General features: G+C 45.7%; 1 protein-coding gene across 1 annotated transcript; it reads left to right on the plus strand.

The window, feature by feature from the left end:
- The first annotated feature begins 302 nt into the window (after window positions 1-302).
- Window positions 303-44,033, plus strand: EFNB2 (ephrin B2). The gene is made up of 5 exons (XM_026493581.4): window positions 303-782; window positions 22,445-22,728; window positions 38,002-38,094; window positions 38,827-38,940; window positions 40,349-44,033. Exons 1-5 carry the CDS (start codon window positions 661-663, stop codon window positions 40,735-40,737), a joined length of 1,002 nt encoding a protein of 333 aa, XP_026349366.1. The 5' UTR covers window positions 303-660; the 3' UTR covers window positions 40,738-44,033.
- Window positions 44,034-144,179: the final 100,146 nt, after the last annotated feature.

Consider the following 144,179-nt stretch of genomic DNA (forward strand, 5'->3'; position numbering starts at 1 on the left):
CTCTCCTCGGCGGGGACGGCGGCGCCGGCCGGATCTAGGAGCTGCGCGCAGAGAGGGTCCCGGCGCCCTCCCCGCACACAAAGGCCCGTGCGCGTCCAGCGCCCGCGGCGGGGACCGAGCCCCTCCTGCCTGCTCCGCGGGCCGGGAGCCCCGAAGATTGAGGAGGCTCCCGCGCGCCTGGAGGCGCCCCTCGCCGCTCCGCGCTCCGCGCCCCGGGACATGGAACCGCGCCGACGCGGCGCCCGAGCGCTCGGGCCGCTGCCCGCCCCCCTGGATTTATAGTGCGAGGCGGTCCGCTCGGAGCGCAGCGTCCGCCGTCCGCGCGAGTCGTCTCTCCGCCTTTGTGTCCCGGCCACACGCCCTCCCTGCAGCCCGCGCCCGGCACCCTGGAGCCGCACGGGAGCCTGCCGTCAGAGCTGCGTCCGGCGCGGCGCCCCGGAGCCCCGAGCCCGCCGCGCCGCCGCGCCCCGCGCTTGCGCTCCCGCCCCGCGCCCTGAGGGCCCCGAGTGGAGCGCCCCCGACCTCGGCGACGGCTGGAGCTGCTCGGCGCGCCCCGGTGCTGCCTGCGCTCTCCCCCTTGTCTGCCCGGAGAATTGGGGCTCCGGCCCGCGCCCAGTTCCTCCGTCGTCCGGAGAGTGCGGAGCTGGGAGCGGCTTGGCCATGGCCGCGAGGAGGGACTCCGTGTGGAAGTACTGCTGGGGAGTTTTGATGGTTTTATGCAGAACTGCGATTTCCAGGTCGATAGTTTTAGAGCCCATCTATTGGAATTCCTCGAACTCCAAGTAAGTGGCGTCCGCGATCCCCCTCGGTCCCCGCCTAGGGTCCGCCGCGTCGCGCCGTCCGGGCGGGAGGAAGGGCTGAGCCGGGCCGCGGAGCCTCGGAGTCTGTTCCTGGAACCCCGGTTCCCCCCACCTCAAGTTCCCTGTCCCCCACCCTCGCCACATTTTATTTGATGGAACTCTTCGGTCGGCTTTCCAGCCCTTTCTAAGGGGCGCCCTCCCCGCCTTCCTTTCCCCATGAGCTCCCGGCCGCTAAAAAACCCCTGGTGGTTCGGGTGTCATGTTCGGGAAAGTGTCCGATGGCGATACCTGACCCTCACTTCTTTTCGAGGACAGAGAACATGGCCACAAACAGGGCTGGCCGGCGCGCAGGCGCTGGCGGGCTGCGGAGAGAGGCGGCGATGCTGCGCTCTCAAGGAGCGCCGGAGCGCGGTCCGATCCCCGCAGGCGGGCGGGGGCTATGAGCCCGGGGCAGAGGAGCGCACCCCGGAGAAGGGAGCCTGCAGTGCCCGGCCGCCCGCAGCGCCCCGGAGCCCGCGCGCCTCGGCGCCGCGCCGCCTGCCCGAGTGTGCGCGGGGAGCTCGCCAGCTCCGCCGGAGAACTCGGGCGGGGAACCCTCTCCTCCCAGCCGGGAAGACGGGCCTTAGGTTTCTCCCAGAGAGCCCTTGCACGTCGGCTTCTCCCTTCGTTTCTGAACCAGTGGCCCCGAACTCTGTGCGGTCCAGATAGTTGACTTGATTTTAAGGACGCTTTCTGTAAAAGCTTACGGCCCTGCCCAGTCGATTCAGCTCCCGAAGCCTTGGCGCTTGGGGAGCTTGGGCAGGAATGGAATCCTTGGATCTGACTTGCTTTTACCAAACAATGTAGCCAGGAGAAAGCCAGGCCTGGTGGAGATTAACTTTCAGTGTGAGCTACGAGGATTTAGAAAAGGCAATTCGTCCCTAAGCATTTACGGCCGTGACCCCTCATTAGTTACCTGTGCATTCAGTTTTGCATCTTAGTTCCTTTCTTGGAATACATTTCTAGTCAGATCCAAAAATATTTTACAGAATCATGAAATTGTAGCCTCGGGAAACTTGGAAAAAGTGTGGAGACATTGGCTGGGTTCTGGAGTAAGCGTTTGAGATCAGAAGGAAAATCAGTGGCCTAACTGAAGACCAGCAAGTTGGCCATGGATTTAGGAGTAAAGAGATGGGGACTTGGTTTACAAATCACATTTTAATTAAAGAATTAAATCCATTCTTTTAAAAGGGGTAAATTTCAAATTGACCAACATGTTTTACCAAGAATTCCCCATGATAAGGGCAAGAAACGTCACAGCTGTAAATCGGATTAAACACATTCTTGCGTGATGCCGGGTGGCACTTTCCAACAGGGACCCTATTGAGAACTTAGTGCTGTCTCCGTCCACCCAGCCCGGTCTTGTATGGACCACTCTCTTTCCTTGATGTAAGATTTGTATTTGCCAAGGAAGTAGTTGCTGTGACATCTTTACGCCGGTCCGGAATTGTGAGGCACCAGGTGGTGCGGGAAAGCGCCGGGCTCGGAGTCCGGGCTAGGCGGGCCAGGAGCCCGGGCTGGGCGGGCGGGGAAGAGGCCAGCCAGTGTTCGCTCTGCGCCTACAGAGGTCACTCTTCCACGCGCAATGCTCGCGGCGCCCGCCCTCACCTCTTCCCACAAGCTGTCTGCTCCACTCCACTTTACACTTTCGCTGACGGATTGTTTGGGGAGGCTGATCCCCCCCCTCCACCCCCCACCCAAAATTTAGTATTTACGCTTAAATCTTGTTTGAAGACGTTAGCATTAACCTGTTCATTGCTCAACTCAGTATATGTGTCTCCGTGTTAACTACTAACTACTTGGTGTGTGATCAGGAGGAAGATTAGAAATGTCTACTTGGAAGAAAAGGTAGAGCAGTAGCTGTTCCCACCACGGACATTAATATCTCCTTTTCCTAATGTATTTGGGGGGGGGGGATAGTGACTGCTATTTGATTCACCGTCCTGATGAACAGGATTCCTGTATTTCTGGCTGCGGCCACAGACTTGGAGACCTGCTGGAGGCCTGCATTTTGGAGAAGCCTGCCTCCCCACACTGATGAGGTTTCTATGGCCATGATTGCTCCCATCCTCAAGAGTAGAATTTCTTTTAAAATTCTCATGATAATGGCTTGGCTGGATGACTGGATAATTTGTCCCTGGAAAAGGTCTACTTAAGAAAGTATGCAGCTGAATGCTAGCTTGAGAGATCAGAAAGATTTCTTCCTGGAGGAGTGATATGAAAGAGCCTTTTCTAAGTTGGAGAATGAATAAAAACCCCTAGTGCCAAGGGGTTGCTTTATTTGGGGAAGTGGCATATTTATTCCCAGGGAAAAGTTTCAGTCCGTGAATGTGATGTGGCAGGAAGGTGATCAGATGCAATTGAGGTTTCAGATCAGTTCCTACGAACTGTGGAACAATTCATTTGTAATGAAGCCGCCATCAGTAATTAGATTTGTTTCATTCGGAGGTCAGCTTTTTTAGCAGGTGGTCGACGTAGGGAGCAGGAGCAGCTGTTTGGATGCAGGGTCCAGAAAATCCTTTGTAAATTCACCGTCTCCATAACTACTTTAATCACACTGTCTGCTGCTCCCATCCCTGAGAGTTTATGCAGCAATCAAAAGAAGTTCTGTGTGCTGAAACATTAGCAACTGCCCTGCGAGGTGGATTACTCACATCGCATCCACAGGCATCGGTAGTGTTGCCTCAGTTGTGGTCCGTTAGGTTGTTGAAGCCTTTTTTTTGTCCCCCTTTCAACTCAGCAGAAAATAGCAAAGCCTGGCTTTCATTTCCAATTAACTCATGTAGAACAATTTTTCTGAGCATGATGAATAGTTGCCTCTTCTAAAAAATACCCACTTTCAAGTGAGCAAAGCTATATTGGTGTGGCGCTGTGTAATGAATTACAGTGACTTTGTTGGAAATTTCAGTCGAGCAGTAATTTCTTCTAAGGGTACTGCTCCCTGTGCACCATATACTAGTTAGTTAACAAAGCATTTTGCTTCCCCCATGTCATTTTTCCCCTGCATAATACTGAATTCCTGATATTGATTGACTTGATACAAAAGAATGGCTGGGTAATATCCAGATAACCTGTAATGTGTGGGCCCCAGCACAGTCAGGCTCTGAATAAATACGGACCTGTCAGAGATTGATAAAATAAACTGCAATGGATAGTGCTGTTTGAACAGTCCATTGAATACCAAATATAAGCCAGCCTGCCCTCCATTGTGTCTGAAATTCGTATTTTTGTAGGTGAACAAATGCACATTCAACGCTGATTGAATAGCCCCTTGAACTGTGCTCCACAGTTTGCGTTTGGGTTAATCTTGTCGGTTTTAATATAGAGAGAAAAAAAGCACAAAGCACCAGGGGTGGAATTGTTAGTCCTTTCCCATCCACATTCCTCACATTTTGTCAGGATGATAAACTAGAGGTAATGGACTGTCGTTCCACAGGACAACCGAGCCAGGGAGAACACAAAGACAGAGCTCAAGTGATAGCTCACAACATGCTTGGTCGCCTTCTTTTCAGGCAAGAAGAGAATTTATTTGGGAATCGTGTGTCTAGGGACTGCACTTTTTAACCTCGGCAATTACAGCTTCAAGCCTCAGAAACTGGGAGCTGGAGGTTAAGATGATTTGTTAAGCGCTCGGTTCTAAATCTTTCACAAAGCGTAGTTGTTGACACTTGTCCTACCGATGTAAAGAAATGCAAATGAGTGCCAATTCCCTGAACGTTTCTGACTTGTAGGCAAAAGTAGGAGGACAGGTGAATTCAGCCATCCTCCCCAGACCAGCTAAAAACTAGAGACTGGAAGGGTCTCTCCGATGGAGTTCGCTGAAGAGTAATCAGTATGTTTGGATTACTTATTGTAAAACCTCTTGTCTGTAAATTTACTGAGAGAAATCCTTTGGTTGGTGGATCAGTGCATTAACTATCCTCAGAGGGACATTGCAGTTGGAGCGATGATGCTACCTTGCCTTCCACGGACATGCTTTGGGTAGCTCCCAGGAGGTTGAGTGTGACATCGACCTTAGTGTGATGTTTCCCAGAGTGTTTGCCTAATGGGAGACGGTCTGAGATCCCAGCATGACTGCAGTGATGCGTCATAGGAATGGGAGTGGCAGGGAAAGGAAATACGGACTGTAGACCCTCAGCAAAAAGGACATTTTTTTTCTTTAGAAAGGTGATTTCTTTAACATTTTATGAAAACTTTATTCTCAAACTGTTCCCTTACAAAGTAGACGAAAAGCAGGGTTCTTGCAAGAAAAATAATGATGAAAATGGTACTCCTGTCTGCCTAATCGCTGCTTTCCCTAGCTGCTGACATAAAGAGCCTGTTTTTCAGGTCACTTATCATTCATCTACATAGATTTGCTTATGAGCTCAGCCTTTGTGTAGCGGAGTAGAGCCTTAAATAGGAGTGTTCAACTGTTTAAAATATTTTGATTAAAATATGCAGAACCCATAGAACTATAAGCTTCTAGTCAGGAATTAGCTCTTTCAGGGAAGAGCTCCCCCCACTTTTTTTTTTTTTTTTTTTTTAGGGGTGGGATTAGAATGGGGCTGGGAGCAGGATATAAGAAAAGCAAAGAAGGAAGGATGGCAAATGGGACAGTGTTAGAACAGCTTGGAAAAACTCCTGTGGCTTCATTGTCTCTGTAAAGCCAAAGAATACAAAGACATAAGCAACTCAGCCCTTCTCCCATGATGGAAAATGTAAACCGTTGACATGGCCCCCTGTTTAACTTGTTTAATTCTTGTTTTAAATTCAGTGCTACGCTAGCCGTGTGAACTCTGAAGATTTCTTTAGTAATCCATTTTGTAGTTCCGAATCAAAAACAAAGTGAAAGGGTCTGACACAATTTGCTTTTATTTTTAGGCAAATCAACCCTGGTCATAGTTAATAAGGGGATTACAACCCAGACTAGGTCTTTACAGATGTAATGTAAATCAAGGGCAGAGTATAAAGAAACTGATCCCTTTTGATTGAAGTACGGTAAAAAGGCATAGAGAAACTAGCAGCAGTAATCTGATTGTATGGCAATAAAACCACCATTTTCTGTCTTTCAGATAAAAATAATGTGGTAAATCCATGCAGTTCATAAGATGGAAAGGCAGATAAAGGGGGAAGCCATGGCAACATATAGATTAGCTTGATGTTGGAAATGACACGTCTCTGAAAAGGGTGTAGAAGCGAAGGCCCTTGCTCCGGGCTGTTGGCTATTATGTGAGAACCACACAGACTTGGAAACTCGGATTAGAAAGTATGAAAGCCCTACTTGTGGCCCGGGATGGTGAAAGCAGGAAAGAAAAGCTGCTCAGTTCTTGCTCATTGGTGGCGGATAATATGGCGAAGGTAGATTTCATTGGCTGCCTTTTTGAGAGGTTGAGATACGGGGCTGATTAAAACTTCAGATCACTGCAGTTGTTAAGGCTGCAAGCTTTTCCTTTTTAACTCCTGGCCTGACCGCAGCAGCCATTCTCTAGGATTAGCTGCAGTTGGCGGTCCTCGCCTTCATCTCTTCGGGCTTCAGGCAGGGCCATGCTGGGCAGGAACAGAGACCAGAGGGGAAGGTAGGGCTGGAGCAGCACGCAAAGAAAGAGAGACCTTTGGACTGTGGCCATGCTTCAGACCCAGGGCCATCTCACACCGCGTGGGAGAAGCGAAGGTAAACAGGACCATTGTCCCTCTCCCTCTGCCAGAGAGCCCTTCTCCGAGTTTTGTCCTTCCCGCCTGGAAAAGAATATATAATAAAATAAATAAGAAGGGGGCTTTTGTTTTCATTCAAACCAGCGGTACTCCAATGTGACCATACCAATGAGCCCTATCTAGATGATATTTTGCTCATAACTGTGAGTCTTCACCGTGGAGTTGAAGGAGATGGGCGCCCTCCGGGTAAAGACGGGATTAGAAAATGTGAGCACCGCTCGGCTTTCAAGTAGTAAACAAAAAAAAAGAATCGTCATGCCATGGAATCTTACTGCCTTCTGTCTTGAACGACCTTGTGGATCAACTGGAGTTGTGTTTTTGCCTTCTACACTCTCCATTTCAGTCAGGACACAAAACGAGCCATTGAAGCCATGATTGGGTTACACGCGGAGTGACATCCGCAATCGGGTCAAGCCAGAAAGGAAATACTTGCTTTATCGCCTCCTATTTGGCGTTATAGAAACGTCTCAGCATTTCTTAAGGAGAGTCTGAAAACTCTTAAGACGTGGCCAATACCGAAAGCTACAAACAGCCCCGGTGCCTTTCTTGATGGAGTGGATCAAGGGAGTTCCCCATGCTGTTCTCTGAACAGCAACGTGGGGCCTTTCTAAACTAACTCGTTCTGTGTCTGAGACCTTCATCAAATCCTCAGTATTCTCTTTCAGACCCATTGCGTTGATTTGGTTCCTAATACTCTGTTTGGGGCAAGGACTTACGGCCTTTGTTGCCTGCTTTTCTGGTCGTTACTATGTAGATTTCATAGATCCAAAACATTTAGAAATGATTGACCATACCCTTGCCATCCCCAGCGGCTGCGAATTCACCGTCCTTTCTAGTCTAATTCAGTAATCTATAGTAAAAGATCCATTGCACTTGTCTGGATTCAGCAAAGAGAAGGGACACCCCCTAATTTATAAGCTGGTCACATCCAAGCACCTTGCATTCTGCTTTTGACAATGATTGCTAATGGCCCATTCAGCTAAAGTATTTGCTTGTTAACAGGGAACAGAGCATGATAAATGTCCAGCAAGCTTGCGGCCTCCTTCAGCTTTTCAAATGCAGACTGGTGCATATTTATGGCAGGCAAATGACAAAGGAAGAAGCTGAATTGCCCTGGCCTCCAGCTTTCTACTAGGAACAGGGTTAAAGTGATTAGGGATAGAAGCAGGGGAGCCCTGCCTCCACTTTACTGACCGCCCGGCAGCATTCAGCTTCCCGTTCTACCTGCGGAAATGGACCGCAGAAAGTGCTGGAGATAAGGATGGTTGGATTGGGTACACCAGGGGAAAAAGTGGGTGGTCAGTGATGAAGGGTTTTCCCTGCACACGGGATGCCAGGTGAACCTATTTCTCGTGCTCCCGCAGAGAATCAGAAGTGGTTCTTCATGTTCCCTTTTCCTGTATAAATTCAAACATGTAATTCTAGTTGAAAGCGTTTTTGACTGGTGAGTGCATACTTGCTGATTTAAAAAAAAAAGACGAAAACAAAGCATAGTAGGAGAACTTTCCATTAAAGAAAAACAAGTTGTTTCTGCCTTTGGTAATTCTCTACACAGAATATGAAGGAAAAAAGGATTGTAGTGAAGTATTAATAGTTTGCTGTTTTGTTTCTCTAAAAGCATGCATAGGTGAAGGTTCTGCCAGCTCAGGGGTGGGTGGACATTCAGGGTGCCCGGAATGAATCACTGGTGATCGGCTTTGCTTTGAAAAAGTTTGTTTTCTTCAGGACTATAGATTCTTCATGTTTCCTATCTAAAACGATTAAACAATCCAGTATATTTTCACAGTTTTTCAGCTGCATCCTTCAATTACAGTCCTTGTATATAGGTCTCCCAGTACTTGCTGGGCAAGTACCTCTTGCCCCCAAGGCTTTCCCCTGCCCTTTGCAAGTACTGTTTCCCCTCATATCACCCCAGAATGATTATGAGTGCTACTCTCCACTTTGAAACCAGTAGAGTCAACATGTTTTTATTGGAGGAACGGGATTATGGATGGTCCTAATGCTTTGGCTTGTTTGGTAGTTTGGGGGGGGGGGGTGCAGCACCCACAGTCTGTCCACTGGTGCTCCGCAACCACACTCCCTGCAGGGTCCCTAACCTGTGGCATAGCAGAGTGTCTCAAGTGTGCCTTTCCCTTTGCAGCATCCCCTCAGCCTCCCGGAATCTTGGTCCTTTCTCTTTCCTCCAGTTGAGCTGGCTGACTGTGGCCTGGAAACCTTTGCCCTGACCTAGAACTGTCGTGTGAGTGGGGCCGGGCCGGTCGTCTTCAGGGCCAGGCTTAGAATGGGCCAGCTAAAGAAGTTAGAAGATGCCGGTTTTCACGTAACTACCAGAACTGAATTTGGGGTACATTTTAGATGCAAATAAGCTCTTGTAAGCCCTGAGTTCCCCATGGTCTGTGGAAAAATGGATCTTCATTACCATGGACTGTCTAATAAAGCTTACAAATTCCCCTAGATGAGTGCCCTTTTTATGACATAGATCAGACACAATTTCTTTAAATCTTTTCTCTGTAATCCCACAGCACTTTAGTTAAATACCTAGGGCATACAAAGAACATTATACACTGCACTGTCATGATTCATCTGCAAACCTTAATCCCCATCATTGCCCTCCCTGTCCCTAAGAAAGAGGCAGGGACAAGAGCTGTTGAATCTTGGCGGCCTCTACCGACTAGCTGCTGGTGACATCCAGTAAGAATCAGTCTGATGCAGAGTCACAATCTAGATGTATGTTTATGGCTGCCTATGGTGTGGTAACATGTCACCTGTTACAAGACACCCCCGCCCCCTGCCAGAGCAGTGGCTCTAGAACTTTAGGGCACAGAATCACCCGGAGGGCTTGTAGAAACAGGGTTTTGCTGGGCCCCCACCCCCGAGTTCCGGATTCCTGAGGTCTGGGTGGGACTTGAAATTGATATTTCTAACAAGCTCTCAGCTGATGCTACTACCGCTCAGGGACCACACCTTGAGAACCATTGCTCTAAATTAACTTTTTTTTTTCCTTGGAAACAGCTCAACATTAGCTCATCACCCTCTAAGGCTGTTTTGGAATCTCTGAAGAAATCTGTGGTCCTTGCCTTGCTGCTTTCTGCCACATTCCTGCCTTGTTGGAGGCCATAAGGGATCATCTAGGTCACTGAGGGGGTAAAGCACTGATTTATTCAACAAGCACTTGTTAAGTGTGAGGCCCTTTACTAGGCTCTGATGATAGAAAGAAAAACAGTCTCTACCCTCAAAGACTTAAGTCCTAGTGTGGGGACAGGGAAGGCCTGGTGGAAGTGTGGTCACAGTAGGTTCCTGAAATACACAGTAATAAGCAAGTCAAAGTAATAACATTTCGGCTATGAGCAGTATGTGTGTATCCAGTGTACGTCTGTAAGCATCCACGTTATTTCATACATCTGAGCATAGCTCAGAGATCCCACAAATGAAGCAAATAGACCCTGTGGCATAGCTAACCCAGGGATCTCAGCTACCTTTCTGAATATGAGAGTTAGCAGTACCGATGGGTTTTTAAGATGCATGTGATGATAATGGAAAGGTCAGGCAATTCGATTTAACAAAAACGACCAAGCAAGTGCTATTTTAGTTGAGCAAAGGGCACCTGCTTTGGAATCTGGCTCTTTGAGCCCAATCCCAGCATAGCTGGTTTTTTTCACTGTATAACTAGGGGCAGTACCCTCTGTGTCTCAGTTATCCCGTCTCTAAAATGGAGGCAGTAGTCTAATAGCGCTGAAGAAGAGAGTAATAAAATTGTGGTCAGGATTAAAAGAGCTTAGCTCTGTGCTTGGCACAATGAAGCAATAAATGTCAGCTATTGTTAATAAAATTAATTGAATATCTGTGTGCCTGGCTACGGTTCATTTTGCCTACCATATACAAAGGCAGAATAAATAAAAAGGAAATGTTAATAAAGATTATAACATGGCATGTTCACCTTTTAAAGTTTGTTGTGTTGTATTTTGTTCACCTGCCACACCTGTACTCCTTCTTTAAGACTTCTCTGCTGTGTGAAGCACTTTATTTTCCCCTTTACTGCAAAGTCCACGCTCTCGCCTCTGCTCCCTACCCCTGATGCTTCATTGCAACTTTTATAACATTGGCTAAATCAGTTTCTCCACCATGGACTGAGGAGAGCCTGGGCTGAATCCACTTCGTGTGTTCTAGTACTGGATACGGAAAGAGACGGTGTTGTTGAGCAGGGGATGGGCATAGTAACACTCTTTGCGTTGATGTTACATGTTATTTCTTATTTAGAAACCGGCTCACCTGGTGGACAGTTTACTTAACAACAGTCATAGAGCACTTTGTGTCAGGTGCTGCTCTAACCGTTCAACACATACTGACTCGTTCAGTCTTCACAGTAACATCTGAGGGAGCTACTTTTATGACTCCTGTAATATCAGTGGGGAAACCAAGGCACATTAATTAACTTGCCCGAAGTCCTGTAGTTAATAAGTGGTACGGTCTGCGTTTGAACCTGATTACCCTGGTTCCGGAATCCATCCTCTCAATTCTCTGCCTCTCTCTCTTACGCTATTGCATGGAGTAATTAGAAATCGAATAACTAAGTTAAGCATATATACTACGTTCACTGAAAACCGTGCATACAAAGTGGGTTAAAAAAAAAAAAAGTTTGAGGTGTAATTCTTCCCTTGTCAGTCGTTATTTATAACTTTTTCTATGATGGGTATGCAATTCTCAATGGATCCTTTGAATCTTTGATAACAAGGTTCTGCCCAATGGACACTCGACAGTTATGAAAAGTATATAATGAATATTAATGCATTTATTGAGGATTATTCCTTTAACTATTAACATGATGGCTTCTTTGGGAGAAAAAGAGGTCAGATTTTCGAGGAGAGTTGCATTCGGTTAGGTGCTGAGCATGTGTCAAGCTAAGGAGATAGTATGACATCTTTTTTAGAGTCTAGTCACAATTAAATGCCATTTTATTTTGGATTTTGGGATCTGTGCCAGCTTCTAGCTTGTCAGAGCTGAGAAGACTCAAATCAAGTCCAGGCCTATTTCTACAGCAAACTGGGATTCTGGCTTCTTGCCTGTGGATTCATTCAGTATATCCCATCTGGCTTTTGATGTTCTGCAAGTTTGGAGCAGTTTGTTTCAGGAAGCCAGGCAGCCTGGGGTTCTCTTGCCTCCAGAATGAGCCTCTCCGCTTGCATTTTCCCCGGGACTTAGTGTCCATTTACCTGTTGACCAGGCAGCCAGCTGGAGGTCTCAACCAGGTCTTCCTCCCTTTCAGAGCCCAGGACCCACGGCGTCCCTCCTGGTTTCTCCATGTCCTGTGCCCTTCAATTTAATTCAGTAGCAGCCTGTTTGAATAACTTAAGAATATTTCATTTCTGTGCATGTTTGCGTTTTGATGAGTCTCTATCCAGGCTGCTGGCGGTGACCGAGCAGGAACTATACTGTCCTATTATGGTGGTGCCCATGCACATTTTTGTAAGACAGTTTGGGGGTGATCTGTGTGGAGGTTGACTGGTCAGGGTTGACTTTTGTGATGTCAGCAGGGCAGACCTGGTAGCCTGCTTTATTTCTTCCCTCTCCTCTTTCCAACTCTCTGGGCTGTCCCAAAGCCATGAGAGGTGCAGGAAAATGTCTCCAGTCCTAGGGCCACAGCAGACTCGTCCCTGACCCTGCTCCCGAGCCTGGGAAGAAGGAAGTGTGCAAGAAGCAGGCGTTTAGGTGGTTGGTTGTAAAATGCACACAGCCTTGTAAATTATGTTGGCAGGCTTATGCTCAACTGGCACGGAGAATCTGTTCTTATATGTGTTCTTATAACAAGAGAGAACTAAGTTTTGTGTCTTCTTCAGTCTTATCAAAGTGTTCATTCTGTAATCACACTGACACCCACGGAGCACCCATTCTCTGCAAGGCACTGGGTGGACGGCTTGGAGTCCAGCAGGAGACACAACAGCTCCGTCCCGGGTCCCACTCCAGCTTGAGGAGCAGGAACTGGACCCCCCCCTTAGTGTGCCTCTTTCTCTCAGTGCTGTTTTCCCCACCAAAGGGGAGAGGCTTCATTGTTTTTCTAAATAGGCAAGATTCCCTGGAATTTAAAAAAAGGATGATGATAGGAACAAAAGGCTAAAAAAGAGACGCCCAAACTAGATTGTGAGGTTGTTGTGCAGGGAGATCTCGACCGCGTTCCTTCCAGCCAGCCCGCTCCCTTGGTGAGTTACATGTTCCTTTCAGCCCTGTGATGTTCCCACTCAGGCAGATGAGCAAATGGATCTGCACACTTCTACCTGAAACAACGTGGTGAGAGCCAGCTGGAAGTGCCCCTTGAATTTCTTTCTATATGAAAGCCACTTTTCTCTCGGGTGCCTCACCTATAAATAACAAGAGTTCCACCTTCCTTTATAGACTCTTGCTAAAAGCATGGTTTGGAACAAGACCGTACAGGTGCAAACAAATCACAGTTGGGAAAGAAGCTCGCCGCGTCTCTTGCCTCCGCGGGTTATGAAATCCCCGTTTCGATAATGGGGCCGGCATGGATGAGCCGCGACGACACAGTTGGCTGGAGTGACTCACTTCCCTCTTGCTTTCCCACTGCGCCTCCTGGCACCCCAGCCTGACTCTTCCAGCTCCCCAATTTGGCCTTATCTGGCTACGGTCTTCACTTTTTTGGAAAGTTTTGAGGGGGAGAGGGAGTACTTAGAACAGTTCCATAAATAAAAACCTCTGTATTTTATTTTGAGGTGCGTGGCTGCTTTTTGTTTCTAATTCCACAGTCAAGATCAACTCGGCTCTTTGAACCTGCACAAAGACAATGGTGCTGTGCCCCACGCACGGGACGTCTGACTTCGCTGCAGATCTCTTCTTAATTTACCATTAAGTTTTCTATTTTAATTCCAGTATAGTTAACTTGGTGTCGTTACTAGTTTCAGGTGTACAGTATAGCGATCCAGCAGTTCTGTACAGGACTGGGTGCTCATCACGGCCGGTGTGTGAAGACAGCTGAGTTTCAGCCTCAGCGGGCTCGAGACTGTCTTGTGACTTGGGAGTTTTTATTACAGCGGAACAGATAAAACTTAAATAACTTGCGTCATTTTCCTCAACGAAAATTTAAACTATGGGAATATTATCTTTGAGCATTTTAAAATAAAACTCACTTTAGCCACCGCTGTTTGCGCATTATGTCACAAAATAAAAAAACAAGATTAACATCAAAAGGAGTCCGTTTTCATTCAGTTGTGCAGCATTGTAGGCTGTGAAACTTAATATTATTTTGACTCCTACAGTGATTGTAGAATGACAGGGAAATGGATTACGTTTAAATACAATTGTGCATAGCGGCTACACCCAGACCGTCAAATGCAAGGCGAGGTCATTGGCCAGAGGAAGGCCCCTGGCTCTGCAGATGAGGATTTTATAAATAAAACTCTCCTTTAGACTGTGGTTTCCTACTTCTCTCAAGTGTGTGGATAGACGGAGAGGCACGAATACTGTCGCGCCTCACCTTGGAAAGTTGCTCGACTGGTTCGCACACCCATCAGCTCACAGTGCATTTCGAATTTCTGTGCTTCTCATCTTTCTTTTTCTGGAAAAGATTTTGCTTGTCATTGGCATGAAGCTTGAAACACACTCCCCCCCCCCCCATACACCCCCTAGCTCTCGGATTTATAACACTTTAATGGTCCCAGATTGTATAGCCGGCTTTTATGCCCCTTTTCTTTTCCTTGAATACATCAGGTTCATGTTGCAGGTGATATTTGTTTGAGAAAAGTGTGAAAGAAGGGGCACCTGTGAAAACCAGCCATTGTTCCAGCACCCATACACTTTCGAATTAAAGCAGAAAATGTCAATTAAAGCCTCCAATTACTACCTTATTTCTTGGAGGTTTAAAGCCACTGAGAAGATAGTGGTGCACTGCCTTCAAGTTTTAAGGTAATTACTTGCTACTCCAAGCAGTGGTATCTGGTGGCCTAATTCTGTATAAAGCTGACAGGCTGGAGCTACACCCCACTCTCTGGTTTCAGAGAAAGTTTGTGCAGAATCTTGTTCTGATGGGAAAGTGCAAAAGGGGGCAGTAAAGTGCTATCCACAAAAAGGAAACTTTTCCCAAGTATTTCTCAGGGTCAATATTGCCTATGTCTGTTGTGGGCCCTGCTTTTATTTATTCCCTTTGTAACAAACTCTTCTGTTTGGGGCACTTAGAGACGATCTCATTAAGCTGCCGCAGGACTATAGCATTCAGCGGAAGTAATACAAGAGGAATATCCCACGTGGTTATGAAATTCACATACGAATTTAAGTCCTGCTTCTGCAGTATTTCTATTCCCCAGTGCACAGGGTGTTTCTGAGAGGAAACTTGGGCTTCTGTGTTAATGCTCTTCGACCCCGTAGAAAGGTGAAAGGCCCCCAGTGCATGATGAGATTCTGGGTCATGGGCCTGGGCTTATCCAGAGCCACCTGCATCTTTTGTTGGGAGGTGACCAGAAAGCCCAGCCAGCTGCAGTGTGCTCCTCCTTCAGAATCTTGGACTGATTAATTTACAACTGGACTGACTGCTCCTCTTCCCTGCAGCCTTAGAGTTTTAATTAAAATAAAATGGAAGCATTTTATGGGAAAAGTGCATGTTTTCCAAAATATAGTAAGTAAACTCAAAGTATACTTAATATAGAACTCTGGCTTGCAAATAAACCTGTTCTGTGATAGGACATGGTTTTTGGTACCATCTGCTAGGGTGAACGTCCTCTTAAAGCTGGGATTCAGATCCCCTGGAATGTTAGCCAACTTCCAGATTGTTCCAGTGCAATGATGAAGCCTAAACTGTATCCATCCCGTATTTTTCATGTATTTGAGTCAACTAGTTGTACATTAATTACTAGGGTTTTGTGGACTGAAGGACTGATTTGTTACGTAGGCCACAGACCCAGCCATAATAACTTCAGTTACTTTCTAAGGAAATGCATCAAAAAAGTTGAAACATCTACAGGTTTTCAATATTTTAAATGCTGATTTTTTAAAACCAGCATTATGAAAGATGGCTCAGGAACATGATATCATTTGTTCTTTGAAACTGTACGCTGAAAATAATGTTCCATCTGATCACAAAAGCATTTTATGCTTATCGTAGAAAATTCCAGAAAACACAGAAAGCTAAAAATCACCCTGGGTCCACCATCCAGTGTCTCAAAGCAGGCTCAGGTGACAGCCCCGAGTTTGATCACCTGTGTATGCTTTCTGTGTTGTCAGCAAAATAAGCAGAATTGCATACAAAGAGTATGCACATTGTGTCTTTGTGTATGTTTTCAATTGAAATTAGCCACGTACGTACAACAATCATATACTCTGATGTAACTTGGAAAAGAAAAATAAAAACAATCCTCCGTGAAAAAGTAGCTCCTATGCACTTTCGAATCGTACTTTGCTCAGGCAGCGTGCTCCAGAGGTAGACTACCGTGTGTGGGTCCCCTGTCCCCCGAGTTTACATAGTGGCCGGATTTGCACTGTCCTGTTAATGAGCACCAGGGTCCTGTTCTCAGGGGGATGACACGTGCCTTCAGTATGCAGAAATTCTAGATAGTTAAATAGATTTTTATAGACCCAGTGGTGAATGGAAATGGCTCTGGATCTGAGCTGACACTTCAACTTAGTAGCGCTGTCATCGTGTCTGGCTAAGGGGGGTTTGCCTGACCCTATCGTTTGTTTGGACACAGGCATCGGTCATTCCTGTCTGTGTCTTCTTCTCTTGGTCTCTTTTCCTCGCTGTCAGCTTGCTATTTTGCATTCAGGCCCCACTTACTGCGTTACTCTTGTGTGTATGGTGGTCTGGCGTATCCTTCATGTACTCCATATATTCCTTCCCTCAGGAGAACCAGGCCCCCTGTTTTTCGTGTATATTTTCACAGACTCTGTCAGCATCAAGGAGGCCCCTCAGCGATTTGGCCTTTCTTCTAGGTTAATTTTGGACAACTTTGAAGAAAAGCATGAAAAGTCATTGAATGCTTGTCCTGAAGTGCAGGTGTCCCAATCAGGGACAAACGCAGGAGCGGGCGGGGGAGAAAATGGGGCATTTGTGGTGGGGTTGGGGGTGCAGCTGTGGGTTCCCCCACACAGTGCTCCCTAAGCATCTCAGCTACTGGCTTCCCGTGGACCCTCCCCCTCCATCTGGTCAGGGTGAGAAGTTGATGGGGCACCCATTGCCCCCATCTGATTTCTCGGCCACTCCCCAAGACCTGGTAAGGCCATGCTAGTCAACAGAGGAATCCAGACCTGAGGTCACATGTGTGATGTTCTGGTCTGTCAGATGAAATTGCGTGTTGTGATCCCTAAACTCCTAAGTAGTTGGTTTGTGCTTTAAATGCATTGTGCTAGGGGTTTTCTTTTGTTTTTTCTTTTGTTTTTTTTAAAGCATGGATTCCTAGTGTGGATTAAAACATTACAGAATATCCTGTCACATAAGGACTATATTATAAATAGTTTCCACAATAATGAATATGAAGTTGAAATGTCTACTTGAGATTATTAGAGGTCTAATTTAGATGCTAAATATTAATGTCTAATTTAGGTTATTAGATTGATTCAGAGTATTCCCCCTGGGAAGTATTAGAGTCTGGCATGGTGAATAACTTTTTTTAAAAAAACTTGGATTACATTTGATAGGTAATCAGAAGATAAAAACCTTCTGATATGGGATCATTTCATTTCAGGCAGGTTAACTGTTTTATTCCATATTGTCTCTGTATTTGATTCAGAGTCATCACACCTATTGTCTTGCTTGGAAGTGACTCATTGGGGAAAACCATAGGAGTTGCCTGTTTGTGCTCAGAAGGCCCCCCTCTCTTACCATTCTGGGGGGCCCTGCAGTGAGCAGTGCAGACCCAGCCCTGACTTCCAGGATGCAGCCCTGAGCCAAGGTCTCCTGCTGGAGAGGAGGGTATGGCTTCTCTCTCCCAGGACGGCAGCAGGGTCACTGCTCTGCCCTTCGGTAGCCTGGCTCAGGAAGGAAAGTGGCCTCTCTTCTCTGTCCTCTATAGGGCACGAAGCACTGTAGGCCTTCTTTGGTTTTTGTTTTGGATTAGACACCAGCAGACTTTATGAAATGACGCCTGTCACTACTCTTTGTTTGGATAGAGTTTCACAAAAACCACCTCACCTGTGTGCTGTGGGTTGTAACTCTGTACTCCTGGTTAGAACATAAATGTTATTTCATCACACAGAAAGAAATCTGTATTTGACCTCTACTGTGGATAGCCAGGTTAGAAATTTGAAATGAGCCAGTGGTCACCACCATAATTCTCCCTCTGTTTTGGCGTATTTTTTTTTTTTTAATACTTCCTAAGTCAAAACAGGATTAAGTGAATTACTAAATATTACAAAATATTCAGGGCATAGTCATTACTGTGTAGTCTGACTTATTAAGGTCTCTCGGTAATCTTGAGGTAATAAAATCCCAATATAAAAGACCGAGCTTCAAAAACAGGGTTTTGCCTATGTTTTAAGTCTGTGGTTACTGACTTGCTTTTAACATATGGGACGCATTGTTTTCCACTCGAAAGTGGTGTTAAGAAATTTACCCCATTTTATTTTCATTTACAGTTTGAATTCTCATAAATTGTCAGGAGACCATCCATAGCACTATAATTAAAACACAGATTTTATATAGTTGGCCAGTTTCTGCCTCACCTACTGGTTCTCAGCCACCTGGGGCGAGGTAGGGTTTCCAGATGGCTGCCTTTGTGAGCCGTGGTCTCAGGTGGACTACCTCTAGAGCAGCCTTTGCTGGAGGCACATGCTTTCCATGGAGTTAGACTCCACGGGACGCTTGCAAGCCTGCATGGCCATTCACTTTCTCTTCGTTCTCCTTAACTTAATGGCTTATCTATGCAAAGCTCAATTTAGAAAAAAAATGCATTTCACAAAACCAGATTTATGCTCTAATGTGATGCAGTGAGAACTGAAAAGTGTGCAAAGAAAGGGGGCTTTTCCTGTCGTGTCTCCTGTTTGGCACAGCAGGGCTTCATCTGTTTTGCATGTTATGTACGTGTGCAGTGATTAAATCAAGATAATGTGGTGGAAGGGGCTTCGATCAGTGCTTAGCTGAGAATAAGTTCTCAGTAGCAGCCGTGTGTTTGCTATTAGTGGTTCTGGAGGGGCTAACTGCCTTGCATTTCAGATAGGAAGGGATTGTAGAAGGCTGCCATACTCCCAGATCCTTCCAAAGAGAATGGGTCAAAAGCTCTGTCTGCACTGCTCCTTGTTCTCCAGAAACACCCATCGTGCCAGGAATGATGTCTTAGAAATCCCATCTCTGCCCTCAGCACACCCCTGTCCTCCCAGCACTAGGTGGTCCTGTCTACAGAATTCGTCCATGCATATAATCTGCAAGTGGCCTATGGCACATAATTTGACTTCAATTTATTTGTGCGTATCTTCGCTTCCATTTGTTCTTTCGTGTTTTTTCAATGAATACACTATTTATTGAGCATTTACCATATGTCAGCCCTTGGGCATTCCGCATTGAACCAGACACGTGAGACCTGCCTGTCCTCAGGGAGCTAGACTCTACACTCCTGACCACGAGCACCTTACACTTTGGTCGCTCAGAGCATCTGCCACAACATAGGTTGCTTTAGTTGTTACACTTGCTTGACTCTCTTTCTGCTCTCATGTTGCCTTAGAAACAGGGTTCCTGGGAAGCAAAGGGGTTTGGGGGGCTTGACTGTGCACAGTGGTAATGTAGGCAAGAAATTCATGGTTCAGGCCCTCAGCTCAGCCCCACTCTTTATCTGTTGAGAAACTTTCATCTCCTCCTTTGAATGACTGGTGTGCTAACCGGTTTATATATGTGTGTTTGTTTATATATATATTACATATTTTATATAGATTGTATTATGTGTAAATCATATATGTAAACCAGGTTATGTGTAAATATATATATATATATATATATATATATATATATATATATTGTGTGTGTGTGTGTGTATATATACATATATGTATATATGCTTAAGTAAACTTTTAAAGCACTCAAGTCCTGGGTCTTTTTTTAAGGAATTCTTGAAACAATTACTTTTTCAGGGAAAAGGATCAAATCCTCGCCTTACTCTTTGCCAAAATGTATTCTGAAAAGTAAACAGACACTTCTTGAAGCGTTTGGAATAGTGGGTTTCATTGGGATTTACTTTTTATGAGCATATCAAACATGCTTATTGAAATTCGAGACTTCTCCTCTTCCTTTCATTTGGCTAAGCCATCCCGTGGCTTACCCTCCCCATCCATCACCCCCCCCATCACTGACACTTACCACTTTTTACGTGATTTGTGCCTTCTGAAATTATAGTCTAAAGCACGGTGGTCCTCCTAGCCAGACTGGCCCCCGTGTCGGAGGTTCCTGACCTCAGCCCCGTCAGCAGCCGCAGACGCTGTAACTCAGATTTGGTGAGTGGAGAGACAATCAGAAGCAGTTACTTACATGGCGGGGTGGAAATCTCCCGTGATCCTTTGGTTATGCAGAGAAAAAAAAAAAAAGAAAAAAACCCTCTCATGAGCGAAACAGGATCTAGGGAGCATTTTGAACGAAGGAAGAGCTTAGTGAGCCAGACGTTAGGCACGCGGGGTGTGATGTGGGAGCGTGCTGAGATATGCAGACATCTTAGGCGGCTGGGAGGGAGTGGGGCAGGTCCCATGCATGTCCTTAAGGAAATGGGCTGGATGCACAAGAACGTGGGTCCATCTGGCTGCTAAGGATCCTGATGTCTAAAGCCTGGACAAGCCCCTGGAGAAATGGCCCCAGGTAAAAGTTGATGGGTGGGAAGACCAGAGCTTTGAGAGGAGACAGACACAGGCGAGCAGGCCGCAGACCTCAGCTGTGGCTTAGGGACGCTTCTAGCACAGCTGATGCGTGTGCCTGCTCGGTGCCAGCTCCCAGACAGCAGATTTAGGATTGAAAATGCGTGGCGTGGGGTGGGCACCCTCGGGCAGGAATTGGCCTCTGGTTCTTGGATGCAGTGAAGATTTCCTGAGAAGGTCAAGGAATAAAACACGAGGAAAAGGATGTGTTAGGAAGGTGACCAGTGTAATGGACACGTTTCCTTCATACCGACCGCCAGGCATCCTGGCCTCACTTCTTTCTTAACCCAAAGGACACATAGAATCACTGTGAGGGGCAGGACAGAGCTTTATCCACAAGCATTCAGTCCATCCTCCAGAACCCAGAGCTGTGTTTCACCTGCAGGAAAGACAGAAGTGCCCTCAGCGACCACACTGGCACCCAGGAGGGGGAGGCTGGGAGTTGAATTTTCAGTGCTTCTCCCTGGAAAACTGTATAAATGGCCAAGAAAGTCACAGAGAGGCTCTCATCAGTGGTGGTCCTCATTTGTCAAAAGTTTAAGAAAAGACTTCAAGGGTGCACACTTGGTTGTTTGAAATTTGTCATTGTTATAAAAAATATTCATTTTGAAAAGCTTTTGTTAAATGATTCTTGTTCACTTTTCTTTCCTTCCCTTCTTTCTTTCTGTCAATGAAATGTCTTATGTCCTTGCTAAAGGAGCTCAGGGGGGAAGAGTGGGGGGGGGGACCACACTGTCTTTGGGATTATAAATGACACATTCCCAAAGAAGATGACAGACCACTGTGCAGCATGCATTTTTCCTGCCATAAAGAGTATTGGTTTTTAATATAAATCTATACTATAATTTGTTATGTTCTGTGATGGTTCATAACAACCTCCTGCACTTTTCAGAAAATTAATATCGTTCATTAGCATAAATCATAACCCGTTTCCTCAGTCTGTGCTTGAAATTGGGGGTGCCCCGCCATCCAGGAGCTCGCTTGCTCTCTCTCTCAGTGAATTATGACCCATTAATTGTCATGGCTGGTGGGCTTCCCTGGTTAAATAAAGGATTGGATTGGAAGGACTCAGATGTGATGCTTTGTTCTTGGGCTTTAATATTTTAATGAGCCTGCAGGCTTGGCTGCGTACGAGGGAGGAAGAAGATGGGGTTTCTGAGTGTGTTGTTAGTGTTAGCACTTGTAGACGGATGTTCATTAGAAAGCTCTTGTTTCAGTTTCTCAGAGAGACTCCCCATTAAGAAAGATCTTTCAGCAGCATGGCAAGCAAGAAGAAGAAAAGAGAGGAGGGAAGCTGTTAGCTGTAAGCATTAAGGGGATATTGTATCAGTCGTCTTAGTTCTAAAGATTTGCTTCTAAGAATTAATTGGAGAAAATTCATCTCAAGGCAGAAAAAAAGGTTTGTGGAGCAGGGACAGTAGTTGCTGTCCTTGTACTATGGGGACTCTGCTTCTTGCAGCTGAATCAATACGACAGGGAATTATTTCTGGTTATCTTTTATGGGTTTGTAAGACATTTCTTTTGTTCGGTGTAATAAAAAACCCATTGTCTGATCAGTGACTGACTAATTATGATAAGTAATTTGAAACATTCTTGATGAAACTTGTCTGTTAATTAACATCAACAGCAAATGGAAACTAACAGGACAACAAAGGATTAGCACACCCACTCTTCTCTGGAATTGACGCCATCTTTCTATGGCATGCCCAATAAATCCAAGCTGCCGATGGTTAAAAAAAAATAACAAACAGGTGTGAAGATCTGACTCACCACCTAGGAAAAGTTACTGTGAAGTTATACAAAGGGGTACTGAAATATTACAAGCGAGGGGGTGGTAGAAAGGGGTGTCAGGAGGTTGACTGATCCTGCTGCATAGAGTAAGGAGAGTGGTTTCTTTCTTTTTTCTTTAAAGCTTAATTCCTAAATTCATCCCATGCTGAGCTGAACCAAGATACTTTTGGCAAATACAAATGTGGATTTACAAAATTGTACTTTGGAATTATTGATATTGTCTGGCTATGTTGATTATCGTTGTTAATTTTTATGAACTCAATGGCTTTTTTTTTTTTTTATTTTATGCTTTTTAGATTTCTACCTGGACAAGGACTGGTACTATATCCACAGATAGGAGACAAATTGGATATTATTTGCCCCAAAGTGGACTCTAAAACTGTTGGCCAGTATGAATATTATAAAGTTTATATGGTTGATAAAGACCAAGCAGACCGATGCACTATTAAGAAGGAAAATACCCCTCTTCTCAACTGTGCCAGACCAGACCAAGATGTAAAATTCACTATCAAGTTTCAAGAGTTCAGCCCTAACCTCTGGGGTCTAGAATTTCAGAAGAACAGAGATTATTACATTATATGTAAGTATAATTTTATTCATTTATCTTATATAAATTAGAATAAGCTAAATAGGTTTGTATCAATTTTTTAAATTATTATTACTGTGGCAAATAATTTGGTGAGAATCTTTGCTGAAAATTGTCTATTTTTTTTTTTTAAGAAACCTAATTGAATGAGGGACCCTGTAGCAATAGTACTTGATAATATAAATACCAAAGAGGAAAAAACCTCCTAGAGTTTTTATAGTATTGCAATAAATGGATATATATGAATATACTCAGCATCTCTACTGACAAAAATATTTTTAAGGACCATTGGTGAGATCTCATAGGTATCTCTTGTGCGATGAACTTTCTCTTCATCCATCCATCCATCTATCCATCCATCCATCCATCCGCTCACTCATGCATTTAGTAACTTAGTATTTACCCTATGCCAGAAACTGTAAGTGCTAGGCATTCAACAGTGAACCAGGTGGTGTAATGGTGCCCGTTCCTTGTGGAGTTCATGGATTCAGAAGATGGGGGGATTACAGGCAAACCAGAATTACACATGGACGTGTTAAAACCAGATTTAGAAGAATAAGACAAAAAACTTGAGTTTGTTCAGTGAAGTACCTTTTTCTTCCATCTACATAATAATATGACACACTGTTGCAGGACACAGGTACTAGGTATCCTTCGGGTCATATCTGAGCTACCACTCACTTCACAAGTCTATGAAGGCAAAGGTGCGCGGATCCAATCACATGCCTACTAGGAGCAGACAGCATGTGGGCACAAAGGTAGGATTGTTCCAGGCCCAGAGTTTTGTCAGAGTGCAGTCTGGGTGATGACATCACTCAAGCAATGGAATATTTTTTCTTTTGCTTTGGTGTAAAACTATGCCCATAACTGGGCTGGAGTGTGCACGGGTTGTTACCACGGGCTTCGGTTCATCACCACGGGCTTCGGTTCGTCAGGGAATGCAGATCCACTCTCTCCTGGGCGCACTGTCCCATCTCTTGGTGATCCGGTGGAAACGGCTTTCTCAGCCTTCTGGCTGCTCTTGAGAGTGCAAAGTCAGGAATTCACTGAATACTTATTTAGTACTCAGTAATACACTGTTTTTTACTATGTTAGTTATTAAAACAAAGGTGGTCATAACTATCTAATTATCTCCGTCCTTGCTGCAAACCTGAAACACCAGGGACTGAAAACTTGTTTTGAAGCCAACTTGACACAGAGAAAGTGGCTTAGCAAGAGTTAGTACCACAGAGAAAGGGAAAGTGGTAAATTATAGATTTAAAGGAATAATTATCATAAAATGAAAATAAAAGCATTCTGAGGGATGAAACAAGGAGGCGGGGTGGTAAAGTGTACAAAATAACAGAGAAATCTTTGAAAATAGAAAATAGTTATTAGGTGAAATCAATGGAGCTATCGGAAGCCTAGTGGTTTGCTTATTTATTTATTTTAAAGACCTTTTAAGCAAGACTGTTTACCAAGGACACTAATGTGTAGTGCAGGGAACTGATGAATTCCTGGGGAAGGCTGTGCCCGGCTGGGTGGGTGGCAGAGAGCACGCACAGTGCCTGAGGGGGGCGCTCTCGAGCACCCAGTGCTCCTGCAGTGTTCAGCGTCTATCCCTGGAACTGGGCGTGCCGCCCAGGTGCACCAGCCGGCTCTTCCCTGGAGATGAGCCAATAGACCCAGATTCCGTCCTCTTATTTTCATGTACGACTTCACGAAGATGGCTTTGTACAATCTGCGCCCCCCCCCCCCCGCCCCCGAGTGCCCGCGAGGTTTCAGGAAACGTGGTGGGTTTAGCCCGCAGTCCGAGGTCGGAGCAGGAATGCAAACGCTGCGTGCTTGATGGCGACATCTCTGTGTGCAACAGAGTGAGCATTCAGTAACCACGTGCCATCAGTATGTGGCAGGTGTGTATTTAGAAGCACGATGTAATTTACAGTTCTAATATTAATCTATACAGTAATGGCATGTCCTATTGTTCTTTCTGTAAAAACTCATTATTAGTTTCAGTAGCAGGTAGCCAAGCTCCCTTGGCCTCCAGAACTCGCCTCAGAGTGACGATTTACTGTGTAAAGCCTCGTGGTAGCCTGGGATAAAGGAATCTTTCTTCAAATAGAGCTAAGTGTTTCGAGTGTGAACCAGTGAGGGGCTGTTGGAATGCTGCTGGCTGTGTGAGTGTCCGGGGCGGAGAGTCTGGCCAGGAACCAGGGAGACTCTCACCAGACCCCTGAGCGATCCCGTCGCGTCACAGACATAGGAAGACACTGCAGATACCTGGGAAAAGCCAGAAGCTCACTTCTCACGCCCACCCCCGGCCAGCAGAGCTCATTGATAGATAGACAGCTTTCCCCAGAAAGGAGATGACAGACGAGCAGAACAGATTTTAAAATAGTTTAAAAAGTTAATGCTGACTTTCCATCGCTTCTTCAAGAATTCCAAGATTTTTAAAAGTCACTGATTTCCACATCACACGATCACTCACATACACCCCAGAGTCACACTTGACTTAAAATAGTATTTACTCAGGATGGCATAATGGAGAGTTCTCAGATTCACAAATGTGTTTTGAACACCTCGGGTCCTCAGTTCACTTTGAGACCATTAATAATGTTGGTTTGTTAGACGCGGCAGTTCAGTGTGTATCCAACTCCAAATCTCCGTTGTCTGAGCGCCTTCTGCACTAAGAGTATGGGTATTAACATCATCATCAGTGAGTGCTGGTTCCTTGTCACGGGCAGGAACCAGAAAAGTGATGGTGTGGAGTAGTGCTACCCCCAAGGGGAACAGTCCAGTTTGCCAGTGGATGGCCCAGGTGTTGGGTAATTCCCCAGGTAAACTGATCCCAGGAGTACTGGGCCTGCAGCCCAGAGACCTGAGTCTAGTCCCGTTGCCTGTGCTTAAGAAGAAAGTCACTTTATCTCTTTGGATTTTGATTTCTTTTCTAGAAAGTTCTTTTTATCGTTGTTGTTATGGCCAGTGATGAAGGTCTGCAGTTCCAAACCATTTTTTGGTTGGATATGTACATCTCATGCAAGATCTCTTGTCAGTGTGTCTCTTCTCCAGTTGAAATGGATGGGATCTGCTATGAATTCTTCAAAGACCTTTAATTTGATTTATAGTGTTACCAGATTTTTAGAATATAGTTTATTGGACTTTGGCATTTTGGATGTAAATATTAATTTTTAATTGCAAGTGTATTTTTAAACCTACCAAGTATCCACTAAATTCCCTTAGGAAATGACATGACAAAATGATACGCTTCCTCATTAGTTCTTCTCATGGATGATTATTTGCTTTGACATGTGGCAAAATGATATACGTGGGTTTTCTTAATGTTTAGAATTGACTTTTTCAAGTGACCTATTTCAGTAATTAGCTTAGGCCTGATTTGCATTATCAAATCTCCTAATCTTAAATGATCCAAAAGTAGGGATGTTAGTGCCATTTGGTCTGAAAAAGCCCCCGTGTTCTTTATGACATTCAGATTCTTAATTGCCTTAAAAGCATAGTCAGCATTTTATATAACCTAGAGTTATTTTTGTCTTTAAAATCTTTTAAAGTTTATGAAATAAGTATCTGTTCTCAAGTGCCCATTTTCAAGGGAAGCTGTATCTCAGTAAACACGCCACTTAATAGGAGGAAAGCATTCCTGTGTTCTCAGCCTTCGTCCACATTTGTGTCAGTGACTTTTCTTGTAGACACTTTCTGTGCATGGTTTACAATTTCTTTTTAGAGATGATAACAAGCGCTAAATGAGTCAGCAGTTTTGGTCTGTCGGCCCTTTGCAACATCAGCCTTATGAAGGTTCTGGAGGTCGTTATCCAACCTCAGCATAGAACCTTGCAAAATACCTACAAAGAAGTTTTCATCACTCTACCAAAATTATGTGAGTCAGAGATGGGTGAAAAATGAGTGTCATTGTGTTGATACTTTTTAAGTGAACAGTGGCCACAGCAGAGCTGTGTGGCAGAGAAGGCCATGGGCACAAAGCCTCTCCCAGTTTAGCTTTATGTAACTTTTATGATATTTTACTTCAAATCCATAGCCGAGACTTGGACTTGGGGAATAGTCTGAAAGTCATGATTTCTAACAATTGTTTGATTAAAGGTTATTCTTTAATGTACACCCTGCTGTATTCACAGTGGGCCTTTCTAAGCTGCCCCTCCCTTTCTTTGCCTTGGGAAAGTCATCTTCGAGGAGCAGTGAACGAGTTTGACTGAGTCGTGATTTCCTAGGCTATTTGTTTAGTTCTCCAAAGCAATTTTTTTAAAAATCAGAGCATATGAAATTGGAAGCCTCCACAGTCAGCTTTGCTGTTTCTTAGGCATAAACGTCACTTCTGAGCAAAATTGCAAAATCAATTAAAATGCTTGCATATAAATATAACAAAACACTATTCTTCCAGAATCAAAACAGAGGAGCAGCAGATTCCATTTCCTGCATTTTTGTTAAATATATATGTATTCTTTTTAAATTTATATTTATTTACTTAGGTTTGTTTTCCTTTTGGGTTTGTTTTCGCTTTGTGTTTTCCAAGTTACTTATTTTGGGGAGTAGGTATGACAACTGGTGTAAAATATACCGGATGTACTGTAACCTTTCCCCACCCAGATAGTTGTGGGAGCTTTTGAATGTCCTTTGACGTGTAGATTTCTTTTCAGATACATAAGAATGTGTGGCCTGTGTAATGATTATGGGTTTTCTGTCATGAATTAATTTATATGGTAAATGTAGCAAAGGCTACATTTCCATTAAGTTTAGTGATAGGACAGTATCAGCCTGTCACTTATGTCCCTGACTATGGGATGAGGATTTATGTTTTAGACCTTGTATAGAATTGCCAAATTCCAGCATTTAAACACATTTTATTTCTAACCTACAACTGTCATCTTCGTAATGGAATGCCCATCAGACTCTTGGGTGTCTGGAGGGTTATCTATACACGCCACTTAGGGCGACAGATCAGCCTGGTAGGTGGGAGTCTGGAGTCAGACAGACCCCGGTTCTTGAGTGCCCTCCAACAAGTAACTTCCCCAGCCTCTGCCTTGAGCTCTTCATCTGTAAACGGGGCATGGTGTCAGTACCTGCCTTTGCAGGTCGATATGAGTTTAAATGGGTGTTAGTGTCGAGTGCTCATTTCCAAGGTTGGCTCCTAATAAGTACAACCAAGGGGTCCCCTTGGAGCAGAGCGTGTGAGGCAGAAGACCAAGGGCAAAGCGATGTCTTCCTACAAGCTAGCGGGCGGGGAAGATGTACTCACAAAGTGTAATTTATTTGCAAACCATCCATAAAATGAAACTCCAGAGAGTTTACAAGTTTCAGTAATGCTGCATAACTTAATTATAAGATCTCCGCTCTTTGTCTTCTTGGAGTGTTATAAAAGTTCTTTTGTCCTTGGGCTTCCTCTACCAAGAAACATGCATTTATATGTATCTTTTTGTTGGTGGAATTGCCCAAGCTTGTTAGCAGATCCTCTGTAAGACCCAAAAGAGACAGACCGGGAGGAGTGTTCTGTACATATAATCATTTCCCCACTTGTCATTTCACCAACCTTGCCAGAGCTTTTTCTCAGTTCCCCAGCACACAAAGGAAACACTGTATTTTTATTGATAATTTCGACAGCATCCTAATGGAGTATAAATATTCTCCTAGAGGAAAAAAAGTGTGTCAGGGTCGCCTTGTCACTGAGACTAGCTAGGAAAGAACGTTTCATTAGTCTGATAATTAGAAGTGTTGTTTCTATTATTTTTCAACATAATGTGAGATCCTCCCCTGAGTGTACTGAAGGCTCTTTCAGAGTGTATCAGTGAGACTCCTGGTTGAATTCCATATGAATAAAGCTTTACATTCTCTACAGTTAAGTTACAAAGTCTCAGCTTCTGCTTAACTGGAGATTATACTGAGAAACTTCTGGCTCCATTTACATCCAGTGGTGTCATCTGGGCGGGAGTGAGAGTCCTGTGAACCCTCTTCCTTATTCCCAAAAGTCACTAAGGAAAGAATAAGATGACTGATTCTTAAAGCGATGGGAAGACGAAGGAGGGAAAGACTAAAAACCCTATGTACAAAATAAGAGCAGAACAAGAGCAGATGAGAAATGAAGATTACTTGGAAAAAAAGGAATTCTTTACAAATCGCCCAGAGTAAGTAAGACTTCCTTTACAGTTTCATAAAATACATGTTAATATCTCTAGTGCATATATTTATAGCTTTTTCAAAGTTCACTTAGCCTTATAAATAATGGAACAATAGTAGAGAATGAGCGAGAGATAGTTTCTTTCTTAATAGCCTTTAAATATTCACCTTGAAGATCAAAACTTAAAGCAAAATAAAGCACTTGAAAAAAATAGCCAAGAGGCATAGACAGACATAAAAAGATCACGTTGAGAAACCTTATTTGTGTAGTTCTTAAGATTCACACATTTGTTCCTAAAATTCTGAGCTCCCAGGCTAGGTGTTTGATCACTTTAAAAAGGAAGTGTTGTGGCCTCACACACTCGGTGTCACTTTGCAGTCTCCAAAACAGGTGGCAGAGAAATTTTTATCACTGTGAGAAAACAAGAACTTAGAAAGTCTGAGTAGTTCCTCAGACAGTAGTTCCAGCAGCCATGAAATGCAAGAGTCAAGGCTCCAGCCAGGGCTCGGGGGCCCTCAGACCAGCATGTTCAGCCCGTGACGGTGCCGCTGGGTGACCGAGCGTACAGATGCATACCTCGTGAGATGAAAGGTCGCATACATACGTGTTCCATCCCATGCATGGTGTAGTAAAGGGCGTGTGCATACGTGTGTGCCTCATACACAGTGACAGTAAAGACTGTTATGTGTATACACAGCACATATGTCGCAGTACAAAGAAGCTCACACGCTTCGGACACCTAATGATCACTGTGCGTGTCCAAACGTGTTGGGCCTGCGCCCTGTTTTATATCGTGTAGCCTAGAACTGACTTCAGTCGTAGGCCCCAGAGCTGAATTCAGAAAATCCTTCAGGAACAGGAGGACGGGAGAAACGATCAACGGGGAAAGGGGATTGTAACAGCAGTGTATCAGATCTTTCACATTTCCTCTTTATTTTTAGATCTTTCCATCGATTCCATGTCTTAATAAGACTATGCTACTGTGTGTTTTTAAAAAGTTAACAAGTCCTTCAAGCCCCTCAATGGAAAGTTGCTAAGTAGTAAAATTATAAAAATTTTAAATTTTTCAAATACAAACTAAGGCAATGAGATTTCAGATTTCCATAATCAAATACAAGTGCTGGGGTTGAGATGGATGGGTGGATGGATGGACGGACGGATGGGTGGGCGGACGGATGGATGGACGGACGGATGGGTGGGCGGACGGATGGATGGACGGACGGATGGGTAGGCGGATGGATGGATGGACGGACGGATGGATGGACAGACGGATGGGTGGGTGGATGGATGGGTGGACGAAGGGATGGGTGGGTGGACGGATGGATGGACGGACGGATGGATGGGTGGATGGGCAGGCAGCACTTTCTGGCATGAGCATAATTGATGACATTACAGGGGGAACCAGGCTGTGTGTTACTAACAGGAGTTCTGCTTTGAAAATGGCTTTTTCATTAGTGAAGTAGCCAGTTTCATTGTACCTGATGTTCCACCAGGAGATGAAGGTATTCTTTTATTGAAGCAAACATGTGGAAAATTGCTCTGGATTCCTAGAGTATAGAACGTGTCCCCTGAATGGAATAAGGTTCATGTGTAGGGCACATTCAGACAGGGCACTTTATTGGGGTTACCACTGGTCTCTGGATGGTCCAAGCAAATAACATCACGTCCATCTAAACTCTTCTGCCATGGAGAATGGCGCATTTTCTCCTCTGCAGTGTTATATGCGAAACTGTCAGCAAACATTAATTCAGTCACTAGTGAAGTCTTACCACCCAGAGATGAACTCTGCCTCAGATGGATATTTTCCACTTCAGTGCTGCAGACGCCCAATTACTGGGCCATTAATATCATTGTATGCGATTAGTGACAGTAGAATGAGCAAAAAGTTGTGGGATGGGCGCCCTCCCCACCATGAACTTTTTACTCTGACCCTTTGCTATCTAGACATTTCCATATCTCTGCACAGATATTTTAATGATCAAGACTGTTAGAAAGCTGGGAGTGGGCAGTGGATGGTGTGCTAGAAATAATTCACTCGAACACATGCTTCTTCAGGTTCAGACTGTTTCCATGAGATATTATCACAGTCTCTTAACTGGGAAGTCTCAGTTTTACAAATCTGAATGCTTACGTAAGGCTAATATAGACAATAGGGAATAACATTTTATCTTTAGAACTCTTACATCATTCTTGCCGTGATTTTTTTTTTTTTTTAACATGAGTTCGGTCATTGTATCGAAGTGGTCATCTGGCCACCTATTTTTAAAACATAATTCCTTTTAGTAGATTTTGGCCCATACTAAGGTTGACTCTCATGCAGAAAGGTAATTGTTCTTTTATTGTTGACTATCGCATGGTCAGGATGTTAATTTTTTTTTTTTTTTAGTTGCTGTGACAATAAGATAAATTCCCTTAAAGCATACTAGATGAAAACTTTTTTTTAAATGAGATCTTATTGATTTTTTTTTTTTTTACCTAATGAAAGATTCACCTGCATAAATCATCCTAACTTTTATCCATAAAATCTTAGAAAGGGATGTTTTCCCTCAACAGAATTCCTTAGAAATCAAGGCACTAAGGCGTTGCAAGCAATATTTTCAGTGGAAATCGAGTAAACCACTCCATAATCAATCTCATGTGGTTAGCGGGCCTCTAGTGAAAGAAAAGAGGGACTGGTCATTTATTACTAGGACTGTTTGATCTTTCTCAGAAAAATGTCACTGCGCTGCTGGAGCCTGGAGGGTAGGTCTTTCGTTGACATATAGCCCGTGTGCGCATGCGCACGCACACGGTCACTGCGTTTCCCCGCCTCCTTTTCAGTCTGGATGTCTGACTCTTCAGGACTGTGTTATCTAAAGGTAGCTATGGCTCTTAGCATCTTTAATGATTGTCACGAACTGGATCTTTGTATACAGTTCTTGATGGTGAAAAGATTTCATGAGTAAGCGGGGATAGGATTTTGTATGCTCTGGATGTGGTGACTATTGTTGCTCTTCTCCCAGGAGGCTGGCCTCCCTCGATATTGGGCCAAGTCTCCTGGGATCTGTGACATAGGAGATACAATGAATACAATGGTAGTTCTACATAGTATCCTGTTGGCTCCCTCTCCTTCCCCCCGAACTACTGTAAGGTGGCAACGTAATAGAAGTCATTAGATCTTTTAGTAAATGCACAGACAGTTGACTGAACTGTTTGAAGGTTGTTACACCTCCTGTTATTTCTGAGCTGTCGATAGATATCCTGTCATTGTTCGTGATGAACCTTTGAAACTGAGGAAATGAAATTACGCTGTTTTATTCAAGAGCACCCGTTTGTATGTGATACCTGGTATCTTTACTCACATTTTAATGCTAGAATGCAACAGGGAAGGCCTAAATTGTGACTCCATTTTTAAATTCTTTTCTCCAAATCGTTCTGTCTAGCAGAGAAACTAATTAATTGTGCTGTGTAGAAGTCACTGGGGCTAAGTTATTAATTCTTAATGCATGATTTACTGCTTTAAAATTTCAAAACACAACCATAGTGATGTGGTTCTAATTCAAGTGATTCTTCTTATCATACTGGGACAGTGTTTCCTTGGGTGAGAAACACACACATCCTACCTCACCAGCCCCCTATACAGTGTTTAGACTGTGACCTATCCCCACACACTAAACTCAGTTTGTCAGATGCCAGCGAGCACTAGCTCGTCAAGTAGAGACTAAAACAAAACAAAACCAAAACCTTTTTGTGGATCTATATTTGCCTTTGAAAATATCTTCCTTTGTATTTTTCCTTTTTCAAATTGAGGCCATTTTAAGAAGCATTTATATGGCAAAGGTAAGGCAAATTTGGTTATTATGGGACAAAATGCCATGTGCTTTGAAATAATGCTGAATTTTTTTTGAACATCCTGCCGAACAAAAATAACGAGGCCCTTGGAAACTCACGATGACACATCCCTCGTCTCTCACACTGTAAATCCACAAAGAAAAACACATAAAAAGAAGTTAGAAGAAGTGAATTTTTCCGCCTTTGGCACATCATACAGCTGTTTCTGTCTCAGAAGTTTTTATTAATTACAGAAAAAGGCGTTTATTTTTGGCATTCTGTGAACGTTATCATCTCCATGTTTGGGATCTTTCTCCTCAGTCAGTATGTGAAAGGATACTCCTGACCCTCGAGGCATTCAACTCTGCACTGAGATCTGGAGATTGAGTCCCTGTTTCCATAGTACACATTGTGAATCTGAATTAATTTCAGGGGGTTAAGTAGATAGATCTTAGTTTCCTGGGTTGTATGTTCACAGTAACTGATTACATTTTCATCAGGCTCCTTGTTTTCCAACTTACCGATCTCATTCCACCTTTTTTTTTTTCCGTTAGACACTCAGAGAGTTGCTTGCCCCGGTGGAAGGCGGTAACCTATTTTGTGTGCCATGTTTATTCGAATCTCACTTTCCATGTGTCTCACTTGATTCTGCTGTTTTTAGTTCCTTGGTTTGTCAGGTGACAGGCTTCTGGTTCTTCTGAGTCTGTGTTGAACTTAAGGAGAGAGACCGATGTGTAGGAAGACTGGCCTGAAGAAATCAAAATTAGGAGGGTCAGCATATCATAACATGGTGGAAGAGAAAAGTACAGGGAAGATGATACTGATAGAGAATTGTCATAAAATGCTATTTGTTTCATAGTCAAGTAAGAGCAAATATGTCTATGTAGCGTTATATAAATTATGGTTTTTATTCTTATCAGACAACTGAACTCTGTGGCTTTACTGACCCTATATGCTTATACCTGTCTCTCTTTGGTCGACTGCTTTAATGAAGTAGATAAAAATATTTGCTTTTGAGTGTCTGTCAATCACCCTTGCCACCTGCCCCCTCTCCCCTGCCTCATCCCAACAAGCTACACTTTAAAACAGTTTGAAATACCCTCCGGAGTAGGAGTGTGTTTTTCATTCTCTCCAGCATAACCAAGAATTTTCCTTCATAGCTTCATAGTGAAGCTATATATTATCCTGGAGAATTTTTTTGTGCTGCTCTCATTCCTGACCTCTTTGTGAATGAGGCCCATATATCCGCACAAACCCAGCAGCGAATTCTCCATCTGATTAGCACAGTGTTCCCAATGTGATAGACTGAAAACAGCCCGCATCCAAAGCTGCTGCATAGCCCCCTGGGGTGCGGGGCAATAGCAATCAGACGAAGCCGTGTGAAAATGCACAATGACTTCCTCTCCGTGGGCACAGTCTAGAAAACACAGTCAGAAAAGATTCTTGCCCTTTTAGTCCATTTTATTCACTGGTTCTCTTTTCCCTACTCCGGTAACCAGCGTAGGACTGCCCGTGAGTCAGAACTGTAGCTAAGTTTAAGTCCGTGTGCAAATTCACGGGAAACCACAGATGTTGGCTGGTGCAATTTTCAGATGTGAAGAACTCTTAGGCAGTGTGAACTCAGGGTACTTTTTTGCTGAGCAATGATCTCCACCCACTGAAAATCAGGCCCCAGGGGAGCAATCTAGTGATTTCAGTATACTTACGACATGCAATTAGATCCCCGAAGCAGAAGCTTTTAAAAGCAGGCCGTAAAATGCCCATGTATCTTTATTAAACCTATTTTCTAACTGGATGGATAAACTTTTCTAGTAATTTTTAATTTTATAAAGTCTGTTTTTTTTCTCTAGGCCAAGGGAAAAAAAATGTCTGGGCACTAAAAGCTTAGGTATAACAGTGTTATTTTTTCTGTCTCTAAATGATTAAATGCAATTTCATCCATTTAGTAATACTATAATTGTGGCGGCATTAGCTAATGCCGGTAGAGAGACACAAAGAAAAACTAAGTATAATGAGGTAACAATTTATTTTTACTCTTTCTCTAAGTTAAAAATTCCTAATACATTCAAATCAACAATAAAAATATTGCAACATTGTCTCCTGAAATGGAAGTCGATTTTTATCCCCAAGCATTAGCAATTTCTTGTTGTTTTTCAAAGTCAGTTGCTAAGCCTGTTTTTAAAGCTTCTTGGTGACTGGGTGTTATGGCAGATATCAGAATATTAATCTTGTGGCTTTATTTCAAAGCTCACTGCCATAAGGAGGTGCAGTCAGGACAGGACACTTGTCAGGGTCCTTGCTCAAGGCAGGGGCAGGGGGACCTCAACAATGAGAGCCACACTCCCTACACTCCCTGATGAGGAGGTATGGTAGGAAGAGTGAGGTTAATTTTCATTATGGCATCAAAAATAAGTTCAAGTCCCTCCGAATTATTTTAGACTTGCTCTGAAGTTTGCTTTCTGAAGTTTCAGTTGGTTGCTGACATCTGAAAACCAGGTTTTCTGTGACCGCTCAAGTCATTTCTAACAGAGGGCAGGCAAAAAATCTTTTCCTGGCCGAACATCTTGCCGTATTATATAGTTTATACCCTTCTTAAACAACCAGGAATTGGGGATGCCATGGTAACATTAGTAATGAATTTTTCAATATCTTCCAGTAACCTTTGCTGCTCCCACGTTGAGTTAAAGGGGAATGAAGCAGAGTCTGGAATGCACATCACAGCATTCTGCCTCCTGGCCCCCCCTCCCCCCACCCCCCTCCCAACCAGCAGCGGCCTCTGGTGTCCAAGATCCCCAAGAACCATGCAAAGGCACAAGCTTCCATTTCCCTCTGTGCAACTCAGGGCCTGAAGGCTCCCGTCCCCCCCCCCCCCAAGGAATGAAAACGTTTCAACTGTTCATTCTCCTGCTGCACAATTTTCCTCCTCCCATCTTAGAGTCTGCGGATGCTAAATTATAGATGGCAATTTAATTTGAATACTTTGAGTTCTTTACATTGGGGGGTTATTTGGACAACATTTGGGGTAAACCAGAAGGAGCTCTGTATGAAAGCATTGATATTCAGAAAGGGCGTTGACCACAAATTAAAATCAAAAGAAAAAAAATCACCCAAATGACACCCATCTCTGTGCTTGCTTCCAAACTGACAAAGCAGCAGCAGTCAGCACTGTTGAATTCTGTTCCCAGGTGAGGCTTCTTTACCTTGTCTTACCCGTTCTGGTACTCACTCCTTTATTTTTTTCCTCTTAGATCTGAGTCTTTGACCTTATTACCTCAAGGTTAAGACAAACAAACCTCTGTACCCTCCCCCTCTTCTGTGCTCGACCCTTCAGATCTTATTTTTAACGTATTTGTTGAGCTGTTAGCCAGAAAAAGTTAGTCATTTAAGTGTGCTTTTGGGTGCACTTTTGCATGTGGGCACATTTCTGTGCATATGACTTAGGAAACATGGAGATTCCATTTGAATTAAGTAAACTTTTGAAGCCAACGGCCAAATGAAGACCTCAGCTTTTTGCGTTTTTCTACATGAGAACATATCCTAATTTTTGAGAAAGATCAACTGAGAAAACTTTAAATAACTAAGTGAAGATTATAGCACTGTTCTGTAATGGCCCCAAAATGGTGCCTTGTTATAGATACCCACGCTGTTTTAGGCCTTTAGGGAGAAAGGACACTTCGAAATTTAGGAACCTGTCTAGAGGAGGGAGAAGGGAAAGCAGATGGAGAAATGGAGAGGAAAAGAAGATATTTTTTATTAGATTCACAAAGGCATACAAAGTTTGTAGGTATTTGTTTTAACTCCTCTGCCAGATATTTTCTCAACAGTCTACAAGAAGATCCTGTCTTACTTTTTACCCCCCAAAATTATCGTGGCAACATTGCCCATTTTCCCAGGAGAAGCTCAGGTCAGCATCAGCGGAGGAGTGGGGTATGGTTGTAAGATTGTAAACTTTAAGGAAACACTCAGATAAGCAAAGAGATATTTATACACACAAGAAGCACCTATTGTTTTTATTGAAGACAGTGAAAGTAAAAGTTGGTAACTCAAGAACACAAAGACAAGTAAGTGCCTTATTTTGCAACTGATATAATTATCTGTAGCGTGCATATTTCTATGCGTGCATGTCTTTGAGTTTATTTTTACCAGAAATACTGTCCCTGTTTCCGTGCCTTGAAAAGTCCAGTGTTAGTAGACAAGCCTTTGATAATCCAAGTCGAGAATGACTTACGGTGCAGAAATGTATATGAAACACTTCTGTTCCTTGCCCCTTGAACTTTGGAGGAATGAAAATGTCTAGCACTCTCCACCTTCCTTTCTCTTCTGGAACTTGACCTGTAACTTAAATCCTCTTCCTCAGCAAAGTACCTGGCAGCCTCTCTTTGCACACCCTTAGTTACAATGCTATTCAGAGGACACACCATCCTAAGGAGACAGAACAGCAGTGTGTTTCGGCAGAGTAGAGCATAGGCTGTTTTTTAAAAAGTACTGAAAATGGTCAAATGCTCCATCATTCCTCCTCTTCCTCCCTCTTAAAGTGGGAAGCGAACCAAGCTGGAGAACAAGAGGCCAGTGGCTGCGGGACGTCCTCCCCACATACCCCAGGGTTGTTGCCACGGGGCCCTGCCAGAGCAGAGGACATGTGTGGGTCCCCTCTGTCGGTCAAGTTGTCCTCTAGCAGGTAGCTTGGTTGAAGGGTCGCCTGAGGTCCATCTTGGTAACACTTGCTATTTCTGGTCCAGTACAAAAAGCTGGAGAGAAACTTCAGAATTTGAAGACCTGAATCTTAGCCGGCTTCTTCATCTCGAATAAGGCTGGGGAAAGAAGGAAAGGGGGTGTGGGAGTCTCCTCTTCTAGTGTTTACTGAACTTGGATGCTTGGCAAACAGGGAGCATCAAGCTAATTGTTCTTGAAGCAGGAAATCTGTGCTCGAGGAAGCAGGTGTTGTGGGATGATTACCACGTTTTAAAGTGACTGTATTAACTCTTGCTCTTTTGACTTTGACCCTGAAATAGTCAGTAAGCTTTTTGGAAGATGCTGTCCCTTTTACGTATGGACTGTTACTAAATTGGTTGGTTCTGAAGGAAGGAGAGAGCACTTAAGTAAACTTGAAACCAGATCGCGCATGTGCACCAGTGTTGACAGTCGCCATTTTTCTTTCTTTTCTTTCTTTTTTTATGTTTGGCTTTCAGCATTCCATACTTTCAGAAAACTTGTGACTAAGAATGAATTCTTATTTTTCAAATTGTTTTCAGACATTTCATGTTCATGTAAACTTGGCTTATTGATTTCCTGATTTTTCTTTATTTTTTTGTTTTGTCCATTTTATTTTTAATCAGCTACATCAAATGGGTCTTTGGAGGGCCTGGATAACCAGGAGGGAGGGGTGTGCCAGACAAGAGCCATGAAGATCCTCATGAAAGTTGGACAAGGTAAAGACCATCTGCTGCTTCACGAAGCCACTGTAATCTGGTCCAGCCCCCAGCGAGTGCAGTGCCAGTGCTGTTAACGCCCGCCTTCACTCCCTCGTAGCTTAGTTTTGAAAGAAACCTTTCTCTGTACCTTGAGCCACTGACAGATTGCCTCAAGTCAATGTGACACACTTCTGTTATTGGAGATTCCTCTAAAAGTTAAGGTCAGCCAGGTCCGATGTCCATTGCCATATAATGTAAATACATATATATATATGCTCTTTTTTCTTAAAAGCGAAACACCTCTTTGATTCAAAAATTAAGATATCCAAAGTGAAAACTAAGTTTCTGCCATTTTGCCCATTTCTGCCTCTTGATTACAGAAGACTTTATTTCACTGAGCCTTTTCACATACAGATAACCTATTGCGCAGAATTATTCTTCTAATTAGACATCGGTATAGTAGTCAATCAACTTGCTCGTTTAAATTGAAATGTCATCTGCAGTGCTCTGCCTGCCAAATGCAAGAATCCCTATAGTTTGCACAGATGGCCTCACAATCTAAACCTCTGAAATAACTAGTATAACCGTTTTGTTTTAAAAGGAAAATGATATTCTTGTATGTCACAGTACTTTGCATAAAGAATCTTACGTTCATTGCTATTTATGCCTCTGAGATATACATCCAGAAGCTCCTAGGGCTAGATCTCAGTAGACGCCTGGGCTGTAAGTAATCTATTCTTTCTCATGTAGATGCAAGTTCCGCTGGGTCAACCAGGCACAATGATCCAACACGACGCCCAGAACTCGAAGCCGGTACAAATGGAAGAAGTTCAACAACAAGTCCCTTTGTCAAACCAAATCCAGGTATAGCAGCATGAGTGTGTGCGGATAGGTCCGTGTGTCCCGGGCGCCTCAGGTCCCAAGAAGTAGAACGGAGTCCCAGCACGTGGATACCAGTGGGGTTAACGTGTAGTTCCCGGAGCCGGTAATCTTTGCTCTCAGTTAGTTGTTATTAATTACTCAATCAGAATGAAATAACTCATTCCCACGGAAGGTTCACATTCAGAAGAGTAGAATTCATCAGATGTAGGTGCCAATTTTGAGCACCACTCATTCAGACCAGAGTTATTTTTATTGGTGACACTTAATCATGCCTGTTGCAACACTAGCTTAGAGCCGATGTTAATGTATATATAATTAATGTTCTAATCCCTCATCTAATTATATCTAATCCACAAAGAGCCCGATTGATCCACTTGAACATTTTAGGTGGCAGCATCTTGAAATATTGCATAATGCCGTTTTTCAGGTGGTTATACCGCTGAAATTCTTTTTTCACATTTTCGGTGTAAAATAAAATACCAAACAGATCCCTGGCCACAGTCTAGAATACCAGAGAAAGTTGGCTGTCATTTAACTTCATTTTCTTAACCGTCCTTGAACAGATAGCTATGTATTTGTTTCCACGCTAATGAAATTTTTATGTGGTGGCTGCTGGGCAGACGTCAGCAGTTTTGTATCCGGGATCCGTGCGCCTGGTTGGTAGTCGTGAATTTAGCATCTGCAGCGATATGCCCCCTCTTTCCAAGCGTCAAGGAGGGAAGTTGTTATTTCTAACTTTCAATGACAAGATGTGTCAAATTCTTGTGACAAACTGATAAATGGATAATATAATGATGCCAGGCAATTTTTTCGTGCTTAACATTTGGGTTGGCAGCCTGTTCAGTGTGAGAGTTTCTGCCGCCTTCCAAATATATTTTAGGTGTAAATCAAATAATACAAATGAGTTACGAGTTGAACGTTTTCCCGGGCCCCAGCAGTCCCTGGGCGTTCTGGGCCGCGGGGCTAGTAGGCAGGGCTCGTCTTCAGAACGCAGGCGGTTTGAGATTCCCATGAAGCCAGCGCCCCCGGAGGAAAGCAGAGGGGCAGGGCGCACGCAGGCAGGAGTCACTGGCCAGGAGAAGGGGCTGCTTCCTGCGTGTGTCCCCGCTGCGGCCGCGGGCCGGTTCCAAGGCGTAGGCAAGCTCCCGGGTGGCCGTCACAGCCCGTCCCCCGCCGTGGATGGACTGTGGCGCGTGTGGCTGGGAGCAGCCGGCAAGGCCGACCCGGGGTCGCCTGCCCTGACGTCCAAGCTTCGGCCACTGGGGCGGGGCTCTGAGGCGAGGGGCGGAGTCTGGCGGCCACCTGTACGTTTGGTGAGGCTTCGCTCCCTGCCAGCCGCGCTCCGGCCCGGCAGTAACCCGTCTGCTCCTTGTCTCTCCCCGCCTGTCAGGTTCTAGCACAGACGGCAGCAGCGCCGGACATTCCGGGAACAATATCCTCGGTTCCGAAGTGGCCTTATTCGCAGGGATTGCTTCAGGATGCATCATCTTCATCGTCATCATCATCACGCTGGTGGTCCTCCTGCTCAAGTACCGGCGGAGGCACAGGAAGCACTCGCCGCAGCACACGGCCACGCTGTCGCTCAGCACGCTGGCCACCCCCAAGCGCGGCGGCAACAACAACGGCTCGGAGCCCAGTGACATTATCATCCCGCTGCGGACTGCGGACAGTGTGTTCTGCCCCCACTACGAGAAGGTCAGCGGGGACTACGGGCACCCGGTGTACATAGTCCAGGAGATGCCTCCCCAGAGCCCGGCGAACATTTACTACAAGGTCTGAGACTCGGCGGTGCCTTGGCTTTCCCGGAGGAAACGTCCTGTCCCGCTGCCGCCCGAGGAGGGTTTGATGAGCCCCTGTGCCTCGACTGGACTGGAGCACAGCGGGGGAGAGGGAACGCCACTTCTCGGAAGAGCCCTGTTGCGTTGGACAGCTTACCTAGTCTGTAGCGCCCCGGCCGCGGTGGAGACAGACGCTCGGCGGCCGCCGGGCGCAGAGGGTGCCGGCTGGGACCGCGGCGCTCGCCTCCCACCCCTCCACCTCGAAGCCATGCGCTGCCGTCACTCAGGCCTGCGGGGAGCCGAGGGAGACGGAGCGCTGGGGGGCCCGGGCGAGCCGTGAGCCTCCCGGGCGGGTGTCCCAGGCCCCTGCGCCGGGAAATGCCGTCCTCTTTGCCTCGGGCGTCCCTCCCGAGGAGCTTCCGGACTTGACACACAGACCTCGGGCTGGGGGAGGCTCGCAGGAGGTCCAGCTTCCAGTCCTCACCGTGGCACCCCCCCTCCCGATCTCCGGGGCTCTGCCGTGCTTCCCCGGAGAGCCCCTCTCCCTCCACACTCTGCATCCCTGCTGGAACGCTCACGTTTGGGGTCTCCTGCTCCACGCACCTGCAATCACAGCTACAGCGGAATGGGTAATTCACTTCTAGAAATTGTGTTTGCTAATAAGGAGCCTTGCAGCCAGACGCCAGGCTGGGCTGTCAGCCGTGGAAGACTAGGAGTTCTGGAAGGGGGCGGGCCAGGGAAAAGGGCTGTCTGCAAATGCAGTTCAACGCCGCTGCCTCCGAAGCGGAGTGGGGTGGGGGAGAACCCACTTAGGTAGCACAGCACTTTGGTTTGGCTGAGATTTTAAGAGGCAAGTAGGAGACACAACCCCACACGCAGTGGAGGAGGGTGCCTTTGAAGGAATCCGCTCTGATCACATGGCAGCGTGCAGGAAAACCAGAGTCCCTCTTTGCGGGGGAGAACAAAGGGGCATTGTTGGGAGAGGAGCAGGCCGGGAGGGAAGGAGCAGTGGGCCGCTGATGACAGATTTGGGCAGGACTGTTGTGGTACTGGCAATAAGATGTACGGCTTCGAAGCTGTAGGAGAGTCGCTCTGCTTTGGATGATGCTTAAAGCAGACTCAGCTGCTATACTGATCACATTTTATTAAACACAGGGAAAGCATTTAGGAGAGTAGCAGAGAGCCAAATCTGACCTAGAAGTTGAAAAGCCAAAGGTCAAACAGGCTGTAATTCCATCATCATTGATGTTATTGAGGAATTCTCTTATATAAAAGGTAGGTCAGATTCCCCGTCATCCCCCCCCCCCCCCAGTCCCTTCCCCTCAGCCCTCCCCCATGGAGCCTCCCGACACTTCGGTTTTTGGTGGTGCTGACCTGTCCGGCTGCGCCTGCCGAGGAGGGGGGAGGTACTGAGCGAGGCCACCTCATGGCTGCTCCGTGTCTAGGTGAAGCACACGGCGAACCTCTTCAAGTCCTTAAGCTGGAAATCAATGATGATGTCGAGGGGGAGAAGGAAGATAGCACGTATTTATAATAGGTCTATAGAACACAAGGGGTAGAAAGTGAAAGATTTTTACTAATATATATTTTAAGATTGCACACAAATCACACCAGAGGATGTGAAATTCACTCGTGGCAATTGCGTGGTCCCAATGCTCAGTGCTTAAAAAAGAAAAATTGGACAGCTACTTCTGGGAAAAACAACATCACTCCCCAAATACCAATAACGAGAGTAAATACAAAAATAACCCAGTCCTCTGAAGGCATCTCACGGAACCTAGACTAGGAAATGCAAGCCCCCAACACCAGGAAATGGACGTGACTGCACCATATATTGAACAGTGGCAAGATGTCCGGGCATTTCTTCTCTGTGTCGTGTTTCCCCTTGCCTTATGGCTCAAGTGTTCGCTGAAACCCACCGGGTCACGTGGAGGGGCTGCGGCATCAAGTTCAGCTCCAGCCCCCTCCGCCCTCCACCCCCCCCCTTCCCGTGCCCTCCCTTCTGGGAAACAAAACGAGTAAACAGGAAACCTACTTTTTATGTGCTATGCAAAATAGACATCTTTAACATAGTCCCGTTACCATGGTAACACTTTGCTTTCTGAATTGGGAGAAAAAAAATGTAGCAACAGCATTTTAAGGTTCTCAAACCTCCAGTGAATACCTGCAAAAATGAGTTGTCACAGAAATTATTCCTTCTCTATTTCCTGAACCTGAAAATGATGTTGGTCCAAAGTGCGTGTGTGTATGTGTGAGTGGGTGAGTGGTATACATGTGTACATATATGTATAATATATATCTACAATATATATTATATATATCTATATCATAGTTCTGTGGAGGGTTGCCATGGCGACCAGCCACAGTACATATGTGATTCTTTCCATCACCCTACTCTCTCCTTTATGTGCATCCATACAAGATTTTCTTGTAAGCCATCAAAAATTAACCTTTAGGATGGGGGAGAGGGGCAAGAAGGGGAAAAATGGGAAATAGTCTGATTTTAATGAAATCAAATGTGTGTCTCATCGGTTGGCTACATTTTGGTTATACGCTAAACTGTGAAATCAGATGAATTGATGAAGAGTTACCTGCAACCAATTGAAAAGTGTTCTGTGCGTCTGTTTTGTGTCTGGTGCAGAAGATGACAATCTACCAACTGTCCCTTTATTTGAAGTTGGTTCAGCTTTGGAAAAGTTACTGTAAATGCCTTGCTTGTATTATCATCCCTAGTCACCTGACTTTGGAATTTGCACCATAATGTTTAAGTGAAGATGCTGTAAATAGGTTCAGATTTTACTGTATATGGATTTGGGGTGTTACAGTAGCCTTATTCACCTTTTTAATAAAAATACACATGAAAACAGGACAGAAATGGCTTTTCTTACCCAGATTGTGTACATAGAGCAATGTTGGTTTTTTATAAAGTCTAAGCAAGATGTTTTGTATAAAATCTGAATTTTGCAATGTATTTAGCTACAGCTTGTTAAACGGCAGTGTCATTCCCCCCTTTGCACTGTAATGAGGAAAAAATGGTATAAAAGGTTGCCAAATTGCTGCATATTTGTGCCGTAATTATGTACCATGGATATTTATTTAAAATTTCGTTGTCCAATTTGTAAGTAACACAGTATTATGCTTGAGTTATAAATATTTTTTTTCTTTCTTCGTTTTAATAGCCTGTCCTAGGTTTTCAGTCTGCTTTACTTCCACATTGCAGTCAGCCCCCAGAAACGAAACCCGTGAGGTCACATTCCACGTCTGTTTCAAACTGAATTTGTTCTTAAAAAAATAAAATATTTTTTTCCTATGGAAAAAGCGCCTTCAAAGTCTTTTCCTTTCCCTCTTTTTTTCTTTTCTTTTTTCTTTCTTTTTCGCTTGTTATTTTAATTTGCTTTTCTACTCCGTTTTCTCTAGAATTGCAGTTATCCAGGGCCTTCTGCCCGTGGGCATTTGCCATTTTTCAAATCAGGACGTGCACGTACTACGATTGTTTATTTCTCAAAGCTCCACGAGCCCATTGGTTTCCCCATAAAACTCGAACTCGCATTTCACAAATAATATTTTATCGTAAGGCTTCAAGTCCTAAGCATCCTGACCAGAAAACGTCTCTGGTTTCACCTGGATTACACCATCTGAGCCGTGACCTCATTCGGTTAAGAGAGGAAAAGGAGGGAGATGGACTTCTGTTATCTCAACACTTAAATCCAGGTTGATCTAGTTTCCATTCAAGCAGAGCAGTTTGCCATAGGCAGCTTCGTTGCTCTTCATGGAATAATCCCAGGAGGAAGGAAAAAAGTCCAATGTTCTCTGTAAAACCTTAACACTGATGAAATCATGTTTTGCAGTAACCAGATCGAAGCAAGCAAGAGGCCAGCGGTGACTTGAACCACATCTTCAATGCTGGTCTTCTGGGGGGATGGTGCCCGGGCGCCCGGAGGGTGGGGAGTGACTTCCCCCTGCCCTTGCTGAGACTGATCAGACTTCCTACCATGGGGGGGAGATCTTCCTCACCTGCAGGTACTGAGAGTAGAGTCGCAGTCGAGACAGAGGCAGAAACAGCTCTTGGTTACTAAAAAATGCTCCCATCTCTGGTTATATTACCTCGGGCTAATCCTTACCTGACTTAGGAGGAGGTACTTAAGGTATGGAGGGGGATGAGAAAGGCCCCCAACCCAGGAGCCAGATACTCCAGGCGAGACTGACACATCCCAGATCACAGCCCCAGCCAAATGAAGAATTGGTAGGTTTCAACCCTCCCCCCACCCCCCGCAGGAGGTTGCCTTGCCCTGATTTTAGAAGCAGGGATCTCTGCAGCATCTTCCTGGTGTACTTGTCCTAAAGAAATGTTTGTGGACTAAATGCTTTCCTTCCAAAAAAAAAAAAAAAAAAAATTCTCTAGGAGCCCACAGTTCCAGGTGGTGCTAGAATGATAGTTCCATTCCTATCCGCCCCATCACTGCAAATCCAAGTTCCAGGGCACAGTTGACAGCCCAGTGACTAAGCGGGATGCCCCACCCTCCATACCAATATCACTAATGAGCAGTCTGGGCTGAAACAAAAGAACAACAGCCAAGTATTGCATTTTCAATGGACAGCGCCGCCTTTATTGCAATTTAAATTACCAAAGACACCGTGTCATTGTTCCCACCTAGTGTTCCAAACGAAGGTCTCCCAACTCAGTAGGCCAAACTCCAGGAAGAAATAAAATGCGCCCAGTTGTTACTCTTTTTAGCTGGCAAGAAGGAAATTCACAGAAATTTCTCGCAGGGAAATTTACAGAAATTTCACTTAGATGTTCTTACTTCTCTGTCTGAAATGTAAGCCCACTCTAATGTTGTCACTTTCCTTGTTGGTAAAACAGTTGCCGGTTCAAACACAGGGAGACAGGTTCCTACTGGAAAGGAGGGGGGGGAAATTATATATAGAGAAAGAGCAGTTCTAGCTAACTGCCATTCACCTTGCTGTCAGTCTCTGGACCCAACCCAGAGAAGGATCAGTCAAAGGCAAAAACAACCCAGAGGAGTAAAAGTCACTTCCCTAATGGGAGTACAAAAGGATGATTACCCTACTCTTGGCATGGGTAGCAAACAGGTCTTCAGGTGGCTCAAAAGGACACATAAATGCTACTATGCGAAGGACACTAGCCTGCCTGTTCTGCTGCTTTTTTGTTTCCAGTTGATTTGGGATGATGTTTGTGGTGTTTACACCATAGATGTCCTTGAAGGCAACTTTTCAGGGTCGTAACGGAAGTCGTACCCATTCTCGGTTTTGTAGGGAGGGAGGCATTTATCTGTGACGGGGGAGAGATTAAAACAATATATTTATTTGCAGTAAAACACTGCACACCAGGTTGATGAATCAATTTTTTAGTGATTAAACTCTGTCCCAGAAGCTAAAGATGCATCCACCTCAAGATTTTTATGCTGTGATACATTGATTAATGAAGTCTCTTCAAGACAGTTCTCCCCATGAAGTTAATTATGTTTTAAAAAACAACCAACCCCCTCATAAAAAAAATGCCTATATACGTAAGGACACAGCACGAGGGAAATCATACCAGCACAGTTCATGACCAATCATAGATGGCCGCTGAGTGTGTTAAATGCAGGAAAGGGGAGACCTCGCTCGCGGCTCTCTTTCTGCTACCGATGGCTCTGTGGTCTTTCCGCACATCCCACCGTGTTCTGTGCCTCGGCGGCCCCACCTGTAAAGGGAGAGGGTGGGACTCCGACACATTGAAGGTCGCTTTTAACTTCAGCAGGATTTGAAGCAAAGCGACCAGCCTTTCAGCTGTACAGAAATGCCTTGATGTAAACTGCTCTTAATCCCGGTTTCCCGGGAAGCGGGGGGGGGGAGCTCTGAAGACCTACGGCAGTTCACAGTCACACCCCACCCCCTTTGGGCTGCACTTGACCATCTCCCCACCGCCTCCAACAAGATCCCCTATGGGGCTCGGGGCTCTGCTGCTCCCCACCCCTTCCTGGCACGGGAAGAAAATTCAAAACGATCCAGTAACTGGCAATGTATACATACTGGTAGAACTGGGAGCCGCGCTCTTGGTGGTTCAACTTTATTCATAATTGTCAAATAGATCTTTTTTCTTCATTTACAGACATTTTCGGGTCACTGCAGGCAGGTCCCCAACTTCTATTTAAATACTTCATAGGACACCACCGTGGGCCAGGCAGTGCGTAAGGTGTCAGTGGTGGTCTCTTCGACCAGCTAAGAGATCCCACCTGAGCTTCATAGATGTGAGTCTATGCTTGCTTAGTATTTGATTCTTTCCATGCTGGTGGACCTGAAACACGTCCTTGTTATGTATACCTCCTTTAGTATTTAGACTTCTGCTTCTGCTGTCTGTGGCAAAGAATTCTATCACTGGAGAAACATCTTTTCGTTGATAATAGAGCTATTATTTCCCAAGTGCCATTCATACTTAATAAAATGACTAGAGGTTTTTGTGTGTGTTTTGTTTTTAAAGCCATGGTGACTCTATCTTAAAAAGTCCAAGAACAGTAGGGGAGATAAAAGTCATCAAAGAAAATTGCTTAAAATCAACTGAAATCTTAAGCAAAACCCAACATTTGTGTTCCGGGGCTTCCTTCATGCAACCTTACAGGAAGACCCAAAGAAGTGAGAGAAAGTAATGTCTAGCTCTGAGATCCAGCAAGTGGGGAAAATTAAAACAAAACAAAAACGAAATGCTCCAGGAGGAGGTCCTGGCTGGCTCCATCTTTCACTGGGGTCCCTAAATATCTGGTCTCTTGGTTCTTTATCATCTGGCTGATCTGCATATTACCCAAGATGCTGAGAACGATGTGAGAGGCTTCAATAAACAAAACTCCCAGTTTCTGTGTTATACATGTGTGATTTAGTGCAGTTCGGATTCCTTTATAACCTTTTGATGAAGGGTTGTTGACTCTGAGAGAAAGCCTACAGCCCGTGCGGAGGGGACACCTCTGTCTGGATCTCCTGGCTCCTTGCAGGTCCCCAGGCTGAACACACCGCTGTCCCTCCCCCGAGACCAACAGTCGGGATATGGGGACTTCGTATGCTTTGACTCAGTTATACATGCCTGGTTCTGAAGGGCAGCTTATAAAACACGACAAGTCAGAAAATAGCATCTCTGCAGCTTTTCAGCAGTGAACGAGCACGGGTTAGGAGAGGGTGATGACGGAGAGGCAGGGAGAGCACGGCGTCCGCGGTCCTCAGTGGCAGACTTTTCATCAGACTGGGCCGAGACACCAACCAGGAGCCCACGCCAGCAGACTCATGCTTATCTGTAAGCCTAGAAGCTTCTGCCCCGTGAACACACACACAATTTGTTCACGTATCCCATGTGCATCTAGTTGGCACTGCACGTATAGCAGGCACTGTGCTAAGCACAGGGCATGGCGACAGGGAAGACAAAAGCCCTCCTAATGGGGAGCTCAGAGTCCGCTCAGCAGCCCTGATCTCTCACGAATAACAATGACACATCTCGCATGTGTGTAGGAAAGGAAGGAATAACGATTCTAACCACTGTATGTTTTTTTTTTAAAGATTTTATTTATCTATTCGACAGAGATAGAGACAGCCAGCGAGAGAGGGAACACAAGCAGGGGGAGTGGGAGAGGAAGAAGCAGGCTCACAACGGAGGAGCCTGATGTGGGGCTCGATCCCATAACGCCAGGATCACGCCCTGAGCCGAAGGCAGACGCTTAACCTACTGCACCACCCAGGCGCCCCTAACCACTGTACGTTTTATTCCGGGAGCATCTTCTTTAAAAAAGTATTAGTCTGTTAGTAGACTTCTTTTCATCCACCTGCCTGTTCTGTTCATGCAGGTTAAATTTCTTTCCTTTTAAATCTTTCATTATATATATGCCAAGTGGCTGGTTAGAACTCTGAATTTAGTATGACTGTTCTTCCAAACTTCTTAGGAGTTTGCCTGAAGTGCCTGCCTCTGGCCTTAAAGGGCAAATCAAAACATTTCCAGTTGGTTTCCAGCCCACATTACAATGTGTATGTGTATTTGAAAGACTGTTTCTTGGCTATAATTGGTAGGTTTCTTGTAGCCAGTTCTCAGGAAAGAATTGCAGAGAGCTTTATGTGTGCTAACAGCAGTTAGCACTGAGCTCAAAAACAGCAGGAAAAAAAAATGAAGTCTGAGCATCTGGGATGGTTGCCAGAGTGACCTACAAGTTCCGTGCAACATAAGCGTTTCAGAGGAGCAGATGCGAGGCTGCTCCTGCAGGAACCCGGGTCTCTGCCTTTCAAGTGTCCTGCTCGTGAAGGGGAGAGGAAAGATAAGAAGCTCCTACCAACTCCCTTAAATATTTTAGATAAAAATAATGACTGTGTTAATCTCACTTTAACGTCACCGAATTTATTCCTCCCATACTGCTGGCCAGGGGTCAAGAAAAGACTAGAACACACCATTTTCCAGGAGCCTGTGTATCAGAGGTTCATACCGTATGCAGCAGTCACATGCGGTCTATTAAAAACATCCCCCAGGCGTGGTCGAGGCACCGTTCTGCGTTTCCAGAGAGGAAGCCGTGAGTCACTGTGTCGGACAACGACAAGCACACCTCGGCGGTTCCTTCTCTCGGGCTCCCTCACCGCACCGCGGGGTCTGGGTCGTGCTGCAGGGAATTCGGAGTGTGGGAAACCGATCAGAGGCTGTGCATAAAGCAGTGAGCAGGACTCATAAACCTGTGTGTGTGGTGACCACTCACCACACAGGGAGAGGCGGCGGCAGCCAGAATGGCAGCATACCTCCCCTCCGGAAGAATGACCTGCAGGGACATACTTTCTCCCTGAGTCACCGCCACCTCAAGGACGCACGAGAGAAGGGATTCGAGTCCGATGGCTTTTCATCCCCCTGTGCACTGTTCTTAAGAGTCTCGCGATGCTGGCTTTAACAACAGGTTTGGGGAAAGTGCTTCAAGTAGGGCAACAGAATTTTTTTAAGCGACATCACCAGCCAAGCAGGTACCGTGATTACGATAGTCATTAAGCAGTTTAAAGAGTCTGGTTCTGCTTAACAAGGTTGCCCAGCTTTTTATGGGCCTGCACAGAAATGCCTTTGGACAACCCGTTCGACGGCAGACGGTTGTCACCACTGTTTTCTGTGATGTGTCTTGATTTCAGATTTTGATGTCTGATTTCTGACATTTTAATACGACTACTTCTGGACTCCATCTACATCAACCCTAAGGTAGAAAGAGGGGAGATCTATGAACCTCTCTGCTCTTAAGTGGTGTGGTTTTTGTCCCTTGTTGCATTTTATTTTCCTTAGCTTCTGACTTGGGAAATTTTCAGATATAGCGCAAGTTGAAAGACCAGAACAACAAACTCGCATCTATCTGCCATGTAAATGCGACAGTTAACCTTTTGCACCCATATGAATGCACATAAAAAAAAAAAAAACCTCTATAGAGATTACACTATACACATTATTCTACATGATGCTTTTTAAATAAATAATGCATCTTGGAGATCTTTCTTCATTGGTACATTCAGATCCCCCCCCCTTTTTTAACAGCCGTATAATACGCCACAGTTCTTTTAAATCATTACCCACTAGCAAAATTTGGTTTTTAAGCTCCTACACACAAGACATCTTGAGGATCTCGTGGTCAGTGGCAGAGACAGCGGAGCTCATCAGATAATTTGCAAACTCTCCTATTTTTCTCAGCCTCGCTTGCATTTAGGTCCCAGAGGGTGCCCCTCAAAGACGGTGGGAGCTCAGCCAGCCTGGGTCCCGAGTGACTGAGTGGAACAGAGCCCCCTGCTGACCTGTGTTACTTTCCATGCTCTTTCCATGAGACTCAAATTGACATGTGAAGACAGAAGATTGGGGGATGGTCTGTTATCATAGCATGTGCCTACCCACCCTGATTTATATGTGCTTAACATCTTACAGTATTTTCCCAAGTGTATCCATAAGCTAAATTCCTAGCAGCGGAGTGACTGTATAAAAGGGAATGCACATCTGGAGTTTTGATAGATACTGCAGGATTATGTTCGATTTTCTCTTTTAAATATATAACTTCTGCTCCACTCCATTGCCTCTTTTCTCCAGTTTGTTTGCATTTTTTACTCTGTAATGTCCTTTAAAACCTACAAGAGGCAAATGGGATGAAGAAGATGGATGCCCACGGGATGTGTATACACATCAATGTTCGTTAGTGTTTTTGCAATTAATACGGGGACCCAGTGTGTGCACGTGCATCCAGACCTGTGGTCTTGAGCTGAGCTCGTGATGCAGACTTGTATTTCGCTTCGGGTAGAGAAAATGCCTCGCTACGCGCTCCTTAATAGCAGTCAGTCACCTTGCTAATGCGAACTGTACTACTATCTAGGACCTAATGTAACTTTCAACTAGTAAGATTGAGGCAGTAATTCCCCTATGAATTACTTTGTTACATCTTTGTTTTTACTGTGTGCACGTGGACTGGGATCCAGAACCAGTCAGAGGTTGTGTTAATGGTTCTATGGAAAAATTGCAACACATGGGCTTTATTTACTGAGCGACTCCCTCCAATGACTCCTCATTTGCCTGAAATGTGCTGGAAGCTTGGAAGGAGAAATGGAAAGCACCAAAGATAAAGCTGCTATTGAACGAGCAATCGCAGCCTGGTCCTTTGATCTTGGTTTTCAAGAGGAACATCTTCTTTTCTGGAAAATGAATTTTGTTTATTAAGGGAAATAAAATTCGGGGAAAATAAGGAATTGTTCTAAGAATTATGACTGTCTACCAAAGCAGTTCCAGAAACATGGATTCTCCATTTTAAAACAGCACTTCCTGTACCCCAGGCCAGAGGTCCAGATTGCACAGGACTACAGAATGAGCCCAAGAATCCTTTTTTCCCAACAAGCGTGCAAGAGTGCTGACGAATACATGACTGATAACAGTGTGATGTTTTCTCTGTCCTGGGCTCAGTGTCTTCAGTGAAAGGGCGTAAACACTCTAACATAATTCCACTTTTTTTTTTTTAAGATGTTATTTATTTATTTGACAGAGAGAGTGAGAGAGAGAGAGCACAAGCAGGGGAAGGGGCAGAGGAAGAAGGAGAAGCAGACTCCCTGAAGAGCAGGGAAACTGACATGGGGCTTGATCCCAGGACCCTGGGATTATGACCTGAGCCGAAGGCAGACACGTAACGACTGAGCCACCCAGGCGCCCCTAACATAATTCCACTTACCAGATAACGAGGAGCAACGGGTATGAGGAGACATGCATGCAGTATATTTTCTTTCTTGGACAATAATTTAAAACTCCTTAGAGCTAGAACTCGAATTCAGAGCTGGAACTCCCTAGATCGGGCTGCGGTGTCCACCTATTCTTGCATGAGGCTCAGAAAGTCTCCGTTTATGGACAGACACCTGCTCTCTCGGCCTCCTCAATGCCCGTCTGGGCCTCACTTGTCTGCACGTACTACAGATGGTTAAGAAAGAGATTCAGCTAACACATCGGGGACTTCATGCAGAGGGGCCAGCAATGGATGAGGCCCTAGGGAAAGGGTTTGGTTGGTTTTGAGTGGATCTCCTGCACCTCAGCTTCGTTCTCCCTCCCCACCATTCAGGCCGCGTGTCCCGGGGCCTCCCCAGCAACTGGGCCGGCATCCTTTCCCCCGGCGCTACGCTGCCGAGTTGGCTTTGGCATGAGCCACACCCACTGGGCTCTACCAGCTTCGTATCTCCGTGTCTCCCCACCAAATTCCAACTCTCGAATCTGATGAATAGATTTTAGAGGTTGGAAGGCTTCGCTCAGGAAACACATGGTTTATTTAACTCCTGCCTTCTGAAGACAGTGCCCATTTTTCCTGTTTTTCCCAATAAAATGTCAGCTGAGAGCAAGTCAATAGAGAACTATTTTTTTGGCAATAAAAGCTTCTCTGTAACATTCAACCTATGCCTGCCCCGTCCAGATGTAGAACTGACTTTGGCTCTGGTTTCCCGGCGCACTGAGCACAAGACAAGCAGGATTTGTTTTTCTTTTCTTCCTTCCTCTGTTTCCCACCATGCACACTTCCATTTTTCTCTCACAGGCATTGAGAAACTGGGCGAGGCTTTTAATTATTTCAGCACACACACTATCAATAGCTTATGGTGATAACCAAGAAGAGAGAAAATGGGGTCCGTTTGTTCTCTCTCAGGCTCGTCTCCTTTCTTTTTTGCCAATTTCCACATGCAGGGAAATAGCTCAGAGGGCTCGTGTTCTGTGGATGTGAGCCACGGGAGGCTCGCTCTGAGCATTATCAAAACACATTAGAAAAAGATCACATGGCAAGGAAGAGCAGGCTTGGCCCAGCCAGGGCAACCCCCCCCTGAGCTGGGACTCCGGTGGAATGCAGCTCCGTGCAATGTTGCTCATCTCATCTTCCCTCCTTCCCGGCAAAACCTGCAAGGGGTGACCCTCCTGTTCAAGCCAAACCACGCAGGGCTTGAAATGCAAAGGGGGTCTTGCAAAAAAGACCCTGCCATCCCATCACGGTGCTCTTGAAAGATAGCTGAACACCGTTATTGAGTTTGCGTTGGCAGGCCGTGGGAATCCGCTGAAGGTTCTTGAGAAAGCTACTTAACCTCTGGATACCTCAGTTTCTTCATCAATGAAAAGAAGTCTATTAACACCCACCTTGAAGAGCTGTTGTGAAGATTAGTAGAAATAGCACACGTAAATAGTCCTGGAAGATAATAGGCACTCAATAATGATCTTTGCACGGTGCTTCTGTATTGTAAATAGCTGATCTGAAGTCTTGGCTTTGTGATAGATATTACTATGACCACACGTGATCTCGTGTTGCTGATATTTTTAAGCCCATACCTCTTAATGGACAGGCAAAGCACCCTACTAACGTTACATTATATACACAGCATCTTTAGATGTCTCTACATGAAGGGGAAAACCATTAGCAAATTTTTTCCAGAATAAGGAAAACACAAACGCTGTTTGCTCCTCACGGTTATGCCTCTATTTTTTAAGCCAACATACACTTTATATTAAAGTGTTACTGATTCAGACCCAATGTAAGACCTTGTCTTCCTTGGTTTATACCTTAAGTCGCAATATAATAATATAAATGTGTACCTCGAATGTATCAGTGCTGACATTCCTGCTCATACGCCAGTATTCCACATTCGGAGCTGCGGCCGGAGAGCAGTACGTTGCCACACACGAGTAAGGGTGAGGGAGGTGTGCACAAACAGCCAGTGAGTTCCAGAATTAGTGGCTTGGTGATAGGTTTGCTTCCGGACACAACCACAGCAGTGGGATTCTCCCGGGTTGGTAGAAGATCTGACCACTTCACAGTATTTTTAGTGAGGGTACAAATTCCCCTCGAACTAAATGCTGAATTATGTCCCCTCCCAAACTCCTATGTTGAGTCCTAACGCCCAGCACCTCCGCGTGTGACCGTACTTGGAGACAGGGTCCTTAACAGAGGCGATCAAAGTAACGGGAAGCCATCTGGGGGGCCTAATTCGATAGGACTGGTCCTCCTAAGAAGAGAAATTTGGGCAGAGACACGCACAGAAGGAAGACAATGTGAAGACACAGGGAGACGACGGCCATCTGCACGTCAGGGACCGAGGCCAGGAACAAACCCTTCCCTCTCAGCGCTCGGAAAGGAACCAACCACGCCAACACCTTGACCTCAGACTGGAGTCTCCGGAACTGTGAGAAAATACGGATCTCTTGTTTACCACCCTGTCTCTGGTATTTCGTTACATCAGCTCCAGCCAGCCAATACACCAAATATCTCCCATAATTAGTTATTGGTCTGAAAGAAATTCCTGGACTCCTTGTCACCTGCTTTCTGTAACGTATGAAGCTGTGAACTTTCGCCAGTATGAGGAAGAAAGATGCTTCAGTAGAAAACCAGACATGATCTCGGGCAGGGGCTGGCACATGTTTTCTGGAAAGGGTCAGGTAGTAAACATGATAGCTTGCTGGCCGCGAGCGCTCTGCTGTGCCACGCAATCCTGCTGTCGTCGTGGGAAGGTGGCTGCTGACCGTGGGTGAACCAAGGGGAGAGGCTGTGTCCCAATAAACTTTCCAGAAGCCGGTGGGAGCCTGCTTGACTCCTGGAGTAGAGCACACCATTCAGCTTATCCCGTTCACGCCTTTCTGTGCCTTTGACTCGTTTCTAACTCTCTAAACTGCAGAAGACGGATAGCTGCAGAGTTGTCTAAAGAGAGGGAAATCAGTTCTACCTGGTAGAGGTAGGAGCTCGATGGACTTTCCTCCTCAGCTGTGGAAGAGGCTGGGTTTGCCTTCATCAGCACATTCATTCATTCATTCATTCATCCATTCATTCAATATTCCTGGTGTGAAATTGTGTCTGTCCTTTGTCTTCTCTTATAAGCAGTTTGTTGCCTCTTACCAGCTTCCTTATTAATAAGCTAAGTGTAATCTTTAATGTGTGCCCATTTTCATATTGGTTTCAGAGTCATGATTCGACCTATTTTTAGAAAATGATGCTTTAACACTGGGTGAAGGGATTATGTCATCCAGGCAGATGAAAACATTAGCTATATTGTCCTACAAAAATGCTGAGAAGCCCAAGTGTATGAGGCAGTGAGTAATAAAGATTTTTTTTCTTTTTTATCTTTGTGTGTGTGTGTGTGTGTGTGTGTGTGTGTTTTAGAGAGAGGGTGAGAGAGGGAGGAAGGACAGGCAGAGGGAGAGGGGGAAAGAGAATCTTAAGCAGGCTCCATGCCCGGCACAGAGCCCGACATGGGGCTGGATCTCAGGACCCTGAGATCATGACCTGAGCCGAAATCAAGAGTCAGACCTTAACTGACTGAGCCACCCAGGTGCCTCAGTAATAAAGTTTTGATGTAGTGGGCTCTTCCTTTGTCCTGGGTTGATGGGTGCCAGTCGGGGATGTGGGCAGTCAAACAGAGTGACAAGAGACTGGAACTCAACAGATCTTGGCCTGCATTAGAGATGAATCCTTCGTCATTGGTGACATTGGGCAGCTCCCACAAGCTCTGCTCTCCTAAGTTTTCTCACCATAAAATGGGCATGATGGTAGTTCCCACCGTGGGAGGTGTTCCAGGAATCAAACAAGTCATGCACATGAAAGATTTGACATCGACGTAGCACCTTCTACGAGCGTGAGAAACCACGTGATGGCTAAGTAAATGCGGGCTGGTGTTATTATAAAGACAAGAATGAAGACACGTAGAGTTTAGGGGATATGCAACAAAGCAAGGATAAGCCTTGCGCTACCCTGAATTTGTCTGGGTGGCAGCATCTCGTTCTTTGGAGAGGACAGTGAGTGGGAAAGGGATGCCCTGTCCAGAAGTCTCACTCTTTCACATTTCCCAACCTGATAAAAGCCGGGAATTTCCTTGCACGTTTTCTGCCAATGATTCACACTTGCAATTTTTATGATAACTTGGAAACAAAAACACACAGTCACAAAGCCATTCCCACCAAGGGTTGGGGATGGGGACGGGCCATGCTTCTGCCGCACCCAGCACGCCAGGAGGAACTGCTGAGTCCAGAAGGACTGTGCAGGTCAGATTGCGACATCGACCTGAAACAATAGGGCTTAGGAGGTCAGAGGTTTTGTCTTCTTTGGGGTTGCTTTGGATTTCTTGGCTCAGATCTCTGCTGATTATGAATGCATTAAGTCTCAAAGCATGCTAGGTAGGGCTTGTGTACTCTGTGTGCATTTCTTTGTAGTAATTATTATTATTATTATTTTAGATTTTATATATTTATTTGACAGAGAGAGAGACATTGAGAGAGGGAACACAAGCAAGGGGAGTGGGAGAGGGAGAAGCAGGCTTCCTACCGAGCAGGGAGCCCGATGCGGGGCTCGATCCCAGGACCCTGGGATCATGACCTGAGCCAAAGGCAGACGCTTAATGGCTGAGTCACCCAGGTGCTCCTCTTTGCAGTAATTATTAACTTTATTTTTTAAATGGTTCTTTTCAAATTCTGTTTCAAAATATCTGCACACACCAAAAGAAAACTCCACAAATGCACAATGATCTGCAGCTCTGTGGGCGTCTGAGCCAGGAGCACGAGGGATACAGGACGACGATGGCTCAACCCATCACCACGAGGACCACACGCCTGTGCAGACCTGCTCAGAAGGAGCCGGCCGAAGGAGAAGGGCAGGAGGAGCCCTGGTGCTGGAGCTGCCTCGCCGTGATCATCAGAAGGGAATCCCACTGCATGCGCGATTCAACTCTCGGGGGCTGTGTTTAACTCATACCATGAAGATAACACACTCCTTGCGCTCTCACCATAAAAGGAGCCGACAGATAGCTGTTATTGTGCTCCAGAGGCAGGGGGATATGGTTACCTTAGCCCAGACCAGGGTCAGGAAGCAGCGGAGCAGTTTCAGGCAGGGTCCAGTTAACTCAGCAAGAGCTCCAGCTCTGGAGACGCTGTTCGTCAAGTTCTTTTGACTGTAACCCAGTTACGCACTACGCACTATGCCGTCCCCTAGCGCGCCTCGCACACCCCGGCAACACCACACAGCTGAAACGAAAGTTTCACGAAACCACAGTTACCATTATCGTATCCTTTAAAGAAAAAATCTAACTCATTACGTGATTTCACAATTTCCTCCAACTTCCTGTGGGTCAAAGCCCACGATTTGAAAATCACTGATAACAGAAGTTGTAGGATTCTCCGAAGGAGTTCCAGGTAATAGGGACATTAAGTTAGGGTCTTGAAGGAGTTAACGAAGTGAGCGATACTCTTGCATCCACATGGCTATCTTTTTTTAAATCTTGCCTCAGGATGAGTATAGATTTCTAACAGTCTATGCCTCGGTTTCCTCATCTGTAAAGCGAGGGAATGAAGAGTGCCAACCTCATAGGGTCATCGTGATGGTTAGAGGGACTAATAAAGCACATAAAACAATACTGTCTATGGTAAGACTGTTAGCTTCTATTGCTGTTGCTGCTGTTTTCTTTATATACAGCAGACGTAGTGACCAGGGAAAGAAACAGTTTCTATTTATTTTTATCAGGATGTAACTGACATGTAACATTATAGTAGTTTCTGCTACATAACGTAATGATTCCATATTTGCATATATGGCAAAACTTACAGTTTTGGAAACAGTTACTTAATTTTTTAAAAACCATAACTGAGAATAAAAGTTTTTGCCTCCTTTGACTTCTCATTTTAGGGAAGCCATGAAAAATTGCAATTATAATGCATAAGAGAAAATGAGCAGCCCGCACGGGGTTTGTCTTAATAATCTTTGCCGAATACTTACCACTGACACCATTTCCAAATAATCTATTATTAGCACAACATGACAAGGGAAAGAATATTGACAAGACTTTCTTTATTTTATAGAAACCACAGTCTCTGTTATGAAGACCTCCCCCAAAGTCTCAGTCAACACTGCTGTCTTGCTTAACTGAACTTCAGGACAGCTAGAGACTCAGCTCCAAGATTGTACTTTGTCACTCTCACGTGGGGTCGGATCTAGTCCGGTGCCTGAACTCCGTCCCAGGTAGGCACACATCCTAGGTGCTTTTTTTTTTTTTTTTTTTTTTAACTGAAGGTCCTTTGCTGGTCTTGCTCCCATGAGTGGCCACAACAGGGGGAAAGGAGAGGGAAACCAGCTGGCGAGAGGAGGGGCCATCTCCACGACAGTCCATTTATACACCGAACTAAACAGACCGGCAGAGAGTCACCGCTGCCATGGGGAGCTGGCAGCATGGGAAGGTAGGGAACCGAAGGGACGGGGGTGCTGGACCGGGGCGCTGGCCTGCCCAACGCTTGTGTCTATGAGGAGCCGAGAAGTTCCATGGGAAAGGATCTCTGGAGAACCAGAAAGAGACTGGGCTCCCCAGTTTGATTCAGGCTATGGGCCACGGTGCCAAGGCGAGGTGTGATTCACATACCGCTCTGCCCCGAGAGCCCCCGCGCCCCGCGCTCCCGTGCTCCCATCAGAGGCCTGCTCAGGGACAGCAATCACAGCAGTGTACAAAATAAAGAACAATTCTACCAAATCTCTGTTACCTGGTGAGAGCACAAGGCCTCACCGTACTTCAGGAAAGATCTACGTGAGCCAGCCACCAGCCAGGTACCATGTCCGGCTCGCCTCCGAAGGCACAGCTCTGGCAATGCCGGGCCGGCCACCTGGCACCAGCAGCAGAGCCTTCCATGCGGGGGGCCGACGGCACCCCGGGGCCCATCTCAGGCAGCAGCCACAGTGGCCCCACTGTGGGCAACACCGTCACAAGGCAGGGACCTCTGTGGACACTGGGTCACTCAGCAACAATGAGAACCTGTTTTACCGTTGGCTGGAGCAGAAGAAGGAAAATGGTGGTCATCTCCTGGTCACCCGGAGGAATTTGTTCAGTGCACATCAGACCCTCCTGCAGAACTCCCACGCTCACTAAGGGGGTTTAAAGAAGCTTGAAAGGGAGGTAGCCTTGCTAGAGAAACAGAGTCGAGAGCATACTCAACAGCCCGTTTACCCTCGATGAGCGATCCCAGAAACACGAGTCCTTTTTCCATCCACAGCTGGAGTTTGATACTCAGGCTGGTTTAACGGATATTATTTGGGGATCTGTGAACTTCAACAGAAAACACAATCAAACAAAAACTATATCTTTATACCATCTAATCTTACATGTGAAATAAAACAAACCCAAAACAAGCTCACAGATACAGAGGATAGATTGGTGGTTGCCAGAGGCCAGGAATGGGGCAGGAGAAGTGGGTAAAGGGGGCCAATTAAAAAAAAAAAAAACAGAAAAAGAAAAGAAGAAACAGTGTTTTCCTCCTATTGGTGAACAGAAGCATTTTCGTCATCAGCTTCTCGTTTCCCTTCCCAGCAGCTCTCTCTGTCACGTTGGGTCGGCTTGGTCAGACAGGTGATTTCGAGCAAAACGGCCTCATCAGGGAGCAGGGAGCGGGAGCTGTGGTGGCCAGGAGTCAGGCCCCAGATGATGAGTCCAAGCAGAGAAGGAAACTCTAGAATAAGAAGTGGGGGTAAGGAGCAGGAAGTCCAACACAGCCTGGGAAACCAGAAGTCAGAATGAGATACGGAGCAGTGCACCAGGAGCCTGGGGTTTGTAAAGGGAGGTGAGCGTCCCTACCTGGTCAGTTCCCACGGCCTTGGGCACAGTGACTCAGCCCAGGCGGGGCCATCCTCCCAGGGGACACCCACCTGATTGCAGACTGCCAGCCCCACCCCTGTGGCCGCAAAGCCAGGCCTCACCTCTGTGGCAGGCACTCGGCTTTGTGAAAGAGAAGTCAGGTGTCTGCTTTCAAGAAGACTGCTTCACAGCCAACGGGCACGAGTTCTATGCCCAGGAGAGACAGGGAAAGAGGGGTTCTTAACCAATTTTTGAGCCAAGGACTCCTTTAGCAATCTGGTGGAAGCCCAAGGGGCCCGACAAGGAACAGTATTTTAAGATCTGTAACACAAAATACAGAGAGCATAAAAATATCAAGTCACTATGATGTACACCTGCAAACAATAGGATACTGTAAAAAGGTATAATAATATCTTACGATTAAAAATAAAATAAAACACATAGGACACCAAAGAAATCAATTGCAGTGAATTGAGTTATCAAAGGAAACCAGATATCCTGAAATACGGTTCTGAAAATATTAGAATAAGTGTGAATTAGTAACAAGAGTGCCTTTTCATCGGCAGCACTTACGCCACGCATTCTTCTGGAGAGAGGATGGGGAGTTTCCCTGCTCCCCGAGAGCAGTGTGATGCTTCCAGAGGAGATTCCACTGACTTGGGAGAGTCAAACATTCCAGAACCCAAATTAAAAAGTTCAAGGAGGAAAGTCACCGTGCGGCAATATTGAAAATGGCTTGAACACATGGTTTGGGTTACGAGGAGGGGCTTTGCAGTCAGACCGGCTGCTGCAATCCTAGCTCGGTCACCCACTCCCTGCGACTGGAGACGTAAGCTCCTCCACTTCCATCGGCCTCAGTTTCTGCTTCTGTCACAAGAGACCCCTTAGAGACTTCCGAGGAGAGCACGAGACCTGCTGCGAGGCACCCGGTACCCAGCAGAGCACCTGCTACGTACCCAATCTGTCTTATCGCTTTATTGTCTATTATTCAGGTAACCAAGCACGCTGGCTCGAAGGAGCAAGACCGTAAGGGAGTTACAATTCGCTTATGAGCTCCTAGGAAATGGACTTAGCCAAACGGTGTTAGAGTATTTACACTGAGGACGTCAGCAAGGGTCAGTGGCCTTTAGGAAGCAGAGGGAGAGAGTTTGAGGAAGGGAACGGGCCCCAAGTGGGGAAGGACCCCCAGTAAATATCACAGCGGTTTGGGGGCCGGTGTGGCCCGGGATCCTGGGAGGGCGCTGAAATATCTGGGGGCAGAGCACAACAGAGCAGGGCAGAGGAGAAACTGCAGGGGTCATTGGCATGACTGGAAATAAGAGAAATTTTATTTTTCAATGAACGTATTTCCTCCGGAGATAGGGAAAAGGATGCCTGTAAAGATAATGCGCTAACCATTTCTTTTTCAATTTATTTTAACATATTCAAAGCAAAAGTGTTTTCATTTGACTTTCCTCAAAACAGTTCATAAAAGTTTTAGAAGTTGGGCACAAAAAAAAAAAAAAAAAAAAAAAAAGAAGTTGGGCACAAACAGCAGGGAATGAAGTGGATAGAGGCTCACTGCCCCGGGGCTTTTGCTTTCTGATATGCATAGGGCTGAGCCATTACAATCACCAACGGCATTGACATCGGGCAGGGTTCTTATAGCTGCTCATTTGACTTTGTACGGAACTAAATAAACCATCGAGTAACTCTGGAGGTTGGGTCTAAAAAGCTCTTCTCAAACCCAAACTTCTACGGAGCAAAGACAATACAGTGGAGAAAAGACCAGCTTTCCACAAAGAGCTGGAACCACGGGACATCCTCATGCAGGAACGTGAAACTAGACACAGGCCTTACGCCTTCTAGAAAATGAACTTGGGTTGGATCAGAGACATAAATGCAAAAGGCAAAAGTATAAACTGCTAGGACGTTTTAGATGCAAAACCAAGGACACGATTCCTAAAAGAAATAACCGACAAGCTGAACATCATTAAAACGAAAGTTCTGCCTGTGAGAGACACTGTCAAGAGCGTGAAAAGCCAAGGCACAGACTGGGAGAAAACATTTGCAAGAGACACATCTCATATGGGTCCATTATCCGCTACACAGGAAATCCCTGCACCTTTCCCTCAAATTTGCTCTGAAACTTAAAAAATAAAGTTTAGGGGTGCCTGGTGGCTCAGTTGGTGAAGTGTCTGCCTTCAGCTCAGGTCATGATCCCAGTGTCCTGGGATCGAGTCCCCATTCGGGCTCCCTGCTCAGCAGGGAGTCTGCTTCTCCCTCTCCTTCTGCCCCTCCCCCCCACTTGTGTTCTTGCTCTGCTCTCTCTCTCAAATAAATAAATAAAATATCTTTAAAAATAAACAAAATTTATATTAAAAAAAAACAAAACAGAACTTATGTTTTGTCCTGCAACATTCTCCTTGAAATTTCCTTATTTCTGCCACTGTATTTAAATTCTTATAATCATCCAGGCTCAAAACTGTAATCAGAAGACAGTACAAGGAAGCGATTACAGATCCACCCTTTAGAGGCAAAGTGATGGGATTTCCACATAACTCAACAGTTTGAGGAAAGCAAGCAAAGAAACAGGGCAGATGCCCCAGACGACACGTGATTTACTAGTCATCGCACCGAATATAACACACTGACCTTGTTTGGACCTTGATTTGAACAACCCAACTGTAAAAGGACATTTTTGAGACAGTTGGCGAAACTTGTTTGTGGACAAGGGGGTTGGTAATGAGGCAAGAGACGTGTCTACCATGGGTGTCGTAACGGCATTGTCGTCCCGTAAAGGCATCAGTGTGCTTGCGGACCCGAAGTGCTGTGATGTGCTCTTCCAGATTTCCTATAAAACTCTTGAGCAGAGTAAAAAAAAGGTACAGATAAGGCAAATAGGACAGAATCTTGATAATTACTACATTTCCGTGATGAGTATGGGGACTCGCTGCACCGTTCTATATTTGAATGTGTATGAAAAGTTATAGAATAAAAATTTTAAAAATTCTTCTTTGATTTTCCCCTTTGTTCAAATATTTCCTATCTCCTATCAAATCTGATGCCCTAAAAACTTGGCCAGTTGTCCTCACCTTTCCGCGTTCAGTTCTGTCTTTCTGACTTGTCTGGACTCTTCCGCCCTGCACCTGTGCCCCTCCTCTGCCTGACCCTCCAGCGAGACCCAGCTACGCTCTGGCCACTTTCCTCTAAAAAGGAATAAAAACAAACGTGAAAGTCAATCAATCAGAGACTTCTTTTCTTCATGTTGAGGGTTTCTGAAAGAAAAAAAGAAGGACGTATTTGTATGTAGAATCTGGAAGGAAAATCTTAAGCCACGTTTATGAAGTGTTCGGTGTAAACTCAAGAAACACCACTAGTCTCGCGTTTTCTGGTTTTTGCCTTTCAAGTTCTTCTGTTCGTTCGCAAAAGGAAGAGCTGAGTACTCCTGCATAAACTTTGATCAGGGCAAGGCCCACCCCCGTCAGTCCCAGCTTCTTCACCCCCATTATGGGTGGAATCCCTCCCCTCTCCCCAGGGCTGCTTGTCTGCAGGGCAGCCGGCAAAAGGTGTCACCCTGAGAGGTAAAGGCTGGGTTTCGAAAGCCCTGGTTGTGCCAAGTCCGAAACATGAGTTTCTCCACATATTATGCTGGGACCGGCTTCCGTACTGTATGGGATCCGTAATTATTATCAAAGGGATCTCTCCTCAATAAAATCCTCTCGTGTTGGGGCTCTGCCCTCACGGTGGCGGGTGCCAGGGGCTGGACTGTTGCCGGCAGGTGGGTTTAAGTGAAGGCTCCGTGCCTTTCATGTGTAGGCTCAGAGAAAGCCCTGTGTCCCGAGTAGGTTTCCAGAAGCACCTGTGAATTCTGCCCACACACCTGCAAGGAAAAGGTGTGTTCTCTATGGCATGAGTGAGGATTACTTGCACCCTCCGTGGTGCGTTGATAAAAAGTGACAAAAGTCCTTCCCGGTTTCCTAAAGAAAGGGGAGCTTTAAGGGCATATTGTCATGTTTCCAAGGCAACGCGGAAAAAGAAAATTGAGGACAATCATGTCAGCAGTTGTTAGGGTAATTATTTTTTAATAAAGCATCAGTGTTTTTTAGTCTAAAATATATTTGGTCTTGGGTCCCAAACTGTCAAGATGGCAACGTGATCTCTTCAGAAACAGACACCCAGGGAAAGTGCAGGGGACCCTATTTAGGATCAGGATCGGGACACAGGATGAGGAGTTTGCAACTCTTCTAGAAAAGTCAGATCTGAACTTCCCTTCTTACGCTCTTGCCACATCCCACCCGTCCCGGAGGCAGGAGGTTTGGGGATGACTGGCCTCGTCAGAGCCCCTCCTCCCCCTGCTTCCCAGTTCCCTGCTCTCACTCATTCACGTTAACTTCTCATATTAACTGCTGTGTCTTTTCACAGATCTGGCTGTGTCGCCCGTTTGAGGCGGCTAACGGGTGGCCTCAGTGCCAACCGACAGACTGGCCAGAGCAGAGAGTTAATTGAAAGCCTCCCGTATCCCCCGGGACTCTGAGTTGCCTCCTCTGGCCGGCTGATACTTCTGAGGATGTTATCAGCCAAGGCTGAGGGCCCAGATCAGAGAATCGGGGCCACGCGAACCCCCATCTTCACGGTGGCGGGCGGGCGGGGGTGGGGGCTGGCATGTGCCTGAGGCCACTGAGAATCAGGCATTTTCTCCTGTGATCCGGTTCTGATAGGTTCCCAGGCGGAGGGAAACGCTTTGATTGTAACCTGTATCTTTCTGCTGAATCATTTGCCGAGGCGTCTGGTTTGCCTACTTGGAGAGTTTAGGGAAAGTGAAAAGAAGACGTTCTCTGTACATCACTCGTTGGCTCCCAACGCTTGTTTGGCTTCTAAAAGAACAGATTTGAAAGGCCCCAAAAGGGAAAGGTTTAAGGTAGCCCCCGCACCCGCAGAGGGGAGATGCCAGCCCAGCAAAGGGCAGGTCAGAGGGGTCACTGGCGATAATGGAATTTCAAAACCATTGTAAAGGAGCTGTCAGGCCTGGACACGCTGAGAGGGGGGCGAGTGCGGGCTCCCGGCGATCTGATGTCCAGAAGTAATGAAATGATGAGTCTATTTCACACAATGGACCTGTCAGGAAAAATAGTGCCGGTTCAGAGGAGGCCTTGGGAGCTCTCCTTAGTGGCCTTCAAAGTATCAATTTTCAGGTGCTAAGTGGTAATTAAAGTTAGCAAGTTATAGTAGCATTCAGTGAAATTAGATCATGTCAAAGCCCACAGAAGGGGTCAGGATGAGCGTTCATTCCCATGGATGGAACATTCCAGCCTCGTTGATATTTATAACACTGGAGAACACTTTCAGGTTGAAAGGGGGAAGGCATCTTTTTAGTTCAGCAAAATGCTCTGTTCTTGCGGGTTGAAATTCTCCTTAAAGGGACGGGTCTGCTTTATTTAATACTCAGAGAAGTGGTCCATTGTTGTAAAAAATAATTTCTTCAGTAAGTCTTTCATTGTTTCTTCGCAATTGCGGAAGAACTCTTCAAAAGGACTAACAGGCTTCTTTTGTTTGATCATTAAGGCACGTAACCTGCATTAATTCATAGCTATTTTTTGTTGTTCTTTGTTTTTGCTGTGGTTTTCGCGAAGCTTCTGTTTTTCCTGTTTCGATCGTTTTACCGTATCTGCATTTCTTCTGCATATTTGTTTCAGAAAATAATTGAAAGTACGTGAGCCAAAATAATAAATTAAGTACATCAGTTAAGTAGTAATAAAGTAATACAAATTAAACTTTGGCAGCAAAGTGGGTTAGGCCTCCTGCCCGTGAGGCCCTGTTGATGGGAGCTGGGTCCCAGGGGCCGGCCTGGGACGGGTGTTGACGGGAAGGTTGTTTGTTTTATCAAAGAGTCAGAGAAGAGAGATGAAAGCCAGAGGCAGGAGGAGAGTTGAGGTCACAGACGAGGAGAAGGTGGATCATGCATCAAATTGCAATGACAAGAGAAGGCATAAACAGAGATTAGGCGCAGGGAGAGAGCGGTAGCACAGGGGGTCGGAGAAATGGAACGAGGAGCCAGGTGCGGGCAGAGTGACATTTGACAGTTGGGGAACTAAACAGTGTTAGGCATTCAGTTGGGTATTTCTTTTATGTAGACGGGGAGCAGCTGACATATGTAGGGTATCCTGATGCTGGCCGGTCAGAAAGGGCCCCCCAGGACTGACTGGAGGAGCAGCGAGGACCTGCCGCGGCTGCCTGTCTGTCGTCCCATCCGTGAGTCCGGCTGGTGGACTCTACAGCCACCAGCTCCTCCCCACCTCCCCCAGCCTGCCGGGGCCCCTGGGAATGCCATGCTCAGAGTCGCCAGAAATAGGAATTTTCATAGAAATGCTCCGAATTGCTTTAGCATGTTGCCTCATATTTATGAAACAAAAAAGCAAACAAAAACAATAAAAACGTGGCTGTGGGTTGCGTATGGCCCCCAGGCCACCTGTTTGCGTCTCAAAATTCCAAGCTGGGTTTGAGAGCTTTAAGAACACAGGGCCGGCTCTGGTCTCTGCCACTTGCCGTCCGACCTTGTGTAAGGACCCTGGGATCCCACGGCCACCCGGAATCCCCTCCATCTGTACCCGTCCCTGCTTTTTATCAGAGCCACTAGATGCTTTTCCACGTTTATACCCACTTTGCCCACGTGTGTTTTGAGGTCCAGGAAGCCGGGCACCATGGTTTCCTTTCCTTCGCGTCTCCTTTCTCACCTCACTGTAACTAACACGGAGTCAGAGCGCAGCAAATACCTACAGCTTAGCGGATGCCTGTTCGAATTTCCAGAGCGTACAGAGCTCCAAAAACTACTGATGCGTTCTGTTGGGCAGCTAGATGGATTCAACGCTTTTCGAGAGCAGATTGGTGATTGTTGTTAAAGGCTCCGATACTGGTATTCTACTTTGAGGTGTATATCCTAGACACATTCAGGCTGACGCTCAGAACGAGACTGAAACGAGGGTATTCACCACAGCCCCGCGGAAGGACAACAAACCTGTAATGGATTCATCTGATGGAATTAAAGCAATGTACAACCGTTGAAATGACAGGACTCGATTCGGTACTTCCATACAATGAGATTGCAATGAGTAATCACAATCATTGACATGATCTCAAACACATATTATTGAACCCCAGTCAGCAAGGCGTAGAATTATATATCACAGTGCTATATGTCCTTTAGAAAAGCTACACCATCTACGGTGTGCAAGCGGGTGTGTGTGCATGTGTGTGTGTATAACATGGGTGGGAAGTACGCATATCAGATTCCCATAACGATCATCTTTGAGGAGGCTGTGAATGGTACTTGGGACACAAAAGGAAAGGGACAGTTTGCATTATCAAAATGTCTCATTATTTTCTTCAAAAAAATAAAAACCAGCAAATGTTGGCATTTATTGAATCTGGATAGTGGCGGTACCAGTGTTTGCTTTGTTCTTTTTTGTACCTTCCCGAAGTTTTTTTTTTTTAATGTAAAAGACAAATTAATATAGTTGCAGAAATTCCATGTTTTTGTAATAGTGTTTTTCCTTTGTGTTGCCTCTTCCGCCTGAAGTTTTTTCAAAGTAGACAGCTATGTTTTTCTCCCCGAATTTCAACTTTCCATCTTGGTGTCATTGGAGAGCTCACTCCTATTGGCTAATTGGAACGTATCATTTGCCTTTTTCCCATTGCCCAAAACCTTAGGACTTCAGCCCCGGGTCAGGGCTGGCAAGCGCTCAGCGTTCCCTCACCTCGACTCTCAGGGTCACCTGTACTTTATTCTCAAATTGCATAGTGTTTAGCCCCAAATCCACAGGTGCTTTTTAGAGACCGAAGTGAAAGACATCAAGAGCTGTCAGATGTTTATCCAGGGCCCAAGTGAAGAAATGATTCCATTCCTGTTATACCCATCACTCTTCCAACCGTGTAAATTAAGCCACTTCACCAACCTCCCCACCAAGCACGCTGTGCGGGAAGATTCTGGGATCCAAGCCAAGAAAGCATCCCATGCCTTAGACAAATGGAGCCTTCTCAGTGAGCTTTTGCAGGCAGCCGAAGGGATGCAGCAGGCTAAGAACCAAGGTTTAAGTGCAACTCGCCACTTTGATCAAAATCTTCATTTTTCCGCTCTGTTGCGGTTAGGGAACAACACGCCGTCTGATAAATCTCTGGGTTTTTCTTTCAACTCTTGGGCTGCTCTTGGTTTGGCAATACAACATGAGCGTGTCAGCGGATGATCCACTTCCCTTAGCCTAATAGATGACTCTTAGCAACACCCCACCCGTTAAAGTTGGCCGCTAACCCTTTTGGCTTCGACATTGCTATTGAAACTGCTTCAGGTCACTAGTAACTTAAGCCTGCAGCAAGGAGGCCAGAAATAAAAAGGAGCATAATAAAGATGCTTCCTTCGCATATTGGTTCGCTTTGGGGGACAAAGGGAGTGAGAAATGTGAGCTGTTGGCGGATGCGAAATCATTTCCCCCTATCGGTACCTTTCCCATCACCCGGCACGACTGCCTGCGTCCGCCAGATCTCATGCAGCTCGGTCTGCCTCTTGGAGAATCAAAAACTCCCCACGAGTCTCTGAAGCTCCCATAATAGCCAGGGCGCTGTCCTTACCAGTCAGGGTCGTGCCATCGATCCCATGGCACGACGTGTCCTGTTCAGGCACATGACTTGAGCTGAGATGTCCCTCCAGAACTTCAGAGTTCGATACCCACCGTGCAACAGTCTTCGTTTAACTGCACACGATCATTTTAGCTCCTAAAGAGGGTTTCCAGTCCTTCAGGCCAATGTGCTGTGCCTCTGCTTACTTTTGAAACAGGCCTGGCTGCCTCTCCCCCAGCCCGCTGCCCGCGGTCCCCACTTCCCTGGTCACCCTAGCAAGTCAGTTAAAACCCCAGCCTGTCCACAGCGAGCATTCTTCCCCGGGTCCCCGCTGTCCAGGGGCTACAGTGTGTGATCATTAACGTGTCATGAAAATCCCTCTGGGTTTCTCCTGTGTTTAGACCCCACTTCGTTCAGGAAGTTTCCCCAAGCCCCTGGGCTGGGCATGGATGCCAGCTTTGTTTCCTTCCCATAACTGACTCCTTCCTCGTTTCCCTCCAAACAAATCCTCATTCTCAGTCCTCCGTGTTGCTAATTCAGTGGTTAGTGCCATTTCCCGTCTTAGGCGAAATTCTTAGCGCCATTTAACAAGGTGGCCCAAACCCCCTTCTCGAAACCGTTTCTACCCTTGGTTTCATGGAATCCTACTTTCCTGCTTTTCTTTCTGTTTCTGTCCTAGTTTAGTCTAATCTGCTGGTTCATGATTCTTGCCTCCAACATTGAATGTGGGGGGGGGGGTGTCTGATCATACATCCTTTTCTCTATTTGTACTCCCTGTCTCTAGAAGGTCTTATGCTCTTCTCTGGCGTTAAAGAGAGGTTAGAGATCTTCACTGAAGTCCTGCCTATGAGCTAGTTTCTGGCACATCCAGCCCTCTATCTGACCTCTCTACTTGAGTGACAGTCTTACGTGTCAGTGTGGCTAGACTATAGTACCTGGTTATTTAATCAAATCCTTACTTAGGCACCACCGTGAGGATTTTGTAGCTGTAATGAACACCTACAATCAGTTGACTTTAAGTAAAGCCAGCGTTGCAGGTGGGCCTCATCTAATCAGTTGAAGTCCTGAAGAGCAGAAACTGAGGATTCCAGGAGAGGAAAGAATTCTGCTCAGGATAGTACCATAAAAATTCTGCCTGAATTTTCAGCCTGCCAACCTGACCTATGGATTGAATTCCTTAAAACAAATGTACGTGTCTATGTATCTATCCATCCATTCATGCGGCCATCTACCTCCTTCTGGTCTGTTCCCTGGAGAATCCTGACTGATAAATGGCTACCTCAAAGTCAGCCTAGCTCAGACCCTCACAGCCTGCCCACCCCCTGCCCCGTGTCACCAGTGCCATTGCCCCTCCCCCAGCAGGAGCTGTTCTTCATCCCCTCCTCCCCACCTCTGCCCTGTGTCCTGGTTTGCCTGGGACAGTCGCTTAGGTGTGCTCATCTTCCACTCTCAAAACTGTCACTGTTTGGACAATAAGTTACGCACTCTACTCTACCAGCAAGTTCTGTGATTTGCCCCTAAATTAACTCCCAAATCCATCTACCTCTCCGCACCTTCTCCCTGCTCTAGTCCGTGGAATTATCATCCCCTGCCAGGCTCCTAAGAGAGACTCCTAATTGCTTTCTCTTCCTCTGTCTTGCTCCCTGACAATCCGATCCACTCAGCAGCTTGCCAGGATGACCTCCGCAGACTCAGAGCGGATAAGTTTACCCCGTCCTTAAAATCTTCCAGCTGTCTCCCATTATACTTAGAAAAACAAGATCCAGAATCCTTACCCCGAGAGCCCTTCCCGATCTTCATCTGACCACCTGTCGGACCTCGGCTTCTTCTGCTCTCCCCGCGATCACTAAGCTCCAGCCGAACCGCGTTTCTCGATCCAGCCAAGCTCAGTCCCAGGCCTGGGCTGTGTCCTTGCTTTGACTTCTGCCTAGAACTCTCTTCCTCTCCGTCTTCAGTTGATTGCTTCCTTCTTGCCTTCAGGGTCCATTTCAGGCACCTCCCCCTTCGAAGTGCCCTGTCGCAGGCCCGTCGGCTGACCCCCGACACCTGCTTCCTGCCTCAGCTGTAGGAGCAGAAGCCAACAGCTCTCTCTCGGCCCTCCCTGCATCTGGGGATGGCCCCACGAGGCGGCTGTGGTCATGAGACGCGAGGGAGCGCTTGGAGGTGTCCCCTGGGGAGCAGACATCACCGCACTGTTCCGTCCCTCCCTCCCTGCCTGGAGGGTTGCAGCCTGTCACCTGTCAGCCCATCCTGAAACGTCCATCAAGGGTGTGAATGAACAAATTAAACTGGTGATGGAACATTATTCTCTCATATATTAATTGGCCTGTGCTCTCCCTGGGCAGAGAAAACAGGTGAAAACAAGACAAAATAAAAAAAAAAAATTAAAACCTACTGGTGTGTATGGTCAGCTCCTTCAAGAGCAATAAGCTGTTTGAACTTAGGAATAGTGATATGTTCTCTGCTCCTCCCCATCCCCGTTCCATATACGGATCCTGCACGTGTCTTCAGCACACGCTGGGTCACACGACTCATAGGCTTCACTGTCACCTGAGCGCTCCTCAAGGGCTCACTACCCCAGAGCCTCAGCGCCAGCCTGGCCGCCATCCGTCACTCAGCTAGCTCAGTTACGGCACGGCGACCGCCAGGAATTCCTTCTCCGGACCCTCATGGGGTTGGCTTAAGCCCGGCAGCCCCCCTAGATGGGGGCCTGGGCTGCTTTATTTCAGATCATTATAATGCTCTCAATCTTTAAGACTCTCCTATCTTTTTAAAAAAGTGCTCACTTTTGTTTGGAATTTTTTTTAAAGGAACAGAAAATGTTTTCTTCCTCAATTTTCCTGTTAGCTAGGGGTGAAAAGCCAGCTAATATGGACAGTTTCCACATGCGGGACTCTTCAGGAAAGCCAGGACAAGGTCATATATGACTGGGGTCGACAAGGTCTGCATGATTGTCAGATGAAGCAGAGAGGCAGGTGGGCTCTGAAACGTCCGCTTACTTATTTCTGTGTTCTCTACTTATAAAAACGATGCCATTGAACGCTGTAAACAATGAATACCCGTGTCTTCACGGGAGCACGTAGAACGAGCCCACCTAATGCCATCTTCCCTTCCCACCTAAACTTGCTGAGGAACCTGGAGCCGGTGAGTCTAGGGAGAGAAGCCTCGGAGTTTTGCTAGCAACCGGGAGGGAAGTTCTGCAAAGGCAGACCCCAGCCCCAGGCAGATTGGACGGTGGCCCCCCATGGCACCGTGTGCGGAATGCCAGGAGGGATTCCCGAAACACCTGGCCAGCCCCCAGCTGCCCAATCTAGCATCTCACTGCAAGGTTTCACATCATTGGATGAAAACACCAATTTCCCCAAATTTCAGTTTGAATGAATATTAGCTTATTTCCTCCGTGGCAAGTAGCTGAAGTCAGGGAATTGGAACCTTACCTAAGACATGCTTGTTAACTTTAATCAAATCAAGATGCAGAGATTTGTTTCCTGTTCTCATTCTTGGTGACAAGCTTGTTCAGAGACGGCACCTCTGAATAAAGAGACATCGAGCCGATCTGTATCATCACCAGGGAGTTGGGGTTGGGTCTCATTCTGTGGTTTGTTTCTCTGCTGCCGTCCTAGTGATATCACCAGAGTGGCTCAGGAAGTGTTTGGAAGCACAGGACACTTCCAGGAGGGGAAGGCCTGTGTGATGGGCTGAACTGTGTCCTCCAGTAAGATACCCCCAGAGTCCTAATCCCAGCACTGGTGGATGCGTGACCTTATTGCAAATAGGATGTTTGTAGGTATAAACACGTCAAGACGAGGTCATTGAGTGGGCCTTACTCCAGGATGACTGGTGTCCCAACAAGAAATCAGAAAGTCGTGTGAAGCAAGGTCACACGGGGAGAGTGCCACGTGACAGGAGAGGCCGAGATGGGAGCAGGGCGGCTGCCAGCCCGGGAGCACTGAGGCTGGCCAGCAAGTGCAGAAGCTGGAAGAGGCAGGGAAGGGTTCCGTCCGGAGTCTAGAGGGACCGTGGCCCTGCAGACACCTTGATTTTTGGCTTTGGCCCCCAGATCCTTGAGACAATAGATTTCTGTTGTTTTAAGCCATCCCGTGTGTGGTCCCTTGTAGCCCTAGGAGACTGACACAGCACGGTTGGGACGAGAGTGGCCACAGAGAGGCAGTGCCCATGGCCTTGAACATGGGGAGAGAAGAAGGATGGACTGGCTAGAGGGTTGCGGGACACGATGCTCACCCTGGCTTATTTCACAGTCTTGCCTAAGATGAGCAGAGCACGAAGGACTCACGGGGAAGTCCGGTACTGGATACGAACAGGTAAGAAATCAATTCATTTGTTCATCCATTCATTCAGTCTCCGTGAGTGCCGAGCACAGAGCAGGCGCGTTGTCCGTCCTTCTTTCTCTTTGCTTGACGCTCCTTTGGAGATGCAGGCTGGCGCTGGACGGGAACAGCGAGGAGGAAGCAACAGAAGAAAGCGGCTTCACAAGACGCTTGTATATCAAGCGTGAATGGGGCGAAGGGAAGCCCACCAAGGAGGGGAGTCTGGTCCACAGGAACACGGGACTCGGAAAAGTCAGTATTTCAAGGTCTTTGGCTTCAGAAAGAGGACTTTCTGAAATGTTCAGTAGAGAAAGACATGAGGAAGAACAAATTGTCAGCTGTTCTCAGTCAGATGGTTACTTGCACTTAGGTCCTTAATAAACTAGAAATGTAGATACAGAAGTCTGAAATGTAAAGATGTTAATTTACCCAATACACTTGTAATAGATCAACATTTGATCAGGCTTGACTTTGTAGTTTCAGGTTCACAGCAAAATTGAGCAAAGGTAGAGATTTCCCTTTTATGTCCTGCACCCCCACAGGCATAGCCCAGGCCCCTCATATGAACACCCCACCAAGTGGTGTATTTGTTACACTTGTTGAACCGATATCGATGGTCATCATCACCCAGAGCCCATGCTTCACAGGAGGGCTCACGCTTGGTGTCATGCAGTCTTTCCTTTTTTTTTAAAAGACTTATTTATGTATTAGAGAGAAAGGGCGGGGGGAGGGGCACAGGGAGAGGGAGAGAGAGAATCCTCAAGCTGACTCCATGCTGAGCAGAGAGCCTGACTCGGGGCTCGATCCCATGACCTTGAGATCGTGACCTGAGCCGAAATCCAGAGTCAGGTGTTCAACCGACCGACCGAGCCACACAGGTGTCCCGGTGTTGTGCATTCTACGGGTTTGGCCAGATGTGCAGTGACACATACCTAATACTAGGGAATCATACAGAATAGTTTCATTTTCCTAAAAACCTTCTGTGTTCTGCTTATTCATTCCTCCTTCTCCCCTGACCCCTGGCAACCACTGATCTGTTTACTGTCTCCATCATTTTGCCTTTGCTAGTATTTCATGTTTTAATAGTTTGAACAAGGTAGCAAGTAAGCAATGCCAATCCCCAAAGCAAAGCGAAACTTTTATAACAGTGGGTATTATATTAAACAATATTTATTTAAGCTCTGCGCACAAAAAATTTTTATAGGGCAGGATAATGATTTCTCAATACCACATGAGAAATAGATTGTGGCTAAATTTTTAAAATGTGTGTGTGTATTTATGTATGTATATGTATATGGCTAATAAAGTCTGTTCCCTTTTCTAATTATTTTAAACTTGTTTAGAAAGAAAATGTCTGGGATAAAGAAATGTTAAGCTTTTTTAAAGCATCCAAACATCTAGTCTCAAGATTTTGCTGCTTTAATTCAAGACATTTGTACATGCGGTTAATTTAGACCCATTATGTAAATATTACTTAATCTTATTGTTTTCTGGGTTTCTGCTCAATATTTATTTTCAGATACCAGCACAGATGTTGATTGCTTCCGTAGCTACTTCCTAAAAGTTAAACATAAAACTCGAGTACCACAGTCCTTCCAACTACCAGAAGAATGTGTAGAAGGAAATACAAGTTTACAAAAGAAATACTATCGACTTTAGTAAAGTCCAAATATAAGCTTTCTTGTTGAAGGTGGCTTAGTGTGATTATCTTCATAGTAAGATCTCTTTACATGGGTATCACTCGCAAATAATTATTTTGAATTTCTCTTTCTTCTTTATTGAAATCTTTGCCATCAAAAAGATACTAGTCTAAATTCTAACATTATTATTCCCTTTTTTGGAAGAACATTGATTATGTCTTATACTTAATGAGATCCAGTCTGATTATTAGCTGTATCCTAAAAATTCTATTTGAAATGGCATGTGCCACTTGTTTGATTTGTACCTAGAATGTGTTTAAAAACCCAAGATCTAACTGAGCACTTGGACGTCATTTTTGGGGTAACTTTTGCTGTCTTTAGCTCCTTGTGATGACCTCACTGTAACATAGTAACGTTATTTCCACTCTGCATTTTATGAAGAAGTGAAGGCAAGGTCAATGATTTGCTGAGTATAACAAAGATTATTAGAGCCAGGCATTTAGGTTTTTAATTTTCGTAATACCATCCCAGAACACTGCCCATATGATATTTATACTTTTCAAAACGTCTGCGTAGTTGTACCTAGAGCTTGTTACTATAAATCATTTGTCACGGACTTACGAAAGCCCCAAAATGATGATTTCTTATGCTAGAGAATACATTTTATATGCATTTAAATATGATTTTTTTAATGCCAGAGGATGCATTTTACCAAAAATTGCTAAAACATTCCTTAATTGTTCTATTTTCCCCTCTCCTATTAATGTGTTTAATGGAACATTATCAAATTAAAATGTTATCATAGGGTTTGGCTAAAAAAATAAGTAAAATAATAAACAGCAAAGTATTTAGTCATAAGGATAGTTTCCAGCTTTTCAGCTGATAAAATAAGTAAGCCTGGAAAGTAGATTAAGAAAATAATCAAAAGTATAAAAATAACAATACACACAGGAGAAGAATTCAGCCTTCCTGGGCCAGCGTAGGCTCTCCTCTGAACCGCCATCCAGCGAGGAAGACAGAGCGGGGAACTGAGGAGGGAGGCCAGGCTGCCCAGCGCTGCAGAGGTCACGTCCAGAGTCTGTCGCAACAAACCATTACACCTTGAAAAACAAGTCTGTCGTTTTCCAGAGTGAACCAGCACGTCAGGTGAACCTTGCTTGCTCAGTGTGCGTCCAACACGGGTGCCCAGGTGCCCAGGGCAAGACTCTTTCATTCTTCTTTAATTATCCCGAGTTCAGAAATTTCGGTAGACCACTACTTCCTACACAACTTTGAAATGCTGCTAATGACCATGGAAATTATTATATGCTACAAAGTGCTCTTGCACTTGGAAGGATTTTATAGCCCTGTATTATTTCTCCTCGCAGCCCTCTGGCATTGGGTGAAACTTCCATCTCTGCGGCACCGTTGAGAAGACGGAGTGGGAGGACTTCACTCCCGAGCTCGAGGTCCGCGGTGAGGGGGTCCTAAGCCAGGACTTGGGCTCTGTGGGCCTCTGCTTTCAGGGGAGACGTGTATATGCAGATTGGTGTCTTGTGGACACGGGGGAGGCCAGCAAGCTATACAGGGGAGATGTTCCCTCTGCAGCTGCTGGGGAAGCCCCCCCCAACCCCACACCTGCCCCACGGTGGGGGGCGGGGGGCTTCTGAATCTTCCCACCAGACCTGATGGCAGTGAGGGTGTTGTGCTGCCAGACAGAGGGTTAGTCACAGAAGGATGACGAAATGGCCGTAGAGAGGATCTCAGAATTCCTCAGGAAACAGGGAGGGGCGCATGCCTCTCCTTGGTTTCACCAGCAATTTTGGACAAGAACCTTCCTGTCCATGCTGACTCTCCTCCAGAGCCAACTTTCTACATAGTTGAATTATCTGTCACACGACCATTCAGCTATGCAGGTGAGCCCAGTCTTCCTTCTGGCTTTGGAAAGCAGAGCATCAGCGATGGCGTTGGAAAGGGGGAAATGCCCCCCCTGCCCTCTAGTCAAGCGGAGGACGTGACTTTTGTCTAGTTTGGAGAGACTCGCCAGGCCAAGCCAGCACCCCAGGCAGGTGGCTGCCGGTCGTGTCATAGACCAGTCCTGGGAGAAAGCATCTTTCCTTCCCCTCCGTGTGCTGCCCATGGTCGACGTGCGATGCTTGTCGGGCGAATAAATGAGTAACTCAGTGTGCGAACACTTCCCTCTGCAAAATTACAAAGACCATGTTCAAACCTGCTGATAAGCAGATACTAACAACTCACAAGAAACTTCTTTAAAGCCTCGTTCTGGATGTTTAGCTAACTTAGCTATCATTATTCCAACTCTCTCTCTGTTTATTTGAGAGAGAGAGAGCACGCGTGACCGGGGGAGGAACAGGGGGAGAAGGAAAAACAGACTCTGTGCTGAGCAGGGAGCCAGACACGGGGCTCTATCCCGGGACCCTGAGATCATGACCTGAGCTGAAATCAAGAGTCCGACGCTTAACTGAGGGAGCCACCCCGGCGCCCCATTCCAACTCCCTTGACAGATTTTTATGGAAAGACTATTAAGCAGAGCATTTTTCTAGGTCTTGGGAGGAATAAGGATTAAAAAGAAGGATTCGACCCTTAAAAACTTATATTCAAGGAAAAGTAGACATACATAAAAACCACGGGAAGCCGAACTGAGGAACAGAATACTACAGCACGGAGATCAGAGGCACTAGCCACGCAAGGACGCGACAGGCGGGCTGCGCGCAGGGACATGGGGCCCTTCCCACCCCTGCAGCTCGTTACCATCCAGATCTTCACGGCCACGTGCTTCGGCAGGTGCTGCTGGTCTCGTTTGCACTCTATCCCATAAAGACGTGTTTTACAAAGACAAAGAAGGCTAGCGCGGGCTTTCGCTTAAGGGGGAAGCGTGAAGAAAGGCCCCGTTCTCCTCCAATCTCCTCCCAAATCCTTCCTGAGTTGCGGTTCTGTTAGCGGAGACCTGATCGCGAGGTTCGGCTCCCCTGCGTTCCTGCAGCCGGTGTGCGAGGCTTCAGTGGTCCGCATCTCAGCCAGCACGTCGAACCCCTTGTGGCCGGTGCGCTGGGAAACGAAGGCGAACGGACGCTGTGCCTGTCGAGGGGGGCCCATCCGTTCGTGAGGGGGAGAAGAAAGTAAGTAAAAATGTGTGCACTGTGAGCAGTCTACAAAAGGGACGCGTGTGCCAGGTGTCGCGGGACCACAGCGGGGCAAGGGCCTCGTGTTCCAGGGGACGAACAGAGCAAGTGTCCCAGAGAAGGCGAAGGTTGGTCTGGGTCTGAAAGGAGGGAAGCGGGGAAGGGCGAGTGCAGCAGAGGGAACCACGTGCGGAGACGCAGGACTCGTGGGTTCCCCCTGACCACAGCACGGAGGCCAGGGAGGGAGGCCCCGGCACTTTGCTGGGGGCACGGCCTTGGACGTTCTCAAGTACAGTCAGGAGGCAAAGCACCAGGAGATCCGGCTGCGTTTTGTAAAACTACATACAATATTCACGCATGAAGCTTAAACGTGTAATTTAGTCTTAAAGCAGATACCATTTTTATACAAAATTCCAGGAAGGGCAAGTGGTAGCAGGCTCCGAAGATTGAAGAACTACTGTGAGAGAAGAGCTTAAAACACATTTTTCCCCCCAGGTAGGGAAAGACCATCATTGTTCGGATTCTAGCCGCGGAACCTGGCAATCGGGCCCTGGGGCCCCAGGTTCATTCCCGGCTAGCTGAGAGGTTCTGCTAAGGCCGAGACCCTGGCTGATTTCTGGACCTGGCGTCTCTGTCAGGCTGTGTTCTAGAAGGACCTCTGGTTTGGGTTTCCCTTTACTTTGCTCCTTTCAAAGCTCGGACAGGTGGAACACAGCCGCCCCCTCACAGCCTGGCAGCTGGGGCTGCTTCCCGGAGAATTGCAAAGCCCTCGCCTGAGCACGAGGGAAACATTCCGGAACGTGGTGCCTCAAAGGGCCCCTTTCTAGCATACACACAACTTGGAACGATGCTTGAACGATCTCACCTATTCCCAAAGGACTAGAAGGGACGCATGCTACATAGGAGTTTGACAGACAGTATAAAGGGTGTCTTCTTTATTGGTTTTTCTGATGGTTAAAAAAAAATACATGCTCATTATAAAAAAAAATAGAGAAATTTGTAATATAAAATAGTGTGATTTTTCTCAGAACCTCCTCCCCAGAGATGACCACTGTTATGGTTAGATATATTTTCCTCAGATTAAAAAGAAAGTAAATTAAAAAAAAATTAAAAACACATACAAATTATAACAATTTTTTTTTAAGATTTTATTTATCTATTTGACAGAGATAGAGACAGCCAGCGAGAGAGGGAACACAAGCAGGGGGAGTGGGAGAGGAAGAAGCAGGCTCCTAGTGGAGGAGCCCGATGTGGGGCTCGATCCCAGGACCCTGGGATCACGCCCTGAGCCGAAGGCAGACGCTTAACCGCTGTGCCACCCAGGCGCCCCTATAACAATTTTTTTTTTAACCAAAATGGAATCCTTCCGCTGGGTTTTGGGTTTTTAACATTTAAAAAAAAATTTTTTTTTTTTTTTGCTTTCTTAAGTAAATCATTTAGACAGCTTTCCATGTTAGTACATAAGTCAGGTTAAGTTCTTTTAGAAACATCTTTAATCTTGTCTAAGCTCTTTGACCTTTATTTGATTTTTTTGTAATGTAGTAAATCAGTAACCGGAGAAAAAAAACCCCACAGCTGCACACCCTAAATCTAATTTTATCCTTCAGATTTTTTTTTTTTTTGCATTAAGTCGATGGCAAGATTTCTCCTTTTTAATGTTCTATATTGCAAAATGACCCCAAATTGAAGGGTGGCTGGTGATAAACCAGTTTATATTTATTTTTCAGGGAAAAGATACTTTTTGCTGAAAAATGATTTTTATCCTTGATGGATTTGTTCTTTTTCCTTAGATAATCAATCTCCTTTAAAAAAAACCGACTTTGCTGGCCTGGGTGGTCTATGAAGACCCCTCATCTTGTTTCCTTGTGGAGGAAATCGTGATAGGATTACAAGAAGGAAGTGGCGGGAAGGCCAGAGAGTGCCTCTCATTATAGGAACATATTCCAGTCCTGGGAAGTGTCTTTTCTGAGGACAATTAAAGCTCTATGCCCTAGCACCTGCATATGATTGCCGTTCTGGGGGACATCAGTGTGTCGTTCTACTAGCAAGAGTTTTTTAAACATAAAAACTAAATGAAAAGACAACAACAGTGAATAACCAAACAGAAGGCAAAATGCAGCCATGTGTATGTTGTGCTAAGACGAGTAGAAGGGGCCGTGGTGAGCGGAGAGAAGCCAGCGTCGGACCTTGTCCCCAGGTGCACCTGTCTCCCTTCCTCTGTGCTTTAGCACATGCTGTTCCCTCTCCCTGACTTCCCTTTCCACATACTCACCCTTCAGGGTCTAGTTTAGATTCGGTCTCTTTTGGTCCACCTTTTCTGACAGCAGGGGAAGATCACCGTTCTCACGTCTGTGTTCCTGCCAAGCTTTGTGACAACACCTTTTCTTTCATATGACAGCTTCGTCTCCTCTGGAAGATGGTGAGCAGCTCAAAGATGGCGGTGCTAACTCAGGCACCCCGCCCCAGCCGTCCAGACAGGCACCTGGGACAGAGCGGGTGTGCCTCCCACGGCCGCCCCCAGACGAAACACCTGGCCCGGGACACTGGGAAGGGTTAGCTCCCTCATGCAACATCAGGATAATAACACCTATCTCCTACAGCTCTTGGGCATGGAATAATTTCACAAAGTACTTTGTGTTCTTTGGGATAAATATAAATAAAAGCTGTTATTACAGAACATATTTAAACATGTTTCTTCTTTGAACCATGCAATCAGACGGAGGCGGTGTCTCTGCTTTTTTGCTAAGTGCTTTCACAGCTCCTTAACCTTATTTTTAAAAAACTGCTTTTTACAGCACACGCCCAGTGATCTTCTGGGGACTCTCCATATTCCCATGTATGTTCCGTGTGGTCGCCACTTAGATTTTTGTATGGAATCTTGAATGAAACTTCTGTGTATTAATTGTCAGTTTTCTTTCCAGAAAGTTGGCATTAACACAACTGGTTTTTCTAAGCTGCATGTTATGCATGCTTCACAGTGCTGCTTAGAACATGGGAAGGTGACAGGACGGTGCTCTCAATCCGGATGGGATCATGTGTGACGGGCTTAGTACTGCGGGTCTGAGGTTCGGCTAGTGCATGGACAACTTTCTGTACTCTTCAGCCATGATAAATCCGTCAGTGCTGTCACATCTAATCTTGAGGGCGGGGAACCACTGTCGTAAGGTCCTGTTTGACATGTTTCTCTGTGACATGATGATTTCCTCTGTAGAGTGTCATGAATGGTAGACTGCGTTCTGCAGTGCTTGAGGGGAGCGCAGTTGAACACAAGCCCGAAGAAGCAGACAGGGTACTGAGGCTGCGTGAACAATGGTTAAACAAGTGGGTTGGAGACCGAGACTTAGGTCAGGTCTGAACCCCAAGTCCAGTCATATTAACATTTGTGGGCTGTCTTTCCTTGGGTAAATTAATCCCACTTTTCTCAACTGTAAAATGGAGATGATACTTCCTATCTCACACAGTTATTCTAAGAGTTAGAGAACGGTGAGTCGAATACTGTGCCTGGGTTCTAGTAAATGCACCCAAATGTCCCTGGTGTCCTGAGTGTGATTCCAGGACAGTGCTGCTGTCTTCTCTGCTCCTGCAATGTGGCATTGTGTTGCTAGCCACAAATGCAAGCTCGGGACCATCTCTGTGCTGGGCAGCCCATTGGGTAGCCCCCAGGGACCCCTGCCCTCTGGGTCTTCGCAGCCTTGGCACACTCTCCCAGAGACCATGGGCTGGACCTAGTGACTCGCTTTTAACAAACAGAAGGTGGCTAAAGTGATGGGATATCACTTCTGTGGCGAGGTTACAAACTTACGAGGCTCTGGCTTGACTGTCTTCCATCTTGGGTGTGTGTCTCGCTCTCCCTTGGGCTACTCGCCCAGAGGAAGCAAGTCTACTCATGGAGTCACTTCCTAGCATCGTCCCAACCAGAATGCAACCCTGAGCCTTCGGTAACCAGCTGAGCCACATACACTGTGAGGTAACTACACGGTTGTTGTTTCAGGAGATGCTGTGTCTTCTAGGAAATCTGTTAGCTAGCAGTGGAGAACCAACACGATCCCAAAGCTGGGGCTATGGTGGGGTGGGGTGGGGGCCTGGACAGCAGGCCACAGAGGTAGCGGATGAAGAGTATTATAATAGGCTCCCTGGTTTTCTGAGGGGATAAAGACCTAATTCCTCAGTGTAGCCCTTCGCAGTGTGGCCCATGTCTCCCTCTCCCACGGACTTAGAGTCCCAGTCACACTGCGCACCTTCTGTCCCCTGGAAGCCCGCGCAGCCTCTGCCCTGGTAGTCACGCTCCTAAGCCTTCCCAGACGGGAACTTGGGCCTCCGCTCTCACAGGCCTTCCAGCCTCCGCTCTCAGAGGCCTTCTCTCTTCTTCGCCTCTGGTGTGAGGTTGGTGGCCTGCCTCTTGCTCTCTGGGCACGCTGTATCTTAATGACCGTTCCGATCACAGTTCCAATCAGCTGGCATGTCTGGGACTTGATTCTCTGCACAAACTGTGCGTCTGTTTAAGGAGGGTACGGGGATGGAAGGGAGCACAGCCTCATCACGCCAACAATGGATTCAGGGGCTGCGGGAAATTGCGGTGGTTAAAACGACCTACATTAATCCGGGGACAAGCATGGAGAAACAGTCATGAGCAGTAATGTTCGTGTAGTCATTTTGCTCCTTCCTATTTCCCAAAACTCTCAGTGTTTCCTTTGGTAGAGATTACAAATGGAAGGACTGGCTATGACCTTTGTCTCCAGGGTTACAAAGTTGAGGCTGGCTATGAGTCTTGACCTTGAGACAGACTGGATCAGAGCCAATGGCAGGGTTAGGGCCACATGTCATTGTGATTGTTGCTGCTCAAATCTCAGGTTCATTTGAAAAGCCCTTAACAGAGTCCTAATGCAAAAGTCAATTCTAGATTCCATGTTTCGTCCTAAGCATCCCATGGAAAATGAGATTTTAGAGCCTCATTGTACAACTCCAGGAACCTGAGCCCAGCATTCATTCTCTCTTACTTTTTGGTCCAAATGTGCATTAATGACGAAGTGCTAGGGACGCTTGGATGAAGGTCGCTGCAACTACTTCAAGAACCCCAACTCCGACAGAATTCATTAGGAGCCTTATTTTCTAGAACGGGGCCCAACACACAGAAATGCTGAAGTCTGTTTTCTAAGGTGGAAAAGGGAAACAGGAGCTGATTCTGTTACAGAAGGGGACTTGGAAATAGGGCAAATGTCTGGATTATTTCTAATGAGATCTGGTTGTGGATTTTACTTTGACCAAACCAACGGAAGCATTTCCAAGTAACTCTACTTTATGTTTGGCAATGAAGCCTCAAAGAAAAGTAGTGAACTCTGTTTGTGGTTGCAGTGGGTGAGGGCAAGGAGGGAAAAGCGCCTCAGGGACTAAGTCGTGTTTGTCCTTGTGGACCACGCATAGTAGGAGGTCAATAAATGTGGCTGAAATGTTGGAACGTGAGATCCTTACTTCTTGGGCCCAGTGAAATCTCCATATTCACTTCCAACTAATTCATAATGCAGATTGTACGCTTACCAAACCTACTTTAGAATATCATTTGCAATTTACATCCTGTGAAAGTATGACATCAGATTTCACGGTCTTCTCCTGTTCTTGTGTGTGTTCCTTGGTTGCTGTGGTAACTGAGTTGCCATGGATGGCGCTGCAGGAGTTGTAAGGGTCAGCAAAGACCAGAGCCCTGTCATTCTTCATTCAAAGGCAATTGTCCCTGAAAAATGTGACTTGCTTCAATATTTAAGACCCGGGCACTGATATTAAACTGGGATGATACTCTGGTTAAAAACCAATAATTAACCTTGTCTTCAACTCTAGATCACACTTAAATGGCAATTTCATGAAGTGGACATTCCTCTGTCTTTCATTCTTGAAGTCCTGGGTAGGTTTTAAATAATGCGTCTCCTGGAAAAGCACACGGATAATCGTTGTGACATACTTTATGTCATTATCTAGACTCTTGAGACCTTGCTACCCGGCTCTTCTCTCTGAGGTAATTGCACACATCTTGGGAATATATGAGACGATGTTAACATTCAGGGCGCCGTCCCTTTGAAAGGGTTCACCGCCTACAACGAAACACTGTCTTAATGCCTTTGTGCAACATTTCTTCTTAGACAGGTATAGGGTGTTCCATTTCTATAACCCCCCCCAAATCATAGTCCCTGGTGTCATGGATTTATAACATCTATCCTGAATAGCCGTTTTAACTGCAAAGTGGGATTACACAACTTGATTACGGTATAATAAAACCTATTAGATGAAAATGAAGACCATCTTTGAGGGACGCGAGAAACCAGTACGCTCTTACTCTCCCCCTTTTCCCCACTAAGAGCTTTACACACTGCGGTATAGACCACAGGTGGTTTCTGCAGCGTCTTGTGCCGCCGGTGTCAGATTTTGGCACCCGCGCGCGAAACACGCAACATGCTATTCTCTTTTAACACAGGGACTTGACGTTTCTCAAGATTTCGGGTTCTTTGGACAGGCCACCTCAGAAAGCGGTCAAATAATGGTATTTATTTTTCAGAAGCAACACCAAAGAGGAAATATATACGTGTGTCTCATTCATGTATGGAAATGCCAGTAGGATTATTTCCGCAAGCATATTTAGAACTCTTGTCACTTTAAAAGTGAATTGATGGCACAATTTTTGATTATTTAAAAGAAGCCTCCAGTTGTTGCTAAGAACCAACAAGTCTTACAAAAGCTCTAAAAAGTCATGTTCCGGTCCTTCCTATGTCTAATTTTTAAAAGGGTACAAGTGATTTCTCTGCCTTTTTTGGTTCGAGGGATCAACACGCCTGTGTGCAATGTCACACTCGTTAGAATCGGACAGACATTATCGATATTAGAAAAGGAAATGACTCCAGCTCCCTCAGTTATTAAATACACGGATTACATGACAGAAAATTAGTTTCTTTAGGAAAAAGAAATTTTATTCTTTCTATGTAATACAGAGAAACTCCAGGCAAGATATTTGATTTACTTGAGTGTCTAGTTATAATCACGATGGAGAAGGCTGCAAGCGAGTTATGCGGCCGTTTGTCTAGTGGGGAGCTTGTTTCCACATTTCAGCAAGAGTGCAGAACCCAGAAAGACTTCGGAAAACAGAGCTCAAATTCACTATAAAAAGCTGATTCCCTCCCTCCCCTCCCCTCTGCCATCCACCCCCCTTCCCCTCCGCCACAGTGTTCATGAAGCCAAGCAGATGGGCCGTATTCTGTTTAATAACCGAAAGAGCTGACTCATTATTCTGAATTGTCAGAATTGTTTCTGCTCTGCATTCACTTGGTTTCAGAGGATGAAAATAATGGGCAGTTTTAAATGTCTACGCTGCTATCACTTCCCCCACTCTTGAAATACCTCCGTTTGATAGATCTAGCTCTTATGGACCGGGGACAGGGAGGTTGTCATGTTTCTCCTGGATAATCGCATATTTACACGAAACATATATTCATACTGCGTGTGCGTTCTTTAAAAATTAGCTCCAACAAATATGGTCCAGGCAACCCCAAGCCCCCTTCTCCTGTGTTGTCCTGCTGGTGCCTCCTCTTGTATACAAGACTTTCCCTTTGATGTCCACGGGAGATCTTGAGCAACAGAAAGAGGTTATTTAGAAGCATAAAGAAGAATAAGAAAATCAAATTGAAGGTTCGCATCAATTAGCTGAGAACAAAATCATAGAGCGCACCCACGGTTGGTTTATTACGCCGACATACTCACCAAATGCATGTTTGTACTTATTTTAATTATGGGCATTATTATTTTATAATTGTCCTTTTTTCCCCCTTTAGGTACAAATCAGCCCTCCATTTGGCGCAATCTTGTTTTTACTATGTTAGTGAAGAAGAAGAAAAATCAAACATGTAGTTATACGAAATTAGTAATTCCTTAAAATCTCACTTTGTTTATAGGAAATCATTGGACTCTAACCCACGTCCAAGTGCTTCGGTTTGAGCAAGCACTTAGTAAGAGGCTTCTAATGAAATATTACTCTTTTAAAACATGCATGCTTTTATCTTTCAACTGCCTCTTACTCCCTAACTAGCCTTTCTTTTTTTTTCTGCTAGGCCGCTGCCGAGTGGCACTTCCTGAATGACATTTCAATAGAACTTTCCAAATACAGTGTAACAAAGAGATCAAGGCCCGCTGGGAAGATAGAGCAGATTTTTTTTTTTTTTAAACGAAATGAATAGTTTTAATTATGTCTTTTCTGCCTACCCCATAGAACCTCCTGGCCTCCACCCCCACGTCAAATCCCAAGTCAGCAAACAGAAAAACATTCGGACCCATTTCTTCCCACCTTTTTTACCAACAAGTTTTAAAATGATTTAGGCCTCCAAACAGGTGCATTGTTGCCTGCCTTTGCAGTCTGGGTCCCCTGTCCTCTCCAGCTCTTTGCCGAGAGAGATAAGCAGACCTCCTACTGCTCAATTATGATCTTGTTTTCAGTCATGCCCCCAGGATCTATAGCAATCTCGACAACAGCTTGAAAAATGGACTTGCTTTAAAAGAAGAGCTTCTGCTGCTGCTCCCGATGACTGTAAACCTCTGATTATTCAGGCTGCGGAAAGGGTCACCCCTTCATTTCCAGCTTGTCTTTTCAGTACCTTGAAAACATCCAGGAGCAGTTATGTTAGCCTCAATTACACTTCTTTCAACTGCGAGCATAATTGCAAGAGAAAGTCAATTGCTTCGTAGGTACACCACTTTCACGTCGCCAAGGAGCCGACGTGAAAAACCCTAAATCGAGGCATTTCGAGCGTTAATGCTTGTTTTGTTTGCTTGTCTCAGCGAAGGCACTTTTGATGAAGATGGGCAAGCCAGGCTGGGTTGCTTGAAATCTTGGTTTTCAAAATTGGAGAAATTGACGCGTGACCGTGTACACGTCTCGGCCACTAGCAAAAGCAAGCCTTTAGGAAGCAGTCTTTTGACAGTCCATGGGCTTTTAGTGGAGATAAATATTTTATGAAAACAAACGTATTCAGTTAAAATTTCTTGGGCAAAACTCCAGATTCTCCTTAATCAAGAGTCTCTTCCAAGATGATGACAGCTCCCTCTTTTGAGTCGATATTTATTAGTACACACGTAAGGTCACGGTGTAACAGAGTAGAAGCACTATTCACTTCAGAATATTCTTGCAGTTCTACGTCCAACACTCTCTTGCTGTTCCAACCACGTTAGACCCTTGACCAAGCAAACTCTGTTACTTGGAGTGAGGCAATCGAGCCTTCTGGACCTCCTTTTCTTTTAGCTCAGAAATCCCGTTAGTCTGAGCTTGCCTTCAAGGGTATGCTTTATAGAAAGACCAAGAATTGGGGCGCCTGGGTGGCACAGCGGTTAAGCGTCTGCCTTCGGCTCAGGGCGTGATCCCGGCGTTATGGGATCGAGCCTCACATCAGGCTCCTCCGCTATGAGCCTGCTTCTTCCTCTCCCACTCCCCCTGCTTGTGTTCCCTCTCTCGCTGGCTGTCTCTATCTCTGTCGAATGAATAAATAAATAAAATCTTTAAAAAAAAAAAAAGAAAGACCAAGAATTTACGTACCCCTTGAAGCTGTTCACAAAAGTTTTACTTAAAGCACAATTGTATGAATTTAATTAATATTAGGTTTCATGGTAGATGGAAGGAGCAAGGCATGAATTTAATAGATAACTATTAGGATTGTAAATGGACCACCACCCTGAATTCTTGTAGTGCGAGGTACCAGTGGTGTCTGGCTGGAACAGAAGGAAGAAATGTAGAGTGAAGTCAGCAGAATTTACCTGGGATGCCTGTTTGCCACTCTCCCATCCCCTTTATGACTTAATGTCTGCCTCACTGCACACCTGCTTCCTTCCCATTTGATTCCAAACACATACCTACACTTGCACGTACGCACGTGTGCAGACACGTGTGTGTGCACACACACACTGTCTCCCAGTTCCAACCAGTTCCACTCAGTCCTGTGGCCCCATGCTATTTTCTTGGATCTTAACTGACTCTTAAGTGTAAGTAATAGAAGCTAACTCTTTCTAGCTGCATAAAAAGAGATTTAATTAAAGTAATATTGAGTAGATCACAGACGTCTTGGGAGGGCTGCAAAACCAGATTCAAGGCCAAACCCCATGGAATCCTGCCCTAACCCACAACCACAGAGGCAGCTGATGAGAAACCACTTCTGCTGGTCTGCTATGCACACCATCGCCTCCCCGTGCTCCTCTGCACCAGGAACTCCACTCGAAGCTTCCGGTGAAGTCACTCTGGCTTCTGCTGATGGCCATCAAACCAATTCGGTTACGTGCACAGTGCAACGGTGTTTCCTTGTGTGGCTTGTGTCTGCTGTGGAGTCTGTGTGGGTCTATTCAACCAGAGAAATTTAGGCTTAGGCAACATGCCTGTGTTCTCAAGTTGTGTTCTCATGCTCTAGGAGATGGGAGAAAATCTGGTCTCCTGGGCTCTACTTTGGGGACGCAGGATTCTCAATTTTGAAAATCTCCCACTCATAGCAAGAGTTTCAAGAAGGTCCTGGGCCTAACAGATATTCAAACAACAATCCCTCATTCTTAACGATCCATCCATCCATCCATCCACCCCCCATCCACACATCCATCCATCCATCCATCTATCCACCCCCCATCCACCCCCCATCCAGCCACCCATTCACCCACCCATTCACCCATCCATCTACCCCCCCATCTACCCCCCATCCATCCAACCATCCATCCATCCATCCAACCACCCATCTATTTATTCTTTATTTTTAACAAACATTTATTGAGCACTTGCTGTGTGACAGGGAAGGTACTGGGAGCTCTGAGTACAAACAAATAAGGCACGGTTGCAACTCTAAAGCTCTCCTCATTGAATGAAGAAGGGAGATGGCTAAGGAGATGTTTGCAGCTCAGTGCCGTGTGCCCTGTGGCCTAAATAAAGCACAGGCTGGTTGGGTAGGAGGCCCGTGTCTGTCCCTCCAGCCTTCCTTGACGTGAGCTTGGGGCCCTGTGACGAGTTCTAGCCTCATGATGGTGAGCTAGGGGCTGTGGTACCAGGGTGCTTCCTCCCTCCGTTTCTTCCTTTCTGTGGAAGATGGAGACCAGGCCCACACGGGATCCTTTGTGTAAGCCATCAAAGTCTTTGGGGTGTTTCAGTTGTCACAGCTAGGATTAGCTATCCTAAATAAAATAGAGGCCACACGGTAAATCAGGAAAGCTAGGGTTATCCAGGAGAATGGGGACTTGAAAATGTCCCCTTTAAATAATTCAGTGTAGCTAGATTCAGACAGACGAGTCTGGAGAGGAAATCAGAGGCCAGGTCTCAGAGGACTGAAGTCTGTCTTGGTAAGAATTTGTTTTTTTGTGTTTTTTTTCCTTCAGGCTCTGGGGAGACACTGAAGAATTTTAATACCTTTTCCACCTTTCCACCTGGGAAACAACTTACCAATATCCTCTGCAGAGCTCAGCTAATCTGATACACTGAAATCTGCTTTGGCTAATAAAAGAGGATCGATCCTTCAGCCTTCCTGACTTTACTAGCTCAAATATGCAATGCTTTAATAAGGCGCACTTAGCCCTTGAGTATCAGGCTTGCTTCGGGTGGAGAGCAACTTGTGGGAAATCTGTGGCGCTCTTCAAATTGTAAGTAGTGTCTCATTTATGAGTCAGCCTATGCGCCAGCTTTGAGAAGGCCAAAGGCACGACACAGATAGATTTATAGAGCTTTTAAAAGGGAGGCTGAAGAAGCTAGAGCAATTCACAGTGGCATTCACCTGGGCTTTAAAGCATTTTATGAGGACTGTATGTTTTTCACATACAACACATGACCTATTGAGAATGAATTTTCATCCTTGGGGGAAAAGATATCAATAGGAAAGTTATAGTTCATGATACAGAAAAATGCATAAATCTTAAATATTTTGAGTGAATGTTAGAGGAAAAGATGTAATTTGAAATACTTCATTTACCATTTACCAGCAAAAAAAATCGTAGAATAATAGTATTATTTTAACATGTATGTTTTATTAAAAATCAGTATCTTCTTGAGATCATAGCTTCTCCCTGAGGTTTTGAATCATTCCTTTGTCACATCTTTCTCAAACGAGTTAAAAGTCAGACACACTAAAAGCAAGTTTGATGACCTAGGCATTCAGCTCTATCGAAGACTATCAGTAACTCCACTAAAGGGCTACATTTAAATTCTATCTCTATTCTGATTGACTTTATATAGCTGGGGATGAATTTAGGTATCTATTAGTCAACCATCGCTGGGTTATGCTTGGTAACAAATGACCCCAGAGTCTTGGAACAAAGACTTACTTCTTACTCTTGTTGCTGGTTGACTCAGACTCTGCATGTCGTCTTCCTGTCGAGCCCAAACTGAAGGAGCAGCCACCCTCTGGGACATATATACTGTTCATTGGCTCACGCAAGGCAAATGACCAAGCCTGCATCTCAGGGAGGGAGGAATGTGCCTTTCAAGAAGGGCAGCGAAACACTGGTAACATAATCTACCACAACGTATAAAAGCATTATTAAAATATGCACGAAAATAATAGCTTGCTTTCTTTTTTTTCTTTCTAGCGTTAGTTCACTTACTAACATTTCTCTGTTTCTGCTACTAACTGAGGAAATTGAACTCGATTCACAGAGATACACCAAATAGTGCTTACCTTGAACACTCGGCAGATGATGTTGCTGAAGTGCTAAAATTAGTTAGTAATCTAAGTATCTTCCCTGCAAGGATTTGGGAGGGTAGCGATTATCATCAGGGGTGAGTTACTTTGTATCATTGACTAGATAGATACAGACCAGTGAAGACCAGTGAAAGGGTTGAGGGCAGTCTCCAGAGTCATCATCCTAGGAGTCAAACTTGGACAGAAAAATAATCCATGCAAACAGCTTAGCTGCATGCTCAGCAAGGCTCTTACAACCAAAGTGATTGTTTTCCTCCAGTCATTTATCCCACAAATATTTATTGTCTACTTTGCGTCATACACTCTGACTATGGCTGGCGCTGAGGGTGCGGGTATGAAAGGCATCATCTTCGTCCTCAGGGCGTTTTCAGTTTAATGAAGAAGAGGAGTAAGCAGGCAGGTGGCCTGAGGGGCAGAGGAGGGAGGGCAGTGGGTATAGAAGAATACTGCCTAACGAGCTGTCAAGAAAAACGGGTGGCTTTCAAGAGCAAAGCAAAGCGTATCCAGGCTGGGAAGTCAAAATGTTTATAAATGGAAGAAAATACATTAATGGGGAATTCAAGATATCACAGTATTTCCTGCACTCCAAAGCATAGGGAGTGGTGTGTTATTGTTTAATGGGTACAGAGTTTCTGGGTGGGGCGAGGAGAGGTTCTGGAGATGGGTGGTGGTGATGGCTGCCCAACGCGGTGTATGTACTTAATTCCACTGACCGTACACTTCGAAATGGTGAAAATGGCAAAATTTTCTGTTGTATATATTTTACGACATTAAGACAATTTAAAAAAATACACAGGTGGGGTGGTCAGCGTTGGAAAGGTAGACACCCTCTGATACAGGCCTAATGTCTAAAAGTACCAGAATTGTAAATGTTCCTTGAGACAGACTGAAAGGAATTTGAGGAGCTTAACGATCAATGTTTATTTTGTCAGAAGAGAAGAGATTTCTGGGTGACCATGGAGGGACTGCAGTAGAATCTGGGCCAGAGAAGATGGGCAGCGGTCTGAGGTAAGTTGGAGAACAAGTCAGCTCCCTGTGACCAAGTGGCTGCTGAGTTACCCGGATGGTCCAGTTGATGTCAAAAAGCTTGTCTCTAGGCAGATATGGTGGCACCCCCCTCCTTGGCTTCTAGGTCTTCTCATCCTTACTCCCAATGGAAGAGTCTTCCAGTGTGATAGAGGGAAGACAGAAATTAAGTCAAGGTTAGAGTCAAGCTTGTAAGGTGAAAATAGCTGATGGTCAAACTTATTCCTGAAAATTCCTTGTGGTGATTCCATCAGTGACTTACATACTTCCAATAAGCACCAGAGTCTGGGATGGAAGGGGAGCAGTGTTTCTAGGGTTGAGCAAGGGATGACATCATCATCATCTTCTTCATCATCCAATCAGGCTCAGTGAGCGGAATGGTCAGCATCAAGTTGTATCATTTTGTATGAAATTGTATTATTATCTCATTGAGTTGTTATATAACATATATATCAATTGAATTCTTTAACAATGCAACTGCAATGTAATGCATCAAAGTTCTGTTGTTAGTCAAGCAATATTAAGAGAGAAACTTTCGGGGGAGGATGGGTACTGTTCTATTCTGAAGAATCGGAAAGGTCTAAACTGACTCCTCTTCGGCATTATTATGGTCTGCTGATCACAGTACCCGATGTTGTTTTCCCAAATGGTGCCCGCTCCATGGCCTTAACCATATGTCTTGAGAGATGGCCGGGGTGAAGGAAGAGAGGAGATGGGCCATCAGGGAAAAAAAAGCAGCGGGGAACCCAACCAAGGCTCACTCTGTGACCCCACAGGAAACTCAAGACACATTTTGTAGCATCTTCTTTGAGGATGTTTTCCTCTTTAGCAGTAAGATTTTGTTGTTATTGTTGGTCTTGAAATGGCCTTTCTCTGCATGGTGTTTTAGATATTTAGGGCATAAATACTGGCTCAGACATGGCCATTTAATTTTCTTTTCTAGTTTCTGCAGCTTAGAATCAAGAGTGCAGGAACTCATGGTAAGTTGTCCTTGACTTGGCTTCTGGTAAGATGGATTTAGAGGATGCAGGAATCTTGAGTGCTGGTAAAATTTAATTGAAAGGGTTGGACAAATGTGGTTCCAGGAGGGGTTGTTTGAAAAGTGTACTAATTAAGTGGTCCTAATACTTTATAATTGATTGTACTTCTCAGTTCTTAAGGGCTTCCAATTATGTTTTATATCCAGAAAGGGACTCAGGAGAGATTGCCGGGGGGGGGGGCGAGTTGAGGATCAGAGGGCACACGAAGACTTCACAGGAACGAGGCAATGGGAGGTTGTAATAGAGAAAAGAATTTCTGAGTTTAAGATCTTGGAGGTGGCGCAGTTTCAGGTAATGATGAAGTCCGAGGTGTGGCCGTGCATGTGGGTGCTAAAGGAGGGGACACTTGAAGGTCACTGGAGGTCATTGACATGTGAAGCTGGGGGTTTGCAAGGATATCAGAATAAATGGTGGTGGGGTAGGGAAGGGGGGGTGGACCAAACCCTCAAGGCACAAGGCTGAGGCAGGGAAAGTCAGTGGGTGACAGCCACATGGGGGAGGGAAGAGCTATCTGAGTGCTGTTGACTTCAAGAGGCCAGTTGTGGAAGACAATAGCCCAGGGGTGAAGAGGTGACAGTGGTTGATTTGCCTTATTTTGGAAAACCATGAAATGGGGAACTCAGAATTCCATTCAGGTTAGTAAGAGGACAGAGTGTCAGGAGCAAAGGATCGTATTGTTCCAGACGTTGTTGACAATAAAATGAAGATTCCCAAGGGAAAGATGCTGAGGTGATGATAAACAAATTAAAACAGCTGCAAACAGAGGGGAGGTGGAAGGAAATACTGTTCCATCTAGTAAGACGTCTGAGTCTGGGTGTCTTCCAGATGGGTCGATTTCAAAGTTCTAACCACTTCATTCCAGAACCCATGTTCTTCCCATTTTTCCTCTTGCCACATTGACTGTTTGGCTTGTTCTCAGGTGAATTCTACTTACACAGTGGAGAGGAGAATTGTGATCAAAGTGCCCAAATGCTCCAGGAATTTGGAGAGGCCACACCCAGAAGAGGAAGACTGGTGTCCCTTCTTGGTTGTCTGTATCAACAAGGAAACGTGTACCCAGAGCCTTCAGATTTCTTACGTCATCAGACTACACTTGTATCACGTGCCTGCTCCTAAACCAGTAACTGGCAAGGACAACGAGGTCACCGCCACTGGCATTGTAGTTTCCCATGAATAGACTATAGGGTGTATGAAAAAAATGGAAGTTGTGTGAACAAAGAGGGATCGTTGAGTAGGCAACTATCGGCATCAAACAACCCCCGCCCCTCACACAAATATTATTAAAAACCAATTACATTGACATATGTTATCAACTGTACAAATAAAAATATAATCGCAATCTACTCCAATTTGGTGTGTGCTCCTGTCGCTTTACCAAAATTCCTTTTGCTAAAGTCACTAACGATTTCCGTGTTGCTAACCCTACCAGACACCTCCCTGTACGACTCTTCCTTGACTATTTTGCATTGCTTTGCATGTTCATCCCTGAGATGGATTCTTCTCTTGGCTTCTGACATTACGCCCTTCTGCTCGTCTTCCTCCATCTCTAGTTACTCTGTACCTTTTACTTCGCTTGCTTAGTCTACACCAGTGGTTCTCAACCGGGGTTTATTTTGGCCACAGAGGACACTTGGCAACACCTGGAGATGTCTTTAGTTGTCGTAATGGAGCAGGTGCTGGTAACGTCTCGTGGGTAGAGGCCAGGGATGCTGCTACACACCCTGAAATGCCCCTGGCAGCCCCCACAACAAAGAACTATGGGGCCCCCAACATCAGCAGAGCCAAGGTTGAGATACCCTGCCCTGCAGTGAGCTTCCTCTGATAGAGCTTCACAGGGGTCGGTTTTGGGCCTCCTTGTCTTCTCATTCCACCTTCTCTCCTTAGATTCTCATCTTTTTCCACGGTTTTAAATGCCATTTATATGCCAACAAATCCCAGTCTTATGCTTTCCAGCTACGTCTTTCCTGAGTCCCAAGTCTAGATGTTTACCTGCCTACCTGAAGGTCACGCTGACATACCTCGCAGGTATCTCAAACTCGTCTTTCCAAAATATATTTGGCCCTTCGTCCTAAGTGTGTTCCTTTTCCTCTCTGCTTCATTCCAGAAGAACTAACACCATCCACACTGCTGTGCAAGCCAGAGGCCCAGGAGTCATTCTTGAAGCTACCGTCTCTACCGCACATTGGCCCACATCTAGTCCATCACTGAGTCCTTTTGGTTCCATTTCCAAATACGTCTCTTGACTCAAGCCATTTCCCTCCATCTCACTGCCCCCCTCCCAGTCCCAGCCCCATCACCTCTTACCTGGACTCCTGGAATTGCCTTCTTGCTGCTCTCCAGGCTTCCATCCTTGCTCCTACTCCATTCGCTGCACAGTAGCTGGGTGGAGGATTGGACCATGACGCACCCACCGCACCTGGAATGAAAACCCTAAAATCCCCGACATGGTCTACATCATTCCTCTCTAGTTATATTTCTTGACACCGCTATACTTGGGTAGGGCTGCTGCAACAAAGAACCACAAACCAGGTGGCTTGTAGCACAGAAATTTGCTATCTCATAGTTCTGGAGGCTGGAATTCTGAGGTCAAGATGTGGGCAGGATTGGTTGTCTCTGAGGCTGTGAGAGAGAACCTGCCATAGGCCCTTCTCCCTGGCTTGTAGATAGATGTCTACCTGCTCCCCTGCTAAGTGTGTCTATCCCCACGTTCCTTCTTTTTATAGGGACACCGGTCATATTGGATTAGAGATCATCCTTATGACCTCATTTTAAATTGACCCCATCTGCAAAGACCCTGTTTCCAAATAAGGTCACATTTACACGTACCAGGGTGTAGGACTCCAGTATATGGATTTTGAGGGGACGCAATTAACCCATCACCCCCCTCCTTGCCTGTTCAGGACTTTAATATGTGGAAGTTGGGGGGACTGGTTGGGTTCCTCATCAGCTAAGTGACTTTGCACTGCACACTGGTGCGGGATTCACATTTGTCCGTCAGAAAAGAACAATCAACTCTGTGCCATGAACCTTGAAGGCCGCTTTTTATTCACCTGCAAAAGTTATGTTTTGAATGCCAAGGTTCTTCTAAATAAAATTTCATGAAATTTAACACATTTATGTTCCACAAGGCCAAAACATACATAGGCTAATTGCATGTGAATTTTCTTTGGTTTTTCTCGGCATTGTATCAGTTCATTTTGTTAATACAAATTATTTCACAGTGATCGGAAGAGTTTCTATCTCTCCCCCCACATCCATCTACATACCTACCTACATAAAATATATGTATTTCATATAGGAAAACGGATATATTTCTACTAATTTAAGTGACCAAGTGAGTCAGCATAGATGATTTTCAGTATGTAAAGTCTATGGAAGGCAGTGTCTTTTTGCGTGGGGTGGAGGGCCCTGTTGGCATGTAACTATGTCCAGCTTCACAGACAGCAATGTCTTCATTTGGACTGGAAAAGTCAAGGAGAAAGAGTTGTACCAGTCTTCCAATAGCTTCCACTGATCCATTAAACTTAAAATAGATTAATCTCTAGAGACAGTCAACTTCCCGGACCAGCAATTACAGTGAAAGATGGCAAGCCTGAGACATCCATTAAATGGAAACTTACAGCCCGATATAGCTCCCTCCATAATTCTGCTTCTCATCCCGGGCAGGCCAGCATCTCCTTCTCTGATGCCACGTGTTCAAGGCCAACTTGTTCTTGCCTTCAAAGCACAGAAGAGTGAATTTCTGAACCTCGCAAGTGGCTCCCCTGGCAATGAGGCAACCTTGGGAGACTTCGAAACATATTAAATCATCTTTTTTTTTTTAAAAAAATAAGAGAACCCAGGAGAATAAAATAGGGTTTAGATGACACGTAACCAAGTTTGACTGACCTGTGGCCTAACCAGTTAGTTTGAAGGGACTGCACCACAGCTGAGACCAAATAGCTCCAATTTCTCGAGGAATCCAAGCAAAGAAACATATTTACATATTTTTTTAGTCTGTGTTATGAGAAATTTATTCTGAAGCAAAATCCTTCAGATTTGTTAAGATTCATACTTAAGTGCTCGACTTCGAAGAAACTTTTGTATACCTCACTCACTCTTAAGAACTCATTGTTTGAGAGTTGCTTATAGAGTGAGACGTACAACATGCTTCCAAAGATTCAGGGAATGTCAGAACCGAAGTGGTAATTCAGAAATAATCAGATCCTATCCCCCTTCCTGAAGGAATTGAGATCTAGAGAGAAGATATTTATTTCTCGGTCAGCCTGTGTTATAGTGGTTATGAAAGTATGCTCTTCTTGCCCCTGGAAACATTCCACAAAGTGCCTAATCTAGATAGTAGCAACGTCCCAGGGAATCTGGCCACTCTTCAAAGGCTTTCAGAGCTGTGTGCATTTTCCCCGGACTGCTGGGTGCTCAGCCCTCTGGATCCTGTCACTTTGTTGTTCTACAGGACGGTGTGCAAGACCCATCCCGTGAGGCTCGTGTCCTCAAGTGTGTGCAGGGGGATTGAAACTCTCCGCTTGCTATAAAAGGGCATGTGGGTTTGGGCTCAAAGCACTATTTTTTTTTTTTTACTATTTAGAGACTTTGTGAAAATTTAAAATATTCTAGAGTTGTGTATATGTACGTGAATATTTTAATTAAAGATAGTAGGTGATTATAAAGAATTTAACTTCAAACAATAATAAAAAAATGCCCGGCAGTCAAATCTCAGATTCAATAAAATGCTTACTTTTCTTCTCTACGTACAATTCTCTTTCCTCTTCCAAGTCCTCATTCATGTGTCAAGATCTATATTTTTAGCCAATAATGTATATGTAATATCCAACATATATTTTGCTAGAGCGACTAAGTATTATTTACAGCTTTCCACAACCGATTTGACCGCTTCTTACCAATTCTGCCCCGCACTTGCTTCCTCACTCCCCTTGCTGGTGAATCAGAATCTGTCCAGTAGAGGCCATAAAGCTTGAAGCTCTTTAACAGTTATACTGAGTGAATGCAATTGCCCCCGCGCGCTGGAATGTCCATCGAGGTGCTTGTGTCTAGAGCTGCCATCGTACCTTCGTGTCATCTCTGAAGACAAGTAAAGAGAGAGATTTCCAAGTCATGAATCTGTGAGTACCATCACCATCGGCAAGACGTGGCAAACAACAAGTACAATTTTTTGCGTGTGTACTACGTGCCACAGAAAGTGATCTGTCTTCTCAATGCATTTGCTCAGTTGGTCTTCACAACCGTCCTTTGACCTCGACACCATCCTTATCCCCGTTTCCAAATGAGGGAACTGAGGCAGGGTGCAGGAGAATAACTTGCTCAAGGTCACGGCTAGTAAACGCAGTGGTAGCAAGTGGCTGCAGGAAGTGTGAGCCCAGGGTCTCAGCTCCCAACCGCTAAGTGCACGGACGACGTGCTACGCTTACAATGAATTCTTAAATAAAATTATACTTTAATAAAATTATTACCATTTTCTTAAACAAGCCATTTAAGTTCCATTATACCTAGATGGAATATGTGAGCAGAAAAAAAAAATCAGCATACTATTCTTCTCCTAAGCCTCCCGACTCAGGACAGAGTTATTAACACCAAAAGTTTGTGAGGCTGTTCTGGGCGTTCTCCTGCTCAGGACATACCAAGAGCCAGTCCCTCGTTCTTAGGGGAACTGATAAGCTCTAGAACAATAAGCTGTAAGGCGAATACTGGTGTTTGAAAATAATAGGGTTTTGGGGGCACTTGGGTGGTTCAGTTGGTTGAGTATCTGACTCTTGATTCTGGCTCAGGTCGTGATCTCAGGGTCGTGAGATCGAGCCCTGCATTGGGCTCCTCGTTGGGCCCGAAGCCTGCTTAAGATTCTCTCTCACCCTCTCCCTCTGCCCCCCCACAGATAAATAAAATAAAATATCTTTTTTTTTTTTCTCCTTAAACCAAGATTCAAGCCTATCGCCGACCATGGCCTAACTACTCTTGTCACTCCCAAGGCAGGTTTATGACTGCTCATGAGGACAACATCCGTGCTCTTTTCTCCTGTTTTGAAGGTGACTTTTCACGGGTTATTGAATGGGACCTAAGGAAGGGCCGTTTTCACCCAGGGTGGGGAGGTAAGGTTATTCTCATTAGTTGGGGTGGTTTCCAAAGACCATTTCGGCATCAGAGTCCTCCCATCAGTGACTTATTTATGTGATAATTCCAGATAATTTATGTGATAATTCCATTCTTCAGGCAGAGACCAGGGTCCTCAGTAGCACTGTGTCCTCCCCTGTCACCGATGGGGGGGGGATTGGATAATCCGAGCCATCTTGCACGATAAATTGGCTTAGGTATTTGTCAGTTGTATGGCCATCACGATAAGCTGCAAAAAGAGACTTGGATCATGATTCTTCTAAAAACAACCACTAAATATTTGTTATTACCCATCAATGAACAGGATTTTCTCACTGCTTCCTTTACTCCATGAGAACAAGGAGGGGGTTTAGGCATTTTTATTTATTCTTTCAAACCCAAGTATGTGTCTTCAATAGGGTAAAGGAGGCCTTGAGTGGGCTAATGGGCACAGGCCTGGTGGTCTCAGGGGCTCACAGGCTTTCTCGAAGGCACCTGCCACATGCCAGGGGCCTCGTGGAGGGCTGACCTCTTTTGTTCATCTTTTAAAGAATTCTTGCTATCAGCAAAGTGCTGGGCTCGGGCCAGGGAGGGGACATAAAACAAAAAACGAGACACAATCCTTGCCGCAGAGAATGGGTACGCACAGCGGTCAAGACCCTGCCCGTGTCTTGGACTGGAGAAAGCTCCTTAGGAGCGGCCCGCGCTCAAGTCGGCAACGTGAAGGACATTCCCGGTCACCGCCCAGCATTGGCGCTATCGGTCTGCCAGGGCGGCCTAACGCCCCACCACACCCTGGGTGGCTTGACCAACAGACAGTTATTTTCTCAGTTGTGGAGGCTGACGGTCCCAGAGCAAGGTGTCAGGCAGGCTTAGTTTCTTCCCTGGCTTCTCTCCTTGGCTCGTAGATGGCTGTCTTCTCCTTGCGTCTTCACGTGGCCTTCCCTCCCCGTCTATGCCCTAATCTCTTATAAGGACACCGGTCAGACTGAATTACGGCCCACTCGTACGACCTCTTTTTACCTTAATTACCTCGTTAAAGGCTCTGTCTCCAAATATAGTCACATTCCGAGCTATTTGGGGTTAAGCTTTCAACCTACGAATTTTCAGGGGACACAATTCATCCCCTAACCTCAGCCGAATACTTTGTATATGTCATTTTCTCACTTACTCCACATAAAGCCCTCCCAAGGGAAATGTCCTCATTGCTCTTTGCAGAGAAACCAATCAGGGAGGTAGAAGAGAAAGGCACCAATATCTGGGGCTTTCTAACGGGGTGTGCCCTTCCATGCAGACGATAGGACCTTGGCTAAGTTGCTTTCACTCTGGGCTTTATAACAAGAAAGTGGATGAGTTTTGGTCCAGAGTCGGCCTGCCCTAGGAAGACAATGCTTCTTATCCGCAGTGAGACAAAGAAAGTTGAAGTCTCAATTCATCAAGAGATCCTTGATGTTTCATATTCCTGGATGAGTCCTCGATCACTTTATGCATCTGAAATATTTTACGGGACAAATATCGAGACTCTTTTACAAGGTATGTTATCAGTAAACGGCCCTCTTGAAATTCAGTAACTTATCAATACAAGGATCCCCTCCCCTCTCATGCCGATTATCATGAGGTCACCTCTCCCTTATCCGTGTCACAGACAAATCCTTCCTGGGTCAGCAAAGGCAACTATTGCCTGGAGGGACTATCTGGTTGGACTCCCGTGCAAGAGAAAAACCTGAGATATTGATGGGTTCACAGTCTGGGGACTGGTGACCCTCAGTTTCTAACTTTTCGTCTTTTTCCACACCTTTTATTTTTTTAATGATTAAGTTACTTCTAACTCCAAGTGTTGACTTATTATGCCACAAAATTCTACTTCTTAGGATGGTTGTGCTGGCTCAAGGAAGTGACATGTGTCCAGCAAATTGCCAGGACATCGTCAATGTGTCGAAAATCAGTGGGGGTGGGTCAGCCGGTGTCCTGGGTTCGAGTTTCTTCACTTCCTGTTGAGAATCCCTGTTTCTCAGAGCTCAGATCTTGTGTTACTGCTGTTGCTAGGATTCTGTTATTATTTCTGAAACAATGAGAGTTTTTTAATGTTTATCCTTTTTCCTAATAAATATTAGACAGAAAAGAATTGATTAAGATTCCTAACAAGGCACAGTATTAAATGAGTTTTTAAATTTCTGATTCAAATGAGGTGTCCTGCAACCGACTGCTTCCTGCGAGAAACGGGCAGCTAACTCGTGCACAGGGAGGGATTACTCTCATTTTCTGTCTGCCTTATAAAGAAAGCGCTTACTGTATTTGTGTGTAAACACCTTTCCTGAAATTAAAACTCTCAGTGAGGACGTCTGGGAATTTAAGTTAAATATTCCGTATTCTCAGGAGGACGCGTCCGCATGGCCTGCTCCGGCCCAGTGGGCTCACGAGCCGCTCTTGGCACGCAGATGACAGTAGGGGTGTGCGGCTACCGCTGGCTTTTCAGGCCCTCCGTTTTCTGAAGACAGAGGCCAGGCCTCCTCTTAGGTGGAATCTACACACTCCGGCAAAAATGCCAAGCAGCCTGAAGGGGAGGTGGCTTTCTAGAACGTGTTTTAGCTTCCCTTCCCCTCCCCCACTTATTTTTCACTATCAGCAAGTAAAAAGGGCCAGTCTTCCCTTTGCTGCTGGCCCCACCGGTCAATCTGGATAAGAGTCAGGGTCTCGAGTGACCTTCCAAGCCCTAGGGCTAAGACCGGAGGTCAGAGGTCAGGTGGGGTTAGGAATGTCCCCTACAGGGAAGGCTCCAGTTCACCTTTCCTTAGATGGCTCTAGGTTGGCTTTTGTTTGCCTCCAGGCCTTAGGAACCTTTGTGTTCAGTGGGGCGGGGCTTTACACTGGTGTCTCACCCTGCGATTTGAGCGGTAGACTCTAAATTTAGAATCTGCGTTTGTTCCATTTAGTTTCCATTCATTCAGCGTAGCCTGGCCTCTGAGTCACTGCTTTGCACGGTGTTTGAGCTCTGATTAATAGCTAATAAGACTAACAGAGTGCTTGTGGTGGGCCAGGCACTGTTCTGAGAGCTTTACCATATCAACTCTTTAACTGAGACCCCCAGCTTTCCCGTTTTCAGGGTCTTCGGTATTATGGCAATCAGTATTTTAAATTCAACCAACTCGGGCAGAGGGCTCGCTTGTGCAAAACGCAGCTGCAGAGACGAGGCAGTCAGAGTCACTTCCTGGGCATTCAGTCTAAGGAAATTTGAGGAGATGAGCTTACAGGTAACTATTTCACAAGGCCAGTCTGAGAAAGGTCGTGAGAGAAACACAGATAAAGTGCTGGGTGTGTGTGTGGGGGGGCAGGTTCAAAGGGGAAGGACCTGCATTAGGACGTACGGGTATCCTGTAAGGAGGCAACTTTGGGCCAGAGCTTTGGATCAGCAAAGACTTCAAAAGGCAGAGATGGGAGGGGAGCCCGTTTTTAGAGGCTGGAAGGGCATAAGCGATGGGCACGTACTGGGTGAGAAGCACACCGTCCGTGCGGAGGGACAGTGCATAAGCCAGTCTATGTGTAAGGGGGGGATAGACACCCGGTAGACCAGGCTGGGTTCATAAAGTGAAGGATCTAGAAACCGGGGCGGACAAAACCGTTGACTGGTGATAGTAAGCCACTGAGGGCTTGTCCGGGGGTGAACAAGAGTCTTAGGAAAGATGAGGGAGGGTCATTCGGTGGGGGAATCAACACCAGCGCCAGGAAGAAGAGTAAAGAGGCCCCTGCGATTGTCACGTGGAAGGGACATGAACTCAGAATTGGGGCTGTTGCAATGAAAAATAAAAGAGGAGTTTAAATGAGTTTCTGGTGGTGGGATCTCTCTGCATGAGGTCAAGGGGAGGCAGGATCAGATATAATTTCAGAATTTGCAAAGGCAGCATAATGGTGGCTCTATTTATAAGAGTTGTGAAGTTCAAGTGTGTGTGTGTGTGTGTGTGTGTGTGTGTGCGTGCATCTGCATGTGGGAAGGTAATTATAGCTTGTCTTGGATGTGTTGAGTTTGAGGTCCTGCTAAGATGTTTGGGGACAGAGAGACAGCGAGAAGCCTAAGCTAGGTCTCTGCCAAGGAAACCCTGATTGAGAAATAAGTGCACAGAGGAACAGTCAGCCAACTCTATCACATCCCGAGTATCAGCTCTGTCAGGAGGAGAAACTCTCAAAGAGCTGTTGAAGCATCATCTGGTCTTAATTATTTTCTATAATATATGGATATTGAAATGTTTTGTGTCATTTACTTTTGAAGAATTAATATGAAAAGTATTAGATACATATTCATGATAATACTACTACTAGCTACAGAAAACACAAGGTGCATAGAGGCAAAAACAAAAAGAAAACAAAAACTGCCCATAGACTTACCACCTAAAGGGAAACACTGTGAACTCTTTACTGTATTTCTTGCGCAGGTTTTTTCTTTCTTTCTTTCTTTCTTTCTTTCTTTCTTTCTTTCTTTCTTTCTTTCTTTCTTTCTTTCTCTTTCTTTCTTTCTTTCTTTTCTTTCTTTCTTTCTCTTTCTTTCTTTCTTTCGTTCGTTCGTTCTTTCTTTCTTTCTTTCTTTCTGCCAATGTGAAGCTTTCTCCCCACATATTTCTAGTCATATTGTAAATACAGTACACTTTATTTTCATTTTTTTTAAGATTTATTTATTTTGAGCGAGAGAATGTGCAAGCAAGCGAAGAGGGGCAGAGGGAGAGAATCTCAAGCAGATGCCCCCTGAGCACAGAGCCTGACACAGGGCTCACTCTCACCACCCTGAGATCATGACCTGAGCCCACCCAACCTACTGAGCCACCCAGGCATCCCACAATTTTTTAAATTAAATCTAATTCTGACCTTGTTTTATTTTTTTTTAAGATTTTATTTATTTATTTGATAGAGACAGCCAGCGAGAGAGGGAACACAAGCAGGGGGAGTGGGAGAGGAAGAAGCAGGCTCCCAGCGGAGGAGCCTGATGTGGGGCTCGATCCCAGAACACCGGGATCACGCCCTGAGCTGAAGGCAGACACTTAACAACTGCGCTACCCAGGTGCCCCCGACCTTGTTTTAAATCAGCTGTTCTATTCACCTCTTGAGCAATCCTCTACTGTTGAATATTTTTAGGGAATTCAGAAAAAGATTACAATAAGAAAGAAAATAAAATTGATAGAATTTTACGTCTTCTTTAGGCAATCGCCGTCGGAAATTTCACTTGCTGTTTGCCAGTTTTCCTGTGTTTGTACATCACTGAAATTAAACAGACGCTACCGGGACCTACATTTATTTGTTTACAATCGGGTATTTGTCTTCACGTTGTCAGTAAATTTGTAGTACTTATGAAAACAGTCCGGGGCCAGACCGTGATGATGGGTTGGTGGTGTAATTCCACATTCATTTCTGGCACACGTTGGAAAATATGCTGTTTTCCACTGAGCCTCTATAGAAATCTAAAGATCGTAGGGGAAATAGTTTGCAGCTTCCATCACAAAGGTAGACGCAATGAAAAAACAACCTGCCTGACTCAAATACTCACGGATCTATTGACGTTATGAGGGAAAACAAAATTCCTTTCTTGGGCCTTTTCTCCTCTCAACTAAAGGAAAACATATTCGGTTCTCCTTTGTTTGTTTACGTTCTGGGATGGTAACCCCAAACTGTGGCTGGAAGGGGGGAATCTGTCAACCACACCTGCCAAGGCCAGTCCAGGGACCTTTAGGTCAGGTGGAGCTAATCCCGGGAGAAGGTTAATGCTTCATTTTCACTCACCTCTTCAGGCTTTTGTTTGCCTTGAAAAGGATCCTGAGGTCCTGGACCCTTTCTGAGGCCTTTCCAATAAGCCACCTCAAAAACATTTCTTTCCTGCAATGCCAGGAAGTGGCATTTTGCCCAAAATAACTGAAATGCAAATCTCAAAAGAGCTGAATTCATTTGAAAATTTCAAGTGTCAACTCAAAAAAGCTGTATATTTTGTAATGTTTTCCTTATCCTGAGCTTCAAGAAGCATACGGTTTGGAAGTTAGACTTGTTTAATTTAAAATGCAAATTCTAGTTTCGTAGCAGTGTTTTATCTGGGACTTTATTGAGACATTCCACCACATGAAAGCTAAGGATGGGGTGGAGTCCCATAGGGGTGCTGTACACAAATTATGTATCTATAATCACGGGATTTTACACATTTTATAAAAATTAAGCTGTTGACTTATTATAAATGGTAAGACCCTCCTAACAGCCTTTTGTGGTAAATTGCTTTTTGAGGAATCTCTGAATTCTAGGACCCTTTGGTACTACTTGGCAGTGCTGATATTTAAGCAATATTCCCCTCATTTAGAATTAGAGCTAATTTTTTTTTTTTTTCAAGCCAGATGCAGGGGCGCCTGGGTGGCTCAGATGGTTAAACGGATGCCTATTGGCTCAGGTCATGACCTCAGGGTCCTGGGACCGAGCCCTACATCGGGGTCCCTGCTCAGCGGAGAGTCTGCTTCTCCCTCTCCCTCTGCAGCTCCCCCCACTTCTGCTCTCTTGCTCACACTCTCTCTCAAATAAATAAATAAAATCTTTTTTTTAAAAAAGCAGGATACAACATATTACAGTATCTCATTATAGAGTTGAGGTTTACTTTAAAAATGTGTTCATTGATTTTTTTTTAGAATCAAGTCAAGACAAAAATTGACCGGTTGTCTGTCTGGAACGGTTGAGATCGTAAGGTTGAAGGGGGATGCTTTGCAGGGGAAGCGTGGGGGCAGAGGGCTGATCGTTGACCATCCTGCTTGAGAAAGAAGGTACTGCCCACGGGTGGCCTTTTGTAAAGCACCCTCTTGAATTGCTCTTCAAAATGTAAAAAAGATTTAAAAAGTGTCTACCTAACCCAGTTCTATTTCAGTGCTAATTTTGAGCGGGCGAAACAGGACACTGTGGTGTGTAATCCTGTTCATATGTGTAATATGCATCATAGCTTCAGACTGGCTCTAGGCTTTGAAAAATGAGCGTATTTCACGTGCCTGGTTTGTCCACGTGAACTGGGGAGGCGCTTCGAGTCTCTGTTTCATTAAAACCCCACCAACCAAGCACAGAAGCAAGACACTTAGTTGCTATGAAAATGGAAACACACAGATCATTTTAAGTCAAATCTCAAAGAAAACCACCAGAGAAAGAAACCCGGGGCCAAGATCGCATAGTCTTTGACAAGAAACAATAAAGAAATACAACTTCTGATATTCAGAAATTATTCAGATATTCTGAAATTATTGGAAGTGGGAGAGAGACACTTCTTACCGAGCAATGTGCCTGCCAGTCTCCTTCTGGGCTGCGTCTAGTTAGGACGAGATAGGATATATCACCGTGGTTGGAACTGGAGGATACAGAACCTGGCCCGGGTTCTCCTGCTGGGTAGGGGTGCTGCCTTGATGTGAACCCCACAGGAGCTCCTCGCCACGCTGTGTCTGCTTCTATTTCACTTCTTTTCTCCCTTTTTTTTGTGCTTTGGAATTTGGCGCTATGAATAATTTAATGGCCATCGCGCACACATGCAAAGGCTATCTTACCCAAATAACAAAGAACTTGATACAGAAGTGGTTGAGTTTCTTATGCACTAGATTTTTTAAGACGCAGAATCGACTTAAAAACTTTGACTAAAACACCATGCTTTTCGAACATTAAGAAACATTCTCACATTATCTAATCCTTTATAGGAATTATAACTAACGATGTCTTAAAAGTTAGGGAATAGAAAGACTGCATTAGTCTGTTGGAAACAAAAAGCTGCTTTATCCCATTGCTTGAAAAAGACATCAGTTCAAAAGCCTTGTGAGTGACCCAAGGCCATCCAGATATTTTATATTTAATCAATCATGTATTACCTGCTTGGTAACGGCTGAGCTTTTCAGCAGCAGAGAGGCATCGAAGGGAAAATCTGCCAGTCTCGTTACAAATGCAATCTTATCCTTTTTCTGGATTCAAAAGGTCCGGGGTCTTCACAATACTCATCTGTTGTCTCTTTTGGCTTAAACAGCTAATGACACTTTACTATGTTGATGTTTTATGGATTCTTCTCTCATCCTGGAAAATGTGGAGACGGGGTGAAGGGGGTGTCACAGGGGGTCAGGGCTGCAGCGCTCGCACACGGGGTTTGAAGCATTGACACATCTATCCCGCCTGGTGAGGACAGCCAGTGGGTTCGAAACTGCTGAAAACTTTCAGTGCTTTTGAAATAGACAAATCCATTTACAAGACAATATCCTTGAAATGGCTCAGAAGCACCTCATTGTCTTTACACAGGGACTGATTCAGGGTAATTAAATGTAGTAGTCGGTGGGACTGAAAATGGAAAAGTACCAGAATAAATTGAGTACACATTCTCATTCGGAAAAGAAAACAGACACCTTTGGAGAGGAGGACCCACTCCCTTGAAGAAGAGACAATTAACTCCTTCTCAGTTTTTTTCCCAAAAAGATATTTCATGGCGTAGTATTCTGTGTTGCAATTTGACATCGAGCACTTTGTCAACTGCTTGATATAAATGACAGATGTTTAAACTTAATGGTGCTGCAGAACAAATTTAGTGAAGGCTACAAACCAGATGTTCACAATATTGTCATTTAGAGAGAAAGAGAGAGAGAGAGAGAAATGTCTTTTCACATTGCCACGGGTGAAAAGAAAACCTGTCAGAGTAGCTAACACGCAGCTAGTGTATGGAAGGTTCTAACTTGCATTTGGTCCTAAAAATGAAAGATAACCTGCTTCACGTTAGGGTTTTCTGGAGGTTCAAAGGATCAAGTCCACTGTGCCTCTGACTTCCACGTTATTTTGAGTAAGTGAAATGTGTGTGCTCCTGTGGTCGGAGCGTGGGGATGGTAAAAAGCTCGGCATTTATAGCTGCGAGGCCAGGAGGTGACAGAGAGCAAAAGAACCTCGTACCTTTTCATCTTCGGCCACACCTGCTTTCCCCGAAGTCCCCCAGGGTAGAACAAACGGCCATCGCCCTGCGGTCCTGTAATCTGTTTCCCTGACCAGCAGGCAATAGGTGGGGGAACGTACAATCACAGCTGCTACTTAAAAAAAAAAAAAAAAAAAAACCAAAATTAAAGTTCTGACATTCATACACATATAACGAGTACATAAATACCAGGTACCTTTGCCTGCTTGCTTGGTTCTGGCTGTATGTTATGTTCCCTCCCACCCCAAACTTTTTTTTTTTTTTTCTCTTCCAAGCAACTATTGAAATTCATTTTAACCAGATTTCTCTTGTAAAAAATAAATAAATAATAAAGGGACACGTAACTCTTAGCCCGGGCCCTTGTTCTCCTGGAACCTCCAGGCATTTTGAGTTCCCTGACTTAGAAGAAAGACCACCTTTGGGGTCACGGTCCTTCCATGCCTTCTGTCCATTCATCACTGCGTAGAAACCCAGGGATCTGAAGCCCTTTGAAAACTGCACCGTTTTTAATGCAGATGACCATATTTATAAGGCGAGATGCAGAACTGGTTGGACGATGGCAGATATTTCTTTTTTAAGAATCTGTCAGAGTAGGTGAGGTTATGCTTTGATATTAACCAAGCCCCAAATATCAATGGCTTAAAACAACAAAGGTGTGTTTATGTGCATCCTGGGCAGAACCCAGATAGATGATGTGGCCAGAAGGAGAGGCAAAGCTCTGGGGGGTCCTGCACCAACAGATAAATGCTCGGTTCCAAGGGACCCATCACTTCTCCTGACAGCGCATTGGCCAAAACTAGTCCCGTGGTCTCACCCGGGACCGGAAGGGGGAGAACAGAAGAAATTCTCTGGAAACAGCAGGTAATCGCAGTCCCAGGAGGAAACCGTAGATGACAAAACCAGCCAGCGCCCACCCTCCCCGTCCTTTCAGACTTTGAGTTAACGCATGCTGCCTTTCTCCATGGTTATTCTCCGAAATGTAAATATCCGGTAAGCATGATCATTAGACCTCCTTGTTTTTCTTTAATGAATACCAAAAAAGAGGACATGGAAACGTCTTAGGAATGTTGAACTTCATACGTTTGAAGAAATCTCAGTGGCTATAGGCTGACAGGACCGCCTCCCAGATTCCACAGCATTTAGATAAAACCTAGTGGAAGAAACCTCAAAAGATTTCGCAGATCTAGCTAACTTTTGTCAGCTTTTTCCTGTAGAAAGTTCATAATCTCGTTGCATTATTTCATTTCTGAAAAATGCTGTGAAATCCATAAAAACTACCCAGGGAAAGATAATGTGAGTTCAAAAAACAAATCCGTCATTACATGAAAATTGACTCAGCTCTTCTGCATAACCCCCATCGGGTTAAAATGCAAATGATATTTTCACTTGTGAGAACTTTAGAAAGATTTCTTTTGTGCAATGGTTGCCAAAAAATCAGCATGAATGGGGAGTTTTCTCTGAGCTCCGTGTATTGTATTCCGTGTGGCAGAGAACAGCAGGACAGCCCTGCGCCGTCCTGCCTTCTCTCTTTTTGTTTGGCTAAGTACGTTCTAGTAAGGACACATCATAATTGCAACCTAACAGAAGCTTTATGTTCCGACACAATGATTAAAGTATATCAATAATGTAGGCTCCAAGGAAGAGAACAGACTCAGAGCTATTTCCTTTTCAGTCTGAAGGAAGCCAAAATGAACTATCAATGAAAGTTATGGTCCATCAGCCTAGAAATCAATAGAAAAACAAGGCACCGCACAACACAATTCATTCAAATTGCAGGGGTCTTTATGAAATCTTTAGGAGCAGGGATATCTCTTCCCCAATCTACTTTGATTTTAGAACATTCTGAGTGTACCAGCCAGCAAAGTTTACTTTGCCGAAGTGCTACCATGTCAGAACAGCCCCTAAGTTTGGTATTTGGAGTTTATTTTATTAGTACTAAGCAAACCACAAAACAGATAAAACAGTTTTATGGCCTACATCTGGTTGAATCATAAAACACATGGCCGTACAATGAGGAATGTGCAGTCGTAAGTTACTGTAAGTACCCAACTCGAGATAGCGATGAAGGTAACAGCAAGGAGCGTGCGGTCAGGCTCGTTCCTCCATACGTGGTAGGACGGGTCGTTATGGTTGCCAGACGTCTGGGGTAGGGCGTGCTAATTGCCATGGTTTTTTATTATTGTTGTTGATCCTTTGTTCGGGTTATTTTGCTTTATTTATAATAGAGCTCTTGTAGATTCAGGAAGGGGCCAACATACACACTTGCATCCTTGATTCTGTATTTTGTGCCTGTGTCATGATTCTCTGCGGCTGGTCTCCAGCTAAATCCTCCTGTTGCCTTTAGAAGAATATTCTGAGGCAAGAGAACAATTTAATCCAATTTCTTCATACTTTGAAGAGAGTTACTGGGTTGATGAGTAATATATGAGAAGCTCGAGTTGTTCCAGTGAGGAAGCTGTGAAACTAAAGATATTTGAGAGAGAAACAGTGGAGTGGAAAAATCACATCCTCACATCTGGTAAATTATTCTTTATGTCGCTAGCACTGAGCACAAGTCCACAGCTCCCCACTGGTCATACAGCTATCCAAAAAATAGGGAGCTCTAAACAGAATGTATTTTCTTTCTTTCTTTCTTTCTTTCTTTCTTTCTTTCTTTCTTTCTTTAAAGATTTTATTTATTTATTTGACAGAGATAGAGACAGCCAGCGAGAGAGGGAACACAAGCAGGAGGAGTGGGAGAGGAAGAAGCAGGCTCCCAGCGGAGGAGCCTGACGTGGGACTTGATCCCATAACGCCGGGATCACGCCCTGAGCCGAAGGCATTAACCGCTGTGCCACCCGGGCGCCCCTCTAAACAGAATGTATTTTCATGCCAACTCTATAATTAAAAAAAAAAAGAAGATATTTGTATATCACAGGATGGTACTGTATCTTGGCCCCCTCATTCCGAAGAACCATCCTTGGCCGGAGGTAAGCAGAGGAGGCAGGAGGGTTCAGAGAGTGTACCCTGGGTCAGCTCCACACACAGTTCGTTCCTCCGTTCACCCACTTAAGGGCATCTTGCTTGCTTCCAAGTTTTTGTGATTAAGAATAAAGCTGCTCTAAATAGCCACATGAAGGTCCTCGTGTGGACGTACGTTTTCAACTCCTTGGGGAAAATACTAAGGAGAGCTCTCTCTGGATTTTGGTAAGAGGATGTTTAGTTTTCTGAGAAATCACCAAACTGCCTTCCAAAGCGGCTGCGCCATTTCGCATTCCCACCAGTCATGAACGAGAATTCTCGTTGCCCCACGTCTCCAGCATCTGGTGTTGGCCGTGCTACGTGTTTCTTTTTTTTTTTTTTTTAAAGATTTTATTTATTTATTTGACAGAGATAGAGACAGCCAGTGGGAGAGGGAACACAAGTAGGGGGAGTGGGAGAGGAAGAAGCAGGCTCCTAGCGGAGGAGCCTGATGTGGGGCTCGATCCCATAACGCCGAGATCACGCCCTGAGCCGAAGGCAGACGCTTAACCGCTGTGCCACCCAGGCGCCCCCGTGCTACGTGTTTCTAATACGCATGCGGTGGTATCTCTTTGTTTTAATTTGCATTTCCCTATGACACATGATGCGAAGCATCTTTTCATCGGCTTATTTGCTATCTGTGTATCTTCTTTGGCGAGATACCTGTTAAAATCTTTGGCCCATTTTTTTAACCAGGTCATTGTTTATTTTCTTATTGTTGAGATTTAAAAGGGTTATTTTATTTTATTTTATTTTATTTTATTTTTTATTTTGGGCAACAGTCCTTTATGAGATGTGTCTTTGGCAAGTTTTTTCTCCCAGTCTGTTGCTTATCTTCTTATTCTGTTGACATTGAATCTCACAGAGCAGAAGTTTTTAATTTTAATGAGGTCCAGCTCATCAATTATTTCTTCCCATAGATCATAACTTTGGTGTTGTGTCTAAAAAGTCATTGCCATGCCCAAGGTCATCTAGGTTCTTTGCTATGCCCTTATCTCTTTATAGTGGTGATGTGCAGCTGCAGTCTTCTGGCTGATATGAAAGGCAGCAGAAGTCAGATCAGGGCCTTCTTTGAACTATTCTGTTCAACTATGGTGGAGGAGACCACCAGGCAGGCCAAGTGCTAGGCAGTGTTAGGTGCTTGGGGTACACCTGTGACCTTGTAGGGTTACATCCTAATGAGAGAGGGTGGGACGGAAGATAAACAGCTGACAAAATAAATAGGTAATCTCCATAGCACAGTAGAGCAGGATGAGTCTTAAGGAATGAAATAAACAAAGGAAGCAGGTGGAGGAGTATTGGGAACCAGGAGAGGGGGTAACGCAATTTAAAGCTGAGTGGTCAGGGAAAGTCATGGAGAAAATGCCATCTGAGTGATGATTTTAAGGAGCTCTCAGGAAGGTGGGATCATTTTAGTGGAGGTGAACGGAGGATGTGGAAATTGGCTGTGCCAATATCTCAGGGAGGATTATTCTAGCAGGAAGCAGAGCTGGTGCGAAATCTTTGAAATGAGTGTATTCCTGGCCTATTTGAGGAATAATAGCAAGGGAGCTGGTGTGGGATGAACAGTCAATGTGCATGTGTGTGTGTATGTGTGCGTGTTAGAGAAAGAATGGTAGGAGATGAGCTGATGCCAGTGGATATGGATTATGTTGGCTCTGGTAGACATAATATGGACTTAGATATTTATTTTTAGTGTTATGTAAGCCATTGGACAAGTTTGAAGAGAGGAGTGACCTAAACCAACATATGTTTTAAAGGGATCCTTCTGGCTGTTGAGAAGTAGTAGATTCGGGCTGTATTTTGAAGGCAAGACCAACATGATTTTTGGATCAACAGGACTCATCAGAGACGGGGAGGACTCAAGGATGACCCCAAGGTGGGTGTATTTGTTGTCTTTTGGTTTTGCCTGAACCATGGGAAGGATAGAGTTGTCATCAGCTGAAATCGGAAAGCTGACTCTAGAACAGATTTTGGTGGTGCTGGGGTTGGGGGCTCAGAATCCAGTTTAGGTCATGTGTAAACTGAGATGTAGTATACCAGTTGTCCACTCACCTTTCCGCTTTCCTTAGAGGGAGGAAATGGCTTCGGTTAATTTTAGATTTGTTGGTGCAGATCTGCAGAAGGACAATTCTGGATGCTGTAGTTTGAGGAGAACACTGGCAAAAGAAAATGTGTCCAGAGTGAGGCCATCTGGATGGTAAGTGACATGGGTATCTTACCATATGAGGAATGATCCAAAGACCTGGGATACTACAAAAGATTACGAAACATATCTCTAAATGTTTGAAGGTGGATAAAAGTTAAGCTCTGTATTTAGAAGAGGGGTAAAACTCCTGAGGGCTAAAATGGATGGAAGTTGCAAGGAAGCAGAATAAGTCTTAAAAGAAACCAGCACTTCTCACTGATCAGAATATCTGGAAAGGGAATAGGCTTGGCCTGTGAGCAGATAAGCTCCCTGGCTGGACAGAATCCAGCAGATGTTAGATAATCACTGTCCAGGATTTGCAGTGAATCATTAGATTTTAGAATTAAAAAGAACTTTGCAAACCCAACATAGAAATTCTACTGACAGAGGAGCTGGGAGAGTGAAACCCTGTGGTCTTGTCCAATTCCCAGATTCTGCTACTATAAAAGCTCTTAAATCCACCCACTGGCTTGCTCTCCATTTGTGGCATAAAGCACGTGACGTGCTCGCCATATGCCAAACATTGATTAGTTCTTCTCTGCTTGGCCTATGCTTGCATTCTGGGCTTCTGAAAATTTGGATGGTTATAGCCTGCAAAGAGTAAGTTATATTTGTTCTCAGACCTGTTTATGCAAGTTTTACTTCCTATTGTAATTACATGACTTAATTAACTATAAGGTAAACCAATGACATCTGCATATGAGAAGCGAGTTGTTATTTCTGTGAAATCGAAAAAGATTGTTCTGGAAAATTGCCATGGAGAAGAGTGAAAAATTGCTGTTGAATTCGATGCGGGAAAGAAAACTCTGAAGACACTGAGAGGAAAATGTAAAAATCTAGAAGGATTCTGTACTCAAATTGTATTCTTCATCTATTTTTAAAGCAAATGGCATTGAAAATTATATGTGATGTTGTTCTGGCCTGTCATGTGTCCCCCTCGCCCCCCATTCAACCGCACTTGGAGATCACTGTTTAAAAAGTGATTAAGATAAAATGAGGAAGTGAGGGTGGGGCCCTTCTCTGGCAGCTACCCAAGAAGTGGAAGAGACACCAGGGATGCGTGAACACGGAGCGACCACGTGAAGACCTAGGAAGAGGGCAGCCATTTATGAGCCATGAAGAGAGGATGCAGAAGAGAGCGCACCTGCTGACACCTTGGTCTTGAACTTCCAGCCTCCGGAACTGTGACAACATCCATTTCTGTCTCAGCTACTCAGCCTGTGGTGTTTTGTTATGGCAGCCTTAGCAGACCAATACGATGTGTTACGGGGCAATTTAGATGAAGAGACCAGACAGAAGACCAAACCCCCAGTTTGGTGAGTGGATGTTTTAAATGTTCCACTGAGTGTCTAAGGTGTATATATCTATTATTTGATAGGAGTAGCTGCCTAACCTATCGTTTTGATTAATTAATTTTAATTAACTAATTAATTATTATTTATTATAATTATTATTGATTATTAATTTTGATTAATACACAGGCACAGAGTCTTTTCTCCAGACTGGAGGGCATCTACAGTGTTCGTGGTCACCCTTCTATTTGTTCGTAAACACTTTGTCAAGGGCTGTGTGGCGCTCTGGGTCTACCACGTCATGGCACTGTGGGAGAAGTCACGAAGGAAGGCACAAGGAGATATCGTTCTGGTGTTAAGAAGCTAATGGTAAGTGACGTGAGTTCAACACACAAATAACTCCACTTCGGGGCCGTGGGGTGAGTCATAATTGAGGAACATAGTGTCCTGCAGGAGCTCTCAGGAAAGTGGGATCATTTTAGAGAAGGTGACTACAGGACATTTGAATTCACCTATCTATGGCCGAAGTAGGATCTGAACTAGTGCAAACAGGCAGGAGGGTCGCTCTAAGTACAAAAGCTGGTGTGAAGAAAGGCACAGAGCTCTGAGAGGTCACAGGACATGTCGGGATGGCAGTCACGCCACCTGACTGAGGCACGGTGGCCGGGGGATGGCGGCAGGGTGGGCCGGGCCTTCCTCCTGCAACCCTGCCCATCGCTTCCAGGGCTGGTTCTGCCTCTCGCTGCCTTCTCCCTCCTGCTCCAGTGCCAGGAAGCTCATGGTGACTGTCTTCGCGTGGGATGTGCTTTACCACCTCCCCGCCTAACATGACTTACATCTTCCTCTGTGAAAACTCAGCTCGGGCATCTGCTGCTTAGGGAAATTGCGTAGTTTCCTGTCGCTCCCATAACACTTGACCACAAACTAAGCAGCTCCAGAAAAAACCCAATTTATCCTTTTACAGTTCTGTGGGTTAAAAGCCTGACACGGTCTCATTAGGGTCAAATCAAGGTTTTTATGTTTTTTTTTTTTTTTTTAATTTAAGTAAGCTCCATGCCCAACGTGGGGCCCGAACTCGCAGCTCTGAGATCAAGAGTCCACTGACTGAGCCACCCAGACGCCCCGATTTCTTTCTGGAGGGTCTAGAGCAGAGCCTGTTTCTTGCATTTTGCAGCTTTTAGAGGCCTTACAGTCCTTGGCCCGCAGCCCCAGCTTCCACCTTCACCAACAGCGATAGGCTGGGTCCTTCTCAGGTCACGTCACACCGACGTCCCCTTCCGACTCTCCCTTCTCATTTGCAAGGACCCCTGTGATCACACTGGGTCCACCTGCACGCTCCAGGATAATCCTTTTACTTTAGAGTCAGCAGGTTAGCAAATTTAATTCAATCTGCAGCCTTACCCTGACCACATAACCTGATATATTCACGGAGTTGGGCAATCGGGTCCTGGACATCTTAGAAGGGCATTATTCTGTCTCTCACAGACGATGACCTCGCTTTTCCCATCAACGTCCGATTGCACTCATAATATCTTATATGCAGTGCGTCTCAAGCTTTATACTTACTAATAATGGAACAGATGGCTTTTTTGGAATCTTAATTACTGCTTACTGATCAGTTTATTTATCAAATCTTCCATTATACACGTAGCTTGTTGAGGGAAGTTGTTCTTTTATCTCCTAATCATTTTTGTGTCCCCAGCATGTGGCACATAGTGGTTACACTATAAAGGTGGGGGGTGGGGATGGAGGCATTAAATGCTTTGCAAAATGATGCGGCATGCATTAAACGAGGCCAATATTTCTTTAGTTACTTAGCTGCAAAATTTTGAGAAAGGAGCTGGCCGAATGGCTGAATCCGTGGGCTTACAAGGGGACCCTTTATGTGCTCCCGGTCCCGGGATCCGGAATCCCCTGATGATGAAAGGGTGCGCAGCGAAGGGCAGGCTCCTTATTCATCTTCCGTAGTTCACCTTTCTACCTTTCCCTCCTTCTCGGAGCAAGAGAGGAATGAGGAAGCAGATAAGGAAATATCCTGATTTTACGCAGAGGCTGAATTCAGCTGGGATTCCTGGGTGAGCCGGGTAAGCCCGGGTGTGGGACTGCATGAAACAACCGTGAGTCAACGAGCAGGCATCAGAAGACCAGCTGCCTCCAGTGTGAAACGATAAGGAGGCAGAGATCACGCCTGAGATCTGTGATCCACGCTGACTCCAGGCTCCTTCCCTCTGCCTACCGTCTACCCTTGACCTAATCCCAGATAGCTCCCTGGAGTATTGCTCCCTCGGGTAGAAGGCGATCCACTTGGATGACTAAAATAACCCCGTGAAGGTGCAAAAGGGTCTGAGTCATTTTGTGAGACGAGTTTTAAATTATTCTCAGTCTCTTATCTCTCAAGAGGCTCTAGGGATGGGCTCTGCTCCTGCCATTCCGCAGCCTGTCTGTCCCCGCAGAACCTGCCCCCTCCTCCCCTACCAGGATCCATCAGCTGAACCTTAGCCCTGAATATTTGAGAGTTGGACCATCCCAAAGGTTCGAAAATGATTCCAGATCTAAGTGTTCAAAAACGATTCATTAGTTTCTTCTCTGCCTGCTCCTGCTTTTCTCTATTCCGGGGACTCTTGCTGAACTTCCTTCTCCTCCCCCTCTTGGTGTCATGTTAGCTCTGTGTCTGCTAATAGCAGTCGTGTTCTGAGCTCCTACTCTGTGTCCAGGCATTGTACACTTATTGTTTCTGCTTCCAAATTTCGTACAAATAAATGTCGTTCTGCCCATGTTATAGCCAAAGACACTTCCCAAAGGGTGGGTGCCTTGTTGGCAAGCAACAGTACATGACAGCACGTTAGTGCGAGTCCAAAGCGAGTCAGAATTCTCTGCTCATCCCAGTGTGCGTAGAGGGAAGGTGAGGGATGAGGTGGTAGGGAGGTGGGTGGTGCCAAGGGAGAGCACAGGATTCAGACGTGTAAGTAACAGGTGAACAAACCGCTGTTATGATTGCTTTGAGATGAGGTTTGTGTGGTCCCCATGCAGGATGTGTTAGAGGCATCCTTGGAAAGTTTGCAAGGATAGCTTAGGTGACGTCGGGGATGGATGTTGGCTTTGTCAGAATTTCTTCTCCTCTTCCTCCATTTTGGATGATGGGAAAAAATTGAACTATTTAGAACCAGCCTGCTGGACTCAGTGTAGGTGATTCCAAAGTGATAGGCAGCGTGCAAAGCGTGCCAGTCGGGGGCTGTCGAAGGGCACCCTTCCCGCCACCAGACCCTGGGGCTGGGTTGACCTTGCCCGTAGCCTGCACTGAGTTTCTTCGTGGGTGGATTGATCAGATGCTGGTTGGTCCCAGCGCCCTTAACAAACACTGCCGGGGCATTGCCCTCCATTTCTCCCCTCACCTCTCCATGGTTGATGAGGTCATAGCGGAGAAAGTGGTTTCTCATGGAAGGCCCTTCCCAGGGTACATGGGCTCCTCCTGCAGCCCTGAGGTCTTGTGCCAACAAAAAGTGAGCGACTATGGCTTTCTCTGGCTGTGAACACCTTTCAGCACGGGCTTCTTGACCTTCAAAGACTGCTTCGGCTTTGATTTTGCAGGGGAGGGGTGTGGCGTCGGGGGTTTCCTTCTTTGCTTTCAACACCGTCCTCATAAAAAGGATCTCTCAGTCCCAGATGTTTTATATCGCTTAGGATCAGTTGCCCCAAACACAATCGACAGAAATGAAGTAAATAAAAGGTTGACATGACTTTTTATGATGTTCTGAAGCAGAAGAAATTCAAGGAAAAAATGGAAACCTTCACGGTGTGGCAACTGGGAACCAGTGAGAAAGCGCGTTGTTTACAACCAGAGCCACTCAATAGAACTTGTCCTCGCATTTACCCTTCCTGTAGGAGACCCACGGGTCACTAATTACGAAAGAGTTAGGGATGCAAACTACATTGATCGCCATCCAGTTCCTGGGAAGATGACAAAAATGGCTTATCAATAAACTTCTACCACGCCAGGGAAACAAATGAAATGCAGATTTGACAAATTAGCCTTGAGATTAGTGCACAGTGGGATCACTTTAGGCATTTAGTTTTGCTTCTTGCCCAGATAAAATCCTACTGAGAGTGACTGCGGCTCTAGCCTTTGCGGGCGGAATCACACGAGAAATGAACGACGTTACGCATTCACAGCCTTAGCTTTCAAAGCAGCAGTCTGAAAAATAAATTTGTGTGTTAAACATTAAGATGAAGTTTAATACCTACTTGTTAGAAACCTTTGAAGAGAGAAAATGGGATACTTTGTTCTGGAAGAGATCACTTGCTTGAAATTTGACGTTACTTTTATCACATTTCCTTTGAAAGACGCTTCCGACTTAACACTTGACCTCTCCGAGAAGATAAAAGTCCTATGTCCTATTGACAAAAATGTGTGTTTGTGTTAAATGAAACGCATTCTGTAATCACAAAAATACGGTTCAATGGCTTCAAGATTAGATGGCTTAACACAAATTTCAAGAATGCAGGCTCGATCCTCTAGGCTTACAAGTACATCACGAAGATACGGTGCGGACGCAGTGTCTGTACGTAATACGTCGCATTGTGATTTCTTTGCCTGCTATAATGCTTTCGTAATAAAACATAAACCATCTTGAATGGATATTCATGTTCTATGCATTTGAGGCTGGGAAACCAGAGGACAAAACCAACTTATTTATATCATCATGGTTTTTTTTTATTTGAATGAAACATCAGAGTTTTATTTGACTGAAACATCTAGGAAGATATATTTTTTTAAAAATATTGATGCCTGGTTCTTCTCCCGGAGCTCCTGATAGACATTGGGGTGCAGCGTGGTGCTGGGTCTAGAGGTCTGAGAGCATTCCTGGTGATTCTCATGAGGCGGCAAAGCTGAGAACCAGGCTGCTAGAGCTTTCTATGTTACCTGCAACCATGTAGTATTCTCGAACTCAGGACATCAGCCCGGGCACTGAATTATACTTCATACTGTGTTCTAAACCAGGACTTCTCAAACTTTTGTGTGCGACCAGAATCACCTGGAAAGCATGCTGGGCCCACCCCAGCGTTTCTGATTCAGTGAGTAGGGGTGGGGCCTGATGACTTACATTTCTAGTAAGTTCCCAGGTGATAGGGTGGCAGCGGGGCCGGGGACCACACTTTGAGAACCACCCTCTTCAACAGAGCTAATCACAGAATCACTTGGGGCCTCTTTTAAAACGCTTCCAAAGTGAATCTTCCTCCTACCCGGGAGATCCTGACTCAGTTGAAACAGGGCACTTTTGTGTTCTGACATTTGCTAGGTGTAGGAAATATGCAGGAGTGTAGTTACATCCACATAGCTGACGGAGGTATGTGTTCTACGCAGGTGGAAGTCAAATATTAAATCAGTGCTGCTGGGGATTGAATGTTTGTGTCCCCCCAAAATTCATATGTTAAAGCCCTCCCCCCACGTGATGGTATTAGGAGGGGCCTTCAGCAGCTCCTTGGGATTACAAGAGGTCATGAGGGTAGGGACCCCATGACGGGACCCTGTGATGGGATTGGGGCCCCTGTAGTTTGGCCGGAAGAGCCTGCCTCCCCTCTCTGCCAGCTGGGTGAACCACAGTATGAGAAGTCGGCGGTCTGCCACGCAAAAGAGGGCTTTTACAGAACCCCACCATGCTGACACCTCCATCTCAGACTCCCAGCCTCCAGCACTGTGCAAAAGAAATTTCTGTAGTTTCCAAGCCCCCCAGTCCACAGTATTCTGTTCGGGCAGGCTGAACTAAGACAAGAAACAGTCAAAGGAAAGATGAGGTGCATATTATCTTCCTACCATCTTTCGATCAAGGGCGTATATTTGAACACAAACTTCTTAAAAGCTTCAGTGTTAAGTGAGGGATGCTATGCCAGGGGCACACGAGCTTTTAATGAAAGAGATCTCTCCCGTGGGAGGGGCTTGTTCTCTTGTCCTCATCACCCCCACCACCGACTGAGTGCCTGGGCCCTGGTAGGGCCATGTCCCCGCCTGTCACACACAACAGGGTTCGTTGGTGCTTGCGTTGTCTTGTATAACGTACTAGCTTGTCTTTGCAAAACACATTTTATTAGTAACCTGCGCAGATGTTAGTTTAATTCATTCTCAGAGTTAGGACTCGATATTCATTTCACACGTGAGGAAAGAAGGCTAGCACGTTTTTCCGTGGGGGTGAGGAGACCGCGTTCCCGTCGGTGGGGGTCTGTACATCAGGCTCACTGGCTTTTCCTCTCTCTGAGCTCACAGCTGGGAGGAGCCTCTCTTTTTGTAATACTGACTCATGCAGATCTAGTTGGGAGGATTTCGATTATAATGAAAAGCCCCTTATATCAAGGTTTCATATACGATGGTGTATGTTAGTCTCCTCATCCACCAGATTTTTTTTTTTTAAGATTTTATTTATTTATTCGACAGAGATAGAGACAGCCAGTGAGAGAGGGAACACAAGCAGGGGGAGTGGGAGAGGAAGAAGCAGGCTCATAGCGGAGGAGCCTGATGTGGGGCTCGATCCCGTAACGCCGGGATCACGCCCTGAGCCGAAGGCAGACGCTTTAACCGCTGTGCCACCCAGGCGCCCCTCATCCACCAGATTTTTAAAAAGAGTTCATATAGATTGGGGAAAATGTGGAACTAGCATATAAAATCCAGGATTTGACTGATATTATTTTATCAATATGTTATCAATTATCAATATGTTGATATGTTATTTTATCATTATTATTCCTGAGGCTGAAGTAGGCATTTAGGTTTTTAAAAAGTGATCTATTTTAAGGAACTAAGAAATAATAATGTGGGTGCTACTCCCATACAACAAAAATTATGTAATTGATAAAGTTTGGGAAGCACTCTTTTGACTGAGAAAGAGTGACATTTTAGGTAGATAACATGGTCTTTTCCACAACTTAGACTGTGGTGGGTTGTCAAATAATTTATGTGTGCACTTGACAGTAATTCACCCAGAAAGCTCCAGACTCCCCAATATCTTCTTGAATTTCTTGTGTGTGTGTGTGTGTGTGTGTGTGTGATTTCCCTTCAATTCTACGGCTTGTGTTGTAAGAAGCTGTATGAAATGGCCATGATTCATTACAAATCTTTTTCTAAAAAGGATTTCAATGAAAACAAAGCAAGCTTTCCTTTTTTTTTTTTAAAGCAAAGAGGTTTCTTTTATAATCTAGACAATATATTCTTTTAAAGTGGTATTTCTTGACATTTATAGTGTTGGTGACAAGGTCATAATTTCCGTCGTAATGAGGTGCCGTTTAATAATGCATAACCCCCAACGCACGTCTTCTCAGGCTGATCCACGGCCAGCCTCCCGCCAAGGCCGAGGAGACTCTGAGTGGGTCACACTTTGCCTTAGCAATTCCAGTGGCCTTTGGTCCCTGGCTGTCCCCTCCCCCGAGCTGCTTCAGGCTGCATTGGAGGAAACCAAAATGCCTCGAGCTGAGAATTCTGTGCTTTTCTGCTTGGATTCCAGGGAACAGTTGGCTGTGAATAAAGGCGCTCCATGCGTTCTCATGAGTTTTTAATGGTCATAGCTGAGAACGAGTAGGCGGTGATAGGGCTGGGTTTTGCTTTTGGAAACGCTCTTGGATTTTTTCTAGTTTTTGGAGTAAGACCACATGCAGAAGTATTGCCACTGCTGAGGGCAGAAAGGTTTCATGGTGCGCGTCTATGCTGAGCAGAAAGTAACGCGCAAGACTAGTAAGACTTGATGACTACAGGCAGCTCTTCAGAGGAAGTGGGAACGAGTCCTTCGTGCCACCACGGCTCTCTGCGGGGCTCTGCGTGGTCCTGCAGCCGTGGTACCCTCTGGAGACTGCCCACGGCATTCCCACCCGGGGCTGCAGCCCCAGATCCTACGATATACGTACATCTTCTTTAAAAATAGAGCCGTAATGTTCTGCAGGTAGGAAAAATACAGCTTTCACGTGGATTTTAAAAAGCATTAAAACTTACTGGGACACCTGGGTGGCTCAGACGTTTAAGTGACCGATTCTTGGTTTTGGCTCAGGTGGTGATCTCATGGGTCATGGGAGGGAGCCCTGCATGGGGTTCCACGCTCAGCACAGAATCTGCTTGAGATTCTCTCCCTCTGCCCCTCTCTCCACTCGCATACGTGCGCACGCTCTCTCTCCCCCTTCTCTAAAATAAATAAATCTTTTTTTTTAAAAAAAGGCCTTAAAACTTACGGCTGAATTTGTATGGATAAAACCACTGAGATAGTCTTAACTTGTGTTAAGCAGAGGCACGAAGTATAGAAAGCTTGAATGGGAAGTACCCCCCCCCCCCCGTGTTGGGCATATTGTAGAGTTCAAACCCATATGTATTAACCGAGCAACGGTCATCGCCAGAGAATGTGGTGGAACGGTGTAAGCTGCGGCACGCTGGCTGTGATAGACGGACACCCCCGCCCTGTGGGAAAGGGAGGCGCGTGCTGCTCTGGGGCGACCAGAGCCCCCGAAGCTTGCACCCTGCCCGCGTCCTCCTACGTGCTGGGATTTCGGGGGTGGTGGCGTGATGCACCACTCCTCTCTCTGCGATCTCTCACAGAGTCGGGTTAACCATACGTTTTGCAAGATGGCGCTCATCTCTCCCACCTGTGGTTTTGCTTTGATGTTTGTTGGCTTTAAAAAAAAATGAATCATGAGAGGAAAACCATGTGCCAAGGGTGTGCCTCCATTTCTCCGCATCCGTACCTTCTCTACTAATTGCTGACGTTGTGCCGACCATCACAGGACGTACCAGGAGGGGACACACACAGGAGTAAAAAATCCTTTTGTGTGTTTCCTTGTGGGTTTGTTAAATAGTTCCAGTCTGCGCCATGTGGTCTTTCATATTTGTAGAATGTTAGTGGCATTAGGGTGTTAACTATATCTTTTTCGATCATCGCTTTGTGTTTCTTATTTATTGAGTTGGAAAGATAGCTTTGCCCTTGGAGTCATTTCTTTGTGTTTTTATTGACTTCGTTTTGTCTCCCTGGGGGAGCGCCTTACCAGAGACGGCAGAGGGGGTCTGGCTTGGAGCTGCCCTGCCTTCACTTCCCTCCTCCGTGGGCTCGGCTTTGCTCAGCTGCCCTGTGGCTTTTCTGACGCAGTGATGGTTAACTTGAAGGCACACAGCTGCCCAATGCCTTTTGATGTTTCCTGCTTCGCATGGTGATTCCCTTCCTAATTTCTGTTTTGAGAAATTGAGCAAGACCTGTCACGAAAGCAGCGTTGTCTAACATGATTTATATTGGAGATAATGTAGCAACTGTCTGGAAATAACCTCAGGTTTTCTTAATTAAGTTAGTCCCAAACTTCCAGGGAATAACCCAAAGGTCATTAGTTTCACTACAGTCCTAAGAACCTATATGTAAGAAAAAAGAGCTGATTACCTTATTTGGGGTTTAAGTTAATTTGATTTACACACTGCTCTGGATAGTGGTATAAAAGGAAAGCGGTGTTTGTTTTTCATATTCTGTGAATTTCCATTCTTAGCTTGGATAGTATGCCTAAGCACTTTAAAAAAAAGTTGGCACATAGTGCCAGAAACAATAAATGGCTACAGAGCTAATTTTTGACACTGGCTTTAGCACCTTTGACCTTAGACTAATTTTATTCACTCGGTTACTCTGTTAAACATGATAATATAATAATATCATACAGGAATATTATGCTTTTCTGGAGGAATTATTCTTCGGGACCACTCCGAAACTGTAGAGTGCTGTCACACAAGTATTTGCATTTATCAAGAACATGGTTTTAAGCCTTTGCCCAAGGAACGTAAATATAAATTTACGTATAAATTAAGTATAAAATTAAGTCTAAATTAAGTATAAAATTAAGTATTCCTCCTAGATATTCTGGGGAAAAGGTCTGTATTTCAAAATTGCAGAGCAGAAGAAGCAGCCCTACATTCTGATGGTCTCCAGTTTGAAACGTGCAAGTTTAAATCCACTCTGAAAGCCCCTCTAATCTGAGCTGGGCCTGGGTGTCCTTCAGCTGATAGCAAGGGTTCTTCTCGCTCTTCCTCCCTGTAACCAGGCTGCTCATTTTTTTTCCAAGTGAGTTCGCCTGGTACGGGGGTCTCCTCCAAGGCTGAACAGGGAAGGTCATGAATGAAGGCAGCTCAGTTAAGGCCTCGACTTGCAAAGATCAGTAAGAGAAATCTGTGCCCCTTACCTCTTGCCAAGCTCCACGTTTTCTTAGGCTGTTCTGCTCATTCTCGTACACCTTGACCACTGCAGTCGGGACTTCTAACTCGCCAACCCGGAGCTGGCACACCTAGACAGGAAGGTCCCCCAGGAGCGTTTTCACGTATTCCCATCTGTCTGTGTAATAAGATGCCAAGGGGCCTTAACATACTTCTATAGGACTGGGTTCTTTTTTCTTCTACTTGCACTGCTGTCAAATGTACAGAGTTCTTGCAGAGAATTCCGAGAAATCGAGTCCTGTGAACATCAGAGAACTGTTTCTGTAGTGGGCCTTCGTCTCTGGGGTAACACTTTCCTAGGGGGAGTGAACTTGTCTCTGGGGAGACCAGATGGCCAGATTACCTTAGCATCATACATTGGTAGAGTCAGATTTTTCCAGTTCATCCATAGTTCTTTCATAGATCCAGCGCTGGAAATATCCTTGTTGTTGAACTGGTATTTCTATTTAGGTACAAAATATCATAATTTGGGGAGTGATTAACCTCGTACCTATCAATATTTTTGCTTCACACTGGTATTCGAAGAACTGTCAATTCAGTGGAGAAATCATCTCATCTGCAGTTTGAGTTCAGATAGGGGGAAAAGTGTCTCTGGCTTCCCCAGGAGCAACAGGTGTTCTGTGGATAGGACTGGAGCCTACGATAATTTTTCTAACACATCTTTCCATAAAGATCCTAGTTTCCTTCTCAAGGGTTCCATTGAAACAACTGAGTGTAAAAACACTCATTTTTATAGCAAAAAGTAAGAACTAAGATGATATCAACCTGCTAGTCATTTCGGAGTCAGTTTCTCAGATGGCCGGACTCGTAGGGAGAGCCAATTTCTGCCCTCAAGTCTAAGAACTATGTTTCTCAGCATTAAGAAAAGAACATGAGTTATGTAGAAAGCACAGTGGCTAAGATCTCCAAGGACGCTGAAATAATGAAAGGGGAGTGATTTTTTTTATATGACTTGGAGTCTAGAAAAAGGATATAATAATGCAAGGAGAGTACAGAGGGCTTAGGGTTGGTAATGTGAGTTTTAAAAAGAAAAATCTGTCATTTTCTTTCTTTTGCTTTTTTCAACATATTGATTACATTGTGTGGCTGTTATTTTGGTAGAAATGGCAGTTGGGTTCCTTCTCTGTACCTGTCCCCAGCTGATTGTCATTCTTCCTGGAGCCTTGCTGGAATCTCTCTCATACAGGAGGAGGAGTGGGGACAGAGCCGAATGGTGGAAATTGCATTTACCTTGTTCTAGGAAATAATGGAAAGACCCATCTAACCGCCATTACACAATTACAGGACTTCCCGTCTGGCCTGAAATAAATAGAGAGTTTTCATCCTGCCTCGAAGTGAACTCCTGAGGGTCATTGGTTTCTGGACAGAACCGTACCCCAGCTCTTGTTGTAGGTTCCAGAGAAACACTGAAGTACATCTAAGTAAGGCACCATCCACCGAAATACAGCCTTGGACATCGCTGGACTAGAGCCAGAATTCCTACATTCATTTCCAATAATCAGTTACCAAATTGAGATCCGTGGGCCGGGAAAAGTCCATTTTGTTCATTTTCATAACTTTAGAAAAATCCATGTGGATCCTTGTCCTGAATAAAAGGCCACTTTACCTGTGTGCGCAGGGGGTGAGCCAAGCAGATATATTTTCCTCGAAAGAAGAGCACAGACTCTCTACCTGGCCAGTTTTCTTTTCATGAATTGTATATTGATTTCTATTTTAATGACACTTTGGCCAGTCTGCTAAATGTGAGTTTCTCTGAGACAAGATGTTAATCTGTATTTAATGCATGTATCATAAGGTTAAATCTGGCATGAAAGGCAATTGAGATCCCCACCGTTCTTGGTTCAGTGCTTTGCGGGAGAGAGCAGGAGCACAAATCTAATTTTACAAGGAAATTGCTGAAAGAATTGATGTAATAGAATGGATACAATAGAGCAAGGTATTTAAAATTTGCATGCTCAGGTGGGTAATAAGCACTTAGAAATTATCGCTGGCCACTGAAAAAGGACCGTTTGTTCAAAAGACACTACTGTTTTTTGATCGCCGTGAGTCAGGTTATTAACTTTGCCTTTTTTCAATTTGATTTTTTACTATTAAGGTGACTTTACTCCAAACGTGTTTTATTTTATTTTGAATGATTTAAACAAAGTGTATGGGTGCAGGCATGAATTTGAATATACATACTCTATTATATACAATTTAATCACAATCTAATCGTGTGTGTGTTTATTTAGAGGAAAATAAACGCAAATATACCATTTTATTATAAATAAAATTAATTGGAAAAGGAGTGCATTGCCATCCTTGGAATTTATTTTTTGCGTTAAAATTTTTTTTGTTTCTCATTGTTCTCATTGCCAGAGCAGTTCTAAAGATTTGGTTTGCTACTTGTGTGCCATTGGCGGGACAGCATCACATGGCCAAGTCGGGGGCGGGGAGCAAACCTGCAGCCTGCACCCAGCCTTAGGGGAGGGGGTGCTTCCCCTACTGTGCTGGCCTCACCTGCAAACAGGCTCCTGGCTGCAGTGATTTAAGTCCCAAACAAGCATCAGGGTAACCAACGACCCTGGTGAGCCTTTGGGACTGCAGGGCGACACACAGGGAAAGAGAAGTGTGAGCCAACTTTCTGATGGCCCAGAGACACCATGGGAGGGTCCACGCGAAGGCAGTTGTCCTTTAAATTTTCTGGACACACCAAAAAGCAAGAGCGATCAGGGTGATTGCGCTTACAGACAACTCAACATCTACTATTCCCTCCGAGTAGTATTTGCGATCTCTGAGGGTCATCTTTAAAAGATAGCATATGCTCTAAAAGGACATTTTCAGAGAGATGTGCTGCTTTAGAGTAGGAAGGGAAAACTAAAACATCGAGCAATACGATAAATTCATTTCTAACTTATAGGCTTCTCTACGGCTAATGTAAAAAAAAAAATTTTTTTTTTTTGGTCATCCTTCCAGCCCCACCACCAAAGTTCACCGATAAGATAGTTTTTCAGGAATGATATTTCATCTCTGAGAATGATCTCAGTTGATAATCAAAGAATTTTTACTAATTTAGTTGGTGACCCTGATATTTTTGCATTAACAAGGGAGCAGATACAGTGATTTTATTTAGTGGATGACTCTTTCTTGAAGTTCTAAGGTTTGGATCCTGTTGGAGGACTAGAAGCTTCTGGACACCGTGAGTCCTACACACAGGGATGCTGCTCGCACACAGCCTGTCTGCAAGTGAGTCATTGAAAATGAAGAATGCCCAACTGCCCAGGTTTCTGTCAAAAGGAACGTAGGGATGTCAGGGATACGTCAAGGGGTGACTTAAGGGTTGACCAATGATCTGTGCAGGTGGGTCCTGAAGGTGTGCTGGAAGGCTGGCCTAGTTCAGAAAGTGGGGAGAACTCAGAAGCTGACTGAGACAGAGCATTGGCAAGGAGATGGAGGGAGGGCCAGATGCTGAGTTCCGGCTGGTGGGCGTGAGCTCAGGGTGGAGAGTGGTGCTGAGCGTAGGTGGTGGCCTTTGGCCTCTGGTTTGGAGGGTGCCAGGAAAGCTGCCCCTGCCCCTTTGCAGCCATTAGGCGCTCACTCTTTGGAGTTAAGGAATCAGGGAGGACGGGTTTTATGTCCCAGCTCTCTCAATAACAAACACCATCGGTTATCAGGCGGCACAGCTCTGGAAAGCAGGTTTGCACAGGGGGGAGAATTCAAAGTGGGGTACGGAGGAGGAATCCTACTTAGGAGAAGAGGCTTTGTGGCAGCCCCCACAGTGTGCAGTGGGTGGAGGGCGATTGGAAAGTTCTAGCAACCTAGGTGGTGAAATCCACTTCTCTCTCTAAGTGTCTCAGAGGAAGAGGAAAGAATGCTGCATGTTATGGGTTGCACTGTGTCCCCTCCAAATTCAGATGTTGAATTCCTAACCCTCATTACTCCAGAACGTGACCTTATTTGGAAACAGGGTCCTTGCAGATGTAATTAGTTAAGATGAGGTCATACTTCAGTAGGGTGGGTCCCTAATCCAATATGACTGGTGTCCTCATAAAGAGGAGAAGCTCAGACACAGACAGATGTTTACAGACAGATGAGAGTGAAGCTTCCACAAGCCAAGAAACACCAAAGTTTGCCAGGAAACCACCAGAGGCTGGAAGAGAGGCATGCAACAGATCTCCCTCAGAGCCATAGAGGGAGCCAACCCGCTCTCCAATTTGGTAAAGTTTGAGCAATCGCTATTTCATAAGCTTAGACATGTCTCTAAAGACAAAGGCGTAGTGGATGGCTGATTTAAAATCTTTGAATAAGTCAATTATTTAATGGCGGTAAACTCACAATGTGTTTTGAGTGTTGCTTGTAGATTTGTCCATGTTTCAGCATCGAGCTTTGCTTTCAACAGTTCCTACCAGTTAAAGTGCACAACAGCCATTGTTCAAGTGGCTTCCTGAGGGCATCACTGGATGTGGCCAGAAAAAACCCCACAAACAGATCTCATGAAACAGAGCGTACGCGCACGGTCGGCCACAGTGTGTCTCTTCACTGGGATCAGAAACCTAAAAATCTAAAAATCTCAGTTCTTCTTCAGATCAGTTAAGCCTGGTTTGGCAACAGCTCCTCTTCTGTGGTACACTGATATCTTAATGGAAAATATTCTTCTCTTAGACGTGGTTATATAACACACTTTCGAAATGCAAGCCCATTAATACTCACGCGCATCTCTAGAACCATGGTTCCTCTTTGTCCATGAAACAGCCCGGGATCTTTTTCTCTTTTAGGAGAAGGAGGAGGAAGAGGAAGAGGAGGAGGAGGAGACGGAGGGGGTTGGGAGAGGAAATCTGAGATTTTTGAATCTGAAAACGAGAGAACTGGAAAGTAGGAGAGTCTGGGGGAATTCAAGTCCTCTCTCTGTGAGGTTTCAAAGAAGCGGCAGTGAAAGAGGATGCCGTCGTAACTTGTCTTGACACACAATCAGATAAAGCCTGAGCCCACCCCCTGCTCGCAGGCACCTTGCCCAAATGTTCTGCAGGTCAGTAGGGAATCATCCGCAAACCTGTCAGGGGAGCCAGCTATTTAACTGCGTAGATGGTGATTTTGATCTGAGACGAGATGAAGACTGAAGAGGCAAGAGGTTAAACTCACTCCGGTTCCCTAAGTGTTCCTTAAATCTAGTTCCTTAAGATGTTCTGAAGACGGAAGGAATGAGCCTCCTCTATCACTTTGTTAAACGGAAGGCGACAGAGATCCGAATGGTGATGTCTGCAAAAGGGAAAGGGCTAACTTTGTTCCTTTTCGCTGACGGTGCTTTTGCATTAATAGTAACCTAGTCATTACGGTTGCAGATTCATCTTAAACTATCAGCGGGGAAACATCTAGAGCGTGGGTAGCCCTCACTAGGGCATCTTTCGTCAGGTAAATGAGCAAAATTGTTATGAAGGAATTTGTCTTAATCCATTCGAGCTTCTATAATAAAACACCATAGACTGGGGGCTTATAAATAACAGACAGTATTTCTCCCAGTTCTGGAGGCTGGAGGTCTGAGATCAAAGTGCCGGCGAATCCTGATGTCTGGTGAGGACCTGCTTCCTCATTCATGGACGGTGTCTTCTCCCGGTGTCCTCACCAGGTGGGAGGGCGAGGGAGGGAGCTCGCTGGCTTCTTTTATAAAGGTGCTAATTCCCTTCCTGAGGGCTCTACGTCATGACTTCATCACCTCCCAAAGACCCCACCTCCCAGGAAAATCACATTGAGGGTTAGGATTTCAACACCTGTGTTTTGGAAGGATGCAAATATTCGGTCTATAGCACAGTGGAAAGACAAGATAAAATATTGAGATACACTGATGCGTGTCATTTTCCCCCCCTACTTGATTTTGGGGAAGATGATAGAAAGGGAAATTTGTGGGGTGGAGCCTAAAGGAATTGCAGTTCAGGGAAGCAAATGACTTTTGGCATGAGCCAAGGTGGTTCTGTGGATATTCTGGAAAATGGCTCTGAACAGTCATCCACTACTCTGCCCAGTGCTCAAAATGCCGAAGAACGTTGTCGTTCAATGAAAAGTGCTGGGACACAAATCTTCAGGACTTCCTTTTCTTACGGAAATATTGGGAAGGAACAAGTTGCAAAATATCTTTATTACCCTACATTTAATATCCCTTATTTGTTTAGCGATTCTTACAAAGTCCAAATGAAAGTCCAAAGTCCACCCCCACCCCTCTTCGGTGGTTCCAGTAACTTTCTTCAGGAAATTGCTGGTAGAGGTTTTCAAAGCTTTTGTTATGAGTTTGCCAGGCCCTTTCCTAGAATGGAGTTGTTTCCCTAAAACCTGAATTTATCTTTATATCCACCTGAAAAACCATCCTAGCCCAGCTCCATGCTGGTTCTGCTCCGTCCATGTCAACTAAAGCCAGCTTCTGAGCCTCGTTTTGTGGATCTTTCTTCTTCCCCCCACAGCTGTTGCTTGAGCACCTGCAATACAGAATATAGCTTGGCTTGTCATTCCTCTGGGTCCGAAGGTCAGCGGTGCCGGGGGACAGCGAGGGTTGCCAAATCCTGGTAGATGCTCCTTCGTTCTTGGGAAGCCAGGCACAGACGTCTGTTCTCCATCCCACTGCCTTTCCCACTGCACAAAAGCCTTAATAATACAATGATAATAGGACGATGATAATACAAGAGAGTTCAGGAGGTAGCGTTTCATGAACTATTTAAATTAAACAGCCTGGAAGGAGGGAGAAGTTGCCCTGAGTAAATATGAGGGGCTGGGACCCCCAATGCAACCAAGGAGTTCCCACGATGCTGGAACAACAGCCCACACAGGTGACCGTGTGCAGAGACCCCGGGGAGATGCAAGGAGACATTCCCAGTTGTGTTGGATGGTTCCTTCCCTGTGCAGGCAGGAATGTTAAGGAAAAAAAAAAAAATCCCCCGAGACTGGTTCTTAGCTCTTTAATTATTAGAGTCTTTGTCAGATTGTAGAAGCATGCCTTCTCTGACAAGGTTAAATTTATAAATTTCAGGGCGGGGGCAACTTAAAGATTTTTCTCAGCCTTTACAAAAGATAGCAGTGGGGGAATTCACATTGTGTCAGCGTTTGCCTTTAAAATAAAATGAAGCATGTGGGTGTTGGAATCAAGAAGCTTTTGGGCACAGCATGCATGATTTAATAAATATTTGTCATGAAGTAAAGGGAGAAGAGAACTGAAGGGACTGGATGAAGGGAAGTGGACACCCTTACTCGGGGGACCACATCATTTATTTCCAAACTTGTTCATCTTTAAAAAATATTGTATTTTAAGGTAATTTCAACCATGTGGAAAATGTACTGAAGAAGGTATCAGAGAGCTCCCATATTCCCTGTACTTGGTTTGGTAGGGTGAATAACAGCCCCCGAAGACATCCGGGCTCTGACTCCAGGCCCCGGAGAGTGTCATCTTGTAGGGCAGAAGGAGACCTTGCAGATGGGATTACTTTAGGATTTTGGATGGCGGGGTGGTATCCTGGGAGATCCAACTGGGTCCTTACTGCCATCGGAAGTGTCCTTGTGAGACGGAGGCTGAGAATTGATTGTTAAGAGGAGAAGCTGATGAGAGAAGCAGGCATTGCCTGACTGATGTACTCTGAAGCCGGAGGAAAGGGCGACAAGCCCACGAAAAGGCCAGGGATGGGACTGTCCCCTCCTGCCATCGGGGAGCGCGGCCCGGCCGCCCCTTGACTGCAGCCCACCGAGACCAAATGTACACTTGCGGCCTCCGGGACCTTGAGAGAATAAACGTGTGTTGTTTCCAACCACTAAGATCGTGGTAATTGGTTACAGCTGCAGTAGGAAACTAATAAGCTCCGACTCACTTCTGTCTAACGTGGTGTCCCACCCGCGTTTCTGTCCTTTCCTTCTCTTACGCGAAGAGACACGTTGGTGGTGGTGGTGGTGGTGGTGTTATTACTACAGATCATTTGAGAGTAGTGACGCAGCACATTTTCTGTCGTCAGGGGGAAAGGACAAGAAGTATAACCCAGGCTGCTCTGGGAAAACCCAGCCTCATCAGCCCACACTATCCCCGTTTTTCTGCTGCCACGGCCGGTGGAGACGTGGTCCTGCAGCGTGAGCGTGTGCTTTCGGCGGCTCTCCTAGCCAACGCTCCCTGCACCTTCTCTCGGACTCCGCACCAACACACACTCCCCGTCGTCCTGCGTTAGGTCGTCCCCGCACAGCGCAGGGACCTGGTGGCCCCCTCCAGCCAGATCTGGGGTCACCGTCACCGCCGCGCTCTAGTTCCCTGGGCAGCCTAGCTCCTTTGGGCTGCGGACCCTCACACACACCTGGACCTGCCGCTCCGCTCACCTGGCGAAGTCCTCCTCACCCAGCCGCCTTCAGCTACCCATCAGCCCCTGGGAACGCCGTCGTCTGTACCCCGATTTCCACCCCCACCCGCACACTGGAGTGCTGTTGTATGCATTCACATCACCTTGTGCTTTTCCGTGTCACCCTTAACACGATTGTAATTACTTAACCGTGTGTGTGTAGCAGGCTGGTGAGACTGAAGTATAAAAATACAGCCTGTCTCCTAAACGCCTGGGAGTGGGCAGCAGGGCACCGAGAAGCGCATCTTCCCAATTACGGGGAAAAAAGTCATCGGACTTCTGCCTTTGGCCATGTGGGGGTGACGCAAGTCACTCCCGGATTGGGTATGTGAGGGGGTGCGAATGGCTGAATCATCTTTTCATATTTTTTCTCTCTGTCTTAGCAAAGGCTGTCCTTCCCCTTGGCATCTATGAGGCTGGGCACAGGAGGCAGGGGTTTTCCCAAGGAGCGCAAAGGCCTCTGGGAGGGAAGGAACCGAGCCCCCCGCAACACCCCCCTTTCAAAGCGGGCGACGCTGCAGAGAGAGCAGCGCTCCCAGGCGAGTCTGCGGGGGCAGGGCCCCCCGAGGGGGAGGACATACTGAGCTGGCATGATTTTACAAAATTCTCAGCATTTTGCTTGAAGCGGGAGCCGCCTACATGCGCGAGCATCTGGACCTGGACGGGTGCTTTGGGAGCACGGAGGGGGAGCCCGCGTGTGACGTAAGCGGCGCCCACAATCGCGGGTCCGCGGGTGGCTCAGCGGCTGTGAAGAGAGCCGGGGCTGGGCGCCGCGCCTCCAAGCACGCGGGATGCTGGCGAGCTCGACCACTTTCCGGCGGCGCGCTTGTCCTCCCGTCCAGGGGAAGCAGACGCCCTGGACAGCAGCGTATTGACTCTAACGTCGGCCTTCCGTGGGAGAGTGAAAATATCTAGAGGGCGGTGCCACGTCCTTGCTGGGGCATCTCCTACACCCAGCATTGCGTGCATTGATGCTTCGCAGTGAATGAATGAAATGACACCAAATTAAGAGTATCTATTCAAATACCAACTTCTCCATAGAACTTCACAACTAACCTATCTCCATTCCGTTCAGCAAACATGCGAGAAATCTCTATCTTATCTATGTATCTGTGTATATATATATGCATAGTCATACACGCACAACACCTATTTTCAGGATTACTTTAAAAGCCTGCATATTATATTCGACTCTTTTTTTTCTGTCTACTTGACCTGTTTCTCCATCAGATTACCAGTTCTTTGGTGGGGCGGTAAGGTTCTTTTTTTGAAAGGCACCACCTCACAACATTTTCAAGTGAAGAACCCTCCTCTTTCGAGTCCCAGACCTCACCTCCCTCCCTCACGACAGTAGCTGTATTCTCAATGTCCTTTGAGAAAACAGATACCAGGTGTGATGTTCCAAGTGGTTCACGGTTCCTCCTTTGGGAACCATTGCTTTCTGATATCCCAGAAGAACACCTTGTAAATTCTCTGCACTCGAGCTGGCCCCCGCGTGAGAGGACTTGGCGTCACTTTCCAGGATGTCATGTGGGTGCTCGGGAAGCTCCCCAGCCACCCAAACACCTTCCCTTTAGTTGGAAGAAAATGTTTCTTCTGTAACTAGGGGAGAGAAGTCCTTCGCTTCAATTCGCTCTCCCTGGTCAGTGCCCGCTTGGGGTTCTGTCATTATAGCCGGTAGTGGGGGAGAGCGGGGATGACCCTCTCATGGATAAAATAGCGAAGCCCCCGGTGGGAAGAAATGGGCTGAGAAAGGGAACTTGGAGATGCCAGGGACAGAGTTCACCAAGTTCACGGTTTTGTCCGGGGCGTGGGCTCGTCCTCCCGCTCTGAATGCTCTTTAACTGTTTTTGGCTGACGGACATGGAAGTTTGCATAAAATAGGCTGCTTTAAGGAACTGACCTTGATCTTTTTCCAGGCCCACAATGGAAATTTTCAATAGGAGAAAGTCTGTTTAATAAATGCATTTTGTAAACATGAAATCGAATTTACCAAAAGTGTTTTTACTTTCATGCTGCTTTGTACAATGAGTTCCATCTGGGAAAAGCCACATTTTTCGGGGGCGGGAGCGAATTTCTTCTATTTTATTCTCAGGAAAGTCTGTGAAATCACAAATCTCTTTGGTGCTTTTGACCAGAAAAACTAAACTTCATGAGGTGATGGGGTGTCGGGGACTGCCCGTGATGAATCTCCAGCAGTTTCTGAGTGACCCTTCAATTTTTAATACCGTGAACTGAGTTTTTAGCCAGAGAGCACCTACTAGAACGTACAGACCCTGCAATGTATTAATTTCCTAAGGTCTATGTTCCACCCCTTGCAGAGCATTTCATTCTCCAGGTGTGTCTCTAGGAAATGAAAGCCTTTGTCCAGGGGTGGGTTGCATTTCTTTAATAGGGCCAGAGGCACATCCGCTGTGGGAAGGACCTGGAGGAACCATCTGGGGAGCATGGCCTCTTCCAAGGAGAAACCCCAGACTGAGAAGATCCCCGAGCGCGAGTTGTGGGTGGAGCTGTGAAGATGAGGTGTTATTCTTGCTTCTCATTTGTGCCGCGTATTAGTAGAGAGATTCCTTTGGAGTCCCGGCAATTCCAAGCAATTCTCTTAGGCTTCATTTATTTTCCCAGTGACAGGAAAATATTCACATCCATTTCCAAACTCAGTGATTACTGTTAGAGGAGGTCATGAGAGTGGGATCCTTGTGATCGAATTCGTGGTCTTATTAAAAGAGGAAGAGACACAAGATCTCTCTCTCCCTGCCAGGTGAGGTGACAGCAAGAAAGCAGCCATCTGCAAACCAGGAAGTGAGTTTGCCAGGCACCGAAACTGCCAGCACCTTGACCTTGGACTTGTAGCCTCCACAGTTATAAGAAATAAAGGTTTGCTGTTTAAGTACCCCCACCCCCGGTCTATGGTATTTTGTTACAACAGCCCAAATGGGTGAAGACACAGTGTATTTATGTGATAAGAAACCTCACAACCTGTGGTATCCTGACCACATCCTACCCCTTGCAAAGGGCAGAGATGATCAAACCCTTCTCTTTCCTTACTGGTAATGGCTCCTCATGGCCAACACCTGTTTAGGGGAGCCCTAATACTCGCAAGGATTTTGGGGGAAGAGGATGAAATTCTACACACACCGCTGGCCAGAAGGAGATCGTGCTCTATGGGGGAATGCATGAGTACAAAGGTTTAAAAAACATGAGCTAGCTTTGAAAGGAGGAGACACAGGGTATGGAAGGGAGGAACTAAGGAGGAGGCTACTTTGAGATGAATTTAAACAGGAAAGCCGATGAGGATGTTGACATGTTTCTCTTCTAGGTAGTAGGGAAAGGTCTTTCTAAGGGACAGAATTTAACAGAACGAGGAGCTAGGACTCATTGCCTTGGAGGCTGAAAGGACAGTTTTATGCCTTCACTTATGCGTCCTTGCAGACCGCGGTGGCCTGGAGGGTGTTCTGTGGCGGACACGGTTCTTGGTAGTGGGGACACAGAGTGAGTAGTACAAGATGGAGAAGATGGTGGGTTCTCGGAGAGACTGCATTTGACGTTTGGGACGAGGGCACTTTTCTTCTGTGTTGTGGACCTGGCTCGGTCAATGGAAAAGTCCATATGCTTCCTCTTCATCCTCCTTCCCTCTGGCTTCCTTCAACCCCCTCAGGCGCATAAACCCACAGCACAGAGGGCCCTGTGCCACCCCAGGGGGTGAGGCAGAAGACAGCAGTGACAGCACGCCCCCCAGGGCCCCTCTCATCCCCAGGGCTCACTTGTCACCAGCTACTTCCAGCTGAAAACATGGAGCCTCTCAGCAGGTAGTGACGCTGGCCTCCCTGGAGGGTGAGGGCTTTCGGTGGGCTTTGTTTTTGTTTGGAAGACCAGCTCCCGTCTGGTCGCCATATGTAGCCCCCTGGGCTTCCCATAAACCACTCTCATGATAAGGCAGGGCTCTTAATATCGTTTTAGCTTTTCGTCGGTGGGTTCATCTGAAATCGAGATATGTTTTGTTCATCATGTTAAGAAACGGGGACCCTCAAGTCAGGTTAATCTATTATTCCATTTTCCTGCCATTCATACACTCGGGGAGAGTCTTTTCTGCCTGAACCTTTCAACATCTCAGCCTCTCCCTGGGGCCCTAATTTGGGGGTAGGACTTGTTTCTTTTCTCCCCTTCTATCCATCATTTTTGCTCCTTATGCAAACACAGTTTTGTCATTGTTCTAAAAATAGGTGCTTTCAAGGAGGCTGGTAACCAGTTTATCTTGTCCTCCTCTCTAGCTCTTTTTACTTGCAGCAGCAGTAACAGGACGTGCCCACCATTTTTCAATGCAGTAATATGGTTCTCTCGTGGATATAAACAACTCACCTTTTGGCCTTGCAGTTTACTCGCTGGGGAGCGTGATTATTTTTTTTATTGCCTTGTAAAGTAGCTTGCCTGTCACATTATAGCTTAATTGGGAACACAAAATAATAAATAATTTAAAATAGGAATATTGCTGTCTGTACAGCGATGCGAGTAAAACATGGCCCAGATTAGGTCCCTCCCGTGTCGCTCGAGGGTTCTAGAACACTCATGCTTTAAATAAAATTTGCACCAAGAATGCCTTTGAATCTTCCCTGAAGTTGTGCCTGCCTCTAATTCCCCAATAAAAACGGATCACGTGGTTTTGTTTTCTCATCGGCAGATAGAGAATTTCTTGTTATCAAGTGAATTTGATGGAAAGGATCTTAATGCCTCGGCAGCTCCATGGTCTCTTCTCTGGAATGGGTGATGCTAATAGCACCAACATCACAGGACCACTGAAGGCCGCACATGAGACCATCCCAGGGCCTGGCAGAGTGAAGACTGACAATCACCAGGAATAAAGTCAAGTGCTTTCTTCTGAACTAGACCTTTTGACGCAAACAGAGCCGATGCCCTTCTCTGAAAAATTGAGTTTGGCCATTTAAAGGGCTGACTTCTAGGGGAAGGAAGACAGAGTCTGGGGTGAGACGAGCCCCCTTTCCTTGTTTCCCCACGATGGTTAGTTTGGGGTGTCCATACGGCTGGGCTGTGACACCCAGTTGTCTGGTCAAACACTAGTCTAGATGTTGTTGTGAACATATTTTTCAGATGTGATTAACACAATCAGTTGACTTCAAGTAAAGCAGTTACCCCTTCACCTGAGCCGCACCCAGCAGCTGGAGGCCCTAAGAGCCGACACTGAGGTTTCCAGGGGAAGGGATTTTGCCTCATGCCTCAAGCCCGCAGCACAGAGATTCCGCCTGGACTTCCCACTGGCCAGCCTGGCCTATGGATTTGCAGCCTTATCAGCCCCGTGATCACATGAGCCAATTCTTTAAAATCACTCTCTCTCTGTGCATAGATAGGCGTCCTGTTGGTCCTGTTTTTCTGGAAACCCTGATTAATATGCTAGGCTCTTGCGCTCTTTGAATTTATTTTTAATCTTAGCCATGTATTATTTTCATCAAAGAAGATGCTGGATTTCAGAGTGCAGGTGAATGTGGGGTGAACTCTCGGATGCTGTTTCATTCAGCCCCTGAGCCTTGCGGGCGTGGGGACTGCCTGCCACCGATTCGCTTTGGGAGTCCCTGGGGGTGTGAGGGTGGGGCGTGTCGGCTGGTGGCTTCTGGCCCGGCAGGTGCTAACTAGACTCCAAACCTCAAGTTGCACTTGGCTTCCAAGGAGTATCAGTGGTCAAATGTAAAAGGCTGGCTCGTGAGACCTTGGGACGGGCGGTGGAGCATCAGGAAACCGGTGCCGTGGTGCTGGTGGAACACGTGAGCTTGTCTCTAGAGGCACTGAATCTTTGGAAGCGTGGGGATAGTTTGCGGGACAAGCAAGAGGCTACTTGTTTCCGAGGAGCAGAGAAAGGGGGAATCTGGCCATTGAACTGTGAAACCCCAGCTTCTCTGGGCCTCCATTCCTTCCTGAAAACGAGAAAGTGGTAAGTAAATGATCTTTCAGCTTCATGGCCTCGTGCTACCGAGTGACAAGTTCCTGTGGCCGTTCTGGTGCCCGGGCCAGCTGTCCCAGGTGCTCTCTGCAGCCAGAACACCCCCTTTCCCCTGGCCGGTTGCGCTGGGGGTGGTTCCAGCCCCAGACGGTGTCTCTGCTTGGGGCTGCGGGGCCCTGGATGAGGGGGTTTGGCTGGAGCTGGTTAGAAGGCCAGAGACCAGGTGGGAACCCGGGAACCAGCCCTGACGTTGGGGACTCGGGAAAATGCAAGAGGGAAAGCAGTGAGTAGGAGGACAGCCACGTGCAGGAGGAATGCGGGTTTTCATACATCAAATGTCGACCTTACCCTGGTTTGTGGCCCCGTGCCCTGCTGTGGGAAGTCGGTGGCAAGGCATTGACGCCTTCTGAGCGGCTGTTCGGTGCTGGGCACTCTGCACGGGTTATCGTGTTTCGTCTTCGCACCAAACCTAGGAGCCTGGCATTATTTTCCTAAGTTTTTCAAGGGGTGGTACCAAGGCTCAGATCATAAGATAGATTTCCCGGGGTCACAGCATTCAACCGGGAAGCCATGGCGCTGAGATTCTGACTGCGGGCCTTCTGACCCCAAATGCCCAGACGATCCATTACATGTCTGCGTTTTGAATGACTGAATAAAGAATGAGGGGATAAATGAATGCATACTTGACTGGCTTGTTTGCTATCTTGCAGCAATGAATGACCCCATCCCTCGCATAACGCGTTTAAAAGTAACTTTCAGAATTGCGCTGATAAGGATAGAGAGGGGCAGTTCTGCAGACTCTCCGAGGGCGGGAAGAGCACAGAACCAATTCTGTCCTTTTTAGGCTGAGGATTTGGCCAAGTAGGACTTGGGGAGCTGAGCAAGGGTGGAAGGTGGTGGTCTCAGAGGCATCAAGAGCCACCCGTACATAAATGCTTACCTCTCTAGGTTCTTTGTCTTTTTCCGCCCTGGGAACTGGGGGCAAACATCTCCCCCCTTGGCGTCAAGCTGCCACACTGGGTAGAGGAGACAAGTCACATCAATTGCCTCACTGGCTTCTTCTCACGGTTAGTCACGCATGCTTGTTCTCGTGACTAGTTTTTGAAGAAAGAATTCATGACCACAGGGCCTGACTCAGACAGTGGTCCAGGTGCTGCAGTCATAGGAGCCTCTGGGAACAAAGAAAGCACCCCCTCCCCCAGGACACACACACACACACACACACACACACACACACACACTCACACACACACTCCTCTTCTACTGAGAAAGCCTCTCTCCGAGACACAGCACTGGGACATTTTCTCTAGCGTCATTGCTAAGTTAGACATTTTACCTAAAACCCCAGAGAAGGGTGAGGGGCGAGCTGGGCGCCTGCCATTCCAGCCCTCGAGCCGGCACAGACTGTCTTAGCAAATCACGGCGTCGACCCTTACAGACACAGGGCTTCGGTGGCTAACTAGCCTCACTTTGGCGACTCAGGCAGCAGGCCCAGGAGCCTGGCTGCCGCACAGGGCGGCTGGCATTGGGGTGGCTCCAGGGCCGGGCTCAGGAGCTGGGCAAGCGGAAAGCCGGAGTGTGCACAGATCCTTCTGGTTTTCCAAATAGGAAACACGTGCACTCCACTCTTTGGATATTTTGGGAGGAGTTGTAAAATCAGGCAAATGATTTTAAAGGTTGGAACTTACCGGTTAGACGTGTTTAAACTGATTATTGATCCCAGTTTTGAAGAATTTCAATAAAAATAATTTAGGCTTTTCTCTTTTGGTCATAGAATTATGGTTTCTGAATGAAATACGGATCAGACGTTACGCAGAAACGGCAACTGCACACCATTTTCCACCTGTTCGGTGGGTCTGAAGCGTGATGTGGTCGGAGGATGCCTCGGGAAGGCGGGTCATGAACCCCCCAGATACCTGCTGTGTGGCCTCAGGAAAGATGTTTCACTTCTCTGAGCCTCAGCGTCCTCGTCTCCAAAACAAGCATGCTAGACTGCAGGAGCTTTGCGTGACCGGGTCTGAGATTCTCTGATGCTCCCATAACCTATAACTTTAAAGGTTTTAGCTCCACTAATGCATCATGTGTGAATGCTTTTCTACTGCTTCACTCTGGGATTTTCCTGTGCCCTGATTCCCTGGGTTTGTGTAGACAAGGCAATGTCTCTGGGTGCCGCGGGGTCTCTGCAGGAAGTGGCGCGGGTGAGTCAGGGCATGTCTCTCCGAGTCCGTGAGGAGCCGATGTCCCAGCAGGCGAGGGGACAAGTGCTGGAGGGGAGGTCCTTCACATGAGTGGCGAACCTGACCACTGACTCTCAGGGTGCCGTCCATCACAGCAAAGAGGTTACTGGCAATGCGTTTCCTCTACCCCGATGTGGGTCATTATATTTTTTAGTTATCTCTCGATTATCTGCATAGGCTCAACAAGACACACCATCACCCCCTTCCTGTCTTACCTAGAAGCATCCAGATGCAGCACGGAGACTGCAGGACTTCTGACCCCAAATGCCCAGACGATCCATTCCACGTCAGTGCATTGGGCCATTGCATGGGCCCAAAGTTATAGGTATGTTTCCAGCTCCTCCTGCCAGTGAGGAGAAAATCTCGGGGTGCTCTCCAAACATGGCCTCTCCCCTTTTCCATTCTAGCCCACAATCACCTTGAGCTTTTCACCTGACGGCATTTGCTTGACTTCTCAGTGAGGAAGGGCAAATGGCAGCTTTAGTCTCCTTCATTCCCCCAGATGGGACCTTTTTGGGTTTCCTGAGGAGAAGGAGACAGGTGACTTTGAGGTCAAGTGTGAGGGGAGAGGCCTGAGTCCCAGGTCCAGGGACCTCCCGGCCGGGATCCAGGTTTGAGTCTGGGGGCTTTCTGCAGCATCCCCGGCTTCAGCCCACGAGATTTCATGAGCACCCCGCACCCACTGTGACATCCAAAAGTGTCTCCAGATATCACCAAATGTCCCCTGGGGTCAAAATTGCCCCCATTGAGAGCCACTGCTGTAGACCTATTCCTTCTCTCCTTCAAGAAGTTAAGACCCAAAGTGTCTGCAACCGTCCAAACCACTTACGACTCACCAGGGAGAGATAGTACTTGCAAACAAAAACCATGCCAGACCTTGGCGGCTGCAGGCCCTTTGGGGGGGCCTGGTGTTCCCTGGAGCAGCTCCCCCTCTCTCACCGCAGACGGGCCGCCCCAGATCTGCCAGGAAGGACTCTCGGAGGTGGGGCCCAGGTAGGCCGATGTCAGGACCTCGATACAGCCCTGAATGACACTTGGAGGGTGGCCAGCAGGCCTGGCTTGCCGGGCTACGGCCTGTGCTCTGGGGAGCCCCGGAGCAGGGCAGACCCGGATGGTTGCTTCTCTGTCAGGCTGCTCTTCCAAACGGCTTTGGCCGTGTGGTGGTCATTCCGAGTTTGGGACACAGATGTTCCCCAGTTGTCCACAGGAGAAGAGGGGGCTTGGAGCCAGCTTCTCGTGGGACATTCGAGACCTGCCAGCTTCCCAGGTTCGTTGCTGCAATTGCTCCTTGCTCTTGGGAAACCGGAGTTGCTAAGAGGTGAGATTAGGTGAGCAAGTAGGTGATCCAAATCCTGTTGGGTGGTGGGCAGGGACCTGTCCCCGAGCTCGTGCTGAGACCAGTGTCCGTCCCTGCTGAGAGCCAGGGTGCTTTCCGTGGATGCCCCGCTCTGTGTGGGAGCCCGTGCTGGGACCGGTGGTGAATGCCGACTGCACGTGGGTCACCGTGTGATCAACGCTGGAATGTGCTCTGCCCACGGGCCAGAGGGGAGGAGGCCAGTCTCCGTTGTCCTGTGTCTTGTTAAAACTGTGGTCGTGGAGACCCCTCGGGGCTTGCTCAGCCTGGGAGTGCTTCCGGTCTGGGGACCCCCTCGGTCCCCTGCCTGGTGTGCACGCCCCAGACATCATCTCTAGAGCCAGGGCGTACAGCCAACCCCCCCAGGGGCATCAATGATCCGTCTATCTTCCCTCCCCTGTTTGCGACTTTTGTCTTCAATGTAAGCTTCCGTAGATTCCTGAAGTTTTAAAGGAAACAGTGTTCTCCTTTTCGAAGGAGAAACGATTGATTTTTTCCTCCTTAAATTATGTAGATGGAGATCTGTCTGCACTCGGTTAGTCTCATGTCTACCAAGATGTCATTACTTATAGAAGAGCCTGGGATTTTCAAGAATAGTAACATAGTAATTTGTCTTTCAAATACTGTTTTACTTATAGCAGCAATAACAGGAAATGTGTACTATTTTTCAGTGTTATAATCTGATTCACCCTTTGATATAAACAGCTTTATCTCATCTCATTGTTTATATCACATTCCTATTCCTCTGGAAAGAACAATATTTTTCCCCTGAAAAGTAATATATTCTTGTCTAAGAATGGCTTAAATAAGTAACAGATGGTCTTTTGTGTGTATCCCCTACTCCCACTCATTCTCAGCATTTGATCAGATATGAAAATCAGTATTTTATGAAACATTGCATGGGCCCGAAGTTATAGGTATGTTTCCAGCTCGGTTTCTCTTATTTATGGGATGGCGGTGTTGCTTGAAGAATTTGAGGGTATAGGCACCTGAATAAATGTATTCGTGCTTGTCAAATGGAATGGGCTCGAACAAATCTGTTTTCTGGTTTCCAGTTACCCAGGATCACCAGGGGAAAGGCGGCTGGCGCTTTCGGTAGGTGGAGATCACTGGACCCCAGGCCTCACCCGGCCGCGTACCTGTAATTCCGTGCTAATGTTCGTATTGGTTCTGGGACCCGGACTGAACTTTTCTTGTCAATGTGAAGTTTTACTCCTTGGCTCGGTGCAGAGGAAAGACACAATGTTCGCAGCCGGGAGATGTCTCCTCGCTAGCGCAGGGAGCTCAGGCAAGTCCCAGGGCCACCTCAGGCCTGGTCTTCTATCCACAGAGTGTGGAAAGCTTTCCTACCGCACGGGGTGTTGTGATTGTAACGTGAGGCCATCGCTGTGAAGATGCTTTGAAGAATCAAAAACACTTTTGGGACACCTGGGTGGCACAGTCGACTGAGCTTTGGACTCTTGGTTTCTGCTTAGGTTGTGATCTCAGGGTCCTGAGGTTGAGCCCCACATCAGGGTTCCGGGCTCGGTGGGGATCAGGCTTGAGATTTTCTCTCTTCCCCTCCCTCTGCTCCTCCTGCTTGTGCTCAATCTCTCTCTCTCAAATAAATAAACGAATCTTAAAAAAAAAGTCAAAGCACTTTAGGTCCCAAATGTCATTTTTAGATATTCAAATCAAGCAATTAGCTGTATATGTTACATGCAGACTATTATCTAGAACTCTCCGGGTGGTAGGTTAGCTCTATTGTCAAATGACCTTCTTTCAAAAGATATCTAGTCTTTGCAATGAGACCTTCAAGGAAGGAAACACACACGCGTGGAAGGTCACTACTGCAGAATTCTAGAAGGTGCCACCCTCGAGCAGGAATTGGGTACAGTTCATTGCTGCACTTGGACTCCACAATCCTTGAGCCTGGTAGGGACTTAAATGTATATTGAACAAAAGTATGAATATTGTGGTAGATAAGCCATCCTGAGTTCTTCCACAAAAATCTTTGAATTTTGAAGGTGATACAATTTTTTGCTCTCCAGTTATTCATTTTTATCATCATTGACCTTCTCATTTCTCCTTACTAGATGGAAAGTTGAGGTATGAGCCCTCTTGTTGACATCTTTTCCTTGTCTTCTTCTTTTTGTGGTCTGAAAAGCACATTTTTTCCCACGTCATTACAAAGTTTGCTCATGATTATCGGTGACAGGAAAAATAAAGACATACAAAAAGGAAAGAGCCACCCATTATCCTACACATATCATAGGGACAGATCTCCAACCTATATTGGTAGTGTATAGAAAAAAACAAATTTACATGATATCAATTACGTATGGAAAATATATGTGTTAC

This window comes from Ursus arctos, unplaced genomic scaffold (genome assembly GCF_023065955.2).
Source record: "Ursus arctos isolate Adak ecotype North America unplaced genomic scaffold, UrsArc2.0 scaffold_10, whole genome shotgun sequence".
NCBI lineage: Eukaryota > Metazoa > Chordata > Mammalia > Carnivora > Ursidae > Ursus > Ursus arctos.

Bases quoted from the DNA above. Each gene is read 5' to 3' on its own strand.
- EFNB2 (XM_026493581.4), top strand. From the start codon at position 661: ATGGCCGCGAGGAGGGACTCCGTGTGGAAGTACTGCTGGGGAGTTTTG. The intron at 22,729-38,001 runs GTAAGTATAATT...ATTTTTAATCAG, and splicing joins CAGAGATTATTACATTATAT to CTACATCAAATGGGTCTTTG. The intron at 38,941-40,348 runs GTATAGCAGCAT...CCCGCCTGTCAG, and splicing joins CTTTGTCAAACCAAATCCAG to GTTCTAGCACAGACGGCAGC.